We start from the raw sequence: 144,179 nt of genomic DNA, 5'->3' as shown, positions 1-144,179 counted from the left end.
TTTGTATTAGTAAATACAACAATGACACTGAGATGTTTAACAATCCCAAAATCCATACTACTACAATGGCAGTGTGTCATGTAGCAACAGATGGGCTACACTCAGTAACTGTAAACCTCCAAAGTGCACCTAGGTAGTACATACTAACAATTTTTGTTTCTCATAATTTAGGATTATTTTCTTTCATTATTCTCTGCAGATCCTCCTGAGATTAAGGTTGGTTCTTCATGTACCTCTGAGATCTCCACAGCGACTTGTCTGTGCATGGTGGATTCCCATCCCACCAGCGACATCAAGTGGTGGACTTCAGATCCATCTAAATTGCTAAACAGCTCCAACACAGAAATACATGGCTCTCTTACCATAGTTACTCTACAGGGGGTGCTAGACTCAAACACTGTGCACTGCCATGCGAGTAACAGCCAGGGGAATTCTACCATGACTTTACAAGTGCCTCACAATGGTGAGACTCAGATTACAAGAACAGGAATACACTGTGTGTGAAATATTTTAAGTATAATATAAAGTATTCAGTCTGATGCTTGTCTAATGCTACTTTTTGACAGGAAAGCTTGTGTACATTGCAGTTGCTGTCTCTGTTTTTCTTGTGGTCATCACTGGACTCACAGTATGGATGGTAAAAAGAAGCCAGTAAGAATGTAGCACCCAGTTTTCAGTATAATGCATTATTCTAATAACTACATTGAGCAATATACTAAAATATGTAGAAAATCTGAAAAGAAAACTTCTTCTTTTTAAGTGTAAGCAGCAAGACAGAAGAGCCTGTAACACATAGGAAGACTGAAGAGAATGTGACCTCACAACCTGGCTCAGAAAGGTATTTGTGAAGTTAAAGTTTATACACCTCCTTAAAAAAAGGCTGTACAACAGGACAAACTGCAGCTATGAGTTGAATATAGCTAAGAAACACTACAGAGTTAAACCAGGGAGGGTTCTTTAGAAAAGACAATGGTTATATATAGAACCTTGACAACCTGGTTACATGGTGGCTCTCTATGATGAAAAGCCTCCTATATGGATCTTTCCTTTTTGAAAAATGTTTTTTCAAATAACCCATTTTCATTACTTTATAGAACCCTTTCTACTCAGCGTGTGTAAGTCTATTGTCACGCATCTCTTTTTCCTAAATTATCAAAACTTCCAATCCAGTTTCTTCATTAAGGTTTAAAGAGACTTGTCAATGTGGTTCAGGTAGTGTTGTAGCCAAGACCACTAGAGACCATTTTGTCAATATCCAGATACAAGATCCAGACATAGCAAATCATAGGCAAGATCAAAATCCAGATACATCAAGTCACAGTATGACTTACTGTGGTCTATGAAAATGAACAAATCTTCACTATATAGCTAAACACAGCCACAACCACCAGCGGTAACAACGTAAAGGTAATTTGTTACTGTATTTAAGTCGTTTTTTCTGTGTATCTCTACTTTACATTTTGGGTGACTTTTTACCTTTACTTCACTACATTTCAAAGTCGAACATCTTACTTTTTACTCCACTATGTTATGCGACATCTGCCGTTCCTTTTGGCCTCTGTGTGCATAAAAACTTAACATGTCAAAACAAAAGAAGTGCGAAGCAAGAACACCAATCAGGGTACAGCGCGCACTTTGTTTTGAGCTTGTTTTGACCTGTTGGTCATACCAACCCAGTGCAAGCATACAGTTCAATGTCAGTGCAGCAGCATCTATTGAACATAAATGATGGAACTAATCCCACTGTTTGTAAATAGACCACAATATAGAAATATGTATAAATATGCAGTTGTGACTGGCATGTGTCTTTTTACTGAATTAACACAAACAAGTTATAGTATAGTAAAAGATTAAGTTAATTGATCTTTTAGTACTTTCACTTTCGAACCTTAAGCACATTTGAGGGAAAATACTTTGTACTTTTACTCAAGTGGTGGTCTAAAAGGAGGACTTCTACTTTTACTGGAGTAATATTTTACCTTGGCTATCTCTACTTTAACTCAAGTACATGCTTTGTGTACTTCATTCACCACTGACAGTCACACAGCTTCTTTAGCAATCAGTCATGCAGGATAGATTACATTTATAATTTCTATGACTGTAAATTTTACATTTTGCAAACTGAACATGTATTTACAAATAGAAATGTGTGTACATGAATTAAACATGCCAAAATATGGACATTAAACATATCATGGTGATAGATATTAGCCGTCAGTCAATTCACAACATTAAAAAATGTCATTTTATTTGCAGAGAGTGCAAAGCCTACTCAACCTACGGTGGCAGTCAGAATGTATATGGCAACATGACGGTAGGTCCAGCATTCCAAATTTTGCTTTTGGGGAAACTATTAGTAGTTTTAGATTCTAAAAAAAGTCACATTTTCATCAGTAACAGTGCAGAGCACATATGTAATGTTATATGTATAATTTTGGCATGTTGACAGTGCAGTGAACACATCCTCTACAGTTAACACACGTCTTGGCAGTTTAATGCAAATGTTGTTCATTTGCTAAATTTGACATATTGGAAAAAATTTACCATAAATGGTGGCTTGTGCAAAAGTTATGGCACAAAACGTGCTGTTATGTTTTAATTAGTTTTCAGAAATATCCACTACAATAAGCAGAAATTGTGCACTAAAAAAACAAAACCATATTTCATTTTGTTCCCTTTGGAAACATGTTAACTTATCTTCAGTTAAAAAATCAACAAAACATACTTTTTATTTATTCAATGTTGTTCAGAACGTGTTGCAGAACAGTGTTGAAAAGGATCTGCAAATCATTGTATTCTGTTTTTATTTATGTTTTCCACAATGTCCCAACTTCATTGGAATTGAGGTTGTATATAATAATATTAATTTAAAAAATATAATATATAATAATGGAGTCCATGATGTTATGAATTCTAATGAGGTTCTCAAGGCATTTGGGGGGAAAAACAACCACACCACATCACAGACCCTCCACCATGCTTAACTGTGGGCATCAGCTTCTTTTCAGTATAGTCATCCTTCTTTTTATGCGGAATCCACCTTGACATGCCCAAAAGCTCTATTTTTGTTTCATCTAAACATAGAACATAATTGCAAAGTCCCAGTAGTGTTTAGCAAAGTCAACAGTTCACAGTTGCTTGAATTTTTTAAAAAAGTATTAGATATGGGCATTATGTACATAGATTATGTAGATAGGGGCATTTTTAGGTGAGTAGCCTTTTTTAAAGCCATTTCCTGACAGAAGGTCAAGATACTTTTACCTTATTTAAATTCTTTTGTCTTTCCCATGTTGAAGAATGACTAAGAGAATTTGACCTTGGTGTCCCCTCATATATAAACCCTGTTGAAACAGAAAGGCATAGATACTTGGAAGTGCCTAGACACTCTAGTCAACTCAAAAAGTAAAAAAAAAAAAAAAAAAAAGCTACAGTTGAATTTTGCTTCTAAGAATGTCAAGGAGTATCAATAAATTGTGGAGCATGTCAAAAATAATTATTGCTTTATGAGGGTTTTTTTTGTCTGAGAATAAATTTCCTTCAAGTAAAGGTTGATTTTTTTTCCTCATGTTTTCAGTGTGAGATGAAGCTAATTTACCAAAAGTTGAATTTAAACTCTTTTTACCTGTCTGTGCCAGGGGTGCCAATGAATGTGCATGGGACTTCAATGTACTAAAAACAACATTATCCCCAAAATCATTAAACATTGTTAACTGTCACTCCTACAAACACATAAGGACCAACTTCTAATGAAATAAATAAAATCTCACTTTAAAAAAAGAAGTGTTCACTGTATGAGTCAGAGCATGATTTACTAGATTTACTAGAGTCCAAACATCCAGATTACTGAACATCATATTTTAACCTGAAACATACAAAACTGTTTTTGAAATACATGCAGCATCATACAGAAACAATGCTTGATTTGGTATTGGAGGAATTGAGCATCTGTCTTGCCAGCTGCCATGTTTGTTTTTGTTTGGCACAATAAAAAAGTAAACATTCTAAAAAATGACCAACCAACCAAGAAGGACTGAGTTCTGTAGAAACACATGAAAGCAAGTGTAGTTATTTACTTGCTTCTGTAGTGATAGAATACCTGTGGAAAAAATGTCCAGTATACTGGACATTCGGAATGCGGGAGTCCATTGGGTGGCATGTAGTAAGGGGTTAGCTTAAAATTATTGTAAAACAATGTCTCAGGCATTAGAGTATATATATATATATATATATATATATATATATATATATATATAAAACCATTTCCTGTAGCTTTTTATGTTTTTAATGATTTTTTATGAGGTACATGTTAGAGACATTTTTAACTTTACCCTTTTCTGTGCTTGCAGCTTGAAGAAGAGCAGTGTTCAGACACATATGAAGTTACTGATGGTGATGCGGTTTATGCTAATATGTGAACTTCTAAAATAATTTCAAACTGAATACTTTAACCTGTAGGGGACTACATCATCCTCCATATATACTTTTACATCTTAATTTATGATTTATGCCAAGTAGCAATAAAGTTTGTGTTGTATTGTATTGTTGTATAGAGTTTGTGTTTGTATTGCCTCTGTATACAATATCATTAATGTTACAATGGCCATCTGGTATGGTTATTTGCATCGCAGTTGATCAGAACCTGAGGTTTTGATCCACTTTCACAGTCAAGTCATGTTGTATATTGTGACTGTCCACAGAAAACAGCCCCAATTTTGGCAATTTTTATTTTTTTATATCATTTAAACATGGTTGCTGTCCTTAACATTGGGTGAACATTTTATGAAGAATGGACAAATAGAAATTCACCAAAATCACTTAAAGTAAAAAACAGTTTATATTAACTTAAATTAAACATTAGGAACGTTCTTGCTTTTTCTTGTAAAGTTACTTTTTTTGACAGCAATGACATAAAACTCCTAACCGAGTACTTTTCCACTGCCAAGTGATTGGGAACCTCTGCACACAGCAAATATAAGAGGAAGCAAAGATTGTTTTGTTTTTTTCTCTGTTTTCTGTTTATTTCTTAGAAATAAAGAACATGAACATGCATTTCTAAAATGGTCTTTTTTCTGTTCCCTTTTGTAAAAAAGAGGCTAAAAAATGCTTCTTTTAAAATGTGCTAACTTCCAGAACTTCTAAGCAGTAGAACACAATACAGAGGGCTTTTTTTCAGGTTTTCTGACAAAAGCCACCCAATTCTTTCCTTTTACCATAAACCATCAAATAAATCTCTTCCCCTTAACTTCAGCTGCTGCAGTAGCTCAGTGATGTGGATACACTGATCAAACAGGTCTTTTTCCTTATTCTATAATGAAAAGTTTTAATGGGCCAGATTCACTGTTATTCACGGTAAATGAGAGTTGTTCAGAAAGTCACTGTGGCCTGCACAGTGCTTCATAGGTGTCTTAACTGCCAAACAAAATATATTTGTAAACAAGGTTATACATATTAGACACATGCCAAGTGAATTTGATAAAGATGCTTTTACCTTTTACTCGAGAAACAAAGTCTCATTATTAGAAAATGTTTTTTCTATAAAAGTGATGTATAAAAATGTAACATCTTAATTCTTACAATTAAAAGTTTCATTCTATCTATTAGCAGGTAAGATATAATTTCTTTTAAGATATAAAATAAATATACAATTGAATAAATAAAGATATCATTTCCCATCTACATAATTTATTATTATTATTAGTAGTAGTAGTAGTAATATCAGTATTATTAATAATAAGAATATTAATAATAATAATAATAAGAAGAAGAAGAAGAAGAAGAAGAATACATGTATGTCCAATAATACAATAATATCAAATTATTTGCAATTACACAATTTTTACTAACAAAGTTTAACATTTTACAGTTTGTATTGCACGTAAAAATATTGACGTTCAATTTTTACTGAAATGAATTTTTACAAATGTAAATTGTAATTGTGTTTGAAAAATCCATCGTGAATTGAAAAATAATATAAAAAAATAAAGCTTTGAGCTCTTCACTTATTTGCATTCCAACTTCCCAACCTGCTTTCCAGACACAGGAGGAATTCACCAAACATGGAATTTGATACAGGAAGAAGAGGCTGTTTGAAGTACAGGACCAGTTTATTCTGTCGATCTGAATTAATATGTAGTAGGAAAACAGTGTGGCCAGACCTCACATCCTGCAAGCTGTAACATAGACTGGTAATCCTTGTTTATGAAAGAGCAAATCTTGCACTGCATTTCATGAACCTGGACCATTATGTTTTGGTTTAGAAAATCATGCATATTTAGTTGTTTGTTTTGTGTTATGTTCATGTATGTTAAGCACATAGCCTTACAGTCTCAACAGACTGGCAGCAGAATGGGTCAATAAGCTCAGTGACTTTAAATATGACACTTGTCATGGGATACCACCTCTGCCAAGCCAGTTTGTGAAATTTCTGTCCTGCTAGATCTGCCTGGGTCAACTTTAAGTGCTATTATTTTGAAATGGAAGCACCTAGGAGCAACAACAGCTTAGCCATGAAGCGATAGACCACACAAACTCACAGAGTGGGGCCATTGAGTGCTGAAGCGCACAGTGCAGATCCTCTGTTCAATCACTCACTAGAGTTCCTCTGGAAGCAGCATCAGTAAAAGAACTGGGAATTAGGAGCTTCACAAAATGGCTTTTCATGACTGAGCAGCTGCACACAAGCCTAAAATCAAACTGCACAATAACAAGCAACGGGAGGGTGTGGCAGTGTTGCCACTGGACTCTGGAGCAGTGGAAACATATTCTGGGGAGAGAGAAATCACGCTTCTCTATCTAGCACTTTGATGAACAAGTCTGGGTTTGGCAAATGCCAGGAGGACATTAACTGCCTGATTGCACTGTGCTAAGTGTAAAGTTTGGTAGAGGAGGGATAATGAAAAAATGGAGTTATTTTTCAGGGGTTGGCTTAGACCCCAGAGTTCCAGTAAAAGGAAATCTTAATGCTCCAGCATACCAAGACATTTTCTGCAATTGTTTGCTTCTAACTTTGGGAAAAGTTGTCTTTGAAAGACATTAAACTCTGCAGATGTCTGGTTCCACTGAGAATTATTCTGACTCTGTAAGTATCTCTAGAATGCAGCTTCTATCTTATCCACTTAGTTATGCATAATATTTGAGTCAGTGGAATTTGCAGCCAGTTCATAGGTCAAAATAATAATTATTTTTTAAAACATTTTGATTTAGTCAGAATAATTACTAAATAATAATAATAATAACAACTCGAAAGAAATGAATTATTATTCACTAAGAAAGTGTATGATTATGATCATGAGCAACATAGAAAATGAGGCATTCATTCATCAGAAATCTTAGAAAATTTAAGTCATTAGCTTTTGTTTTAAACTAACTGGTAGCTTTAGTAACAAGTAGATTTTTAATCATAAATTGCAGTTTGCAACTGTTGTTTAAAAATTGTGTGAATCTTATATTGTCCTCAAGGTGTAACTAATGATTGTATCCAAGCACATTTAAGCTAATCCAAATGTGTTTTGCAGCTTTATTTTACAGTTTGGTACCATGAACATCTTGGTGTATTATTGATTTGCTTTTGGAGGAAGTTTTAGAGCCTTGGTTCACTTGAGATTTCTCATGTTCTCAGGTATTTTGGTCTTCATCAATTACCCTTGGTTTGATCATTTGGGGATTTTTTTGTGACAAAACACTTTAGAGATTAGTTTTGACCTGATTATGAAATAAAAGTACATGCTGATTTTGGAGGAAACCTGACTATATGGAATGATGAAGGGATTTAGGACTAATATGGCTTTGTGAATGGGTGGATGTTTAACTATTTACTTTACAGTACATAAAGATAAACGTAAACATGTATTTCTGTGCTACGATGCAGAAAAATTCCATGTGATGCGTGAAGAATTCTTAGAAATTAAAAAATGGACATGTTTACAAAAGCTCTATTGTTCACACAAATTAGGTAATGCAATATACAGTGTTCATTGTTCACTTTAATTACAATTAATTACCACCAGTCTCTGTGGATGTTTCAGAATAATGCAGTGAATAAGTATCTTAGGTGATTCAATGACGTTACAGAGTTTGTGCTGTGGCAAATATAGCTATAAATCAAAACACTCTTTTACCTCTTCAAGAAAAAAAATGTTAACAAAGTTATTCATGCAAAGAGTTTACAGATCTTTATTTTATTTTGAATTAAAGTTTTATTAATAACTTTAGTGGATAATTGGACAGGCGACTGATGATAAAAATTATGGTAAAAAAAGAAAATTTAATAAAAAAATACAGTATTCTTTCTGGCATTCTAAAAAATAGTAAGAGTTCATACACTGTAAAAAAAATAGCTTTCACAACAACAACAACAAAAAAAACTTGGTACAGAATTTCCCCAAACTTTTTTTTACTCAGTTAACTTTCACAAATTTCTTATACTGACTGACATTTTGTCAACGCTAAAAGAAATATTTAGTTAAGCTAAGATGAGAATGTGTTGTATAAATAAATACAACTATTCTTGAGCAAAGCTCTTTGAGTTGTACTGCCTTGAAAATTTAGTTTATGTAACTGTTACATTCTTGCTCACTAAACAAAGCTTTAAGATTGATTTCACTAAAAATATTATTTGCAAATCAGTACTAAGGTATATTACGTTGTGTAATTAAACTGAAAGGACAGTGTCCAGCTCTACAATAAAACCATGAATGTGTAAAGAAAAAGAAGACGTAGTACAACACAACTGATTGCAGCTAAGCAATCAATAATCTGCCACAGTTCTAAGAAAATAATGTCATACATTAAGCCATTATGTACTGCATCATGTCCTCTAAATGTAACAATTCTTAAAGCTCACTGTGTTCACCAGTATGTGGACATGTACTGGTTACATCAAAAAGAATTTTGAAGCATTTGAATTGTCAATACAACTTCTATAGAACTTACAATTCAGACAAAATGAGGGAAATAACAAATACATAAATAAAGAAAGTTACAAAAGTGTTTACCGAAAAATGACACTGAATTAATGTTGGTGTTGTACTTGATTATATATACACTCACAGGCCTCTTCACTTTACTTTGCTTATTTCCCATTTAATCAGGTCCATTTAAGGTATAAGCTTGTAGCTGATATGTTTCTCTACATAATTTGTTAATCTTTTCATCTCATTAATCTATGGTCAGAACCCCCACCTGGACCACCACTGAGTAGGTATTATTATCATTTCATTCTCAGTTCTGCAGTAACACTGGCATAGTAGTATGTGTGGTATTTGGTACCACTGTATCAGATACAGCAATGCTTTAAACACCTCAGTGTCAATTTTGGAATGAGGATTACCTTCAAAATGGCCAGTGAGTGTTTACATATGTGTGGGAAAGAGAGACAGCAAGAGTATGAACTTGAGTATGAACATTGAACTATAAGCTGCACTTATTTTATTTTATTTATTGTATTGTATCTTATTGTTATTGTATTGCATTGAATGGCACAGAGTTCTGCGTTCAACTCTGTTTCTTTTTCTCTTGGTGTCTGCAGTGACATTTTGTTTCTAGCAGTATCTGAGCCCAAGACTGTCTTTTTCTCTAAGCTATTGGTAACTAGCAAAGATACTTTCTCTAGATTGACAAAGCACTTCTTGTAAGTCGCTCTGGATAAGAGCGTCTGCTAAATGCTGTAAATGTAAATGTAGTATGAACATCTGAGGCCCACCCTACTGTGCTAAACATATTCATCCCTTAACAGTGGAGGTCTGTGGTCAATTTCTTTGTCACTTGCAGCTATTGAGCGTTGATTCGTCATGGCTATATCTAAAATGAAGAAAAAGTAAGCAAAATTGGTAATAAACCCTCACCAGACAAAATAGAAGGATCAATGGAAAAATCATGGACAGTATGAGAAATAAGCATACAAATCAACAGCAAGAATAAGAAAAGACTCACAATAGTATAGAAGAAGGAGAAAGTTATTGTGAACAACAATGTACTATGTTTTTCCCATCACACAACCTTGAGAGCTCTTGCTTTCATGCAAGAGTTTAAAAAAAAAAAAAGGAAAACATGTGAGCTGTAGTCCTAAATACAGTACTGTGTGAAAGTCTTAGACACCCAAGACACATTTTCAAAATGATTATATATATATATATATATATATATATATATATATATATATATATATATATATATATATGTGTGTGTGTATGTGTGTGTGTGTGTGTGGGGGGGGGGGGTCTATCGCAAGCAAACAACTCCACACATAACAGAACTTGATTAGTTTCTCCTTTCTGTCACTCCAGCACCAGACACTCGACCTCTCTTGCTCAGTTTTGAGCCTCGTGGCTCAAATTCATTGTGGGTTAGTATAAGATAGCTGGAACTGAGCCGGCTCAACTATTAACTTAGCCTGCTAACGTTAGCTAAGCTTGCACAAACACGTTAGTTAGCTAGCTAACAACTTTAACAAGTGTACACATCAGTTTTTTAGACACGGAATATAAATTCCACACAGTTCCAAATTAATTTAAAAAAAACTTCTCATATTATTTTGTGAGAGCGCTCATCTAGTGATTCACTAGGCTAGATAAGTAAGCTACCACAGCAGATAATGACGAGATAGCTAGCTAGCTAATTGACTGTTAACAAATGATGCTCATGTTCATTTTAACATATGAAAAGTCCAACATTAACAAATTATAGTATTAGGTTTGAGTAAATGTCTTACTGACAAATTGTTGGTACGTCAAATAAACCAAGTATTTACTTACCAGACGCATTTTGAAGCCTTCTGAAGTTTCCAGAAGCTTCTGTAAGCGAACTTCCCGTGGCGGAGCGTTGATGATGGCTCGGATCTCTGTACCGGTAGAATCTGCCTCCATACAGATGGAATCTGTCTCAGTGCGGGTAGAATCTGCCTCAGTACAGGGAGATTCTGCCTCAGTATGGGTAGAATCTACCTCAGTACAGGGGGATTCTGCCTCAGTATGGGTAGAATCTGCCTCAGTACAGGTTTAATCTGCCTCACTACGGGTAGAATCTGCCCGTGTATTTTTCCCTAAACTTCAGCCGAGTCTTGCACGTGCCCGTCCCAATATCGGTGTGCCAAAACTCTTAGCTGAGACTGCACAGCTCTCGCCAACTCATGTTAGCTGGATTATTAGTTCATCAACATGTAAAATAGCATCATCTACCTGCTGTAAATACCTGCCAATGGTAGCAGTTTTTTTCCAATTATTGGGACATTATAAGTAACTTTTACATTACTTTTATCACTGATATTTAATTAAGAGCATACCACAGTTATATTTAACCCAGCTCTACAACTCAAACACTATGTTTCTCCATTCTATTGTGACAAGAACATGTGTGGTGAAGAATGAAAGTAGCATTGTGTGATGTTTTTACAGATGCATCCTGTTTGCTAGTGGAACTACTTAAATGTCTATTTTTTCTCAATAAATTCCTCTTTTTGGAAAAAGAACATAGATAAGGAACCAGACACTGACCTCAGTGCAACTGCACTACCAACGCAATAATAGTGTATAAGACTGAGTGAAGCAGCAGTTCGAGTCAAAGCAGTACATGATCAACATCATGGTCAAGCACCAAGTGCAACTAATCAGCTGTTCTGTTTACTGAAATCTGGGCAACTAGCCGCAACTAGTTTTATGTGGGATTATGTGGAAGTTCCTTATGACTAGGTGTAAATGAGTAGTAGTAGTGGCTCATGTTCTTTAGATACTTCCTTGATTACGTGCCAACAAAATTACAATGTTTGAAGTGTTTGAATTCCTCTTAGTTTACTCATTGCAGTGTAATTCCATGTTACTGTACATGTGTGTGTGATGAGCTACAGACCTGTTAAATTAAGTGGGTTTGGAAGGCCTGTGAGGTGGACACTGTGTCATTAAGTTAACTACATTCTTTTTCCTGTGTGGGAGTTGTCACGGGAATGCATATGGACACATACAGTGAAGTCCAAAAGTCTGAAGTCACAAGTGAAAATGCTTCTGTTTCGCATTCTTTTCCAATGTATTTAAAAGGTTTTTAACATAGATTATATTTCTATAATAATCAAAGTGAAATGTATAATCTTTAAAATATTTGCATAAATTATAGAAGTTCTTAAAAATCACTAACTATAACAAAAGCTTCTGATGAGTGGATCAAATCCACAAGAGTGTCATGTAAACATGAGCTTAAGTGAAAGAGATGAGGCTAAAAAACTGACCTCTTTGTGTCAAAGCCCAAACCTGTCAGGTTGGATAGGGTGGAAAGGGGAGTTTTCCTTCACATTATGAGGCACCTCTTATTTTACTAAATCACAGCTAAACTGATAAATCGGAACACAAAACATAGCCATGGTCAAAAGAAAAGCAAAATGAAAAGGTATCAGTGGCATGCACACACCCCCCGGGCCCCAACAATGACACCCAGCGGTGATGAACCTCGGAGAGGACACCTGGGAGAGAGCCGCGAATATGGAGTGCTCCCCGACGGACGAGAGTGACACGAGTCACGGGAGTGAGGGCGGGAGGACGACAACGATGGTATCGACAAGGAGTGAGTCCCGAACTCTGCCACCTGGGCCCTGCCCCGGTTACGCAGAGAGACAGCCTCACTACAGCTCACGTTCGACCCAGGTGGCCGAGTAGCCAGCTGGGGCGGGTAACGAGGAGGTGGAGCGGTGAGCTCTCGTTCCCTCTCTGCTCGGGCGCTCACACTGCCATTAATGAGAGCCCGCTGATGCTGATCTGGTTGGCAGCGTGAGCGCCTTTAAATAGAGCTGAGAGGGTACAGAGTGAGAGAGAGGGACAAGCAGCAGCAGAAGACTGAAGAGCCGAAAAACTCCTGTGAAGGAAAGACTGAAAAGTCTCAGTAGAAGCCACTGAAAAGTGGGTAGTGTTGGTTTTGGTTGTTGTGTTTATTTTGTGTGAAATTAAAGATATGGCTGCTGCAGCCTTGAATCCTGCCTCCAGCGTCCTCCTTGAGCCCAGGGTAGCACATGCCGTGCTACAGTATCTAAGCCTGACCTTTAGCATCAGAATAACATTTTAACCCTGTTTTCTACAGTCAGAAAAATAGAGTGAACAACAACTCTGGGTTGGCCCGCTCCCAGGGCGACAATAATTATTATTGAAAGACAGCTATGGAGCCCAGTAGTGTTCACTAACAAAAAAAATTGTGAGGAGGAAAATCTGTCCTCACAGTTCAGCAATCCATACTCTCACTTTTTAAACTGTACCCACAGATTTGTGTACTGTACTCTCGATTACCAAAAGTGTATCATCTTATTTGTAAACTGTACTCTCGATTACCAAAACTGTACCAACAGATTTGCACTGTACTCTTGAATTTAATTACCATTAGCTCTTATTTTCTTAAATTTTCTCAATTTTAGACGCTGTGCCCACAGATGAGTTAGTTAACTATGTAAAGCACATGCTACGGTACAGGCCACATTCATGACTATACATTTATTGACATTTCTGAAAGAGGGCAGACAATTAAATGACACAACTGTGTCAAGCTTTCATGATGAAAAGATACATATAAGCATTTCATTTATCATTTCAGTACAGTAGCTACATTTTACAAATCCGCCAGTGCAGTTTTGCTAATCGAGAGTACAGTTTACAAATCCATCTGTACAGTTTTGCTAATCGAGAGTACAGTTTACAAACCCATCTGTACAGTTTTGCTAACCGAGAATACAGTTTACAAATCCATCTGTACAGTTTTGCTAATCGAGAGTACAGTTTACAAACCCATCTGTACAGTTTTTCTAACCGAGAATACAGTTTACAAATCCATCTGTACAGTTTTGCTAATCGAGAGTACAGTTTACAAACCCATCTGTACAGTTTTGCTAACCGAGAATACAGTTTACAAATCCATCTGTACAGTTTTGCTAATCGAGAATACAGTTTACAAACCCATCTGTACAGTTTTGCTAATCAAGAGTACAGTTTACAAACCCATCGGTGAATATGTCTTTATGCATTAACATTACACACACTGGATCAAACAGAAGGTTCACTTCAATGTTTAGGATACAATATTAACATTATACTGTTGATGTCATGGTTTCACTAACAGTTTTTTGTTTGTTAGTTTGTTTTTTGTTTTGTTTTGTTTTGTGGTGCCACCCTTGCTTATTAGTGACTGACTCAAAATAACATTCTCTAATTTGTAATATTCCTCCTCACTTCACCTATCTCAATCAGATTTTCTCATCAGAATGATTGAGGAACCACAGGACCCCATGAAAGTCAGTAGATAAAACAGCACAAAGAGAAATGTTTTTAGGCGCATCACAGATGTGTCACACTGACAGCAGTTAAATTAGGAAGGGAGGAGCGCATATTTCAGAGCTCTGCTGTTGCAGTTGTATCTTCTCTGTCATCATACCGGGTGCTCTGTTCTTTTACTGATCAGAACACCAAATGTTTTGATGGAGCTCATCTAGGCAGCAAGAGTTAATTGATGTTAATAGTGTTGTTTTTGCTGTGAGTTGCTGTTTGTGTCTGATTTTCTAAGGAGGAAGGTAAGATACTTAAAAGTAGTCTATTATTTTAATATCAACTGCCTTTTCAATCAAAATGTAATTGTTTAACTAAATCAATTACTGAATTACTTTAAAACACTGCACAGTAAATCAGTATTGCCAGAAGAATTGCTAATTATAGATTCATTAGGCTATTACTTATTAACAGCCCTGCACTTCATACAGAACTTCTCCACTGCAGTTGTGACCTTGTAAATGAAATTTATTAACAGTTATATAAACGTTTTGGCCTTTAATTTCAGTAGAATACGTTATTAAAAAACTGAAACATGTAGTCTACAGTGTATTTATTGCAGTTTCATGACAGTATAATGAAGGAATGAATAAAAACAGTTATCCAGAAAATTAACCAGTGAAATATCTTTCTTTTTGTCAGAAGTTCAGCTTGACTGCAGTCGAGAACATGGGAAGACTTCTGCTGCTGCACTTGATTTTTCATGGTACCGTGTGTTTCCATAGTTTCCTTTATATTCTTAATGCAACTAAAAAGCATTATAGAATTTTACTCCAGGTTAATAATTTTATGAAAAATGTAAAAAAAAAAAACAGTTTTGCATACTCTTTTAACATTTCAGCATCATGGCTCCACACTTTTCAAGCAATGTTTAGTTTATTCAAAAATGGATTAACATTATTTTCCATTTCCCACTGCAGACTATTTTTCTTCTTTTCAAATCCTGGTAGTAACCTTTAATCAAAACAGTGGTTTGTAGAGTACTGATGGGTAAAATTTAAAATAGAGAAAAAAAGAATTAAAATACAACATGTTTAGTTGTAACAACTGACCCATAACAAATTTTATTTCTGGCACACAGGCATCCTGTTTAGTGGTACTTGGACATGGTCAGTAACAATGCCAAGGAGTATTAAAGGCCTATACGGTTCCTGCTTGGTTATACCATGTAGTTACTCCTACGACTCAGATCCACCTACAAACCCTCATCGAGTCGTGTGGTATCAGTATGTTAGTCGTGGATACCCTTTAGTGTATGATAGTTGGTACCCTGGATCAGTGATTGACAAGTTCAGAGGAAAAACCAGTTTATATGGAAGCCCATTCTGGAGGAGCTGCAGCCTCCTGATTGAGCACCTTGATCAATCCCACCATGGAGAAAAACTTTATGCCTGGATAGACCCGGAAAATGTTGGATACAGATTCTATGATGTTACCAGTACGATTTATATTGAAAGTAAGTATTTGATCTCTCACTTTGCTTTTCACAAATCACTGGAGCACTTTTTTTTTAAACGTAATTGAACTGTCTTGTAACAATGTCTCAGATATTAGATCAACACTCCATGTGGAATAGTTTTAAAACATATAAGATTTTTTGTTTTTCTATTTATAATGTTCAACTTTTATAATGTATAATTATATTGTTAACTCCTCACCATTCCCATTTATGTGTAATATAAACATCAATACTTCATGTACAATACTCTGAGAAATTCGGGTAAAATATCTGTCACACCTACTGGCCGTTCCTTCATTCAATAATCATCTGGAATATTGAGAAGCTGACTCCTCCCACACTCACACACCTGCATACAATCTATTCATCAGCCAAAGAATCTCTGCAATTGTATCTCACTACCCTGTCCAAGTGTTACAGAAGAACAACTTGGGGCTGAGCCTGCATGCTGGACTGGTTGTTGGACTAAAATTTGGTCCGGTTGGTTAAACATAGCATCCAGGCATTGAGTGAGGGAGTCAAACGCATAACCAAGTTGAGTTAGCTGCTGTTGGATGACCTGCAAAGCTCGGCCTTGTTCAGCCAAGACCTCTGGTAGAGCTGTATTCTCTGCTGCATCCATAGGTCAAGTGAGGTATTCTGTAACACTCGGACAGGGTAGTGAGATGCAAATACAGATTCTTTAATGCACAAAATTCACAGAGCAAAAATTGGAATATAGACAGGCAAAAAAACAAAAAAGCAGGAAAGACCAAAATACAGGGATCAATAAAGACACTGAGAGTGGCAATACCTCGCAAGGAGGCACAGTGAGGGTCTGAGTTATAAAGCATGGCTGATGAGTAGATTGTAGGCAGGTGTGTGAGTGTGGGAGGAGTCAGCTTCTCAATATTCCAGAGAAGCTGATCTCTGAATGAAGCAACGGCCAGTAGGCATGACAATATCTTAGCAGTGTAAACATTTTTGGTTTTATTTATTTATAACTGTTTGTTTTTATGTAATGTTTTACTTTTAGTTATATATATATATATATATATATATATATATATATATATATATATATATATATATATATATATATATATATATATATATATAGTCTATAAAAAACCTTGTTAAGTAATTAAGTTAATTAAGTTAATTACTTGCTTGTTAATTCTCTTTTTGTTACTTTTCTTTTCTTGAGTATCTTGCTCTCCCTTTGCTGTTCTAACATTGAGAATTTCCCTGTTGTGGAACAAATAAAGGATATCTTATTTTATCTTAATCATGTCTTTTGTTTCCCTAATTCAGTGCTGATATTCTCTAATGTTCGTTTTGCCTGTTACAGCATCAGCACAACCACCCAGCATTGACATTTATGGAGGAAACCAAATTGGGGAAACTGTCACTGTTCAGTGCAGCACATACCACACCTGCCCTTACAGAAATCCCACTCTGACTCTGAGCGGGATAGAAGGAACTGATGACAGCCCAGAACACACAGACATTGGAAGTGGCACCTGGAAAATCACACTGATACGCACAGGGATTGTTACGTCTGTTAATTACAGAGTTGACTGTGTGGTCAGACATCCTGGTGGCCTCTCAGCTTCAGCTACTAAAACACACACTGCGACATGTAAGAGATACTTCTTTGTTGGACATTTCTGAATTATAGAGAAATTCATTGTGTGGACCCTGGAAACAAGAAACATCTAGACATGCTTTCTCATGCCCTTTATAACATCCAGTGGCACATGAGTCAGGAAATCAGATTCATAGTATTGCATTGTGGATGTTTTAATGTCAGATTTTATCTTTCTTATCAACAGGTCCCATTTACACACCCCAGATTACACCTGATTCCAGCACAGAGTTTCTTGAGGGAGTGGAAACAGACATTGTTTGCTCGGTTATGTACAAGTGCCCCGGAGATCAACCTTACATCACCTGGAATGGTGGACAGTTACCTGGCAGCATGCTTCTTGTACCAGGAGCACAACAGGAAGCTAGATCAACACTAAAATTCACTGCAAGGGCTACTGACCATAGGAAAGTCCTTACCTGCTTCGTAGAATTTAAAGGAAGTGTTCAAACAGTCAGAATTACTTTAAAAGTGAAGCATAAGTAAAAAACTTAACATTATTCAACATGGACCTAGTACAGTTAGTGTGTTAACTTTCAGCTAGTATGTTATCTTGTGGGTACAATGGCATATCCACTTCTCTTTTCACACAGCACCATTCTCTGTCATTCACTAGAGCTAGAAAAAACAGCTAATTTCAGTGCTATGGTTATTAAGTTGAACTGAGATGAATATACCTTTATGTAAAAAAGAGCTTTAATACTACAGAAATTTAAACAGAACTGCTATAAGAATCTTACAGTAATTAATCAGTTACAATTACAATAGTTTACTTTAGGATACTACACTTAGGTAAATAAGTAAAAAGTATATATATAAAAATATTACACAGCACTATTTAATTTGTACAGTTTATTCTAACATTACTACAGCTCTTTTTAAGGTAATAACATATGCCACAATATCCATAAAGCTGAATGTGTGGGTGCAGTTCTGACATGCTACTAGAGGTGAACTCAAAAAGGAGATGAAGGCGCAGGTCTGAAGTCAGAGCAATGGCGTAGGGAAGAAGTAAGACTTGTTCAACTTAACACAGCACTGGTTAGACCAATATCTGCCTGGCTCAGTTTGGTGCTTGCTGTAGCAGCTGCAGTTTTCAAAGCCAGTTGCAGCAGTTGCTTAACCAACACAGATGAAAGCAACGCATCGTACTTTGTCTTTGCATCATGCTACTTTTTGGGTGAAAGCAGCCCCTCCAATTTGACTGGCACAAATCCTGTATTATTTACTTTTGCATAGGACTAAAAACAATTCTACTTTTTATTGTAGATTACTTTAAAGTTACATGTTTCATAAATGTTTTGATTAGTTATCCCAGTCTGATGCATAAAACAATTATTTTAAATGTTTGAATATTAATCTATGAAGTGTAATACAAATACATTCTTTTTTCCAAAGCAATCACCTGGCAGCCCTAAAATACAGCCTGCTGAATGATGGGTCCTTTGCCCACTTCTATAATGCCACATTATAGTGTGGGAGCTGATGCTTTTCAAGCTTCATTTGCTGTAATCGAAGGCATCTTGAACAAACAAAAAGACCTCTTGAACAGGAAAACATCTGAATAGGCCAAATAAAAACTAATTAAAAGAAAAATGGTTTGATTATATTAATAATAAACTGCAATACAATAATCTTTATTCTATTCTTTCTTTGTCTGATCATGCAAGCATGCTTAACACATATCACGTGCTATTCTTCATGTTTAAAAAAATATCCTTACACTTTTCATGTAAACATAAATAAATGAATAAATAAAATGAGATAAATGTACATCTGGACCCTCATTAAACAATACATGCTTTAAAGTTCATAGGACTTTTTCCCAGCAGAGAAGTGGAAGTGTATAGTCGTGTTTGTTAGCTTCCTTAATGCAATTGTCATGTTGTGTTTCTGTCACTTGTGATTCTTTTTCAATAAAGATAAAGGACATGTATCTGTGAGTACTGCGGGAAGTGAACTTGGTTAGCTTTCATTCCGGAGAGTCTTTGACTCTTGGATGACAGCTATGGGTGGCCATATGGGAAAAAAAAGAAATGATGTTCAATATTTGCATAACACTGTAAATGTCAATACAAAATCTTACCCTTGGAGCTGGTGGCAGTATCAGTTAGTATACAGCATAAGGAAATGACTGCTATCCACTGTGAAAGTGTCATCTACAGACAAGTAATGTACAAAAACAGCTAGATCCTATGAGTGATTTAAACATTCTAAAACTGAAAACTTTGTGCTAATTTCTCAAAATGAGACTCTTTACTGCATGATGTAGTATTAAGTACTGCCCCTATTTTACAGAATTACCTTAATATTTCAGAACTACATGTACATTTGATAGATTACATTACCCTTGATGACATACCGTAGTCCTTGGAGCTGAAGTGCTGAACTGCCACAGTGCACCTACTATAATGTGAAGAGCCATGGCTAGGAGTGACTTTGCCTGCTATCCCCAGCTGTTATATGTAATAATAATAATAATAATAATACATTTTATTTAAAGCGCCTTTCAAACACCCAAGGACACTGTACAGATAAAATGGGAAAAAGGGTCAGAAAAAGCAGAAAAGAATATAAAACAATCAAGAGTTATTAAAAGCAGTCCGAAACAGGTGTGTTTTCAGTTCAGATTTAAAAGTCTTGAGTGATGTGCAGGAACGCAGGGAAATGGGGAGCGAGTTCCATAACTTTGGGCCAACAATGCTGAAGGCTCGTTCACCGAACCCTTGTAGTCGAACTGGAGGAACAACCAACAGGTGAGCATCAGCGGAAAGTTATATATGTGCCTTTTTCTGCTGGTGTTAATAAACAGCTGCTTTCATAACAGAATCATGGCTTCTGCCATGTATAGTACTTTATCAAGATTTTACAATAGAAACAACTCAAGTGTCAGTTTTGTTAATACAATAACAATAAATTATTGACTTATTATTTACATAATGATAAACAAATTCATTTAGAGGTTACATTATTATAGGTAGTAGTAGTACCAGCAGTATTGTTGTTTTTATTATTATTATTATGATTGACAACAATTATAAAGATAATTTAAAAAAAGGATTCAATATTGCTTTTTTCTGTATTCTACATTTAATTGCTATGGGTAAATAATTATGTACATGACAGAACAGGGGTCTGTTGCCAAACAACGATGCAAGTCACCACTAAACCAATACAGTACAATGGATCATTAAACTAACAAACATCCAAGAAATGACTGTTCAGCAGCTCAGTTGCAGCACATTAGATTGAACCACAGCAGTTAGAACCACCTTAGTTTGAACTACAGTGGTGCGATCTGTGTCTTTAATTGAATATGCAGCAAATAAACCATAAGACAGTAGCCTTGTCAACCTGTGAAGTTAAAGTGCAACTGACTATATCATGAATAAGTGTGAAAATAAAATTGAATTAAAACACACAAAAAGTATTATTACCTGAAATAACCATAGTATTGAGCTTGAGCATATCGATTTCATTCCTGCATTAATAACAAAACATTTTCTTTGGAAAAAATGCACTACATGCTAAAAATATAACTTCCAATTTTTCTATATTTTTCATTGTATTAAGTAGGAAGATTTTACATTCAAACAGACACAGCATGTACAGTACATGATCACTGATAGGTGTAAACCTGCTGCATCATGTTGACGATGTGGAAAACGAGTGGTTTTCATTTTAAAATCTGACCCCCAGCACACTGAATTTAGGGGTTAGTAACTGCAGTAACCACAACATAATAAACATTGTAAGCATTCTGTACTACACATGTTTATTGTTTCACATTAGGCATCTTGATACAGTATATTGATCATATTTTTAGAAATGGGGGCAGAATTTCCCCTGCCCTGCATTCTTCTCTCTCTTTAATTCAAATTTATTCTAGTTCCTCATACCAATTACAGCTAAATGTTTCTCCTTATTTTCTGATTGGCTCCTTGAATCATGCAAAATTGACACAACAAACAGCTCCACTCTGTGGTCCAAGCAGACAGTGACACAGGGGACCAGAACTCTTTTTATTATATACTTAAAATTTAAGTAATCTAAAAAACTTTAATCTTAACTTTACGGTGCTTACGGTTATTTTTTTTCCCCTCTAAATTTTAATGTTACTTAGAATAGCAAACAGTGTTTAAAATGGCATAGAACTGGATTACCAGGGTTTACAAATAATTGTCTTTATTTTATTTTTTTTTTCATTTTGTTTCAAGATGCTTTAGTCACAAAAAGGTAAGCTGGCCTACATAGGATTACATCAGAACTTGACAGTGTAATTAATGCTCCATAACAGACAGTCACATTGACATGCAACAGCACAAAGACTGCAAAAAGTGTAGAGGCTTGTCACGATTGGCTCCTCCCACTCCATGTGCTTTTTTGTTTGGTTTGTCCATGTGCGTTTGTTTTGGTTCAAGTCCTGCCCCCTGTTTGGTTACTCCGCCCCTGATTGTGTTCACCTGTCCCTCATTACCCTTTGTTATTTAAGCCCTGTGTTTGGCCTTAGTGTTTGCCGGTCTTTGTTTGTTGTATCGGTCTGTGTTTGGTTGCTTTGTTTGGATCTGTGTTGTTGGTTGTTTCTGGTTTGTATCATGTCTGACCCACAATCTATCCGTATTGGCTCAATGACCCTGGACCGTGATGACCCTGATTTTGGATTTGCCCTCAATAAAAGTCGCTTACCTCCGCACATGCGTCCACTACCTCACTCCTCATTACAAGGCTAAATAGTGTTTAAATCTCAGGATGTTCTTATGAATTAAAAAATACCAACTTTTTTTCTATTTTTAAAAAATAGAATGCTGTGGGTGGAGGACAGTTGTGTGAAAACAAACATTCTGTTTGCTACTGAAATCTTCTTCCATTTGATGATTACATCACAGAGCTTGTGGATGTTAGACATCTTGAGCTCCTCCTCTTTCCACTTGAAGATGCCCTACAGGTGCTCCATTGGGTTTAGGTCTGGAGATATACTTGGCCAGTCCATCACTTTTACCTTCAGCAAGGCAGTTGTCATCTTGGAGATGTGTTACACTAATATTGCACTATTCCAATGTACAGTTGTACAGTAATGATATACTATGATATGTGCTGCTCTACATATTCGTTATGTGCAACTGTCTCGGAACTGACTGGTTCTGGACTTTATGCCTCTGTACCTTCTCCCGCTCGGCAGCTGTGACAACAGACAGTGGGGTGGGTGGAGTCCTTCAGAATCATCCTGGTCCTCCTCAGGCAGCGGCTCGTGTATAAATACAGGAGGTTTGGTAGCTAGACCCCGGTGATGTGCTGGGCTGTCCACACCACCCTCTGCAGAACTTTCCACTCAATGGCAGTGCAGATTCCATAGCAGGTGGTAATGGAGCATGTTAGAACGCTCTCCACAGTACGTGTGTAGAATGTTCTGAGGATACGGGGGTTCATGTCAAACCTCTTCAGCCACCTAAGGTGGAAGAGGTACTGTTGTGCCTTCTTCACCACCCATGTGCTGTGTTCACTCCATATCAGTTCCTCTGAAATGTGAACACTGAGGAACTTGAGGCAGCTGACCCTCTCTACCCTGGCTCGGTTGATGGTGATGGGAGTGTGCACTTTCTCTGTGCTTCCTGAAGTCCACTATGAGCAGTTAAACTCTGGCTAAGTAACCCAAAGCCACAATCTTCAAATGTCACATCAACATTTAAAAAATGAAATTATCAAATAATTTTTTTTTAAAATCTGATAAATTGCAGGAAAAGATGTGGAAATGGCACTGACCTGGTGCTGAGTATCTGTATTTGTAATTAAACAAAAACTTTAATAACTTACTTTGTTGCAGATTAGATTATTGGAGATGAGCTTTGTTGCAGATTTCTGTTATTTTCTCTACTAGCTGAAATCGAAGCATTGACGAAAAGACATGAATGAAACCAAAAGAGATCAACAAAACAGAAACAGCAAGAGAGGAACATGCGGGAAGGGTCGAAAAATCAAATATAAAAAGGACCAAGAACAGAGAAAAAGTGAAGCAGATAACGAGGAGAACAGCACAAGAACATCAACATACAGAGACATCCAAGTGGGAGCTGTAGGCCAGTGGAGAACTCAACTAGGATATGGAAAGATAAGAACACAGCCAGATAAGTCACAAACCTGTGGAAGAGCACCGGAAATGGATCCTCATCAGTAGAGGAGGGCACAGATAAAGGAGGAAACGTTCCATTGGAAAAGAGGACATCTGCAGAAGACTCTTTAAGCCCCTCCTGAGGAAAAGAATGCTCCACAAAAAGACAGCAGAAAGAATGAGGAACATTTGAGAGTCAGTACGGATGATCCATCCTAGACCAGAGGACAAACAGAGAGAGAAAGGAATCCATTTAGTCAGATGCAGAATGGATGAGTATGGCTGGGGAGGTGCAGATGCTGGCAGGGAGAGTCCAGGTTCCAGACGAGGGATGCTCCACAAATGCCTTCACAAAACAGAGGACGTGTGAGTGAAAGAGGAATGAGAGGATATCCAGCTCAGTCACCTCCTGCATACACTGAGAGAAATGAACGGACTGTGAGATCACTGCACTGGTGACTGATGACCACTCTGTAGAGCCTGATGAATGACAGACTGGAGAGAGACACCAGAACAAGAAATGGAGAAATGGAAACAGGCAGTGGAAGAGTGGGAAAAGAATTGATGCTTCATATTGACCAGAAAAAAAAGCAGTCTGAGAAACAGCAGCAAAAACAAACCCTAAAAAACAGAAAATCTAATCAAGTTATGAAACATTCACTGCTGGAGATGTTAATCATGATTAACTCCACTTTTATGCTACAGCCAATCAAATACTTTATGATGATGATGAACTCAGGACAACACGCGTGATGGCGATGATGGACTCAGGACAACAGATGACGATGATGATGGAGTCAGTAAAACACTCATGATGACGATGATGGACGTCACTGCTGTGGAACTCGACCAACAGAGCGTCGGCCTCTGCTGCACAACACAGCTTTGACCTTTCGCTCTTCGTTAGTGCCCTTATGCATGACACAGCTTTGACCTTTCGCTCTTCGTTAGTGCCCTTATGCATTACACAGCTTTGACCTTTCGCTCTTCGTTAGTGCCCTTATGTCGTATGTAGAGGAGATCATCTAGAGAAAAAATGGCGATGGAAATGAGGTTCAAAATTCTACAACCAAAATGGGCACTTGGGCTGAAAGCACCAACATTAGCCTACACATGAAAAACGCTAATAACAGCTTTGTCAGCAATTTAGGTTACTCACATCAATGCTAATGGGCCACATGCTTACCATGAACACGGTAACCGGACGCTCTTCGTCGTAGTGTGTAACGCTGATGCTTGTGAAGGGTTCAGGGTATTTAGCTTTGGTAAGAAATTTCTTGATTTGTTTTACCATGTCAGGATCCATCCTGAACTCAGTGTTTGAAATATCGAAAGGCTCGAAGTCTAAAGCTGCTAACCGCCAACAAAAACGCTGCAATAGTCGCGTATCCGAAAGTTACAGGGGATGATGGGGGAAAACGCCCCCACCCTCTGTCAATTTGCTATAAATAAAACACATTTGTACATGACTAAAATGTTGTTGTCTAAACCAACACAAATTACAGGAAATCAATTTAAGAACAGTTCTGTTTATTTCACCAGCTTATGAAAATGATAAAAAGGGACATCTTACTCGCGGGCACGTTATATACCACTACAGCGCACCTTACCGTTATGTTCCACTATAACAAGTCACATTTGATGAATACTAATATGTAACCGATTTTAAAATAAAATCGAGGTCTTAGTCAATTTGTGAATGAGTTTTTAATCAGACAAAGACATAAAAATGAACAATAATAATAATAATAATAATAATAATAATAATAATAATAATAATAATAATACAATAATAACACACAACACATTCTGACAGCATCTGTCAGATTTGGTGAGCCCTGTGCCAAGGCCGGTCTGTCCACTCCCACCCTGAAGGCTTTTTTTGAGTGAAAATAAAAAGGGATGGTAAGTCTCTTAAAAGAAATATCTTTCAAAAAACAATAATAAAATAATCAAAACATTTGAGAGACTAACTGTCTTTCACCATTTCAGGCAAAAGCTATTATGACCCCAATCTGAATTAAGCCCGATTAAGACTAGCCTCAAATTGAACAGGCGCGAGCGCTGAGAGAATTCTGCTTTTATTGTGTGTGTGTGTGTGTGTGTGTGTGTGTGTGTCTGCCGTTTTACCTTCTTCAGGTAAAAGCTTGCTCCAGTCAGGCGTAGATGTTGTGTATCTTTCCTCGTGTGACGATTATTGATGTAGAAATTGTGTAATGAAACATCAGAGCCAGGAATATATAAGCGATTACCGAGCAACATGAGCAGTAAATACACGCATTCTCACCGTTAGACCTGCTGAAAGCAGCAGAACGACAGAACAGACTGCCGGCGCAGTCTGCGTGAAACGCTCGTGCACGTGAACAGAAGACGCAAAATAGCGTCACAGAATTCAACAGTCACAGAATCCGGGAACAGTCTGCCCGGCGCTCCCTGCCTCCAACTCCAGCTGTCGCAGCGTCACGGGCTTCTCCGCCTCGATCTCCACCTGCCGCTGCAGCTCCAGTTCCAGCTCCTTCAAACGAAGAATCAAAGCTGGATCGGTGCCTATGGGAGGCAAATCCTGCCAAAAAGGAAATGGGATTTACCTCCTATACGGTGTCTACCACTGGCAGGCGCACGGGATCTATGCGTGGAGGTACAGCACCGACCCCGCCCTCCGCCCTGGCCGCTAAACTGACCTCCTCCACAACACCCACACCTTCTGACAGAGGACAAGGCCCCTCAGAAAGTATACCCCTGTCCACCAACACGCCAAAGATAGAAGATCTAAGCTCTGCTTTTCAAACGTTACGGCCCACCCCAGAGCAATTGTGTTCACCTCTAAAAATTGATTAGCTTGATCTGCCTTGTCCTCCAAGCCACTTAAGTGCATTTACATTGGTTCAGTGCAATCTGTTTGAGAATAGCATTACTAACTAATGTCTTTTTTAACAGATTTCTACTGAATGTGAAACAGAAAAAGTCTAAACTGAGTAAAGTTCTCCATGAAATGGCCCTTCAGTATCTTCAGACACAGCAAACAGGGCTTATATACTCAGTGCTGGAAACACCGGGAATATTTTCCAATATGAAGCAGGAGCATTGAGAGTAATTCTCAATTGATATAATATCCAATGATATTTATCTTAGCACCTGTTGGGATTAATGGGTCATAAACCTTAGAGCGCCTTGTTTTCATAACTTCTTATTTGGCAGGGTCATGACAAATTTAAAGGTCTCTACAAGAGTGTCAGACATTTAGTCCTATTCTTCTTCTGTTAAATAAAACATGGTCAACATCCCATTTTGTGGACAGCGAATGGTAGTACTGTTTACATTATAAGGTTTTAATCATTTTCCCAATAAATTAATAACTAATGAGCTGCTGATTATTTACCACAGCAGTTTAACTAACTGCTGAATTCTCAGATTGCTGAATGGCCGCCCCTTCTCATAGAACATCATTTGTAACGGTGATATTCTTTCCAGAAACTGGTCTTTTTACTAGATGTACCATATGTTGTTGTTTGATTATCAAATATTGTGGAAGCTAGTTTTCTTTCTTCTTCTATTTTGCTATATTTTATTGCTCTGTGTAGTCATGTGAGGAGTATACATTCACTCAAGGGTGACATCTACAGCCACTACTGCCACTTTGATCCCCAGATTAAAAATTGACTTGTATTTAGCACAGCAAACATGAACATTCACTGCACCGATTAACATAGAGCAAGGGACATAGAAACCTTGTACAAGAAGGACCAGAGCCATCTATTCTTCTTCATTACTCTGATTCTTTAATGTCTGTCATTGTGTGCCTCGACAGTATGAACATCATCATGATTACTAAAGTAGACGCAGTTATGTGGTTGGAGATTGACTCCTTTGAGAACGAGCGAAAGATGTTGCTCAGAATACTGGATATTATGGACAAAGCTCATCCTTTATATAAAATACACTAAGTTTATGACAAATACCTACACTTATTGCCTGTTTAATCAGGTACACCCACCATGTTGGTAAAATTAGTCCATAAACAGTCACTGACTAGTCAGAGGTGGAAAAATGCAAATTACACTTACTTTTGTTAGTGTACTTGAGTACATTTTTCCTGTAACTGTACTATTTAGAGTAGAATTAAGCCACAGTATTTTAAACTGAGATTTCAAACAAAGGAGAACTATTTCACTATAAAACAAATATTTTATATATATATATATATATAATATACACACTATATATGTAACCTATCTATCTATCTATCTATCTATCTATCTATCTATCTATCTATCTATAAAACCTACTGTACTTCTAATGTAAGTCAGTGGCACCAGACTTTTTCAAAGTCATTTTGGGTCATTTCTTTTAGTCCGTTCATCATGAAATTTACATATGATGTAAAAGGTAACAGGCATTTTCAAATTATGTCAAAAACTGAAAAATGTCAAAAATGGAGATACGAGGTTTTTTTCTGACAGCAGCAATATAGAATTGATATATAATTGAGTTATATCATTTTATTTTTAACCGAATTATACTGTTACATAATTCAGCCATGTAAAAGTGCTATTTACAAAAACAGCGTTATGTCCCTTGGATGTCTTATGGTATCAATCCATACCTAATGCTTAATTCCTGAGAAAACTGGTTTAAGGAATATATTTTAATATTAGAAATTACTAAGTTAAGTGACCTTTATTAGTCCCACAATGGGGAAATTTCACCTCTGCATTTAACCCATCCGTGAAGTGAAACACCACATACACACTAATGAGCACACACTAGGGGCCAGTGAGCACACACTAGGGGGCAGTAAGCACACTTGCCTGGAGAAGTGGGCAGCCCTATCCGCAGCACCCAGGGAGCAGTGGGGGTACCTTGCTCAAGGACACCTCAGTCATGTGCTGTCAGCTCTGGGGATAGAACTGGCAAACTTCCGCTCACAGGGCTGGTTCCTTTACTTTCAGCCCATGACTGCCCCATTATAGACATGTTTTATAGTAGGAAATGCAGCTCAACCTGGTGAAAACCTGTATACAGGAAGTTTTCAGGTTAAGACATTTAAGGGCCAGGTTCCCAGACCAAGATTAGGTATAAGCCTAAATAAAATGGGACTTTGGATAGTGAAACATTGGCAATGCAATATAATTCAAGATAAGCCTATAAAGACACTGCCTGTTTGCTCAGTCTGTTTTACTTTGAGCTATTTTATCACTCCTTCTTTAGTTTGGATGCTTGTTTGTGGGGTAAGATGAGAAATTCTTTTCATTTTTAATAGAACATAATATACAAATAACACCACAAAATACAGTCTGTCTGTACATTCTATATTTTCAGGCAGAGAATGAAGTCATAACTACAGGTGCTCCATTTAGAGGCTGATGTTCTGTTTCCTTTTCTTCTTTGTAAATCCCTGGAGAAAAGCTGAAGAATTGAAAAGCTCCATTTATCTCTGTCTGTGAGAGGAGAAATGTCTCCCTCTTCTGGGCAACTTATTGACCAGCTTTAGATGCTCATGGTGGCCAGTGTGTCTTATTTAATATCTTTTTTTTTAAATACTGAAGTCAAAAATTGTGAGTTCAGCTTCTTTTTTATAAGTGTTTAAAATGACATTACCCATCTATTTGACTGGACAGAAGACAGTTACCGCTCTCATATCACACCCATCGTTTGATTGTAGCTTATGAAATATGAAAATTATAAAGAATATGACGAAGTGCATTTTGGAACCACTGTTGGTTCCAGGGAGTGTAAGAGGCTACATAATTTCCAATACTTTAAATTTCTTACCCCAAAAAATCTCATATAGAATATTTGTTTGTAGGACCTCTGAAGGTTCTGTTTGTGGGTTTAATTCAGAATCTTTTTTTGTCCTTTGTTTGTCACACATTGTACATGGGATAATTCAAGACATTTGTGCATTTATTGATCATTCTGTATTTTCAGAAGGAAAGATCACTTCATTTTATGATTTATGTTCCTTTTACTGCTGTATGAATGTGAGGCTCATCATTATTGATTTATTACGGAGGCAGTCGTGGGCTGGAGGTTAGGGAACTGGCCCTGTGACTGGAAGGTTGCCGGTTCAATCCCCAGCGCTGACAGTCCATGACAGAGGTGTCCTTGAGCAAGACATCTAACCCCCAATTGCTCCCTGGGTGCCGTGGATAGGGCTAGTGTGTGTGTTCACTAGTGTGTATGTGGTGTTTCACTTCCCGGATGGGTTAAATGCGGAGGTGGAATTTCCCCGTTTGTGGGATCAAAAAAAGTATCGCTTATCTTATTAAGTGTTACATGTCAAGTTATATATGAATAACATCAGCTGTTTAGAAGTGCTATACACACCAACAGGGCTGCGTCACATGAACATTATGTATCATTTAATTTGTACTTTGTCATAAGTACTTGCTAAATTAAATAGCCATTAACTGCTGGTGTAATTTCTTGTGTAAATGGCGAATAATAACAACTAATTTTAGACTTAAGAAGGCAACACCATTTTTATTTATCTATCTTTTCCACAAATATATTTTGAAAGTAGCATATTAATAACAAACACAATTAAAAAGGTTGGTCATCGACCTTGAACAGTATTTCCTACAACATACTCTGGATAAGGTCTACAAATAAAAGTTTTTAAGAACCACGTATCCCAATCCCAGGACTTTTGGAACAATGTTTGGCATGTTTAGAAATCTGTAAAGCAGAACAGGGGCAACAAATGAAATCTCAAAAATAAAGATATTCAGGTGGGTGCCACAGGTATGCCAGGCCTTTGACTTTGTAGCCAAAATCAATATATAGGTGAACACAATAGAAAAAAGAGCAATAGCTTGAAAAAATCCAGTTATGAACAGGCCATAGTTGTTACTCACTGTAATGTCAGTAGCACCGGTCTGCTTTAAAATAGTCACATTGTCACAGCAATAGGTTGAAATCTGTTTTCTACAGATGAGGTGCTGTAAGGTGAGAAGCTGGCGAAAAAAAGTCAGCTTTGTCCATTTACCATCATTTTGCTGATTTTTTTCTAAACTTTCTTTGGCTTGGTCATTTTGGTTTCTGTTGTCATCTAAAGTCAATTCAAACTAGTGGTTGTTTTTAGTTGGCTGAGATAATTCTGTTAATCTTGTGTGTTCCATGTTCCCAAAAATCATCAAAAATTCTCTTCATATATGAAGTTTTTTTTTTTTTAAGTTCAGTAGTCCTTTTAAAATTATTTTCATATGTAGTGTACTACTCTTTGTGTATACTGCTTGCTTGTCATGGTTATCTTTGTATCGTGGATTTGGTACACAGATACATACAAATGACATGATGTATTATTATTTCACCCTCAGATTCCTTGGTCTTTGCTTATTTTCTGTGAAGAACATAAAATAACCCATTTTCAGTGCCTTCACACTGTACATCCCCTGCACATTTATATTACACAGCCGGTGTCAACCTGTGGGGATGTGTGGAGGTGCTTTGTCCTTCATTCTGTTCTCCTCCTACATACTCTGCTGTTAGTGTGTGTGTGTGTTTGTGTGTGTGTGTGTGTGTGTGTGTGTGTGTGTGTGTGTGTGTGTGTGTGTGTGTGTGTGTGTGTGTGTGTGTGTGTTTGTGTATGTCAGCATGTGTGAAGGTGGACAACATGGACAGGCTGCTGACTGGATAGAGCTGCTAAAGGAGAACCCTATGCTGGCCACTTAAGATATTTTAAATATCTGATATTTTTACATAAACCTTTATGGCTATATGATTTAAAAACAGTTATGTGGAGGGCCCACCAGACCACTGATTAACAAACACATCATCACCACATAAGAGTTAAATATCTGAAGGATATCTTATATATCACCTCAAATGCAGCATTCGCTCCAAGCTCTCCAGCCTCAGACTGTCTGTCTGGTGCAGCTAGACAGCATGTGTCCCTTACTGCTCCCCGGTGAACAGCAACAGTTTCAGAACTTGAAGTGCTCCTCCTTGTTTAAGTCAGATTACTGCAATCAGAGTGGTCATGGCTACATGTTCAAAAACCTATCTAAAGGTCAGTTGACCTTTAGAGAGTGCAGGTGAACAGCCTCTTCTCAGAAGTAAGAGTGATTCCTGAAGCTTTATATTTTATTATTTTACACACACACACACGAGTAATCATTTTATATCAGAGGAAATACTAAAGGAAATTGGGAGAGTGCAAATACTTTTTCACACCCCTTTAGCTAAGACCACGCACAGACAGATAGATTGATAATTAAACATATGTGTTGTAGAGGGGCCCAACCCTAGTCATTGTGATTTTACCCTCTGAAGAGTTTAACTCTAAATCTAATCCAGCACACCTGGTCTGGCCAATTAAGGCCTTGCCCTCTCCATGGCAGTTGCTCACCAGATGGTTGGACTCCCTCGCTGTAAAACCTTTCAACATTAGCATGCTGATCTAGAATGAACTTGATCATGTTCATTTTCTTTAATTATTAGCATGTAAAGCATCAAACCAATCTGAACATGGTTTTATAACTTCTTAGTTAACTGTAGGCCCAAGCTAAGGCAAGCAGGTACATGAGATACTGATACAGGGAAAGAGGCTAATTAGCACTTGTGTTCAGTTTTATAGAGATTATGGTGATTTATAACGTCTTTACATTTCTTTATAATGTGTGACTTTTAAATGGATCGTGCAAATAAAGAGGCATAGCAATGTAAATGTGTCCAATTAAAGGACCATCAAATATTTAGAAATGCTATAAACCTTATATTTATATTTATATATGATTGAATAAAATTAGCTTTCTTTGAGCTCTCTTTCTCTTTCTTTGTTTTGTGCACAAGCTGGTACAAATGATGGTTTTAGAACAAAGCCTACATTGCTCATGGAGATTGTTTAAGCCTTTGCTGCTTCTACCACAGAACATCACCTGACATGCTGACCTTGAATAACACAATGATGTCACCTTAACCCTATTAGGCACTTATTATTGTACATTTCCACCAAGTACACCATCAGTGGATTCTCTCATTACCTAGAGACTTGTTAAATGTTAGTCTCACATGACAACCATTTGTGTACTGTAACAACCCTAACGCAAGGCAACATGTTTCTTTTGTCGTTCAAAAGGATAATGACTGTGGTTTGTTTATGCGGTTGCAGTGTGTTATGGGGGTCTCTGCCAATTGTCCCAGCAGATCTGTAAGCCAGGATAATGACTCCTACGGGAATGACTTGTTTGGAGAGCCAAGCTCCGTTAAGAGTGACGTGACAAGAATAGAACATCGATTTAGTTTGATTAAGCACTCCTAAATGTTTTCCTAAACATTTAATACTACATGGAGTACTACTCGATTAGACCTGCTGGATGATGCAAATCTCTGAAAATGTGTTTGTGTTGTAGTTCATTTTCTTATAGAAAGCAGAAGTAAAATGAAAACAGTTTTGAGCATCTGGTTGCATTTGTTGTGTATAGGTTTCAGAGACAACTATAATTATATATGAAGATGTGTAAATAAATGCTTTATGCATTAGTTATTTTTTAGCTTGCATTCCACTGTAGTGCTAGAGGCTATTTCAATCTACAGTATACTTGCATATGAAAAGGATGAGAATATTGATTAATCATCATGCGCCTCTTGATTTGGCTGACAGCTATTCACCTTATTCAAACAGACTACCTTTGTATTTCACTATTAAGGCATTAATTCATGCTTAAGTTTGAGGTTAGGAGTTATTTTTGGAACAACATGCAGTTTTGCAGCAGTCACTACAGCCGACTGAAGCTGAAAGCACATAAAGCACAGAAGTCTAAACCTCCTGCGAAAGTACAATGCTTCAAAAGACACATGAATGTTTGTTTCTTAAAAAAGCCAATAAAACAAATTTCCCCTAAAAAGGATAATTTGTTTCTGTAAAATAAGCTGTTCATTAAGGCAAATTCCTTATAGCCAATATGTTATTTTTGAAATCTATGGCTATAAAATCAATTGCTAGTTGCTAGTTGAACATTAGGGCAGCACGGTGGTGTGGTGGGTAGCGCTGTCGCCTCACAGGGCCTGGGTTCGATTCCCCGGCCAGGTGACCGGGGTCCTCTCTGTGTGGAGTTTGCATGTTCTCCCCATGTCTGCGTGGGTTTCCTCCGGTTTCCTCCCACAGTCCAAAGACATGCAGTCAGGCCGATTGGATATGCTAACGTGTGTGTGTGTGTGTCTGTCTGTCTTGCGATGGACTGGCGACCTGTCTAGGGTGTATCCTGCCTTCCGCCTGATGACTGCTGGGATAGGCATAGGATAAAAATCATGACATTCAAACTGTTCCATCTCTAATCATACCCACCTGATCCAGTAAATAAGACCCTGAAGCAGTTAGGTTAGCTGTATAAACTGAGCATAGAATGTGTTATCTGATCACAGGGAATGTGTATCACAAATCAACCAGTATGAATACATTTTATTTGATCTTTTTTGTTATTGGTTTACCAATTTGAATGTTGTAAAGAGTAAAATGTTAAAACCAGCAGAAGACAGACAGTACAGCTCTGACATGCACTGAGTAAAGATTACTCTAGTGTTGAATTCTTTCATTTAATGCAGACCATTGTGAACACGCAATTCCAGCAAAGAAGTGAAGAAAGATTCAGTTCTTTGGTGCAAACTTGAATATGGAAGCAGTGTTCACACATCAAAAGGGAGTGAACTAAAGAAAACATTTGATAGGTCTCGATCAAGCAAGATCAATGAGAAAGCCTTGAAATATACAAACTCATATTTAGTAAATTACACAGTGTAGTAAGTGGTCAGTTTGTCTGTAAGTTAATACAATGCAGTTATTTCTACTAGAAAAAAACAGCTTAGACCAGCATGACTGGTCGCTAGCAAAACCATGCTGAGTGACCAGTTTAACCAGCACCAGACCAGCATAAACCAGCCGTGACCAGCATGGAATTCATGCTGGGTTATTCTGTTTTTTAGAGGGCCTGGGTTCGATTCCCCGACCGGGTGACCGGGGTCCTCTCTGTGTGGAGTTTGCATGTTCTCCCCGTGTCTGTGTGGGTTTCCTCCGGGTTCTCCGGTTTCCTCCCACAGTCCAAAGACATGCAGTCAGGTTGATTGGACATGTTAAATTACCCCTGTGTGTGAGTGACTGTCTGTGTCTGTCTGTCTGCCCTGCGATGGACTGGCGACCTGTCCAGGGTGTATCCTGCCTTCCGCCCGAAGACTGCTGGGATAGGCTCCAGCACCCCCCCGCGACCCTGAAGGAGAAGCGGATTAGAAAATGGATGGATGGATGGATGGATGGATGGATGGATGGATGGATGGATGTTATACCATGGTGGGTTGAATAGGAAATGAGTTGTTATTGATACAAATAAAGACTGTAAAGTTGGTATACTTCATGCGGTGGAGCCACCGGAGTGGGGTGTGGTCCTAACAGAGTGAAAGGGAATCCCAACAGGTGATAGTGTAGGGTGAGGACTGCCCATTTATCCATCAGCCCACTTAAACATGACCAGAACCTCAAACAATCCAAACAGGAGTGCTATAAATTGGTGTGATCTACACTGTGTGAGGAACGGTATTTTTTGCAAGATACTAAAGCCGAGGGGAACTGCCGGCATCCCTTGGTTAAATCTAGCGTCAAATAAAAGTAAGCACTAAATGATTGAGTAGCTCATGAAAACATAGCATTGGATAAGCATCAAACTTGGATACTGTGGTGACTTTTCTCTATAGATGATACAAAACCAACAGTCCTGTCAGGTTTGAAAATGAACACTACAAGGCTGTTCTAGTGAAAATATGACTCCTATTAATCCCATATTGAGCATGGTCTCGGGAGTTGCTTGACACAAAGAACCAGAGGGTGATTTTGGAACCTCTGGCCCCAACTCAGCTTTGTCTGGTTCAACAGGGACAACCTCTGCCCATGGCTTTATATGGCTGAGGTATATTTGTAGTGAATCACTTCAAGAAGCAATGCAGAGAGTCTCTAAATGGGTGCTTTATTTTATTCAGCTTGATGAACACTCATGAGCACTGTGAAAACGATAAAGAAAATACAAAAACATACATGCTTATAATTTCCACAAATTCATATATAACAAGCTGAAGCTTAATCAAGCCTAGCGATACAAGCTATGTGCCTTAAAGCGGGTGGGCTTAGTGCTATTGCGGTAAGTTAGACAGAACAAAAACATACACCTCAACTCTACAAAATACATAAATACTGCTAGGCGCATACCAAGGGGTGTAATATCTGAAGAGGCCTTGAACCTTATTCTCCGCTGTTATTAAAGCTGAAGCTTGAGCTGGCAGCTATTACATGGTAGTGAGCAGAGAACAAAAACAAAAGACTCGCTAGCTGACCTCTCTGAAACAAAGAATTCACTTAAGTAATGCAGAATTATATTTCTGAGAGCTTTAACATCTAATTAAGAACTAACTTACAGTAGTAGAAAATCTGTTAACATGGAGGACAGAGTGAGTATGAGGCTAGCTTCCTAAGGTGCTGTGCCACCACAATTCCACTCGCAGCTCTTAGAGGCACAGTACATGTACAAAGTGAATGAGTGAATGGTCATTTACACTAATTGTTGTGTGAGTTCAAAGGATCATTGCCACTTGGCAAATAATTTAAAGCCTGATGTGGGTAGTAAAATGACTCTCTCCTGGAATAGATTCAGACATTTTCCCAGATACTCCAAGGCTTTTTAATCCATATAACTAAAAAAAAATTTAAAAAGGGAGAACCCTGTTGAGGCTTGTGGGACATTTCAGACAGCAAACAAGAGGGGATGTAACATTGAAGAGTGCTTCCACAACACTGCATGCTAAAATGTTATGAAGGGGCACGGCTTCCAGGTATCACGTTGCATTTGTCCACCCAGACCAATAGAAAGCAATACTCCCATGCAGTCCTGTCTAATGGCCCAACAAGGTCTATACTGATTCAAGACTGCCTTACTGCTGCTGGCTGTCCCAGCCTGCAGCTGTTCTCACCATCCCTCTTCCTATCACTTGTGAACAAGACTCTGAGATACTTAAACTCCTCCTGTTTAAGGGGCAAATCCTTTCCCCTTACTTGGAGTAGGCACGCCATCCTTTTCTGGGCTAACACCATGGACTCAGACTTGCAGGTGCTGATCTGCATACCAACCACTTCACACTCAGCTGCACACTGCTCCAGTGAGCACTGGAGGCATCCATATGATCCAGCCAAAAGAACATCATCTGCAAATGGCAGAGACGCCACCCTCCAGCCTCCACACATAATGCCCTCCATGGATCCTGGCCATGAATATCACAAAGAGGAGTGGAGACAGGGCACAACCCTGGCAGAGTCCAATGCTAACACTGAAAGAGTCTGACTTAATGCTGAGTATAGGATCACAGCTCTCACTTTGGGAATACAGAGATTGAATGGTCTGGAGTAGTAGCCCCTGCACCCCATACACCAGGAGCAAAAAACAAGAGGCCATCAATCATTTTTAGACAAATTCACCGTTATCAAAATTAAGACTAGTTCTGAACTGCACTGCTTATTTTTCTGATGTGAAACAGGAAAATGAATGTTTGCATTGTAATGTGTGTCTATTGAACCATTGTATAAAACTGTATTTTATATTAACGCTTTCTAATGTTGAAATGTTTTCTTGAGTGTTCAACATTTCACAAGGACATGTAATTAACATTCAATACACTACCCAAAAACCTGAAAGCACATTCAAGTACATTCCTCCTATGTGAAATATCAGGACTAGATTTAGAGTGATCCATGTATACTAAATGTAGAAATATAAACTGAAGTTAAACATGTTATCTGCATATACTGAACAGACATGTGCTGCATACCAGTACAGCTATTGGATAGTGCTTGTCTGTAGTGGGAGAAAAAGCAAGCTGTAGAACATGTGTAGTGCAATATTCAGAAACATGTCAGTATATATTATTGTTATTGTATTGCATTGAATGGCGTTCTGCGTTTCTTTTTCTCTTGGTGTCTGCAGTAACATTTAGTTTCTAGCAGTATCTGAGCTCAGGACTGTCTTTTTCTCTAAGCTATTGGTAACTAGCAAAGATACTTTCTCTAGATTGACAAAGCACTTCTTGTATGTTGCTCTGGATAAGAGCGTCTGCTAAATGCTGTAAATGCAAATGTAAATATATTCTTCTTCTTTCGGCTGCTCCCTTTAGGGGTCGCTACAGTGGATCATCTGCCTCCATCTGGCCCTATTCACTGCCTCCTCTACTTTTACACCAACCATCTCCATGTCCACCTTCACTACATCCATAAACCTTCTCTGAGGTCTACCTCATCTCCTTCTACCCGGCAGCTCCATCTCCAACATTCTTTGATCAATATATCCACTATTCCTCCTCAACACATGTCCAAACCATCTCAACCTGGCCTCTCTGGCTTTATCTCCAAACTGCTCCACCTTCACTGTCCCTCTGATTTGCTCATTTCTAATCTTGTCCATCCTTGTCACTCCCAATGAAAATCTCAGCATCTTCATCTCCGCCACCTCCAGCTCAGCCTCCTGTCTTTTAAACAGAGCCACAGTCTCCAAACCATACATCATAGCAGGACGCACTACTGTCTTGTAAACGTTCCCTTTCACTCTTGCTGGTATCCTTCTGTCACACATCAGCCCTGACACCCATCATCTCCACCCACTCCATCCTGCCTGCACCCTCTTCTTCACCTCTTTTCTACACCGTCCATTACTCTGGACGGTTGACCCAAGATATTTGAAGTCATCCACCTTTACGACCTCTACTCCTTGCATCTTCACCTTTCCACCTTCCTCCCTCTCATTCACACACATGTATTCCGTCTTATCTCTACTGACCTTCATTCCTCTCCTCTCCAGTGCAAACCTTAACCTGTCCAGATTCTCTTCCACCTGCTCTCCACTCTCACCACAGATTACAATGTCATCTGCAAACATCATGGTCCATGGAGCCTCCTGCCTGACCTCATCTGTCAACCTTTCCATCACCACTGCAAACAAGAAGGGGCTCAAAGCTGATCCCTGATGTAAACCCTACTTTCACCTTGAAACCATTGGTCACTCCAAATGCACACCTCACCACTGTCTCACTATCCTCATACATGTCCTGCACCACCCTAACATACTTTTCAGCTACACCTGACTTCCTCATAGAGTACCACAGGGAACATCTACTTCTAGGAAAAAGTAAGTATGTGTCCCAATGCTGCCTTCTGGTCAACTGCAGCCCTCCAGCCAGCACTCACCTAAGTAACTTTACTTTGTAAAATTTACTTTACTTTATTTTGCTTTGACTCTTCTAAATGATTATTTTAAGTGGCCTTGGACTCATTAACTGGCTTTTGTATAATTTTTTTTTTCTTGTTTACTGGTTATAACATCTGTCCATTGCTAACCAGAGTCCTAGTCAGTTTCCCTTATTCCTGTGTTTTGATCCCTGCTTGTCTTTTTTTTTTTTTTTTTTTTTTTTTAAATATGGATGTCTCTGAATTGACCTGCCTGTATGGGTTTCATTATTGGCATTTCCCAAAACCATTTCGCACTTGCAGCCAACCAATATGCCTGCTACATTACAGATGACTTTTCTGATCAAGGCTGCAGTGAATGGCTTCAAACTTACCACCAACATTCTTGTCTCCACAACACCAGCTTAGCCCAGCTTTTACAATGAGGAGCCTCTATTTGGATCAGTTTAATGAGTTGTTCCTGTCTGAGGAGGCTAAAGTCAAAGTCAAGGCAAAGCCAGTGGTGATGGGTGCAGTGAAAAATTCCTATGCCAACATATATTCCTGCTACATTTTAATTGGCCCTCGATTTTTTCCTAGGCATGATCCAAAAAATATAGGTGAACGGTAGTGTAGGCCAGTCAAGTTCTTCCACACAAACTCACCCAACTATACCTTTTATAGGATCTTGCTTTGTACATTTGGGCACAGGCATGCTGAAACAGAAAAGCATCTTCCCCAAACTGTTCCCACAAAGTTGGGAGCATACAATTGTCCAACATATCTTGGTCTGCTGAAGCATTAAGATTTCCCTTCACTGGAAGTAAGGGTTCTAGGCCAACACCTTATAAAAACAACCCCATAGCATCACCCCTCCTCCACCAAACTTTATAGTTGGCCCAATGCAGTCAGTTGATTATGACAGCAACAATTCTGATTCTGAAATACCTAGGAGGTAAGAAATTATGCACTCATCTCATGTTCTTTCTTTTGGTAACTTTCACATGGATACAGCTGCCCCCTGGAGGGTGTACTTGACCTTGCCCACTGTTATGATGGGGTACTTCTTCATAAAAAAACAAACAAACAAAACAAACAAACAAAATCTTGTCACTCACAGTTGTTGTAGTCTTTTGGGATGTTTGGTGTTTGAGCTCACTACTGTGTCCAATCTTTTTAAGAATGTACCAAATAGTTGCAACATCTGACATTTCTGCTCTCTTTGATGGGTTTGAGAGTTAACAGCAACAGATTTCAAATACAAATGCTACAACTGAAATTAAAAGGTAAGTGTATAGGCAACTTTTATCTGCCTATACACTAGACAACAACAGGGCATCAAACCAATTCAAATTTTTTTGTATAGCGCTTTTACAATGGATGTTGTCACGAAGCAGTTTCACAGAATCCCAGAAAAGACAGTTTTAACAAGAATGTAAAAAAAACCACGGTAGACAAGCCAGGGGTGACAAGGAAAAACTCCCTCAGAACTGAGGAAGAAACCTTGGGAGGAAACAGGCTCACCATGGGGGGACCCATCCTCCTCTGGTCAAGCTACCTACAAGTGATAGTACTACTAATATTAATAGCAGTAGTATTAGTAATAGTAATAGCTAGGAGTCTATGAAAACATCAGTGTAGGGTGGGCAGCTAGTTCAAGGTAGGTGGCGGTAGCTAGGGTGTGGGCAGCTGGTCTGAAGTGGGTAGCAGGAGGGCTCAACAGTCATTCGTCCTTCAGTGTCCGGCTGGACAAGTGGGCAGTTGTATACACGGAAAAAAGGCAGGGAGAGGGAATTAGTTTTATTTTATACAGACATGAGAGTACGACAGCACCAGCGTCTCAGTTTACTATAATTCCCTGTGTCCATGGACCCCTGGATCTGCTGCATTTATCTAAGGGGGAACAATTAACTACCAAAAGCTAAACTGAACAAGTGAGTTTTAAGCCTAGTTTTAAAGATTGAGACTGTGTCTGAGTCCCGAGCATTCTGGAAGATCATTCCAGAGTTTGGGGGCTTTATAAGAAAAAGCTCTTCCCCCAGCTGCAGCCTTATGAATTCTAGGAGCTATAAGCCAGCACTCTGGGATCTGAGTAGTCGTGATGGCTTGTAATGAGAAATAAGGTCTTGTAAGTACTCAGGAGCAAGACCATGTAGGGCTTTATATGTCAATAAAATAATTTTATAATCAATATGGAATTTAACAGCCAGCCAATGAAGTGATGATAGCACTGGACTGATAATCAAAATTTCTAGTTTTAGTGAGGACCCTGGCTGCGGCGTTTTGGACTAGTTGAAGTTTGCTTAGATTCCTGCTCGTACATCCTGACAGTAGTGCGTTACAGTAGTCTAACCTGGAAGTAATAAAGGCTTGTACTAGCATTTCTGCATCACGCAAGGTTAGGGCATTTATCTTGGCAATGTTGTGAAGATGTTAAAAAGCTGTTCTAGTGATGCTGCCTATGTGTTGATTGAATGATAAATCTGAATCAATTATGAAGCCAAGAATTTCAATCAATTATGACTGGAAAGTCAGCGAGATTTAAAATTAAACCTGGTAGTTTATTTCTTGCCAATTTTGGACCCAGAAGGAGCACCTCTGTTTTGTTACTGTTTAATAAGAGGAAGTTCCGTAACATCCAGCCTTTCACATCTTTTACACGGTCCTCTATTTTCTTTAATCTGTATTTGTCATCAGGCTTGGCTGATATGTACAGTTGCGCATTGTCTGCATAACAATGAAAGTTAATGTCATGCTTACTTATAACTGTGCCTAACGATAACATGTATAGTGTAAATAATAATGGTCCTAAAATAGAGCCTTGCGGAATTCCATATCTCACTTTTGAATAAGTGGAAGATAAATTGTTAATTGCATCCCATTCTAGGGTGCTGATAGACTGCACTTACTTTAAAGCAGTCAGCTGTGCTGCATGGAATAAGCTTAGAATAATCTGACCACTGACCACCCAAATGGACATCCACGTAAGGTGGCAGGCACATAGCATCAGTAAAATGACACCAATATGAAAAAGGGAATATTGCACATTTTAATAAAAGAAGAAATATTTTAATTTGACCATTAAAATACACAGCTTTACCATACAGATAAGAGAGGCTGTGATGGATAGTAGTGTGTTGCAGTTGTATGGAACCTTTCCAACAGTGATGTAACTGTACCCTCTGTAATTGCTTCATTTAATGAATATCCCAATAATAACTTTTTGTTGTAATGATGTAAAACATCATATGTCCTCTTAAAGAGTCTGAACCTATTTACAAAGACCATTAATGACCAGTAAGCAGACAGTTAACCAACTAATTTCAGACTGAAGTTTGTAATGAAGTGTATAATTCAGTACTCCAGAGAAACTTCTGGTTTAATTGGGTGCACTTTAACAAACCTAATGGTTTCTTTGTTTGCACACTCAGTGACTAATTAATCCCAAAACACTTTGAGACATTTTTCCAACACCTTATATTCGTGGCCAGTTTGATATAGCAAATGTGAGGTTGGAGTTAATGTAGCTGGTGAAGTTTAATAAGTCATGCTACAAATAGCTTGTAACATTCATTTTGTGTTGTTCCACTTCATCTCTGTTGAGCATGCTGGGTTGTAAAGAACATTTATATTGGTAAGTTTAATAAAAAACAAAAGCTTAAAAATGTATTGTTAGAGGAACAGACATGTTATACACACCTATGGACTCACCTAAGTTTAAATATTGTTAATTTTCTACTCCAGGCTGTACAGAAGATGAACTTTTCAACTAACGCCAGCAATGGCACAGAAACATTTGATGAGGGATTTTATTTAATTGCATTTAACACTTTGGGCAATAAGAACTACTTGATACTTACATTGGTATTAATCTACTTGATCACTCTGCTATGTAATCTCATCCTGCTGATGGTGTTCCTAATGAACTCCAGCATACAGAACCCCAAGTTCCTTGCTGTCTGTAACCTTGCTGTAGTGGATATTTCGATAAACAGTGTTATCATTCCGCAAATGGTTCCTGTGTTTGTATTCAACCTCAGTCGTATCACTTTTGAAACATGCTTCTCTCAGATGTTCTTTCTGCACTTTTTTGGTGACATGGAATCCTTTTCTCTTGCCCTCTTGGCCTATGATCGCCTGATTGCCATCTGCTTTCCTCTGCGCTACCCTTATATCAACACCAATCTGAGGATGGGTCTCATCATAGCTGGGCTTTGGTTTCTGGTATTTCTGCTTGAAATTTTCCCAGTAACTTTGGCCAGCAATCTCCCCTACTGTAGATCAAGAGTGATCCAGAGTTGTTGCTGTGAGCATGGCCCAGTTTATGTTCTAGCATGTGGAGATACCTCTTTAAACAAGAGACTGGCGACTGCCAAGTCTCTGGTGGTTCTGCTTGGTCCTCTGACGTTCATCATTCTTTCTTACGCTGTTGTGGTCTTTACAGTGTTACAAATTGCATCTGCAACACAACGCTGGAAAGCCTTCCACACCTGCCTTACTCACCTGGTCCTAGTCCTAATTTATTATGTGCCAGTGATCCTGGCTTACATACTGGGGAATATGCGATTGGTGCAATCAAAAGACCTTTATACTGCAATTCTGACAGTATCTGTTACCCTCCCACCCATGCTGAACCCGATCATATATAGCTTAAAGACTGAGGAACTGCGAGATAAAGTACTAAAATTTTTGATGCAGCAAAAAGTGACTCCACAGTTGCAAATTCATTAAGCACATTTGCTACATTTAAGTCTTTTAGTACTGATTGAATTGATTATTGTTTTGATGTAAATTAGAATTGTGTGTCCACAGATTTTGTATAGATGTTACAAAGGAAACTTTCTACTCTACAAAAGCTTTTAAATGTTAAATCTTGAAAAATTCTCAAAAATGTACAGACTGAACATGAACGCTATTAAAAAATGATTATTTAAAGCAAGTATGAAAGTGTAAGGATGCCAGAATTGTACTCCAATGCACATAACATACTATAACAGACTCAGTGAACTGGTTTTAATTTACCCCTTAATATTAGCTTTTGATACTGTCATGTAACATTGATTAAGTAAATGGTGCAACAATATCTTTATTTTTGTAGAGTCCTCATCCTTAGAAAACTACCCACAATTATTTGAAGTTTTTTTAGAGTTCTGTTACATATGTAAAGTAGTGAGAGTCATGTTGTTTTGTTGCTCTGTGATTTACGTATGCAAAGCTTTAGCAATCTCCCTTCTAATGGAATGGTTATGTATAAGTCTGTTTACTCCTCGCATTGCCATGTTATTTTTTATCCAGATTGTATCTCAATAAACTTTGGCTGGATTCCATTTACATTCTGCACTAAAATGCATCCCAAATAAAAATGTTACCAATACTACTTTTCCCACATAACGCGTGTCAAAACATATGTTGTTTCCGTTTTTCCCCATTATGATAAGAGGTCAAGCTTAGCTTGGACAATTTAAGTGGCCTTGGAGTGCATGATAACACTTGGTTTGAAGCTAACTACAGCTATTACATATCCTCCATGTCTCATTGTGTTGTTTGAACCCTCACTTGCTAGTCAGCCCTCAGCAGACGCATTTCCACTTTCTTAAATTTTATTTACATAATGAAACATAAGATCCTCTGACCACCCCCAAATATAGTTCAGATCATAATCTGTTCACAAGTCATCCTGGGACCGTTAAACTTGGCTTTTGTGAAATAGCAAATGTGATCCGATTACTAGAAACTCAGATTAATGAAAAGTGGGAACAGATCCTATGTGACTGATTGATCAGACTACCACTGCTTCAAAGGCCATGTCTAACACAGGGATGCTGAGGGTGTAGTTTTCAGGATTGCAGAGTGGGTACTGCTAAAAATAACAATTAAAAAAAAGATCTGAACTTGAAAATGAATGTAGTGCAGACCTATGTATGCTTGTTTTAGAGTAGAGTGGTATTTGTGTTTATTCATATATTTACAAAATCTGCAGTATACATTGACTGTGTAAGTTAACATTGTCTTTTCATATAATGTACACTTAAGCCATGTGATGAATAAATTACGATCATCTTCATTTCCTCCCATAACTGGTTGCATCTTCCCTACTCAGCCGTTGCTACTTTGATTTCACCCACGTCAATGCTCAATTTATAATGAAGCCTCGTTAATCAGTGACCTCATTACCCATTTTTCTTTTTTCCTCAGGAACTTGTCAAAAACTTTGTGACCTATTGCATGTAAACATGCTCTCACAGGCAACAGTTATCTATCAAAACCCCAAATATCTGTGGCTGTGGTTTATCATTCTGGTTTAATACTCAAAGTACTTGCACTATTCAATACTACAGTTGAATACATTGCTTTGTTTCCTCCTCACCTCTAATTATCACTCCTAAACCTGCTGCTGGCTTTTGGTCAGAAATGAATGAACTCATCCCAACCATCTCATCTCTTTGTTCTGCTGTAATCATGCTTAGAGACTTTAATATCCATGTTGATGCTAAATGTTCTCGCACATCTGAGTTCAGTTCATTTCAGTTGACATTCCAACTCACATTCTTGATTATATTCTTGATTTACAATGTTTGACCTACATAACCCATCATCTCCTGACTGTATGGTTTCCCCCTATAATGACACAATCTCTGGACTGCTTAATGATCTAGCACTTTAAAAGAATAGACTTGTTCCAGGCACTCACTTGTTTCCTTAAGAGTAATGAAGGCCACTAGCTGGCACCAGGAGCCCCTTCACAAAAAAACTGGCCCTACTGTCCACTCACTACTTTACACTGGACCCATCTACAAGTATAAGGATGCGTTAACTGCTGCTCGCTCAAACTATTCCCCCCATTCATGAACAGTGCTGAGTCTAGACTGAAAACACACTGTTAACAAACTCTTCCATCCTCCTGTACCAACATGTCCCAGAACAGCTGAGCAGTGCCATGTTTTTTTTGTTGTTTTATTTTACATACCTTTGAAAACAAAATTAATCAAACATATAGTTTCTTATAGTTTATAGTTTATTAATCAAACATATAGTTTCTTATAGTTTATAGTTTATTAATCAAACATATAGTTTCTTATAGTTTCTTTCCTTCTATCTTCAGTCACTCTTAATTTTCATACTCTGGGCATAAAACTAACTTGTTTCACACATTTTAGACTTAATGATAAGTACAAAGACAGAAATGAAATCGAATTCTTCCTCCTGTGAGTTTGACCCTACGCCCTCCCCTTTACTTATGACATGTGTATCTATAATCCATATTCCAATTGCCATAGTGATAAATGAAGGTCTCTATTCTGGATTTGTTCTTACTGCCCTTAAACTGCAGCAGTTACATTCTTAAGAAACCATATTTGGATTCAACTTCTCTTTCCAATTTTAGACCCATCTCAAACCTTTCAAAGTAACAGAAACAGTGGTTGCTTCAAAATTTCATACCTTTCATAGTGATGATGCACTCTAAGCTTTTTCAGTCTCATTGCGGGAGCAAAACAGCCCTGAGGCAGTTCTCCCGTGGTTAACGATCTCTGGTCTGCTGAAGTTGAGTGGTTCTCTCAGTATTCCATCTCCTTGACTTAAGGGCCACTAATAAAAATAGTATGTTTTGAGAATAAAGTTGTAATATTTTGAGGAAAAGGTCATACAGTATGATAGAGATATTGTAGTATTTTGAAAAAGGACACTATTTAGAATTTTTTTTTTTTAAAAGTCACAGAACTACAAATTAAAGTGACATTTCACAGACAATGAGAATGATGATCAAAATGATTGATCCACAAAGATACAGGAAATGTGTGGAAGTGATCCACTTCTGCAATCAAGACCCCAACGCATTATGGCAGCCCCCTCACAATTATCCCAATTTATCCTCAAAATACTTTTGACTTTTTTCTTGAAATATGTTTTATTATAAAACATTTTTGAAATGTGTTTTAAAACATCTCAAAGACGTTTTAGTGGCTGGCCCTAACTCTTTATTGTCCACATCCGATTTCTCTGTTAGTATTGCTTGTTAATTGGTTTATTCAGCCCTTGAAAATCATATGAATCTACAGATCAAGTCCTTCACTAAGACTGCTTTTTTTTACTTATGTAACATTGCTTTGCCTGTTTCTGACTGATAACGATGCACAAACTTTGGTTCATGCCTTCATTATGTCTCGTTTTGATTTACAGAGAGGCCAATGAAGAGGGGGTTAAGGTAAAGTCTTTACAAAATCTATAATATATTCAGAAACTGAAAGCTAGAGTTCATCTATTCTAGGCTTTCAGCTCATATCACTTCCATTCTCACTCAGCTACAGTGGCTGCCAGTCCTGTCCTGTTTAAAATTCAAAATCTTCTTTCTTACCTTCAAAGCCCTGCATGACCTTGCTCCCCTCTACCTTGGTGAATTCCTGACCACTTACTCTCCATCTTTCCCTTTCAGGTCTTCTTGTAATAACCAACTACTCCACACACCAGATTTTCATTCTTGAGAAGTAGGTCATCCAATAATAATAATAATTATTATTATTGTTGTGGGACCAATTCATGTTATGCATCTGAATAACATTTTTTTTAGTTCATGTTTTCACTATGCACTGTAATCTTCATTATAAATATTTTCAGTATACTTTATTGGGGAACACATATCTGGAATGTACTGCTCACAATCGAGTGCATTCCAAGAGCCATATGTACAGCCATGTTTTCAGAGCTGACGAAATGTGCATTGTTTGTATTTTCAGGTGAGCTGGACCGTATTAACGATGAGAAATACTGATACTAAATTAATGTGTATGCTAAATGAATGAGTTGTATGCTTGGGTTGTAAGTGAATACTGATGAAGCGTAGCAATGAATGTGTTAATGACCTGTTGAGCCTCACAATAGTAGCCTGCGATATTTAAGAGAGACGGGATGGTGCTAGTGAACTAAGAAACTTATCGCTTTGAGGGAAGCCTGAAGTTAAAGTTCTGAATTATTTCAGTTGTATTCAGATACAGAAAAGACAAAAAATAGTGCAGCGAAAGGGTCCTGTACAATTGAGTATATTGCAAGAGTCATGTGTACAGCCGTGTTTTCAGAGCTGACGAAATGTGCATTGTGCTTTCATCTTGTGAAGATCGCTAGTAAACTCTTAAAATTCATGTGCGTATGGAGGCTCTTCATTTCCCACGTAACATCATCATCATAATCATCATCATCAAAGTGAGCCAGATTGCTTTCACTGTTGGACATACTGGGTGTGATATAGGCCAGTTATGAGACCTAAAGGAGCCTAATATGTTTTTCAACCTTAATATCTAACACAATAATGGCCAGTATTATCTCCCACAGTGTGTGTGACTCTGGCTGTAACACTTATTTTCCATGCCACATATCAACAGATTGGTGCTCAGCTCTTTTCCATAATGTTTCTACAGAGAAATCAGGGATTCACAGGTTTGATGTTCAGCTCCATGTGTCTGTTGTCTTTTCTCGCCAAAAAAAATGAATGAATGAATATGTGGCAAATTCTTTTGCATGAAGTCACCATTCACGTAACGTACATACTTATTAAAATGTCAGCATCTTCCAAGAGTTGCCCAAGCAGCGCAAGTGTTGGCCCCATCATCAGGTGATCAGTCCCTGGTGATGCTACAGCCATCTGTGGCCAGGAGTCCAAACAAGTACATTTGGTCTTGCTCCATCTGGATCTCCCCCATCACTCTGAAGTAACAGACATAACAGAACTGGCAGATAGCACTTTCCTCCAAGCATACTCAGCTGCCCAGTGTCTGAAAGAGCTGTTATCCTAAAACTGTGTGAAATCAGGTTCATTCAGTAATGAATTTAGGAAAAGCCAAAGATAAATGGATCAAATTTAGGGCACAAACATACATGATATGGTCTAAAAATAGAATTGAAATCCTTCTACTGTGCAAATTTCATTTGACATTAATTTTTATGCTGATTTTTTCCCTTTTTTAAAATTACTTTTTAATCATTTACCATGTAAGAAGGCTTGTTTGTCAAAATATAAATGTTTGGGGTTCTACCAAACATTTGTATTGTTTGTTCATCTAAAATGTTGCATTCAAACTGAATTAGAAGCACAATATAACTGACAACTATGGTGTTTTTTTTCCCCCCACAGTATATTATTAGACCTAATGAGAGCTGTGGTGTCTTGCATTATTTATTATTAGCACAAGATGGCAGCAGATGACACAAAGAGGCAAAAGATGAAAGTAGCATCATAAAAAATCAGATCATCTTGTTCTACTGCTCACTTCATCAGTTGTGCAGTATAGTAAAAAGGATTAAAAAGACATTTCCACCTGCAACTGTTAACATGAATTATATATTCAGTAAGCATGTAGAGTTGAATTCAAGCTCAAAGAACTGCACCAGTTTCTCACTTTACATTTGGAAAAAGATGTACATTGTAAAAGGTTTATACCCATTTTAAATCCCAGGCTTATTAGGTACTACAGCTAATTATTTCAATAACTACAGGGACATCAGTGCAAACTGGTTGAGCTATTCTTATATAATTATTTAATAAAACTTTAGGCCTGTCGGCAGGTCTTGGCTATGTAGGACCTGTAATATGGTATTCACTCTTTACCAATCTGGATCTCTAATCTATAGTGCACTGAAAGATTTCTTAAATCAACTATTAGTGATTTCACTCCAAAGAACCCCGTTTTGGCACCTTTATTTAGTAAAGTAAAGCACTGTCAGAAACCCAATTTAGTGCTGACTCATAATCGCATTAATATACTATACACAAATTTTACAGAAAGAAAGAAAATGTGATATGGATATCCAGCAGGTGTTTTTGATATGCTGGCAAAACACCGTAAAATAAAGCATGTAATTATTTACAAGATTCCAGGTAACATCAGACTTTGAAGCAAACTCTGCTGGACAACATTCAGGAGCAGAGGCATCAAGCTGGTCAGGACACATTATTATTTTTATTACAACAACAACAACAACAACAACAACTACTACTTCACTTTCATTGTTGTTAATTTGTTACGAACTGGTCCAAGATCAAGCTGTAACAGAGGAAGGGTACATATAGCTAAAATATATGTGAGCAAGAAAAAGAACACAGGCAAACAAATGTAATTCAAAAGAATTTACAAGTGTGTTTACAACAAGCAGACCAGTGCTACAGACCACTGTGAGAACAGTAAGATTACAATCTTAAAAAAACAACAACATAATTTTAATAAATTTTAACCTCTTATTCTCCAGGGGATGTATTTGTCCATCTGAATTTACATGTTGAAATCATAAGGCAAATTATGCATTATATGCTAATTTTATTTATATATATTTTAATGCTGTCCTCAAAATCAACAGAAAATGTGTTTTATGATCACACATACTTACACATGCTTACAATGTACTGCTGAATGTCAAACATCTTAGGTGTTCTTTGTATTATTTTATAAAAATAGATTTTAGAGCAGATCACTGACGAGACACCATCTTTTTATAGTTTATAGCCCAGATTTGTGGAAAAATAGGTCAACTTTCAGGAGAAGAAATAAAAAGTTCAGCTTCTTTTATTGTAAGGGTTTCAAATTTTGAAATATCCATCTACTTGACTGGAAAGAAGAGAGTTACAGCCTCATATGACACTTTTTGAATGTAGCTTTTGTAAATGTAGAAAGACATTTTGGAACCACTGGTGGTCTCTAGGAGTTGAAGAGAACACTTATGCTTTCTTGGCAAAATCACCATCATTCTAGTGCCAGAGGTCAGGCTAAAGTTTTCCATTTCATCAGCCACTATGGTTGACCCTGATAAGCTGGGGCTGTACAACATGGACTAGTTCAGTTTACTACACAGTTCACCTGCACCACTGGAGAGACGGAACATTTAAAATGGAAGGAATTAATGTTCAATTAATTCACTTAGCATTTGGATTAATATCTAGTTGGTCATAAGTTCCATTACATATGTTCAAGCAGGGGAAGTAACTAGATATAGATTTCTATGGTGTTACTTTGATAAAACCTGGGCCCTTAAACTGTATTTCATTTTAAACATTTTAAATAATAGGTCTTTAAATTCCTTTGTGTTTAGCACATAAATAATAGGGTTTAGCATGGGTGGAAGAGCACTTGATAGTGATGTACTGACAATCCTGACATTGGGATGTAAAGAGAATGTTAATGCAGCAATGTATGTACTTAATACAGGAAAGAAACATATTCCTACTACTAAAAGATGAGAGACACAGGTTTTCAGGGCTTTAAGTCGTCCTGCCCATGTTGTTATCTTACTTAATGAAAGCAAAATGCCTATATAAGATACAGTTATGGCAATCAAGGGTACATAGATAAATAGCACTGTACAAATTTTTGCCATAACAGAATTTATGGTGTTGTCATTACAAGCAATTATATAAACTGGCCCATGGTCACAAAAGTAGCTTTTTACCACATTAGTTCTACAAAAAGAAAGTCGAGTGATCAAAGCCACCGTCATGCCAACCAAACCCATACAAAACGACCATACAGCCATTACAGCCACAGACATGAGGGAGTTATTTACAATAGCATGATATCTTAAAGGCAAGCAAATGGCGATAAAGCGATCATACGCCAAGACAACAAGAGTTAAAGCTTGTACGTTGTTGAAGAAAAACACAAAAAACATGTTTGCCAAACAAGCCTCATAGGATATGTACTGTGAATCAAAAAGAAAGGTCTTCATTAGGTTGGGAATCAGGGCATTTGTTTCACCAAAGTCTGCCAAAGCCAAATTAAAGATTCCTATGTATTTAGGAATGTGCAGACTTCGGTCAGTCACTATCATGATAAGTATTAATGAGTTCCCAAACACAGCGATGAAATAGGTAAAAAATAAAAATATAAAGTAATAATTCACATGCGGTATTCCAGAAAATCCGCCGATGTAAAAGTACTCAGGACGCACAAACGACATGTTTTGCAATACATTGGAGTTCACGTTGCTCATAATGGCATTGATTCTGATCCTTTTACTCTTCTCTTCAACCTGGAATGAAACACACACACACACACACACACACACACACACACACACACACACACATAAACAAAAAAAGAGCAAAACACAAAACATACATATTTAGCTTTGTTGTTCTGTTCTGTTGTGCTGTTCAGCTTAGTTATTAATTAATATCTTATTAAACAAAAAAAATATCGATTTGAAATGGTTCAGATTACCTTATTAAATTAAACACAGGCATATGCTAAGACATGGAATATTTAAACAGTGCTTCAAAGAACAGAATTATAGAGTGTTAATCAGCTTTTTACTGTGGACCTGTAAAAGACTGAGGAACTCAAATAGCAGCGTTTTATATAGAGAGATACCAAACCACATTTGATGTGAAGGGTTATGCAATCAGGTGATGCACTTTTTTTAGTAACCCACATGGCTTGTGTTGAGTGACTGCTTTCATCTGTGCACAGGGCACCAGTGGCGAATTTGCCAATCCTGGTGTTCTCTGGCAAATGCCAAGCTTCCTGCTCGGTGTTGGGCTGTGAGCACAACCCCCATCTGTGGAGGTCGGGCCCTCATACCATCCTCATGGAGTCGGATTCTAACCGTTTGTGCAGACACATTCACATTTGTGGCCTGCTGGAGGTCATTTTGCAGGGCTCTGGCAGTGCTCCTCCTGTTCCTCCTTGCACAAAGGCGGAGGTAATGGTTCTGCTGCTGGGTTGTTGCCCTCCTACGGCCTCCTCCATGTCTCCTGGTGTACTGGCCTGTCTTCTGGTAGTGCCTCAAGCCTCTGGACACTACGCTGACAGACACAGCAAACCTTCTTGCCCCAGCTCACATTGATGTGCCATCCTGGATGAGCTGCACTACCTGAGCCACTTGTGTGGGTTGTAGAGTCCGTCTCATGTTACCACAAGTGTGAAAGCACCACCAACATTCAAAAGTGACCAAAACATACCCTGTATGTCCAGGAGCACCTGGTCATGCACCATTCTGGGCAGCTGTCCAGCTCTCACAGGGGCCATCTCCCTCCTCCATGATAAGCATGTAAAAATGCCAGTGATAGCCTTCAAAGTTTGAGTTAGATCCTCCCAATTATGGCCTTTCACATTGCCTCGTAATCCATCTCAGTATCAGGACGTAGGCTTAGGGCAGGCAGCTAGGCCTGTGAGGAGAGGTTGGAGGCAGAGCGTCAACTCTAACTTTGTCCAACCACATGCTGTGGCAGTTCCTTCAGACATATCCAGGAAGTTCCCTGGATCATTTGTACCATGAACAAAACTAAAACTGTATTCTGTAATGAGTACAGGAAATGCCAAGCTCTGAGATTTAAATGAGCTAAATAGCATACTTCCATAATGGAATAATAAAAGCTACATGGATCAAAATAAAAGGAACAGTAGTATGATCCAGCCTGACAGTATAACTAAAAAAGAAAGTGTTATTTGCTCAAATACTTCTGCTGCAAATGTTCTGCACACACTGAAACTAGTTTTATTTGCTTATTTTATTTTAGATTAATATCCTCTTCATTTTATCGCAATTAGAAATTGTGGTCTTCCCATGTAACGAAGCCTATTTGTACCTGCACCCATTTCATTTAGCAATATTGCATTAAAATGAATCTGAAGCACTATAGAACAACCAAACCACAGCATTGGTTTTCATAATTTTAGACTGTATAGAGCTGCACTGTCTTTGATTATTAACCCAAATTGACAGGTGATTGCATAAGGAGTCAAATAATCTTGTCTTGCAATTCACTTCATCAGTTGTGCATATAGTAAAAGGATTAGCGAGGTAAAAAGACGAATGAGATTCAGTGTACATACAAAGAGCTGATTTTTGCAATATTTTGTCATTTTTTGTTTATCACATGTTCTTCAAATGTAAATGCAATGTGATTTTATACCAATGTAATGGCTGTCTACCTTCACATTTTGTTTCTCACATGACTCGTTTGTCAAAACAGTTCTTTGAAGAACCACCCATTAAAATGTTTAGGCAGCCAAAAGTGGAACATTTTTGGAGGCCTTAATTGTATGCATATAAGGCACAGACAGAGTCAATGTGAGTGCTGATAAATACACTTAGACAACACACCTTTCCTCTGTCAGTGTCTAAATCATTTTATGGTAAGATAACATAGCAACATAACCACTGAACCAAGTCTAGAGAGCAGCAGAATTTAACATCATTTTCCCCTTAGAGTTTCACTTCAATGTTATTTTCTTAACATGTGCCACATATTCTCCTACCTCTTCCAGACAACTCAGCTGAATGTTCTTTGTTTTTTTGCAGAGAAAATCCGGTCATTTAACTTACTGCATAACGGAAATCACATGTGCTACAGAGAAAACAATAAGCTGTAATATGGCACTTACACTTTATTATATCAGCTAAGGAATTCCAAGTCCTTCTAATCTACTTGCTTAAGGTAACTCACTCTGAGCCCCTAAACCAGACCTCACAGTCTTCAGAAGCATGTAAATGTACATATTTACACTTTACATCTAGATTTGGGGCATTTGGCAGATGCCCTTATCCAGAGCAACTTGGAAGGCTAAGATAGTGTTAGAAGTCTTACCCAAGGACTCTTAGTGTAGTGTACCCAGGCAAGGATTGAACCCCAGTCTACAACACATAAGGCAACGTTGTTACCCACTACATGGTACCAGCCACGTTATTAGACTTTATAGAGTGTACTGTATACATATTACTTTGTCGTTACAAAATCTTTATTTTATTTACAAAGTATTTATAAAGTCTTGAAAGTTTTTCCAATATTTCAGTAATGAAGCTTGAATTTCAGAGGAAAATGGTAATTTTACAGAACACTGTCCTGTTGCCTGGGCAAACCCATTTCATCATTCTTCTGCCAGCAGCCAGTGTTCTATTCCCTTGAGCAGTAGGATTAACCCTGATAATCTGAATCTGTACAACAGACTAAATGAGTGAGTATAGTACACAGTTCATCTTTAGCACTAGGAAGACAAGTTTATTTAAGAAGAAAAATGTTGTTAACCTATTTATTCAGCATTCTGGCTAAATATCTAGGCCATCAACACTGCCATACATGCTTAAAACAGGGGAAACTTGAAATTGCAGTCATTTAGCAGTGACTTGGTCAAGAATGTTACTTTGTTTTACTTAGTCAAAACCTTATGCTGAATTTACTTATCGGCCCTTATGCTGAATCTCTTTTTGAGCATTTTAAATAATAAGTCTTTAAATTCCTTTGTGTTTAATACATACATGATGGGATTTAGCATGGGTGGAAGGGCACTTGATAGTGATGTACTGACAATCCTAGCATTAGGATGAAGAGAAAAGGTTAAGGCAGCAATGTATGTACTTAATACAGGGAGGAAACATATTCCTACTACCAACAGATGAGAGACACAAGTTTTAAGCGCTTTAAACCGTCCTGCCCACGTTGTAATCTTGCTTAATGAAAGCAAAATGCCTAAATATGATATAGTTATAGCAATCAAGGGTACATAGACAAATAGCACTGTACAAATTTTTGCCATAACAGAATTTATGGTGTTGTCATTACAAGCAATTGTATAAACTGGCCCATAGTCACAAAAGTAGCTTTTAATCACATGTGTTTTACAGAAGGAAAGTCGAGTGATCAGAACTACTGTTGAGCCAACCAAAGCAGTGCAAAATGTCCATATTGCCATTAAAGCTGTAGTCATGAGGGAGTTATTGACAATGGCATGGTATCTCAAGGGCAAGCGTATAGCAATAAAGCGATCATATGCCAGGACAACAAGAGTTAAAGCTTGTACGTTGTTGAAGAAGAAAACAAAAAACATGTTTGCTAAACAAGCGTTGTAGGATATGTACTGTGAATCAAAAAGAAAGGTCTTCATTAGGTTGGGAATCAGGGCATTTGTTTCACCAAAGTCTGCCAAAGCTAAATTAAAGATTCCTATGTATTTAGGAATGTGCAGACTTCGGTCAGTCACTATCATGATAAGTACTAATGAGTTCCCAAACACAGCAATGATATAAGTAAAAAACAAAAAAATGAAGTAATAGTTGGTGAATGGTATTCCAGAAAATCCACTGATGTAAAAATACTCAGGGCGCACAAACGACATGTTTTGCAATAAACTAGAGTTCAGGGTGCTCATAATGGTGTTGTGATCCTTCTGCTGTCTCTCTCTTCAACCTGGAATGAAATACACAAAGTAAGCAATATACAAACACATACACATTCAGTTACATCTTTGTATTTTGTCATGCTGTTCAGTAAAAAGTTAACATTTACCAACATATCATTGCTGTCAGAAGAAAACCTTGTATCTCCATTTTTGCCATTTTTCAGTTACGTGTTATTCTTTACATTGACTGTAAATTTTATGATGAATGGCCTAAAAGAAATGACCCAAAATGACTTGAAAAAAGTCTGGTTCCATTGAAAGTAAAGTAGGTTTATTCCTTCTCCTGTAAAGTTACTATTTTGGAAATACAAGGTTTTCTTCCAACAACAGCGATTTATGATTTAGTATATTTACAAACTTTTTTAACTTCCTTTATTAAAATATATGCATATTGCAGAAAATATTTGAACAAAGCTTAAGAGCCAGAATCATACAGTGTTAAGTTTCTTTTTACTGTAACTGAACTGTAAACACTGAAGAACTCAAACAGCAATTTATATATACAGACATCAGACCATGTCTCATGGGAGAGGTTACACAATCCAGTGTGTGTTTTTTTTTTTTTTTTTTTTGCAAGGTGATCACTGTGTGCCTTGCTTTCCTCCACTCCAGCAACTTGCACTGTAAACTTAAATTAAGTGGCAATGCTCTTTTGCTTTTTACTACTTACTTTGAATTAGTTAGGTTGTTCTGAATGAAGTCTTGTGTAATGTATTGGCACCCAGTAAAACAAGTCCATTACACTAAAATAACTTTGTTGAAATGTAACAAATAGCTTAGACAAAATTAGAAATTACCCAATTTCTGAAGACTAATAGCTTAAAGCATATTTGCCATTATCTTAGTATTCATGGTTCCAGGCTCAACTGGTAAACCTGAACACAAAACATCAATCATGGTTAGAATACACATTTAACATGAGAGTATGCTATGACAATTAAAAAAAAAAACACACACACAATACTGCTAAGAATGCTGGGAAGCTTTTAGGATTTATCCAAATCAACTGATCTTAATTAACTTACTTTAGTCACTAAGGATTATACAAGAAAGTGTTATTAGAATTTATGATTTTAATAAATGATTGAAATAATCCAAAAGCAAAATTAATTTCCAGTTTTGCACTACACTGTGCCATACAGGACAAATTGTTTTTGCATGGGAATTTCCTAATAACTGGGTTTAAAAAAAAAAAAAAAAGCACTTGGGAACCTTCAAGGCCTTTGGCCTGATTATATTCACTTGCTTCCTGTTTCCCTGACCACTAACCTGAGAAACACTCCTGCTTCATTAGAGTAACTATAAGGCCATGATTGTTGTCTTAATTGTGTATGCAGTAGTTTATAAAAGGTGTTGAGGTTTTCAGTGTGGTATGCAAAACCGGTTACAAATGTTGTTGAAACGTTTATATCGCTGCTGTCGGAAGAAAACCTCGCATCTCCATTTTTATTGTTTTTCAGTTTTCATAATTTGAAAAAGCCAGTCTACATTGTGCATAAATTTCATGATGATTGGACCAAAAGAAACAGCCCTAAAATGACTTGGGAAAACATCTGGTTCCATTGACTTTCATTAAAAGCAAAGTGCGTTTTTCCTTTTCCTGTAAAGTTATCATTTTGGAGATACAAGGTTTTCTTCCGACAGCAGCGATATGCTCCAGCTCATATGGTGCGGATATTACCTTTGTATACTCTCTATCAAAGTCTGTGAGGCCTAGATGCTACAGTATCTTCATTTTAGGGAGGGAGGATGTTTTTATTCCTCTCTTTGCTCCTCGTTATTGGTTACGTTAAGGAGTTAGGTTAAATTTGATGCATTTTCTTTTTGTTGGTTTAGTTAGTTGTTGAATTTACTTAGCCTTGTTATGTTTGTTTCCTCCTACCTTCCCTTCTTAAGCCATTTTGGTTCAGTTCTCATCTACAAAGAGTTACAACTTTAATAAATCATAATCATTGTGAAGCTGGTTGAGTGCTTGGTCAAGGGACTCAGAAAGGCCTCTCTCCCACCCTCTCTCTCATTATGCCCCAAGTACATAGTACACCAGAAGAAGACTGGCTTTCTCAGAAGTCAAGAAAGAAATTATTAACTAAAGAGACTTTCCACACAGAAGCAGAACCAAAACTGAACATAAGTTTTTTGTTAAATAAGAAACAGGGAGCAGAGAAGGAAATCTTGAGAACAGGCTGCAGAAACTTGAAAAGTGAGGGGGAGTGCAAAACTCTCAGCCCTCTTACCCAAATTACCAGCCGTTTCTGATGACTCACAATGAGACAAGGACACAGCAGGGTGTAGCTCCTTCTCTGCACTTATGAAGCCGTCTGCCCAGGTGTAGGACATTGGGCATGATAGGACCTGGGAGGTGTGCATTATCTCCCTCTGGTGGCTGTGAGCGCTGCAGCCCTGGAGGCAGGTGCAAATGTTTTCAAGGTAAAATCTATTTTCTGCCCACATCTTGGAAAGACAGACAGCAGTGTTACTGACTTATGCAGAGCATCTGCTTCTCAGTCATAATCTGATGACTTTGGCGCAGGTACTGCTGTTGATTGCCTCCAGACTGAGAATAGACCAGATGTGGAAGGAGTAAAGTTTAAGACAGCATTCTTTTTTTTTTTTAATACTCCAATGTCTCTCAGCCAGGTTTGCCACCTTCTGTAGTACATGACTTTTTTAACATCTTTGAGGGTGTTTTGTCCTATGATGTTGCACTGTATCTTAAGAATTTTATGAATAAAAAGGCATGGTTCACTTACTTCACTCTGAATCAGCTCAGTAAACAGTTCAAATACTGTACCTCAGATGTTTCTACTAGGCCATGTGGGGTCAAGCAGCTAAGCGCTCAGGACAGGCTATACAGATTTGAACTTTTCTAAGGCTGCTGCCACTCATAGTGGTTGGTTAGTGTAGTGGATAACACCTCTGCCTTCTATGCTGTAGACTGGGGTTCAATCCCCTGCTTGGGCAAGCATCCTACACTGTACCTATAAGAGTCCTATTAGGAGTCCCCAAGACTCCTAACACCACCTTTGCCTACCTGTGTAAAATGATCAAATTGTAAGTCGCTCTGGATAAGAGCGTCAGTCAAAATGCCGTAAATGTAAATAATTGGTGATGACTTGGCAGCCATTTTTGCAGCATTGCCAGACACTTATTTCCAGCCATACAATAACAAGCTCCTCACTCTTTGAATGGGGAGACCAAAATACTTGAAACTGAAGGTCAAATTACTTTTCAAAAATATGTTTAAAATCACCAGTTCAATTCTGACAAATTAACTCATAGTTTGTAGTATTTGGCCCCTTGATCAGATCGACAGTGCCCATTGAAAGTAGCACAGTAATTTCAAGAGATGTGCAAGAAATGTAAAGAACTTGAAAAACCACAAACATTCTCTCTCTGAAAGACAACAGATGTATTAGGCCTATCTTTTAGCAAGACCAATCGGTCTTACAAGTTAAAGGTGTTTTTCTTTATGAAGCTGCTCAGTGAATAGACTCACTTCATCTCAGAGGAGGTAAAGTTTCTTATGAAGTGCACCTACTACTCCCACTATAAAGAGATAAACAATGGAACAAATCTGCTATTCCTGATGGAAGAGTGGCCTTTTTTATTCCAGGAGATTGGCGCGGCAGTCCATGCCCAAGAGCTTACTTGGGTGTCATTAACACAGACTTCCCTCACCTGTATAGAAAAAAGGGAGAAGCTTCTGGACTTCACAAGAACAATTTATGCAGACTAGAGCAAATGAGTTTTGCAGCCTGTTGCAAAGCTGAAAATTCTGAGAGGACAGTTGAAGGGCCGCTGAGAAGTCAAGGATACGATGCGCCATCTTCTCTCTTATTTTGAGGAGAATGAGAAAAACTTCTTCCACTATATGAAGAAGTACAAGTGGAAGATTTGCTGTGACACCATGCATCATTGTGTGTGGTAAGCTGATATTCAGTTTTACTGAAGAGGCCTAAGCTAATTTAAGAAAATTTTACATGAAATGCATTGTCATGCTATGAAGTTCTAGGTGTGGTTTGTCCCCACCCATGGTGGATGAAGTACACAAATCATGTACTTGAGTTAAAGTAGAGATAAAGTAGAAAATTACTCCGTAAAAGTAGAAGTCCTCCTTTTTGACCTCCACTTGAGTAAAAATACAAAAGTATTTGCCTTCAAATGTACTTAAGTATCAAAAGTAAAAGTACTAAAAGCTTAATTATGATTCTGTCTTTTTATCCTTTTTGTAACAAGACTTTTGCTTCATTAACTCATTTTTTTAGGTGAAAATATTCTAATGTCACTCTTGGTGAAACAATCTTTTAATAGAATATCATTAAGGGTGAGGTCTATTAAAATTATCATAAGCATAAACCCTGAAGTTAAATAATTTCCATTAGGTAGAACCGAGTTGCTATGAAATAACTTTTTGCAAACAAGCAAAGTTTCAGTTCAAGATTTATTTGCAACTAAGTTACAAATTTATTTTAATAAAAACTTGCTTTAAACTTTTTCCTTTACTATATTGCATCTGCAGGTCTATGTTCACAAACATAAACTAGCAAAAACAAATTTACTATAAAATGAAAGTGTTTATATAAATTCAGAACAGCCAGTCACGACTGCATATGTGTACATATTTCTATTCTAGGCAATGGTGGCAAGGAAAAACTCCCTCAGACTGGAGGAAGAAACCTTGGGAGGAACCAAGACTCACAAGGGGAGACGCATCCTCTTCGTGTCAAACAGTGTTTACAATTTAATAAGCTAACTACCAAATAAAAGCTAAGAGGATCTCCGTTTGAAGTCTAGATTGTAAAGCTTTAGAAATTGCACTGGTAGAGGCAGTCTCTGACTGAGGCAGTCTCTGACTAAGTCTTTATTAAAAGTTGGAGTGAGCTGACACAGTCTCATCCTATCTCAATGCTGGTACATCTGGATGGCATAGTGATGTAATTGAAGATGTTGCAGTTGGCACTAATGAACAGGAGAGCGGGTTGGTGATAGGTGAGGAGGAGGCCATGATGGTCAGTCTTCCAAAGGTGTTCAGCAGGACAGGATGGCAGTCTTTATCTCAGGAATGTAAAGAGACAAAATTAGTTCTGCTCAGAAGTATGACTGTAGGAAATATGAGGAATTTTTTTTTTTCCAGAGTGTGGCTGACGACTCCGGCAGATCTAACTATAACAGCATAGACTAAAAGGAGAGAACCAGAAGGAAACATAGATATGAGAGTACCCTGAGACACTGGGATTCCCCAGCTCCACCGTCAACAAACCTGTGTGATAGTGTGAAGTGGTGGGACAACAGCACCAACATCTCAGTTTACCATAAGCCCCTGTGTCCATAAACCCCTGGATCTCCTGCCTTTATCTAAAGGGGAAGGCTAATTATCAAAAGCTAAACTAAACAAGTATGTTTTCAGTCTAGACTTAAAGGTTGAGAATATGTCAGACTCCCGGACATTAACTGGGAGATTATTCCACAATTTGGGGGCTTTGTAAGAAAAATCTCTACCCCCATTGAAGTCTTCTTAATTTTAGAAACCAGTAGAAAACCAGCATCCTGTGATCTGAGTAAACATAGCGGTTCATACTGGGGAAATAAGACAAAGGTACTCCGGTCCGAGACCATTCAGGGCTTTATACGTCAATAATACATATATAATAATAATACATAATATACGTCAGGGCTTTCTCTCTGGCTCTCAATGAAGGCGGTCACACTTTCTCCCTCTCCTCTCCCTTATCTCTCCTGCTTTCCTTCTCCAGTCTTGTCTAGTCTACTGTCTTTACTTGAGAGACTCTCTCCACGCTGCTCTTCAAACTAAGAAAAATGGATATGATCAAATGGTGTCAATTGCATTGAGAGACCATCTTCTCGATGAGAAGTCTGGGTATGGGGGAACCAGCCTGTCCTGCCAGAACGTTTGCAGCTGGCTATACAATGGATGCGTGGGAGAGGTGGCGAGTCATGTGCCTGGCGGCTCTTTCCGTGGAGGATACTGAGGACATCTACCTATTCGGAACCATGATTACAGGTGTTTTGCTGATTGGTTTAGGCATTGCCCTGGTTTATCACGAGAATTGGAAAATGAGGACAACTGTCCACGGCCCCTTAAAGCTGCCCAACATGATTGACGTGGTGGGCAAAGCTGTCAGCACTCAGACTGTAACCACAAATCGCAACACGGAAACATCATGGAGAACCTGGCGGCTTTGCAAAGGAATATGGATCGATTGAGATACCTGATGGACAAAACAGACTAGGTGAGTTGTCATGAAAATGCGACTACTGGCCTGAAGGCCAAAACATTCCTGTAATCTGCTTTTGGCTCACTGTATCGGCACTGACCTTGGCCGAGGCCACTGCCGGAACAACAAATTCCTCCAGAAGAACACTGCAGCAAGACGCTCTTTTTATCCCTTCCCCTACTCCCCCAAACATCTGCTGATTGTTGACTGCCCGGGACCCATTCAAGGTTGTCTCCATGGCAGTTTGCTGTGTTATCGCTATGACACCCAGTGGACTGAGGTACCTAGACTGGGATGCCAGGCAATGCACCCCCTAATCCCCCCCACCTTCGCCGCTTCTACCCCCTTGGTGTGGCGTGACGGGTCTGTGATCAGCGCCGAATATGGCTGCAGAACCGGAGGGATGCTTGCTGTGCTGGGTTTGTTTTCACAACCTCTCCTCCCGTTGCAAGTCTTGGACTCTGAGGATGCTGAGGAGTTTTTTTATCTGATCTCAGACTGTATTCCCTTAGGAACATAGTCTGGGGGTGTTTTTTTATCTCCTCCCTTTCCTCATGTATTCAGTATTCTGTATTTTTTCCTCATTCCTGTCTTCCCGTCCTGTCACCCCCCGTTTGTTATATTGTATGTGCTCAGACGGGTTGATGGCCAATTTCGCTGGTACTTGTGACTAGTGACAATAGAGGTTTCATCATCATCAATAAAAGAATTTTATAGTCGATACGGAATTCGACAGGAAGCCAGTGTAACACTGATAAAACTGGGCTGATGTGATCAAATTTTCTGGTTTTAGTTAGTACTCTAGCTGCAGCATTCTGAACTATCCATCCATCCATCCACGCTTGTCCATCAGGGTCGCTTGTCCATCAGGGTCGCGGGGGGTGCTGGAGCCTATCCCAGCAGTCTTCGGGCAGAAGGCAGGATACACCCTGGACAGTTCGCCAGTCCATCGCAGGGCCATACTGAACTAATTGAAGTTTATTTAGATTCCTGCTGGAGCATCCTGACAACAATGCATTATAGTAGTCTAGCATTGAAGTTATAAAGGCATGTACCAATTTTTCAGCATCATGTAGGGATAACGTATTTCTTAACTTTGAAATGATTCAGAGGTAAAGAAACACTGTCCTTGTAATATTACCTATGTGTTGATTAAACATCAGATCTGAATCAATTGTCACACCAAGATTTTTAGCTACTGAACTGGGTATTACAGAGAAGTCAGCAAGATTTGACATTAAATCTGTGATCTATTTACACAAAGTTAGGTTAGTTACATTATTTATGTTGGAACAGTGATTATGTGACTGCTACCTTTTTATATGGAGTTCCTCAAGAGTCAGTCCTTGAACCTATCCTATTTTTTGTATATGCTGCCTTTTGTTCACTGGCTCAACAGTTCCAACAGTACCTATTATCATTGATATGGTGAACACATGCAACATCCTTCATGACTTTCTACCTTTTATCACCAATTTCTACCTTAACTCGGACAAAACAGAGGTCCTTATGATTGACCCTGACTGCTTTCCTTATAAGGTTACTCATTATGCTAGGAACAGCTAAACCTCCTCCAACAATCAATCTTAAGAATAAAACTTACCTGCATCTTCCTAGCACCAGAAACCAGTGTACAGTTTTCATTTTTTATCGGCCAACATGATGGACTCTGATAATTGAAAGCTGTAGAACATGGACTAGATCAGTGTAGTACATAGTTCTTTAGCAGCAGCACTGGAGAGACACAAAGTTTAGTACTTTTATATGTTCTTTATTAATCACTGTGCTTAATAATCCAGCCCTTCATTAACTCAACCAAATATTTTGAGCAGGGGAAATACTAAACACTATTATTATGATATTGAAATGTATTAAAATATTAAGATAAGATAAGATAATCCTTTATTAGTCCCACAGTGGGGAAATTCACAGCATTACAGCAGCAGAAGAGTAGAAGTTAGAGGCACTCAGTAATAGAAACAGGAAACAGTATAAACATTATAAACATTATAAATAATAAAAATTAAAGTTAAATCTCTAGACTATTTACAACAAAATAAGAATAATAATAAAATAAGAGTTGCAAAAAAATCTGTATTGCACTTATGAACATATTGTACAATGAAAAATATTTGCATTCTGAATGTGTGTATATTGTGTGTGTATATATTGTATGTGTGTATGGTCTACTGGGAGCAGTGCTGGTTGAACAGTCTCACAGCAGCAGGAAGGAAGGACCTGCAATAGCGCTCCTTCACATCTTAAACTCTATGTCACTTTGCTAAAACCCTGGCCCTGGACCCTGCTCTTTTTTTGAGCATTTTGAGTATGAAGTCTTTAAATTCTTTTGTGTTTAGAACATAAATGATAGGATTTAACATGGGTGGAATGGCCAGCGAAAGTGATGTATTTATTATTCTAGCATTGGGATGAATAGTAAAAAACAGTGTAGCGATGTTGGTACTTATTGAAGGAAGGAAAAATACTCCTACTACTAACAGATGAGAGACACAAGTCTTCAGTGCTTTAAGCCGTCCTGCCCATGTTGTAATCCTACATAATGCAAGCAAAATACCTAAATATGATACAACTATGGCAATCAAAGGTGCATAGAGGAATAACACAGTACAAAGTTTTCCCATAACTGAATTTATGGTGTTGTCATTACAAGCTATTGTATAAATTGGCCCATGGTCACAAAAATAGCTTTTTACTACATTTGATTTACAGAGAGAAAGTCGAGTGATCAAAGCCACTGTTGTACCAACCAAAGCAGTGCAAAATGACCATGATATAAATAAAGCCACTGACATTATGGAGTTATTTACAATGGCATGATATCTTAAGGGCAAGCAAATGGCAATAAAGCGATCATACGCCAGGACAACAAGAGTTAAGGCTTGTACATTACTGAAGAAAAAAACAAAAAACATGTTTGCCAAACAAGCCTCATAGGATATGTACTGTGAATCAAAAAGAAAGGTCTTCATTAGGTTTGGAATCAGTGCATTTGTTTCACCAAAATCAGCCAAAGCTAACCAAAAGATTCCTATGTATTTAGGAATGTGTAGACTTCGATCAGTCAGTATAATAAAAATTACAAATGAGTTCCCAAAAACAGCAATGATATAAGTGAAAAACAAGAAAATGAAGTAATATTTGGTGAATGGTATTCCAGAAAATCCACTGATGTAGAAGTACTCAGGGCGCACAAACGACATGTTTTGCAATAAATTGGAGTTCAAGTTGCTCATAATAGCATTGATTCTGATTGTTCTGCTCTTCTCTTCAACCTGGAGTGAAATGCCCAAAAAGGTAAGCAATACACAAAACATGCACTCATATGAAGTTTTGTTGTTCTTTTGTGTTGTTCAGTATAAAGTTATCATTTATTTAAATCTTAATCAAATTAAAAATGTATTAACTCATTTTGCTTTCTTAATAAAATAGTATATGCATATGCCAGCACACAGAGTATTTGAACAATGCTAAAGGGTCAAAATGAAACTGCTTTTTACTCTGAATCTGTAAGCACTGAGGAGCTCAAATGACAGTGTTTAATTTATAAAGACATCAGACCATGTTTTGTCATGTGAGAATGTGGGAGGGCATGCAATTCAGTGACTTTTTTCCTCTCAGACAATCAGATTCAGATTCCTTTATTGATCCTAGGGAGAAATTGCAGTTGTTACAGTTGCAGCCATTTATGTAAAAATGAACACTTTACTAATAATTTAAGACATTATAGAGAATTTACAGTATGTACACCAGACTTAAGTACTTAAGAATATAGGAAGGTGGCGGTGATTGTGATAGTAATGTGAAACATCAGGTATAAAGCAATTACAATTATTTAAATTATTTAAATTAAGTTAGTGATTATTTAAATTATTTAAATAATAATTTAAAAATTCAAATAAGAAATGTGTACTGAACAGTATTCAGCTATGTACATTCTTATATCATTTTCATCATGTTTGTTAAATCAGAAGAAAATGACAGAACATATAGTTATATAGTGAACATTTTAACCTGCTGCAGGAGTCCATCATCATCATGCCCATCACGGTGTGGGGTAGCTCAGCTGATGCATGCAGAAGCCTCCATGTGGCGCATCCAGGGCAATGCTGATGACAGGAGCTGTACTACAGCCAATTCTGCACCCACTGACCACCAACGAGAATCAAGTCTTTTCTTGATAACACAGCAAGCCATAATGACAGCACTAGTAGTGACCTCAATTAACATTGAATTAACATTGAAGGATACACTATAACAAAGGTCGATGTGCTAGCTAGTCACTGCAATGGATCATCTGTATACAAGAGACCCATTTGGGCCGAATGAGCAAATCTCAATCACAATAAAGTCATATAACCATAACAAAGTCTGAATTCCCTTTACATGCTGTTTCAACCTCAAGAAGGCCAAATGGAGCTACTACAGACAGGGAATGGAAAATACTCTTCTGGACGTTGAACCATCACCTGACAACAAAAGTTTGTCCAGGCTGTGAAGAAGATAACACATGCTCACATCCCTCATGGATGCTGGAAAAAACACAAAGCTGACATCACAGAGGAATCATCACAGCTGCTGTAGCAATATGAAATGGAGTTTGAAAAGGACCCATTTTCAGATAGCACTCACGAATTAGGAGAGTCACTCATTTAACTTCTGGGAAAGTAGAGGCAGAGAACCTGACAAGACCTTATAGAAAACACCAATATGTCTGAGAACAGTGTAAACCATCTAAAGTTCTGGTCACTAAGAGAAAAAATTTTAAAAGTATTAAAAATATTTCACTTTACTTTGGTTAAAAAACAAACTCATTGAACTTCATTTTAAAACATACATATATATGTGACATGTAAAAAAACAGTCAAATACATTTATTAAATTCAGTAAGCTTTCATTAGTTTCAGTAGGACTTTTATTTTAAATGCCCTGTTGTGTGCTTCTGTTTCCTCTAGAGTGCGTTTTTTTTCCTTTTTTTCTCCACTATTAGCGATCAGATCGGTGAACACGTAGTGAGACAATCTGCTTAGAATATAAGCCAGCTCACTATAAAACAACAAATAACATTTGATATCCTCGTATATAACCTTTTATGTGGTGTTTTAGTTGTTTTTGCTCTTTCAGATGCAGGAATGGTTGTTATTTTCCAGAGTTTTCAAGAGCTCCGGTGAGTGTAAATGACCCGCATGGTTTTCAATATAGTGAATCGTGCTTACTGTTGAGTGAATAATATTTGTGAATAATACATTGTCTACTGATAAAACCAATCAGCGTATGTTGTTTAGAGTTTTTTTTTAACTAAATATTGAATTACAACCCAATTCATGTATAGTTAGCTGAGTTAGCACACGCTAACCAACAAGCTGTGTAAACTTTATTAAAAGCCTGTTCGAGTTCCTGTGTACATGTATTGTGCATATATTCTGTGATTATGAAGTAGTTGAAACATGGGAAGCACTTTATGCAGTAGATTTGTAACTGATGTATTGCACTGCTGTTACGTACTGCAGATTGTTTTTTTGATTATGGTTCGACTTTGATGGCGAGTCAGTCCCCCTGGATCCTGGAAGGTTTCACCACAGACACGACAAACTTGAACTGATTAGCTACCACCTTGGAGCCTTTTGACTGTGAACTGTTCATCTTACCTGGATACAGCTGAGCACCCACCTCAGTTAGTACTACCCGGGTAGTTGTGGGCCATTATTTTGGTCAAGAATCTTTCATATTGTGACAAGCACATTGGATGAACATGTACTATATTTTACTGTACATGGGCATTTCATAATGGATTGCCGGTGGAAAAGAGGGCGATTCCAGTCCTCTCTTATGAAACTACGTACCCTGTGGGCGGGGATGAGATGGGCCAGTCAACCAATCAGAGAGGAGAGGAGAATCCAAAACAAGGGTGAGGAAGATGGTGGGAGAGAGAACTCAGGCATGGTGATTGAGTGTGGGCAGTTTCGCCTTGGATCTATTTACTGTTTTTTGAGGCTCATTCTTTGCAAGTGTGTGCACAACTTTTGCTGTTGGTGGCTTTATTTTTTCATGGAAAGACAGAGTCGAAGGAAGGAGTAACCCAGGACTCAACCGCTAGTGAAGCCGACGGGTGGTGAGCTACCTTACGTGGAACTTGAGACCACCAGGTCTCCGCATGTTTGTTACCACACACACTCTCTCTCTGCCATACAACTTTCACTCATGGAGAACTGCGTACTGGATGGCTGAATCACTTAATTGATTTCTGAGCACTTTGTATATATTTTATCTGTGCGTTTATGTATATATGTGTATTCAGGTGATTGGAGGAAGGATTTGGGTGTTTGGGGAAGGACTGCATTAGTAAATAGGTCATTAAAAGCCACGTCTGCGGTGGGAAAGAATTGTTTGCGTGGTGAGCTCAATTGAGAGTGATATGCTGTGCCGCCCCGCCCTTAATGGTGTTTGTAAGAGCATTCTTTGTGGAACCCTATCAATTCAACCAAGGCTCGTTGTCACCTTTCGGGTTCAAACTGACGCTAGTGATGTGGGACTGGGGGCTGTCCTTACCCAGGAAATTGGGGGTGAGGAGAAGGTCATTGCGTATGCCTCTCGGGTACTACAAGGAGCGGAGCAGAGCTATTCCACCTCCGAGAAAGAATGCTTGGCCGTGGTATGGGCAGTAGAAGAATGGCAGCATTATCTAGAAGGATCGGTGTTTGATATCTTCACAGATCATAGCGCCCTTACATGGGCATTCACCTCCCCCAGGACTGAGTCTAGATTGACCCGATGGACTCTAAGACTCCAAGCTTTTGACTTAAGAGTGCATTATAGAAAGGTTGTTGCAACATTGTGCCAGATGCTCTATCAAGAGCTCCGTCTACTTCAGAAGGAAACATGTGTTACAGTGGCCAAAACCTATTGGTGTGATTTGCCAACCTCGCTGCATGACATTGGTATAGCTCAGAAAAGCAGTCAGATCTGTGAGCAAGTGAAGGAATCTGATCAAAGTACCAAAATTGGCCGAGTTCACTAACAAGAACAGCAAGGGGTTTTATATCGGGCCTTTTATATATGCCTTCCAAGTTCGGGGGATACAATTATCAGTTAGTGGTGCCTGAAGAATTAACCGGTCAATTTCTACAGTAATTCCATAACAGATTTTGATAGGAGAAATGATAGGAGTAAACTTTATGGGTCCTTTGCCTTTGAGTCGTTCCAGGAACACTATGCTAATGGTTGTTGTGGATTATTATTCCAAATGCGTGGAATTGTTCCCCTTAAAAGACGCAAAGGCTCTGCGGGTTTGCCACATACTCCGTGATGACATCTTTACACACTGGGGAGTGCCTGCACACATCATATCAGATCGGGGCCCACAGTGGACAAGTGATGTGATGGCCAAGTTATGTGAGACTTGGGGGGTAACTCCGAAATTAACAATGGCTTACCATCCACAGACCAATCTCACAGAGACAGTAAACCGTACCATGAAGGCCATGATTGCCTCCTTTGTGGGTAAGCATCACCAAGACAGGGACCGCTGGTTACCAGAATTCCACCTGGCCATCAATACAGCTGTTCACAAAATGGGAAAGAATTGTTTGCGTGGTGAGCTCAATTGAGAGTGATATGCACCACCCTTAATGGTGTTTGTAAGAGCATTCTTTGTGAAACCCTATCAATGCTAAAGTAAACCAAAGTACAGAGAAGAAATACAAGGTGCTTTTCTACAATATTACTTTCGAGAGCTCTCATTGTTTTTATTTTGACCAGCCAAAGTCTATGCGCATTTTGTAAGAAATCCATATTTTCTCTTATAAACATACTGCTTTCTCTGCACACCGTTTTCCCCTCTTTCGAATCTAGATGATAGATAGTGTTGTTTATTTCTAGTGGTTTTGACTGTGTTGTAGTAGGTTACATTACATTACATTTAGCAGACGCTTTTATCCAAAAGCGAACATCCAAACAAACATAGTCAGGCCTTAAAGGAGGCCAAAGGGTAATAGCGGGGTAGAGAAGGGAAGGAGGGCAAGAAGGAGATGAGGTTGGTAGTGGTTAGATTGCAAGAGGCGATTAGAATAAGTGCTCCCTGAAGAGCTCTGTCTTCAGGAGTTTCTTAAAAATAGCGAGGGACGCCCCTGCTCTGATAGTGGAAGGTAGCTTGTTCCACCATTGGGGAATCAAGTATGAGAACAGTCTCAATTGCTTTGTGTGAATGTTTGGCAAAGCTAAGCGACGTTCATTGGAGGATCGCAGCGGCCGGGCGGTGCTGTAAGCCTTTAGGAGCGAATGTAGGTAGGAAGGAGCCTGCTCTGTTAACACCTTGTAGGCAATCGTAAGAGTTTTAAATTTGATGCGAGCAGCAACCGGTAACCAGTGGAGCTCAATGAGCAGTGGGGTGACATGCGCCCGTTTTGGTTGGTTAAAGACCAGACACGCTGCAGCGTTCTGAACCATCTTCAGTGGTTTTACAACACAGGCCGGGAGGCCCGTTAGTATGGCATTGCAGTAGTCGAGGCGTGAGATGACCACGGCTTGTACCAAGAGTTGGGTGGCTTGTTGTGTTAGAAACGGCCGTATCTGTCTGATGTTGTACAGCGCAAAGCGGCAGGACCGAGCCACCGAGGCAACATGGTGCGTAAAGGAGAGTTGGTCATCTACCATAACCCCCAGGTTCCTAGCAACCTTTGTTGGGGAGAGTGAGAGTGAGTCGATGGTTATGGTGAAGTTGTGTTGAATGGATTGTTTAGCTGGTATAACCAGAAGTTCAGACTTGGACAGGTTTAGTTGAAGGTGGTGTTCCTTCATCCATGCGGATATGTCCGAGAGGCACTGCGATATCCGCAGAGAGATCGACGGGTCATCAGGCGGGAATGACAGATAGAGCTGGGTGTCGTCAGCATTGCAATGGTATGAGAAGCCATGTGAGCGGATAACCCGGCCTAGAGAGGTGGTGTAAATAGAAAAGAGAAGGGGTACCAATACCGATCCCTGGGGAACCCCAGTGGATAGCGAGTGGGCTGAGGAGAGCTCTCCATGCCACGACACCTTGAATGAGCGCCCAGTGAGGTACGATCTGAACCATAGTAGCGCATTGTCTGAGGTACAGCAAAAAAGCCTGGACCACCATCCACAAACTCAGTGGAGATAAGATCATACCACCAACCGTACTGGACATTGCACTGAACCAGGTCAGGAGCCAACTGATAGCCAATGGGACTTGAATAGGCAGGCACAGGGCTAAAGGATACCATCACTATACACTCATCCCAGGAAACCAACAGAACATGTCTATACTAACCAAGCCTTTCACTATGGAAGAGTTTGAAGCAAGACTTGGCACCATGAAGCTGGGCAAAGTGGTGGGTCCTGATGAAATAATGACTGAGATGATAACTCACCCAGGCCCAGTCACCAAACTTTGGCTCTTGAATATGTTTAACATATGCCTTTAGACCCAGTAGATTCCAGCTCACTGGAGGAAAGCTATCACCATTGCCCTGCTAAAACCAGGGAAAGACCCCTACCCTACCCATCTTCCTACTATGCATCACCAACAAGCTATTCGAGAGACTACTCCTTACATGTCTATCCTCAAAGATAGATGCCCAGCTAATCGACGACCAGGCTGGCTTTAGAAAAGTCATGGTAAAAAGTCACAGGACAATTGCTGAACCTAACCCAATATGTCAAAGACGGATATCAAAAGATGATAAATGCCATCACTTTTTTTGACTTGACAGTAGCCTATGACACTGTTCAACACAAGCTGCTGATCAAAAACTATACAACATGACAGATGATGCTAAACTATGCAGTGTAATCAGACAGCTCCAGGATGCAGCAGGTTCATCTATGCGGATGACCTAGCCCTGAGAAGCTGAGTCAACCCTGGAAAAAGGCCTCTCATATATGTCAACATACTATCTACAAAACCATCTTTGCCCAAAACCTGGGAAGACCCAAATCTGCAGGTTTCACCTCAAAAACCTTAGACCGTACCCTGAGTCATAGACATTAGGAAGACAAGAGCCAAGGTCTCCAGCAGAAACATCCTGCTATGATGATTAACAAGCATTAGCCCTGTGTTTTTCTGCCACTGAGTACACCTGTTCAGTATGGAGAAGATCCTGCCCCACACACAGAATTGACCCTATCCTCAGTGAGACCTGCAGGTAGTGACTGGGCGCCCCAAAACAACTCCAGTACCCTGTCTCTTTGCTCTCTCAGGCATCTCTTCCCCTTACACCTGGAGAGCAATTACCATCCAAGTTGAGTGGATCAAGCAAGCCAATGACATCTGGCACCTATTCCATGTGTGTTCTGTTGCCTATAAACAACTTAGTTCCAGGAGCAATTTCTTGGACACTACAGATACTGAATGGAGGGCCAGCAAATGGCTTAAACATTGAAACAGCCTAGGAAGTCAGACCGCCCAATGGATGGAGAGAGGGATCACTCCAAATTAACTCTTTGCCTCTGGTCATGACCAACCCTGGACAGTCTGGAAAACCATGAACTGCCTACAAGTCGGTGGGGGATGCTGCAAGGCATCCCTGAAGAAATGGAATATAATAATATCTGACTCATGCATGTGTGGCGAGCTCCAGACCATGGAAGACCTCATGAGATGCACCGTGCACTGCAGAAGACCTGGCTGAACCACATGCAGTCGTGCTCGCAAGTGTTAACTAAAGGAAGGACATGATAAACATGATGGCTGGACACAAGGATAAAGTAGCTCAGCCACCAAGCATGACCTCCACAGACTGCAATGCATCATCAGGTCTGCATAGAAGACAACTGTTGTTGAGCTGCCCACATCACTGGAACTGCATGCTTCCAGAACCAATGTGTTGACTCATCACACCCCAGACACCATGATTCCAGCTCCTTCCCTCAGGCTGGCACTTCAGCTAAATGTGAGGATCAGAACATCCAGGCTACAGAGAAGCTTCTTCCCATAAGCCATCACTCTTGAACAGTTAAAATATTACATATGCACAAATATTCCAACTGCACTCCTTACATATATTGGTTTATAGTATATATAGTTTATAGTAACATTTAACACTTCATCCTCTGTAACTACTGTCTCAGACAAGCGTTTTCTTCTAGCACCTGTCTTACCTGCCTTATTACCCCACTTACTCACTTAGCCATTTTTTGCCACTATACATCCTTTAAACACTGCTGCACTCAGCACTTAAGTCTTAACTTTGGTGGGGATCAGATAAAAGCCAGAGCAAAGATACAAAGTTTGAGACCTTAGACTCCAAGCACAGCAAATATCTTAGGTTCTGAATTTGGTCAAAAGCTAAAAATCAGAGACTCCGTAACTTGAAAGCAGTCAGAGCTATCTATCCCTCACTTGGTGGATACAGAGAGGGGGCGGAAAGGGGTAAGGGGACAGAGTTTGACGTCAATCTGAGGTCTTGTGGCAGAGATTTTTGGCTGTGATGTTTTTAGCTCTGTATTTCTGGTTCCCTGGGAGCTACAGCTTCAGGGTCAGTCATGTTTGAAAGGGAAGCACAAGGTCTATCAGATGGAGTGGGGCCAAGCAGCAGGGGTGCAAAGTTTACATTTCTAGGTCCAGGAAATCCAGTCCTTATCCCGAAACAGGTGTTGTCTGGACAGCAGGCACCTGAGGTTTTCAATGTAGGCTGAAGAGAACTTTCCAATGGTATAAGGTATCTCTGCCTCTGTTGCAGCTTCCAAAAACTGGTCAGATTTGGCCAAGAGAGGGGTAAAATCTGGCAAAATCTGATACGGGTGGGCTACTTCTCTCAGGAACTATCAGCTCCGAAAGTCTGATATACCCAGTTTTCCAGTTAATAATTCCATTTTCCCATGGAGCAGAGGGTCGGGGGAGGGCACAATGGAAATGTCATGCCCTGGCCTTTCGACTGGTACCTGCGCCATCACAATCTGACCATCCATACCCCCGTCCTGCCCTGAGTCAGAAAAAACAATTCCCAAAAATTACCTGAAGTGGCACGTCCAGGCTGAAGTGAAAACGGTGTGAAAAACTCGTATTGTCTAAAATTGACCTAAGTAGCACCTCTGTGGGGGCCACCCACCTGGCTAGGATGACAAAAGTGCACTCCACTGCTCATATCCTGTTTCTGCATCCTGTGTCCACCCTACCACACTGTCACGATACCCACAACTAGGAAGCTTCTGTATTTGGTATTCTTGACTAACTAGAGATGTAGCACTGTTCTTCCACAGGTACATCACTGAAGAAAAAAACAAAAAAAATATGTTTGCCAAACAAGCCTCATAGGATATGTACTGTGAAAAAAAGAAAGGTCTTCATTAGGTTGGGAATCAGTGCATCTGTTTCACCAAAATCTGCCAAAGCTAAATTAAAAATTCCTGTGTATTTAGGAATGTGCAGACTTTGGTCTGTCAGTATGATAAAAATTTCAAATGAGTTCCCAGAGACAGCAATGATATAAGTAAAAAACATTAATATTTGGTGAAAGGTATTCCAGAAAATCCACTAATGTAAAAATACTCAGGTCACACAAATGACATGTTTTGCAGTAAATCAGAGTTCAAGTTGCTCATAATAGCATTGATTCTGATCATTCTGCTCTTCTCTTCAGCCTCGAATGAAATACACAATTATGTAAGCAATACACAAAACGTACACAAATGAAGTTTTGTAGTTCATTTATTTAAATCTTAATCAAATTAAAAATATAATAACTAATTTGAAATGGTTCATTGTACCTTCTTAAAAATACATGCATATGTCAGCACACCACCTCCATGGATCACCACCTTATCGTGGTGGAGGGGTTTGCGTGCTTGAATGATTCTAGGAGCTATGTTGTCTGGAGCAAAAGCTCCTGGTAGGGTCTCCCAGGGCAAACTGGTCCTAGGTGACAGGTCAGACAAAGTGTGATCCATAATTACCCCTATGAAAACACAAAAAAACCATTCCTTCATCAGGGTTACCGGGGCCCCACCCTGGAGCCAGCGAGTGTCTGGTGGCCAGGCATTTACTCACGGTGCCTGGCTGGGCCCAGCCCGAAGGAAACCAAACATTTGAATTAAATATTTATTTCACATAAAACATTCAACATTAATCAGATCATATAGGCATAACATAACATTGTGTAATTTTGATTATTTGTTTATGGTCCATTATTACACTGTATCAGAGCTGTCTCACATAATGAACACAAGAAGACAGCAAGCCTACCTAAAGGGTCAGATCGACACAACTTTATATGTTGGGTGATGAATGTGATGTGTTATATAAAGGATCAGGTGATTTTCTCTTACACTGTCACTTCATCAGTTGTGGATTATAGTAAAAAGGATTATAAACACAAAATTCCACTCACAGCTGATATCACAAATTAGACATTCTGTATACAAACAAAGAGCTGAATTACAAGAGCATATCTTGGGTGGAAGGATACACTCTGGACAGGTCACCAGTCCATCGCAGAGTGGACAGACAGACATATACATTCACACACATACTAGTCTAGCTTTATTATTTTATTGACCAACATATAAAAAAAATACTGAATTGTACAGTGCTGTGGCTGTAACCAACATTACAAGATGAGAGCACTGGTAAATTTGTTTGTGTCACTTTGCTGAAGCCTGAATCATTACACTGGATCTCTTTTTGAGCATTTTCATTACAAAATCTTTGAATTTCTTTGTATTTAGAACATAAATGATGGGATTTACCATGGGTGGAATGGCACTAGATAGTGAAGTACTGATTATCCTAGCATTGGGATGGAGAGAAAAAGTTATGGCAGCAATATATGTGCCTAAAAAGGGGAGGAAAAATATTCCTACTACTAATAGATGAGAGACACATGTTTTCAGAGCTTTAAGTCGTCCTGCCCATGTTGTAATCCTACTTAATGCCAGCAAAATGCCCAAATACGATCCAACTATGGCAATGAAAGGTGCATAGACCAATAATGCAGTGCAAAGTTTTGCCATAACTGAATTTACTGTGCTGTCATTACAAGCAATTGTATAAACTGGCCCATGGTCACAAAAATAGCTTTTTACCACATTAGATTTACAAAAGGAAAGTCGAGTTATCAAAATCACTGTTGCGCCAATTAAAGCAGTGCTAAATGACCATGCTGTTGATAAAGCCACTGACATGATGGAGTTATTTACAATGGCATGATATCTTAATGGTAAGCAAATGGCAATAAAGCGATCATATGCCAGGACAACAAGAGTTAAAGCTTGCACACTGCTGAAGAAAAACACAAAAAACATGTTGGCCAAACAAGCGTTGTAGGATATGTACTGTGAATCAAAAAGAAAGGTTTTAATTAGGTTGGGAATCAGTGCATTTGTTTCACCAAAGTCTGCTAAAGCTAAATTTAAGATTCCTATGTATCTAGGAATGTGCAGACTTTGGTCTGTACATATCATGAAAATTACAAATGAGTTCCCAAACACAGCAATGATATAGATAAAAATTAAGCCAATAAAGTAATATTTGATAACAGGTATTTCAGAAAAGCCACTGATGTAGAAGTACTCAGGGCGCATAAACGACACATTTTGCAATAAACTGGAGTTCAAAGCATTCATGATGTTGTTGATTCTGATCCTTCTGCTCTTCTCTTCCACCTAAAATAAAGAAGACAAGTAAGCAATACATAAAAGCATGTAAACATAACTGATTGTTTTTACTATAAAGCTTATTTTACCCTATTAATTTAAACATGTGCATGTGTTAAAGGATAATCATAAAATGCATTAGACAGTTGTTGGCTGTGGAACTGTAACACAATTACAATGGACACGATGCTTTATACATACAGATGGACCATGTGACCATTCCTCATGAGACGTCATACAATGCAGAGTTTTTTTTGGTTTTTTTGTTGTTCTCTTTGGTAACACGTGTGGCTTCTCTATTTTTCCATGTAACAATCTAACATGAAGGTTTATGAGTAGAACACCCTTAGCAGCTTTGTAAAATTCCATGTTCCTAGAATGCTTTTTTTTTCTATGATTGAAGTCAAAGGTGGATTTACCAGAAAAATAAAAACTTTATAAGAAATACTCCCCACAGCATTCCATTTTTTTCTTGAATTAATTAATTATTTATTTATTTTTGGCAATGTAACATGACATGACTGAAGTATTTGTGGTCAAACCGTGCATTTTCCTGTTGCCCCAAAATAAGTATTAATGCTTTAATTAAATAATGTGTGACAAATATTCTGTTTTTCAATGACTCAAAATTCAACATTTGTACAGCAAGTGCTTTGGAATGCTTCTTTCTTCGTCTACGTCCTATAACAGTGGAAATATGCAACAGTAAATGCAAATGATCAGCAGAGAATTGGCATTACAATATAATTAGACATTAGACAAAATATTACAGCCAAGACAAGATCTTATAACAGTAATGGCCATGGGCTGCTGCCAATGGGTTAATATGGTCTAGTGGGTTAATATACCCTAATGGGCTTTCAGAGTCAAATTGTTCCAACTCATAGGCCATAGTTCAGCTTGTCGTGTTTGGATGACAAGAGCGGCACTGTCATTCCAATAAAACCATACCCAATTAGAGAAGTGGTGGCATCATTATATATTATATTATTCTGCAAATGGCTTTGCACATCATTGAAGAAAACATGTATACACTTGGAGATATTAATGGATAATGTAATAGCATTGGTGAAAAAACTTTGGGAAGATGGCATACCAAAAGGAAAGGGCCAAAATTGAACTACACTGCTGCAAAAGGTTAAGTAATTCTAAAAATCACAGACTTCCTTCTTAGCAAGCCAAGCTAGGGCAGGGATAGTACCATCTGTTGTAGGGAGTTTTTAAAGAATGGTAGAATTAACGTAATTATGACCTGGCGAGTACTTTGTCATAACTGAAATTGGCCAACTGGGTCTCTCATGTCTGTTTAACAGCCCTGCTGCCCATTCACACTGGGAACCTTGTAACTCTAATGATTCACATGACACCAGTTAGAGACAACAATACAATTGGGCACAATTTGTAAACAAATACACTTACTGTGTGGTACCATCATGCTTAGATCAAAAGAGCTCTTTCAGGCCTCTGAGAAGGGGTATAAGATACTAAATGAAGTCTTTATGAAACCCAAATTTTTTTCACTTGATCTACAGGTAGCTCTTGCTATGTTAAAGCACATGCATCTACTATTACAAAAAGACTGCACAAATCTAACCAACATGGCCGATGCACCAGGGGGAAGAATTTGCTGTATACAAAGAACATCAGGGTAAGAAATGTTAATAATGAATATCTAGGCAAGGACCCCAACCTCTGGAACAATGTGCTATGGACAGAGAAGCCAAAGATAGAGTTGTTTGGTCACAGATTGAGAAGCCATGTTTGGCAAAAAAGCAAAGACAGCAATGGATCTGAAGAACCTCATGTCAACTGTAAAGCATAGTGGAGGGAATGTTTTGGTCTGGGGCTGCTTTGCTGTCTCAGGGACTGGCTTGGCTCCAGTTACTGAAGACAGGTGTGTCAGATAACACTACATAATAGGATATGATCTCATTGTTTTATGCAACGGGGGAGGGGGATTGGGGGAGGGATCATGTTTGGTGACAATCAATTTTTTTAGCACAATGTTTCAAAGTTTTTCAGACTTTAAAGTGTATATGATTCAGTATGGTTCAGCATGGGTCACAGCGGGCTCAGATTTAGCTTCATCTATTCTGTATAGGAGTACATTTTCTGGTACTCTGTTTGTTTATCTCTATGTGTGTTATATTCTTGTATGTACAGCTGTAGAAAGAAACTTGAGTAACTACATTTCCTTCTGATATTTGGCAAGTGCACTATTACTATTTCCTTCTTCTTGTGGGTTCCTAAGTATGAGGAGACAATAAAGTAAGGGAAAAGAAGAAAAAGAGGGACTCCATCCAGCTGATTTATAACTTAAAAAAACAGGACACATTAGTAAACACTGTCCACCATGAAGCATTCAGTTCCTGCGTGTCGAGTGTTCATGGTTCCCCTGAAAGACCCTGTTATTTATTCTAGAGCCACTATTGCTGGGCTATATGCCCACTAGTGGATATAAAAGTAGATAATGTGCACATTAAATGTTTAATAGATACGGGTTCTCAAGAATATTTGTGGATAGCTTTTGTATGGAACTGCTCCATGATAAATAGCTAGGAAGGGCTGAAGAGATACCCTGGCAATGGATATGACATCTACTATGTAAGGTATTAAATGTCAGATTTTCATGTAGGGGTATAAAAGTACAAGCTGTTGGGGTCATTGTTACGGACAGCTGCTTTGTTTCTAACTATGTAAAAATGTAATTTCTGATTGCTGATCATCAAGTTTCTGCTTTCAGGATAATTAAAAGGACATCACAGTCACCAGCCACCTCCCTGAGTAGGGCGTAAGAGAACATCTTTACTGATTGCGGCCAGATATAAGCAACTGGGTAGATGGACACAGTCAGCATAGCTTACCACTATTATGTAATCATTCCTGCTCAAAGTAAAGCAGTGGTAAAGCCAAGTTGAGAGATCCAGTATAAGGCAAGGCTCAAGATCATCGGCATGTCTGAACATCTGTGCCAGTTGTTCCAGGGGGCAAACATCTCAAATGCAGCAGTTCCTGGTCCCCTGGCGGGTTAAAGTAGATGAGTGTAATTGTGAAAAGACTGCATTTATTATGCCATTTGGCACTGATGAGTTAGCGGCCCTGCATGTTTGTATGATGTAATAATTTTTCTCTGGATTTGCAGCTAATTTGGCCCACTTGCAAGATATTTTTAGTCCCTAGAGTGGTGTGAGCAACACCAACCTATGAAGTAAAGGTATAGTGGCTAGAGACAATAATTCCTTGGTCCATTTCAACACAGCTAAGTTGAGAGTCGTTACATTTGGGGTTTTGGGTAAAATTCGCTCATACTGGCCACTGGATATTCAACATGGCACCTCATGGCAAAGAACTGTCTGAGGATGTGAGGTAGAATTTTTGCTCTCCACAAAGATGGCCTAGGCTATAAGAAGATTGCTAAACCCTGAAACTGAGCTATAGCACGGTGGCCAAGGAAATAAAGCGGTTTTCCTGGACAGGTTCCACACGGAACAGGCCTTGCCAGGGTCAACCTAAGAAGTTGAGTCCACGTGTTCAGCGTCATATATAGAGGTTGGCTTCAAAAAATAAACACATTTTCTGCCAGCACTGTTGCAGAGCTTGAACAAGATGGAGGTCAGCCTGCCAGTGCTCAGACCATATACTGCACAATGCATCAACTTGGTCTGGATGAAGGAAGCCTCTTTTGAAGCTGATGCACAAGAAAGCTCGCAAACTGTTTTGGGAGCTCTGCCAGTACCTAATTCATTGAGGGAAACATAAATTCCACTGTGTACTGTGACATTCTGAAGCAGAGCATGATCCCCTCCCTTCATAAAGTGCGCCGCATGGCAGTTTTCCAACAAGATAACGTCCCCAAACACCCCTCCAAGATGACAACTGCCTTGCTGAAGGTAAGGGTGAGGGACTGGCCAAGTATTTCTCCAGACCTAAACCCAATTGAGCATCCTAAAACAGAAGGAGGAGGAGTGCAAGGTGTCTAACATCCACCAGCTCCATGATGTAAACATGGAGGAGTGGTAGAGGATTCCAGTAGTGACCTGTGCAGCTCTGGTGAATTACATGCCGAAGAAAGTTAAGTCAATGCTAGATAATAATGGTGGTCACACAAAATATTAACACTTTGGGCACAATTTGGACATTGCTCACTGTGAGGTGTGCTGTGAACTATTTAGACATTAATGAATTATTTTCAGAGGACAGTAAGTCTATACTGCTGTACAAGCTGTATATTGACTACTTATATATGCAAGTTTAATTTCTATAGTGTTGTCCCATGAAAAGATATAATAAAATATTAGCAGAAATGTGAAGGTGTGTACTCACTTTTGTGAGATACTGTATAAGTATGTAACTAAAGAGTTAGCATTCTCCATTCTGATGCAATGGTATGTAATTCAGTCTTTTATAAGAGTGGCATTACACACTTGGCATTATGCCCATGTAATGACAACAAAGTCAAAGTCAATTTTTGCAATCAAAGTTTCAGCAAAACTGTATGAAACAAGCTATTACTCACTCTGCTGAACTAAACATAATATAAATGAAGCCAAATAATAACAAGTTAAGATCTGAGACTTAAGAATTGAATTCTTATTAAAAAATAAAGCACCAAATTAACATGATGTAACCTGATAACAGAACAAAACATTTATATCATTTTACTCTGTTCAATAATAAACTACTTCATACATTGAGACACATTTACTTATTTTATTCTATTTTTCCAGTGGTACTTGAGATAATTAAATTAAATTAATTTATTTACCCTGCAACTACAAATCCTAATGTACAGAATTATGTAAAACATTTACATTACATAGTTCTTTACAATATTTCCTCACAAATAATTCTGAAGCACAATATAACAGACAATTATGGTGCTTTTGTTTGTTTGTTTGTTTTTCATAATTCATTCAAAAAATACATACAAAGTGCTGAGCTTCTGCCCTATTTTATGACTTTACATTTATAACATTTAGCAGTTACCCCTATCCAATGCTTTGCTATGTAGATGGAAAAAGTATTATTTTAGTGAAAATAGGCCACAGATATCCTTAAGCTAAAGCAATCCAAGAAACTTACATCAGTGCTGACACATAAATATAAAGACATTCAAAATAGAAACAGATTACAGGGTGTTATTCTATAGATTTTATCCAGTCTCGACTACAGAAACATCTACAATATTGTTATTTTTACTTTGAGTGTTTACTTTGAATATGTAAATTTTGCCCTTTTGGCCTGTCTTAGGTGCCTTATATTCCTCTACCTATCATAAATATTGCAGAAAAGAACATAAACTGTGCTATTGGGATCTGCTCCTAGGTATCCACTTCTTAGCTGATGCAGTTTCCCTCTAAGCCTGATCTAATTTTTCATGGTCTTTAGCGTGTCAATATTGGAAAAAGCCACATGACATTACATTTTAATCAGTGCAGTGTCAATTTGGTAAAGCTTGTACCTTTAACTTAGATTTAATTTTGATTTTAAACATTTTCACTATGAAATCTTTGAATTCCTTTGTGTTCAGGACATAAATGATGGGATTTACCATGGGCGGAATTGCGCTTGCAAGTGAAGTATTGATTATTCTGGCATTGGGATGAAGAGTAAAAGTTAAAGCAGCAATATATGTACTTATTATAGGTACAATAAATATTCCTACTAGTAACATATGAGTGAAACATGTTTTAAGAGCTTTAAGACGTCCCTCCCATGTCGTAATCTTAGTCAATTCAAGAAAAATGCCTATATATGATAAACTTACAGCAACCAAAGGAAAATAAAGGAATAGTGCAGTCCAAAGTTTTGCCATTACTGAACTCATAGTGTTGTCATTACAAGCATTATTATAAATTGGTCCATGATCACAAAAATAGCTTTTTATCTCATTGGTTTTACAGAGGGAAAGTCGGGAGATGCCACCTACCATTGTGCCAACTACAACAGTGCAAATTGACCATACTGACACCAAAGCTGCAGTCATGAGGGAGTTACTGACAATTGAATGATATCTTAAGGGTAAACGGATAGCAATATAGCGGTCATATGCCAGGACAACAAGAGTTAAAGATTGTACACTGAGAAAGAAGAAAACAAAGAACATATTTGCCAAACAAGCATTGTAGGATATGTACTGTGAATCAAAAAGAAAGGTCTTCATTAGGTTGGGAATCAATGCATTTGTTTCACCAAAGTCTGCTAAAGCTAAATTAAAGATTCCCATGTATCTAGGAATATGAAGACTTCGGTCAGTAAATATCATGAAAAGCACAAAAGAGTTTCCAAACACAGCAACGAAATAGGTAACAAATAAAAATATGAAGTAGTATTTCACAAAAGGTATTCCAGAAAATCCACTGATGTAAAAATATTCAGGGCGCACAACTGATATGTTTTGCAATAAACTGGAGGTTAAGGTGCTCATATTGGTGTTGACTGAAGTTTTTCTTGTTCTCTTCAACCTGAAATGGAATACAAAAAAATCTAAGCAATGCCCAAAAGGATATAACATTTTGTTGTTTTTGTTATGCTGTTCAGTATAAAATTAACAATCATTAACACGATGCCTGTTAATTTTACCTCATTAATTAAACACACACATGCAAAAATATGGGATACATAAACAAGGTCAAAGTGTCCGAATGATAAAATGTGTTAAACTGCTTTCAGCTCTGGATGCTACACTGAAATGAGACACTCAAATCAATGTGTTATATATAGAGATCAGTCCATATTTTCTCATGTGCGAGGTTATACAACACAGTGATGATTTTTCCCCTTTGGTAACTCATGTAAGTGTTTTTTTTTTAATGTTTTTTCCACATGGTAACCAAACATGTAAACAAGACCTGAACCAACCTCATCAGTTTTGTATCTTCATTATGCATTTATTTCTGTGACTGAAAAGAAGAAAATACTCTGCACCATTGTTACCACCTTCTCAACTGGCAACCTTTCAAGTAAAATGACACTGAAGCATTTGTGGTAAACCACTGTTTACTTTGTACTTTAACTCAACACTGTATATTGCATACTTTAAATTAAAAAAAACTTTTATTACCACATTTAAATTTTTTTTTTTTATACCAAATTTAGTTGTTTCCAATTCCACCCACTAGTTAGCACTCCCCCAATCACATGATACTACCAATGCTAGGAGGGTGAAGGCTAGCACAGGCTTCCTCTGAGTCCTGTGAAGCCAGACACAGCATCTTTTCAAACTAGGGGTGTGGGAAAAACTTGATTCTTAGTCGCATCTCGATGCTGACGTGGATGATTCTAAATCAATTCATAAATGTCAAAAAACGATTTTCCAAATTTGAATCTATAACGTAATGTTGATGGAATGTTAAAAGCGGAACTTGGAAGTGGGTAAGTGCAGCCCCTGGACAGTCTATGGCGGCACATAACAAAAACACAGAAATCCAACCAGCACCGTCTGCGTTAAAAGCCAGGTTAGGTCAGGAGTCACGACCCAAATGTTAAGAAGAGCCATTTTGTCCTTTCAACAAAGTCAAACCACCTTGGCAACCACAACATTTAATGTCCAGTATGTCTCAGTATGTGTTAATGTCCTAATACGCGGAATTACTTTGCTCTGCTTTAAGCTTTAGCTATAGCTGCTTTCCTCCATCTCCACCAGAAAACTCTTCCTCAAAACTAGAAGTTTATTGTAAAATGTCTCTCAAGGTTCGACTGTTTTACTAAGCATAAGTTGTTTCCCACCCCTTCTCCCAATGATCAGATCCTTAGTTGACCCACATTATATGTTAGTAGAGCCCTATCCAGAGACGACCCTTGGCAGCCTGCTGGTCGTGAAAACATATCTGGCTTGCAGATATCCTAACATCTTCAGCATTCCTCTGAGCCAGGCAGTCCCACAGTGCTACCAAACAGCTACCATCATCCCTGTGCTAAAAAATGACTGTGTCTTGCCTCAATGACTACCGACCCATACCGCTCACTCCAGTCATCATTAAGTTCATTCAAAAGTTGATAATGAAACATATAAAGGGCAGTCTTCAATATACTTTAATTCAGCATTCAACACAATCACACCATGTCAATTTCTTCTAAAGATTAGATTGCTGGGCCTGAACGCCACCATTTACAACTGGAACCTGGACTTCCTGAATTGGAGACCTCACTCTGTCAGGATCGGCAAGATACTCCTCATGGTATTTTAGTGGTTTAATTGAGGAAAGGGTCAAAATCTCTGAGATCCTTAGTATGCACATCACCGATGACCTCACCTGGGCCCTGAACACCACCGACCTAGCCTAGAAAGCCCAGCAGCAGCTTTTGAGGATAAAGAGATCAGACCTCTCCCCTTCCATCCTGACTACATTCTGCAGAAGGACAATAGAGAGCATCCTGACCAGCTATCTCACTGCATGTATAAGTATGGGAACCATGTCAGACCACAGAACCCTAGAGTGAATTGTGAGGACAGCTCATCAAAAACTCCTACCACCAGCACTGCTTCTGCAAGGCTACCAGCATTGCAGGCAACCCTCCTACCTTCTGCATGGTCTCTTCATCCTCTTGCCACCTGGCAGAATATGCAGGAGCATTTGTTCTACCACCTCCAGATTCTGCACCAGCTTCTTTCCTGAGGCAATCCGATTACAGAATGCACTGATCCTTCCCAAATATCTACCTGACCTAACAGCTCACAGCATTAAGCCCAACGCTACTGGGGGAATGGCAGCAGCGGTGGCACTCCTCTCAGCCACTATCTGCTTTCTCTGTTAGGCACTGCTTCATTAATACTTTCTCACTGGGCTCCACTGCCAAGACTATGCCGAATTTTAAGTTAAACTTGACCGTTTTATTTCTTGGTCAGATCAAGAGCTGTTGTCATGCTCATCATTTTGCCATGAGAATTGTTACGTTACCATCTCTTGCCATCAGATCAACTTCCATAGAGAGCCCCGTCACTGATGTTCAAATCAAAATTCCACCTGAGTATGCAGACTTCCAGGAAGTCATAAGCAAGCATAATGCCACAAAGCTTCCTTCTCATCACTCATACTTTGGTTCTACTTCAAGATGGTTTCAAAGATGGTGATACTGGTAGATAGATCTGCTGAATCTTGATTGCTTTTGTTTGTCTTGTTACACGTGAGCCCGACTCATTCTCATACAACGCAGAAGATTTGCTGAACATTGGAAAGTCCGTGCCACCAGGCATTGCTCCTGACTTTCCACTTTCAGACTGCTTTTTAGACATTTTGCTTGAGGATGCTACAATTAGCCTGAATGAATATACAGATACTGTGACATCTTATATCAGCTTTTGTGAAGACATCCGTGTTCCCACCAGGACTTGCATTAAATATAACAATGACAAGCCCCAGTTTAATGCCAAACTGAAAGAGTTGCACCAGTAGCATATGGAGGTAGTATATAAAACTGGGGATTGGCCTCTGTACAGTCAGGCAAGGAACACGATGAATAAAGAAATCATAGAAGAGCTATTCAAATAAACTGAAATAATGTCCACAAAAAGCCATCACCCATCTGGAATTGCCTACAGAACATCACCAGCTACAAAAAGACCTCCCCTAGACAATGGGTGACTGTCTTCTGGGTGAGAAGCCTAATACCTTTTATTGTAGGTTTGAAAATCCCAGATCCACAAACCCATTCAGCATGAATTAACACCCCCCTGCCATGCAGCCTATCCAGCCTGATCTGTAAGAAAGATGTACATCGAATCTTCAGAGAACAAAAAGTGAGGAGAGCACCAGGACCAGATGGTGTATCACCTTCCTATCTGAGGGCGTGCACTGACCAGCTCGCACCTGTCTTCACAAACATCTTCAACAAATCCCTGGAGTTGTGTTGTACCTGCATGTTTCAAACGCTCCACCATAATAACAATTGGAAAGAAAGCAACCATCACAGGATTAAATGACTGCAGACCCATCGCATTGACTTCTGTAGTCATGAAATCCTTTCACGCATCTGAAGTCTGCTAGAGCCCCTGCAGATTATATACCAGGCAAACAGGTTGGTGAATGACACGGTGACCCCATCTTTTTCTCTGTCAGGATGTCAGGAATTTTGGCATCCCAAGGATGTGGCCCTGACTAAGGGCCACAATTTAATCTCAAGGGTAATCAGCTGTTTTTAAGCACATTGGTGTGTCTATTTGTCACAAACCAATCCAATGGACATTGTAAAAGGGTGAATCAGGAGTTTGAGAAATTTCTTAGGATATTTTTTCACATTAAAACTTTGGACTGGTCATGTTTCCTCCTGTGGGTGAAGATCAGTCTAAAATGTTTGATCAATTCAGCTTCTGAACTCCCTTTCAGTATGTGCTAGGTTATCAGTCCCCAGGTCCATTGTTCCAGCTGTTGAATGGATGCGGAGTAATGATAAAGTCTGGGATGAAACCTATGTTAGACTATGTTGCAGTGGAACAAAGCACTAGCTGATTGTCATGTTGGGAACAATTTTTGAGAGTGTTACTAGTGTAAGGGGACAAGTGGCAAGACCTAATGCTGCTAACATAGGGAGGCAGAGAGTAGCCTCCAAATCTCAGGGTAATTCTGAACACTTGGGCAACGTCTACTTAAGATATCTTGAGGTATTCTCTTCTCAGTCTTGGATTCTCTTTCTAGAGTGCTTACATAAGGCCGGCCAGTAAATTAGTAAAGACTTCAGAGCTTTTGTTGGTATCCCTGCTTTCTTGAGTTCCATCTCTGGTCAGACCATGCCCCCTTGAGTGTATCTCTTGGGGTGTCTTTTCCTTTTTGCATCTATTTCCCTTTCTAGCTATCTGTTTAGTTTTGTTAGATAAAAAAACACACAAAAACTTCTTGAGTTACATGGTGTAGTTCCTCCAACAGGAAACCATTTCCTGACTTTCTGTTCTTTGGAGATGACTGGGGGCAGTCATGGGCTGTAGTTTAGGGAACCGGCCTTGTGACCGGAAGGTCGCCGGTTCGATTCCCAGAGCCGACAGCACATGACTGAGGTGTTTTTGAGCAAGTAACCTAACCCCCCAACTGCTCCCTGGGTGCTGTGGATTAGGCCACTCCAGGCAAGTGTGCTCACTGTCCCCTAGTGTGTGTGTGCTCACTAGAGTTATGTAGGTATTTCACTTCACGGATGGGTTAAATGCAGAGGTGAAATTTTTGTGGGACTAATAAGGGGCACTTAATCTTAAAATTAAATGTTTGAAGTGAACTGCTGCTTTTTATTTTCAGTGAATAATTGATCAAAAATGCAAGAGCAGATAGTTATATTATAATAGGTTATAATTATATTTTTTTCTAACTGACCATTAAAAATACTGATTACTCTGCAGTCCATATATGTAAACTAGCCCATTTTTAATTAAGCACTTTTTGTGATGTCACAAAAACCATCAATTTTATGTATATACATATATTCAGCCTATATCAGTTTGCACCTGTTGATTATTTCAGCCCAGATTGCCTGTTGAATGAGGCAAAATAAAAGGCAGCAAATCAACCACTGTATAAAGCACAGTAGCTAAAAAAGCATGTTTAATTCCCAGGGATGAAAGGAGATTGAAAATGGTCTATAAAAATAATTATGACTGCTTTGCTGCATAAATCAACACAAATGTTATATGTACACCTAAACACACTAAAAAGAATATGGGCACTTTAAAAAATGAATTACTTAATTACTTACTGTGAGGAAGCATGAAAATATTAATAATTAATTTAAGGAGTAAAATTAACCCAGTATAAGCCAACATATAAGATGGATGGTGAAACTACCTTCCTGGTTCAATGACCACCCTTTCTTTCTGTTTCCCATCCAAGAGTAAGGTTAAATATTTGAGTGATGGAAAACGGCCAACTAGAAGCTAAAATGCTATCTAAATGTATCATTACACAAAACTAATTATGTTAAAACACTGGTGCCTGAGAGCACTGCTTAAAATACTCCGTACTGTGAAGCAAAATGCTTTCTTTGTAAAGGTTTGGTCACTTTGTGAGTTTGTCACTAAAATGCAGAGTAACAGTAAATCTCTGTTAATAGTACATGCACAGTTTTGTCATTGTCTCTCATGCTGTTGTAGATTAAGTAAGTAATGCTGCATTAGCTTTACATTCATAAAGCATTTTTTTCCCTATCAAATGCCAGGTGAAAATCATTTAGGTATTTCAAGCTATGTGTTTCAGGCTTTTTCAATAAAGAATAGAATTGCACACATAGCATTATGGATAAGTCATGACTACACAGTGCAAGCCAGCTTTTATAAGTCAAGTGTCAATAAAACAGGTTATTACTTATCAAAATAGTTTAATGACCTAAATGGATCAAATTAAAGAACCAATCATATAAGATATGGCCTGAAAATAGAAATAAATACATGCTCATTTGTAATATTCATCATACAATGAGGCTCATATTATTTACTTATTTTATTCTGAATTACTATTCAGAGCATTATTCTCCAGCAATAATGGAAAAAAGTAAAAATAATGAATGTATTTATTTTATTACATTTTTATTTTCAATTAAATTTGAATTCTGTCAAATATTTGTTTTTATTACCATTTTATGAGCTACTTTGTTTATTTTTGTTTATTTTCTATCGGCTGTTCATGGACTGTTATTGGACTTGTCCTGAGCTGTCTTGCCTAATGAATACAAAATAATGAAAACAAAAGAATAACACAACTGTGACTGTATTTTGGATGACGTGATATAAAGAATCAAATTATCTTGCAGTTTAATTAATCATTTCTGCAGCTTGGACAGAAGGATAGTAAACACAAACTTCCACCTACAACTAATATTATGAACTGAACATTCTATTCTGAACATACTACATACAACTAAACATACAAAGAACTGAATTTCGCCCTGTTTTTATCAATATACATTTCCATTTACAACATTTCTCATTCTATACAGCAGGTCCAGGATAGTTATAAAAATAAATAAAGTGATAATAAGGATACCGAATAAAACATAGATAAATAAGATAAAGTATCCTATTCCAAATAGGCCAGAGTCCAATGATACTCTTCAGCTAAAGCATTTCTGAGACGTACACACATAGATACAAATAACACACAGATTGAAAAGAGTTTTTTCCTTGATTTGTAGCTCATATTTGTGGCAAGATATAGAACATGATTATAAAACACAGTCTATACTACAATACAAACTAAGGCATTGCTCTTTTTCTTTTGTGTTTGACTTCTGGATTTTGGCCTTATAGTATTTCTTTGATGCCTCATATTCCTCTATGTTTATTAGACAACTTAGCCAAGTTCTGGTGGGCCAAAGCTTACATAGTTTAAACCATAGATGCTGCAAAAACACTACAAAAGTACACTTTTTAGAACATTAGCCTAAAGGTTCTGCTCCAAGGGATCTGCTTGCCAGTTGATGAAGTCTCACTCCAAGCCTAATCTAATTCACCTGAGCAAGGATCCATTTTCAACAGGATCATGTATATGTCAGAAACATCCACATGATGTTATATTTTGATTAGAGATTGGTTTCATTTGCTAAAACATGGACCATTACTTTGGATCTCCTTTTCAGCATTCTCACTATGAAATCTTTGAATTCTTTTGTGTTCAGGACATAAATGATGGGATTTACCATGGGAGGAATGGCACTTGATAGTGAAGTATTGATTATTCTAGCATTGGGATGAAGAGTAAAAGTTAATGCAGCAATGTACGTACTTAAAATTGGGAAAAGAAATATTCCTACTAAAAACATGTGAGAGAAACAAGTTTTTAGGGCTTTAAGCCGTCCCTCCCATGTTGTAATTTTAGTTAATTCAATAAAAATGCCTATATATGATACAGTTACAGCAATCAATGGTCCATAGATGAATAGTACAGTCCAAAGTTTTGCCATAACTGAATTTACTGTATTGTCATTACAAGCAGTTGTATAAATAGGCCCATGGTCACAAAAATAGCTTTTTACCTCATTGGTTTTACAGAAGGAAAGTCGGGTGATCAAACTTACCATCATGGTAACAACAAGAGTGCTAAATGACCATACTGCCATTAAAGCTGCAGACATGAGGGAGTTATTAACAATTGCATGGTATCTTAGGGGTAAGCGAATAGCAATATAGCGGTCATATGCCAGGACAACAAGAGTTAAAGACTGTACACTGATAAAGAAGAAAACAAAAAACATATTTGCCAAACAAGCGTTGTAGGATATGTACTGTGAATCAAAAAGAAAGGTCTTAATCAGGTTTGGAATCAGAGCATTTGTTTCACCAAAGTCTGCCAAAGCTAAATTAAAGATTGCCATGTACTTAGGAACATGCAGACTTCGGTCAGTCATTATCATGATAAGTACAAATGAGTTCCCAAAAACAGCAATGAAGTAGGTAACAAACAAAAATATGAAGTAATATTTCACAAAAGGTATTCCAGAAAATCCACTGATGTAAAAGTACTCTGGGCGTACAAATGACACATTCTGCAGTAAACTAGAGTTCATATTAACGGATCCTGCTGTTCTCTTCGACCTGAAATAAAACACACAAAAAGCAAGCAATGAACACATTGCCATTAATTTTAAAGTGATCATTTCAGTAAATATTATTGGTTTTGTAGAACTGTTCAGCATAAATTTAGCCTTTATTAGCATATCTCTGTTTTTTAAAGTGATTTGTTTTACCTTCCTAATTAACCCACGTGAATATGCAGTAATATATACTACTAGTGTTAATAGGTCAGAATTAGAAAATGTGTTAAACCACTTTTGGCTCTGGAACAGTAACACTGAATTCTGAGGGACTCTAGTCTAGATGTTGTGTATATATAGAGAAATATCAGATCATATTTTCTCATGTGAGAGGTCACAGAATGCAGTCATGCTTTATTTTTGGCAACCCACATGGGTGGTGTGGAACATGGCAACTATCATGAAAGGTGAATTGATCTTTGAGCACCTCTGTTTCAGAAAATTTGAAATATGAAGCAAAGGCTTTAAAACAAATATATAGTTAGCCATTATTTTTTTCTTTAAAGTACTTGGCACAACCTGGGGAGATTTGATTGTGAAAATCAGCCGATCTCATGGCTACTCTTTTATACTCATGCTGAAATACAAATTCTGGGGAAAGTCATTGTTTAGTTGCTTCACACACAGTGTGCCTTTGATATTCTAGTAAATAAGTAGAAATGCATCACTGGTCTGCCTCAGGGTGGCGATGTATAAACATGAGCAAAACAGGCCGTAAAAGACATTCTTTGTTGCTTATCCTTTTGATCTTTTATTCAAGATTGAGAAATCTAAACTTTGAACAATGATTGAAAAAAATGCAGCCTCCTTAATAGCTCTGAGTCTTCTCCTATAATACTTAATAATCCTGGAGAACACATAGCAGACCTGAGACAATTCCTTCATAAATAACCTCTCCAGCTCCTTCAGATTCAGAGGTCCACACTGTGGACTCTCCTCTTCAGCTCATCTCACAGGTTTTCTATGCAGTTTAGGTCAGGGGCATGGCAAAACCTTAATTCTGTGGTCAGCTTTGAGGTGTTTTGGTTCTGAAGTGTGCTTTAGATATTTTTCCTGCTAGATGATCCAAACTATGGCCCTGTGTATGCTTCCTGGTTGAGGCAGTCAGGTTTTGAGTTTATTTCTGTTGTTACTTGATGGACTGTCACAGACCCACCACCATACTATACAGTGGGCATGTGGTATTTTGCATCCATGCCAAATCCACCTCACCTTGTTTGTTGCCAAAAACCTCGATTTTGGTCTCATCTGGCCATCATCTTGGGCATATCCTATAGAGATGTTATAAGCATGAGGTGGCCTACAGCTGGAGCTTTGGAAGTTTGCAGAAAGGTCCAGATGATCTGTTTATCTTTGGCCTATGCTTCTGCCAAAACCTTAACCTTTTGTTGTTGTTCCTGCTGCATGCCTGGTGTTGGGCCTTAGAGGCTCCAAACAAAGTTGTTTTCATCACAGTGTTTCAGTGCCTTTTCCAGGTGTCAGCACTAGTGTAGCACCTGTAGGTTGCATGGAGGCAGGACACAAGAGGAACGGAGAGGTTCAATGCAGAACTGTTACATTTTTATAAACTTCTATATGTGTATGCCTTAGGTTAGGGTGTATGCCACTGTGTAACTTCGTAATAGTTTGTCTGAGCCCTGTGTTAGAGCAGGCACAACACAAAATCTTTCAGGGTTGCAGTTTGGAACCTCTGATAAAAAACACAGAGCAATGGATCCATAGACCAAAAAATAACCAAAAGAAAGAACAATATAAGCTACCTTGTAAAAAGTAGGAAACTAACTACATAAACTCAAACAGTGCATCAGGCACTATTTAAAACAACGCTCCACAAATCAATAATTAAAAGCAATGGCTGCATACCAAAACCTAGGCCTTAGTACTTTAAATGATCTGTGAAAACTGCTTTGTCATGTCATAAGAAGAGGAGTCAGCATGACAAATGTCACGATTGGCCCCTCCCAGTCCTGTCCATGTGCTCGTGTTGTTTACTTCCCAGTCCTGTCCACGTGCTTTGTTTTTGTTTTCATTCCTGCCCTCTTGTTTCATGGCTCCACCCCTGATTGTTTCCACCTGTTTCCCACCTGTTCCTTGTTGACCTAGTTTGTATTTAAACCCTATGTTTGCCCTTTGTGTTTGCTGGTATTTGTTTGTTTGTTGGATGTACTCTTTGAAATGTATGAATTGTTTGAAGAGTTTTGTTTATTTCTGTCTGTTTTGGAGTTCTGTGTTCATTTTGCCATGTCTGTCCCTCCTGCTCTCCATATTGGCCATTTAAACCTGGACTATCTTGATCCTGATTTTGGATTTGCCCATAATAAATCTTGCTTGTCTCTGCACATGCATCAGCCTCAACATTGCTCCCCATAGTTACAACAAAAGGTGGCAAAAACACTGTTGATGTGAGTGATGTAATGTGGCAGGCAAAACACTGAATGGAATAATGTAATGGGGCAAGCAAAATATTATAGTGAATGATGTGGTAAAACTGCAGGTAAACTATTTCTGTAATTAAATGATATCCTGCAAGCAAAAAACATTAAACTCACTGCACACAAAGGATTCCTCTGATTGGAACAGCTTTATATGATATAGTGGACTAAACAAGCATTAAACTGTAGCCTTGCTTTTATACCCAGCTTATATATATATAAAGACCAAGACAAGATATTTAATGTTCAAACGGATAAACTTTGTTTTTTGCAAATATTCACTCATTTTGAATTTGATGCCTGCAACACGTTCCAAAGAAGTTGGGACAGGGGCACGTTTACCACTGTGTTACATCACCTTTCCTTTTAACAGCACTCAATAAGCATTTGGGAACTGAGGACACTAATTGTTGAAGCTTTGTAGGTGGAATTCTTTTCCATTCTTGCTTGATGTACAACTTCAGTCGCTCAAACACACCCCCATACCATCAGAGATGCTGGCTTTTGAACTTTGGCTGATAACAATCTGGACAGTCCTTTTCCTCTTTGGCCCGGAGGACATGACGTCCTGATTTCCAAAAACAATTTGAAAAGTGGACTCATCAGACCACAGGACACTTTTCCACTTTGCATCAGTCCATTTCAGATGAGCTCAGGCCCACAGAAGCCGGCAGCGGCGTTTCTGGGTGTTATTGATATCTGGCTTTCTCTTTGCATGAAGGAGTTTTAACTTGCACTTGTAGATGGAGCGACGAACTGTGTCCACTGACAACAGTTTTCTGAAGTGTTCCTGAGCCCATGTGATAATATCCATTACAGAAAGATGTTGGTTTTTAATGCAGTGTTGCCTGAGGGATCGAAGGTCACGGGCATTCAATTTTGGTTTTCTGCCTTGCCCCTTACTTGCAGAGATTTCTCCAGATTCTCTGAATCTTTTGATCATATTGTGGACTGTAGATGATGAAATCCCTAAATTCCTTGCAATTGCACGTTGAAAAACGTTGTTCTTAAACTGTTGGACTATTTGCTCACGCAGTTGTTTACAAAGTGGTGAACCTCGCCCCATCCTTGCTTGTGAACGACTGAGCCTTTCAGGTATGCTCCCTTTATACCCAATCATGATACTCACCTATTTCCAGTTAACCTGCTCACCTGTGGAATGTTCCAAATAGGTGTTTTTTGAGCATCCCTCAACTTTTCCAGTCTTTTGTTGCCCCTGTCCCAACTTCTTTGGAATGTGTTGCAGGCATCAAATTCAAAATGAGTGAATATTTGCAAAAAACAATAAAGTTTATCTGTTTGAACATTAAATCTTGTCTTTGTAGTGTATTCAATTGAATATAGGTTGAAAAGGATTTGCAAATCATCGTATTCTGTTTTTATTTATGTTTTACACAGCATCCCAGCTTCACTGGAATTGGGGTTGTAGCCTGAAAAAAGTAGCAAATAAAAAGTAAAACGATCTCATCACATTTAGCAAATGCCTGAGCTAAATTACACTATCCACCTGGCGTACTTCAGTTACTTCACATAAGTGTAAAGTTTGTTTGATCAAGCTGTATGCTGGTTGGCTTAATGTCCTGGTTAGCGCAAAAGTAATCAGAAGCACAATATAATTTTTTCAGAAATATATAAATATCTATTTTCTTCAGAAATATGTAAATATCTGAAACAGAGTTTAAAATCACCTACATCATTCCATTTCCCCAAAGACCCACATATAGTCCATAATTGTCTGTTTCAACTTCCAGCATACATGATATCAGTAACCTGGTGCTGTAGAAAACTACTATAGTGTAGTTCAGAAACGCTCACTTTAGTGCAGTTTTCCAGCTACAATATAAGAAGATACTTTGTGTAAAATATTGACCAACTCATTCAGCTCTGTGGATAAATAGCCCTTCTTTGGGTCAATACTATGTATTTATACAGGAGAATTACTAAACTGCACAGTGTTGTGGCCATAACCAGGGCTAGAAATGGAGAGCAGTGGTTAAACTGTTTAGCGTCAGTTTGATAAAACCCGGGCTCTTAAGCTGGGTCTCTTTTTGAGCATTTTCAAAATTAAGTCTTTGAATTCCTTTGTGTTAAGGACATAAATAATGGGATTCAGCATGGGTGGAATGGCACCTGATAGTGATGTACTGATAATTCTAGCATTGGGATGGAGAGAAAAAGTTAATGCAGCGATGTATGTACTTAAAACAGGGAGGAAAAATATTCCTACTACTAAAAGATGAGAGATACAAGTCTTAAGCGCTTTAAGCCGTCCTGCCCAAGATGTAATCTTACTTAATGTAAACAAAATGCCTAAATATGATACAACTATTGCAATCAAGGGTGCATAGATGCATAGTATGGTAGAAAGTTTTGCCATAACTGAATTTATGGTGTTGTCATTACAAGCAATTGTATAAATTGGACCATGATCACAAAAATAGCTTGTCACCACATTAGTTTTACAAAAGGAAAGTCGAGTGATCAAACCTACCATTGTGCCAATCACAACAGTGCTAAAGGACCATACTGCCATTACAGCTGCAGACATGAGGGAGTTATTCACAATGGCATGATATCTTAAAGGCAAGCAAATGGCAATAAAGCGATCATATGCCAGGACAACAAGAGTTAAAGACTGTACACTGCTAAAGAAAAACACAAAAAACATGTTTGCCAAACAAGCGTTGTAGGATATGTACTGTGAATCAAAAAGAAAGGTCTTCATTAGGTTGGGAATCAGTGCATTTGTTTCACCAAAGTCTGCTAAAGCTAAATTAAAGATTCCTATGTATTTAGGAACATGAAGACTTCGTTCAGTAAATATCATGATAAGCACAAATGAATTCCCAAATACAGTGATGAAATAGATGAAAAACAAAAAAATGAAGTAATATTGGATGAAAGGTATTCCAGAAAATCCACTGATGTAAAAGTACTCAGGATGCACAAATGACATATTTTGCAATAAACTAAAGTTCAAATCACTCATGATTCTGTGTATTTTGGTTCTTCTACTGTTGTCTTCAGCCTGGAAATAAATACACAAGAAAGTAAGCAAAATGCTGTAGTTCTTTGTGTGGTATTCCATTATAAGGTTACTATTGATTTACACTAGTACTGCTTAACCTTATTTTTGCCTAACAAATGTAAACAATTAGAGATTGTAAAAGCTTGAACACTTACAATTAAATAGTGTAGAGCTGTGCTACTGAGGAACTGTAAGCACTGGATGTGGAATGAGGAGGAAGATTTCCCTGCTTTATATAGAGACATCATACTACATTTTCTCATGTGGGATCTCCCCATACAGTGAGCTGGTGGGTAGCCTTTTGTATGTCCCAACTTTGTCTTCTTTTGTGTGTGTGTGTTTTTTATTATTTTTCCACTGTGGCATATCAATATTTATAATGTATTTTGTAAAATGACACTTAACATTTTAGCTTAAAAAAGGTCATTTTGAAAGCATGCAATGAAGTACTACAGAAATGTAAAAATTTGTTAACAGATTATTCCATCATGAACATTTGGAATTAAAGATTTTTGTATGCCATACACTGTGATATGCAAAAAATTGAACATTCCCAGCCAAATACATGTTTTGTTAATTTTCTGAGTGAAAATGAGTTAACACAGTCTCTATCAGGACATTTCTGCTAAATGTAAGGATGAAATTTTTATTTATTTACTGAGGGTAACATATTGGCAAAGAAAATTACATATATATCACCCATCCTAATCATTGAATTCCAGGGTTCCAATCACTTCTATTGCAACAGGTGTATAAAACCAAGCACCTAGGCATACAGACTGCATCTAAACACATTTGTGAAAGAATGGGTCGCTCTCAGGAGCTCAGTGAATTCCAGCAAGGTACCGTGATAGGATACCACCTGTGCAACAATTCCAGTCGTGAAATTTCCTCACTACTCAATATTCCACGGTCAACTATCAGTGGTATTATAACAAAGTGGATGCGATTGGGAAAGACAGCAACTTAGCCACGAAGTGGTAGGCCACGTAAAATGACAGAGCGGGGTCAGCTGATGCTGAGGCGCATAGTGCGCAGAGGTCACCAACTTTCTGCAGAATCAATCACTACAGACCTCCGAACTTCATGTGGCCTTTAGATTAGCTCAAGAACAGCATAGAGAACTTCATGGAATGGGTTTCCATGGCCGAGCAGCTGCATCCAAGCCTTACATCACCAAGCACAATGCAGTGGTGTAAAGCACCGCTACTGGACTGTAGAGCAGTGGAGACGTGTTCTCTGGAGTGACCTATTGCGCTTCTCCGCCTGGCAATCCAATGGACGAGTCTGGGTTTGGCGGTTGCCAGGAGAACAGTACTTGTCTGACTGCATAGTGCCAAGTGTTTGGTGGAGGGGGGATTATGGTGTGGGGTTGTTTTTCAGGAGTTGGGCTGGGCCCCTTAGTTCCAGTGAAAGGAACTCTTAACTCTTAAGCAGACCAAGAGATTTTGGACAATTTTATGCTCCCAACTTCGTGGGAACAGTTTGGGGATGACCCCTTCCTGTTCCAATATGACTGCGCACCAATGCACAAAGCAAGGTCCATAAAGTGTGTGGAAGAACTTGACTGGCCTGCACAGGGTCCTGACCTCCACCCAACAGAACACCTTTGGGATGAATTAGAGCGGAGCCAGGCCTTCTCATCCAACATCAGCGCCTGTGTGCCTCTGGAAGAATGGTCAAAAATTCCCATAAACGCACTCCTAAACCTTGTGGAAAAACTTCCCAGAAGAGTTGAAGCTGTTATAGCTGCAAAGGGACATCATATAAAACCCTTTGGTTTATGAATGGGATCTCACTCAAGTTCATATGTGTGTGAAGGCAGATGAGCAAATACTTTTGGCAGTATATAGTGTATATATATATAATGTGCCGTAACTTTTGCACAGGTCACATTATAATTATATAATTTTTTTTTTCACGCAGTATGTTACGTTCAGCAAATTAACAATAATTATACCATTAAACTGTGTAGAAGACTCTTGAGGATGACCTATAATCTCTATTCCCAAGGTGAGACACACCATGGCAAAATGTATCATAAACAGTGGTACAGGCCATAGAAAGTACAACTTTTGTACAATCTGAACAAGAGGCCCCTCTCTGGGGTCAATCTGTGCATGTGCCTGCTCACAGCCCTATATTATTTTCCAGTTTTTACTCTTTGTGGTACTACTGTAGATTTTCATAAGTGATTTGGGAAGCTATTTCAAATTATTTTACAACTTTTTACTGGAATTCTATTGTGTAATGATGGTTGTATACTTTCATGTCTCCTGCAGTGCACAGCAATCACATATGTGTTGCCAATAATAAGCGTGAGGCTGTTGTTGTTGTGGCACCGTCCCACGAGACCAGTTAGTGTGGTGTCATCAGAAACCTTGATGATGTGGTTGCTGTTGAATCTAGCCACTATCTTTTATGGCTAGTGGACTCAGGTAGCAGTTCCATGGAGGCCGTGCGACGAGGATATCAGTTCACACAACTTCATCGAATCATATGGTACAAATATAATTGTAATCTATAAATGGAGAATTTGTTATTTAATTAAAGAGAATCAGTTATTCTTGGTTATTCATGCTCTAAGGTTGTGGGAGGATGAGTTATATATTATTAGTATACAGCATCAGTAATACAGTATAAGGAAATTTGAAATAGTACCATTACTACTATCTAATGCCACTATAAATAAGTGAAGACATATAATAAATATCTTAAAATATTATTTCATAATATAATATAATAATATAATATAATCCCTATAAATAAAATTGATATTGAAGATCAGAGAATTTTTTTATGTTTTTATATTTTTATGTATTTTATAAAAAATTGTATGTATTTTATAATGTTTCAGATTAGTTATGCTAGGTTTCCTTTTGACAAGAAGTATTCATTAGATGAATCCACCTCTGACTGAAATGATCTGCATGGGTAATGTTCTAATATTTTCATGTTTTGACAATGTATAAGAAGTGTGGTTTAGTGTAGGATGCAGTAGGAGGGATGTTTGATTTGTGTTAGTGGTTTTGTATCAGTAAGGTGATTTGACACCTGTGCTTTGTTTGCCCACTGTGTATTTATCCCTGCATGTTTTCACAAAGTGATGGAGACACACTGGAAGCTACATGTTTTCCAGCAGTTTTGTGCTATGTTTTCATCATGGCTACAAAACCCCCCACAGTTCTATACTAACCCATTGATTCTAGGTATCATATGGTTTGTCTCATCTATGTTCATGCAAAATTATAAAATTGGACACTGGCAGCCTTATAATAAACAATTCCATTTCTAATGTCTGGATAAGTGGCTGAAAATGTTCAGAAAGATGCACATTAGTTAACAATCAAAGCAAACAGTGTGGAAGATGAAAGTTAAGTATGAATGGGGTACGGAAGGTACCATTATTACCTTAATTGAAAATAATAGTTATTTAAACTTATTATTCTCACTGTAAAAGTCAACAGTTTTAGGAAAACTGAGACTGAGGATTCTTCTTTGACAGATAACTATTGCATCACCTTTGTACAACATACTAACTGTACAGAGAGTGTTTACATGATGACCTACTAGAGCGTGCCCTGTTAATTTAATAATTAGTATGAATGAGTATGGAAGACACCATTACTACTTAAATTAAAATAATAGCTTCTAAAAATGATCATTATCGCTATAAAACCAGCAGGTTTACACAAACTGAGAGTGATTCCTGTTTGAGTTCAGGAAGTGTTTACATGCTGATCCACTATAGTTTGCACTGTTAATTCAATATTTAGCTGTTTAGAAGCTGTTATTCTCAATCTCTGCTGGTGTTGTGTTTTGGTCTGGACCTGGGGATTCTAGAAAGTCACAAGATGGGGACACCAGGGGGAATGCTACTTCTAAATGTGGCTGGTCACAGTGGAGGCTGCATGATAAACAGTGGTGTTTTGATGATTTGCCAATCAGTAACATGTTTAGGCCAACAAGATACACGGCACGCACACACACACACACACACACACACATACACACAAAAAAAACTGTCCTAAAAAGAATTCTCAAACCTCAACGCATGTCATCCATGCAATGTTAAAACTACATCTACTCTAGAGAGACTAGTGTGTGAACAAATTGATCAAACTGAGCAAATTGGAAATCTATTCCTATTGATTGAACCTATTCCAGTGGTGTTCATATCAAATTCCTATTTGATATATAACATTTAAAGTAACATCTGACAAGTATTTAAGTGTCTCTGATTAAGTTATGTGACTTAAAAGGCACATAAATAGGCAAAGTTGTCAATCAAATGTAACATGCTCTGCATAGAAGATAACACTAGTACCTTAGTTTTAAAATGTAATTATTAATAATCATTAAATTTAATAAAGTTTTTTTGTCAACTTAGCCTGATGTTTTATACATGTAATTGATGGATGTTGTCAGTATCAGTATTAATGTCCTTGACAAATTGTATAAATTATTGCAGAACTAACATTACAGAACGTATTACATGATAGTGTGTGCTTCCTTACTTTAGCAGTTTGCTATTTATTTAACAACCTTTCTAAAAATATCCAAGTATACAGATTGTAATAAATAAATAAACAAATAAATAAATAAAATAAAGAATAATACATACATACATAAAAAGTTAATGTCTTATATAGCACTCCCAACCAACTTGAAGATCAGTAGTTTTCTGCATTTAACTGCTTGTTTTATATTACTCATACATGTATGTTTAACAAGAAAAAAAGAACAACCACTTGAACAACATCCATATGCATGAGATTTTGTTTTTATTCAGCTGGTTCAACTTTTGAAACCATTTTCAATATTTTACTTCTGATCTCCTTTGTTCTAAAACAGTATATGAAAGGATTTACTAAAGACGGGCCAAGAATTGTCCCAAGTCTCAGCCCATGCCGTTCCTCCAGAGTTAAAGCTACACCTACTCTTGTGAGAACTGTTATAATAAATGAAGGACCATAATAGCAGATTACAACTATCAAGTGACTGAAGCAAGTATGAAATACTTTTTGCTTGCCACCATTTGAGGCCATTTTGACAACAACACTAACTATCCTAATATAAGATCCACAGATGAATCCGAACGTTCCAAATAGTACAACAGATGTTAAGACTGACATCAAATCAAAATATAGATTTGGATCAACACAGGTTGCTCTGACAACAGATCCATAGTCACAAAACATAAACTTGAGGGTTGAGTAACAAAATGGCAGAGGAAGAATAGTAGCAGGCAATACAGCCATAGTGGCAGAACCCAGAATCCAAAGCAAGAAAGTGAGAAGAACAGAGCGGTAATTTGTCAGAATGGAACGGTACCGCAATGGGTTGACTATGGCAATTAAACGGTCAAACGCCATGACAGAAATAGTAAACAGCTCCATCACAAAACCTAACCCAAAAACAAACATCTGAAGAACACAAGGTGCATAAGATATGGTTTTATATCCAACTACAAGAACACTGATCATAGTTGGACATGAACTTGTACAATACAGCATGTCTACAATTGCCAAATTGCAGATGAAAAGGTACATTGGCTGATGAAGACGTTGATCCAACATAATGAAGCATATATTTGCAAAATTAGCAAGCATGACAAGCATGTATACTACAAATATAGCAATACCAACAGCCATTGGCTTTTCAAACGTGTCAAAACCTGTAATAACAAATTCTGTGATAGTTTTTCTAGAAAAATTTTGAGCCATAATATGCTATGTTCTGTAAAAATGTAAGGTTTAAAATAACAAACACACAAAACAAAAAGACAAGGAATCTAGAACAAAGAAATTGCATTCAAAGAAACATTATGATAATATAACATTATCATTATGAAACAGAGAATTGCTGTAACAAATTTCCTTTGTTTAATCCAGTGGTCTTTTTTTTATCTGCCAAATGTCAAAAATGATCTGGAGAAAAAAGGCTATTGAAAGTGGTTTATATATTTAAGTTCACTCTCCTGGGTTACCACGTGTCATTGCATCATTGCTAAAGCACTGCAGGAGAGGTGAGCTAAAAGGTACATGTAGAAATAATTAAGAGAATTTGAATAAGTGATCTGAAGGTCTCTACACATAGTAAAACAGCTGTCTGTGTATATCTATGTTCTGGGTTAACATTACACAATAATAAAATAAGTAACATATAGTGAAAACACAAAAAAAGAGGTGAGGAAGCGGGTGCAGGCAGGATGGAGTGGGTGGAGATGGGTGTCAGGGCTGATGTGTGACAGAAGGATAGCAGCAAGAGTGAAAGGGAAGGTTTACAAGACAGTAGTGTGTCCTGCTATGATGTATGGTTTGGAGACTGTGGCTCTGTCTAAAAGACAGGAGGCTGAGCTGGAGGTGGTGGAGATGCTGAGATTTTCATTGGGAGTGACAAGGATGGACAAGATTAGAAATGAGCAGATCAGAGGGACAGTGAAGGTAGAGCAGTTTGGAGATAAAGCCAGAGAGGCCAGGTTGAGATGGTTTGGACATGTGTTGAGGAGGAATAGTGGATATATTGGTCAAAGAATGTTGGAGATGGAGCTGTTAGTTTGTTAACTTGTGACATGTGGCTAGAACATTAATTTGGAAAATGGAAACATTAATGTACTAATGCTAAGCACATTTTTAGTCATTCATTATTACCGTATAGAAAAATGTATTAAATGAAAACACCACTGGATTGTTTTGAATTAAATTATGATTTATCTACTGGATGCAAAATACTCTCATGAGGCAATAATTCATATCACCAGTATTTATACCTCAGTGTTTTTGCGAAGTCTTGTAATTTTCTGTGTATTTTTGGGCTACAGTCCTGTTGTGTGTTTTACTGTTTTTTTATGGATTTGTCTGTTCTGTATACTACTTTGGCTCCAGTCTCTGTCTTGCTGAGCAGGGTGATGGTGACACAACGGTCCATTACCGTAGATGAGAGTACAAAATATTCTCTGGAAAGTAAATACTGCAACTGCTTCACACAACCACGGTGCCACTGGTCCAAGGCTCCATTTTGTGAGTTAAGATGCCACCAGTTTAGACTCTGTGCCAAAGACCTAGCATGTTGAGGAGGCCCAACCTGTGGCTGAGGGATTTGAGGTGACCCAGCCAGCAGTCAAGAACATCATGTAGCCCAGTCAACATCTAAGGAAATCAAGGTGGCCCAGCCGGTGGTTGAGGATGATAGTGCTGCCATGTCTGAGCCAGCGGAAGTCAGCCCAACATCTTCTAGGTCAGAGGAGTTGGCCAAGCTGGTCTCAGAGTTCCTCTGCTGATCCTCTGCTTGCTTCTTCTTGTTTCTGCTCCATTGCTGGTTCCTCAGACCCCAATATACTGCTAGTGCCCGCTTGGCTGGCCTCCACCAACACACTCCAACTGAACACAAATGTTTGTCTCATTTCTCCACTAATCCACAGGTCCGCAGTGCTGCTGGCCCAGATATCCCCTAGGTCAGGCATCTTCTCTGTCTGCCACAATCCACTGCCTTGGCTCTCTCTCCCCAGAGAAGATGGAGGGCCCTTCATTTTACTTGAGTTCTTTGGTATAGACTTGAATTCTGTCTCGTGTCAGAGTTCTCTTTCTCAGGTCAAGCTTGACTACATCACCCTTGCCCTATCCAATTTTGTTGATTGCCCCCAATGTACCAAGTGGCAACTTCTCTCCCTCTTGTGCCACTTCAACTCCTCTACCATTTGCCTCATCTCTCAGAGACACTTCTTTGTCTCTCGCCTCCTCTACCTTGCCTCCTCCATCTCTTCTTTTCTCCATTCTGTCTCTGGATGCTCGCCTCTTGGAACCTTGCCTCTTCTTTGTTGCTTGATGATTTTACTGTCTCCACACAAATCAGAAGCTTCACAGTGGGTGACAAAGTGGAGCTAAGAACAATGAGGGCCGAACTGGTGTGAGTTATTGGAGAGGTGAAGTGTGCACTTGCTCAGAGAATCCATGAACATTACCAGAATAAATGTGACATGTGGTGCATCTGGCAGGGCATGCAGGCCATGACCAACTAAGGGCCACCACCCTCCTGAGACAGTGATGTCTCCCTCCCAGATGCACTGAATTACATAGTTTGAAGTGCAGAAAAATGTGATGATTGGGGTCTCTCTCCCCTCAATCACGGAAATGTACACCACACATTGCATGCGAAAAGCCATGAGCATTGAAGATGACCCCACACTCCCCTCACTCAATTATTCTCTCCTGCCATCTGGAAGAAGGTACCATAGCCATACCATTTGGACCCCTACAGCCATACTGTGTAACAATTTTCTTCCACAAGCTATCAGACTCCTTAACTCCTAGAGCCTACACTGATAGACACCTTCGTACACTCACAGACAATCAAATGGCACCATTTAGCTCCCCATTGCACTTCCTGCTTTCTACAATTCCAAATGTCAGTTACTGTCTTTAAAATATTTATTGCACTCCACATGGATATTGCACTCAATACATTTCTTTCTTGCATTGTTTGCTAATTTTCTACAACAATATTTGCTGCTAGAATACTGTATTAACCAATACTGTATTCCATTATGGCTGTTGTTATGGCTGCTACCTCATTAAATGGGTTATATACACTATGGTTATATACACTATTGTCAAAAGTATTCACTTGTCTGCCTTCACACACATATGAATTGAGTGACATCCCATTCTTAATCCATAGGGTTTAGTATGGTGTTGGCCCACCCTTTGCAGCTATAACAGCTTCAACTCTTCTGGGAAGGCTTTCGACAAGGTTTAAGAGTGTGTTTATGGGAATTTTTGACCATTCTTCAAGAAGCGCATTTATGAGGTCAGACATTGATGTTGGATGAGAAGGCCTGACAGTCTCCACTCTAATTCATCAAAGGTGTTCTATTGGGTTGAGGTCAGGACTCTATGCAGGCCAGTCAAGTTCTTCCACACCAAACTCACTTATCCAGGTCTTTATGGACCTTACTTTGTGCACTGGTGCGCAATAATGTTGGAACAGGAAGGGGCCATCCCCAAAGTGTTACCACAAAATTGGGAGCATGAAATTGTCCAAAATCTCTTGGTCTACTGAAGCATTAAGAGTTAAAAAACTATTTCCGGGTTGCGAGAGACACGCTGGCGCGTTTGGCTGCCGCTTCTCCCCTGTTAAATTTATGTTGAATTAGGTTTAGTTTTTGTTTTAGCTTTTTAGGTTATTTTTAAGTTAAAATTCTACTCGTATTGCTCACCCTGGATTAGGATCTCGTACTCTGTGGGCGACATTTGTTCCCTTGGGTTTGTTTCGTCTGATCTTTTCACCTGTGGCGTGGGCCGGCACCGGTGTCAACATTTGGATTACTCGCCCCTGTCCTGACTCTGCTCGTGCTGCTGGGATTGCCCACTGGACTTCGGGAAGCATTGCTGGCCCGGCGTCTCTGTTTTGGCTCTTACAGATCGTCTGATCTTTTCACCTGTGGCGTGGGCCGGCACCGGTACTTGATTACCCGCCCCTGTCCTGACTTTGCTTGCGCTGTGGGGATTGCCCACTGGATTTCGGGAATCATTGCTGGCCCGGCGTCGCTGTTTTGGCTCTTACAGACCGTTTGATCTCTTCACCTGTGGCGTGGGCCGGCACCGGTGTCAACATTTGGATTACCCGCCCCTGTCCTGACTCTGCTCGCGCTGTTGGGATTGCCCACTGGATTTCGGGAATCATTGCTGGCTCGGCGTCTCTGTTTTGGCTCTTATGGAGGCTTCCAGCATGGCAGTAAGGACATTAAGGTACTCTTTTATTGAACTATGTGTTCTACAAAACACTCGGTGTAAACCCCCGGACTCGCTTTATCATCTTCGCAACCTCGGCATTTTGCGGAGACCTAAATACTCTCACCGTGGTTCAGGCCGGACTTTTATGTATAAGCAGCACGCGAATACTATTTCTACACTCTGGACCTCATGTCGTCGTACGATTGCTATGGGAATATCTACTCGAGCTAGTGGTCGGATACTGCACTACGTTAAAACCGTAAATCCGCCTGCTTTGAACACTGATTTTAATGTTAACTGTGCTTTACTGAATGTGCGCTCCCTTAATAATAAAGCACCACTCATTGCTGATGCTATTGTGGAGCGCAATATTGACCTGCTGTGCTTAACAGAAACTTGGCAGCAACCCAATGATTATTTTGCGCTGAATCAAACTTTACCAGCGGGCTTCTTATATGTATGTCAACCACGTTTAACAGGTCGGGGTGGGGGACTTGCGGTGGTCTACCGATCTAATCTTAAAGTTAGAACGATCCCACTTCCCCCTCTGACCTCATTTGAATGTCTTTCATTGCTCATTACTGCCTCTAGATCTGTTTTAATTCTGCTCATTTACCGACCACCGAAAATGTCGCCTGTTTTTATTTCTGAACTCTCTGACATGCTCTCTTCTCTTATACCTGTGTACTCAAATTTGCTGCTGCTTGGTGATTTTAATATTCATGTTGACTCCGAAAGCTGCTCATTTGCCAAAAGTTTTTTAGATCTTCTTAATTGTTTTGACATTGTTCAGAATGTGAATTTTCCTACCCATAACAAAGGTCATGTACTGGACATTGTCTGCTCTACTGGCATAACTCCTACTAACCTGCATGGAGTTGAGCTGTTTATATCTGATCATAAGGCTGTGTTTTTTAATGTTGTTCTACCATGTTTTCAGCGTGGGCAGCGCAATTCACGACAGTTCTCATTCAGAACTACAAAAAACATCTCTCCTTCTGTCCTTATGGACATGCTCAGTCAGATTGATCACTCTGACTTTAATAGTGACAATGCAAACCAGCTTGTGACTCACTATGACATTACCCTCTCTGCTATCTTTAATGAATTGGCACCATTAAAGACTCGCAAAGTATCTTTCACCCAGTCTGCCCCCTGGTTTACACCAGAGTTGCGCAAGCTAAAGTCTGCTGGTCGTCTGCTTGAGCGTCGCTGGAGGAGAACTGGCATGATGGTGCATGCCCTCGCTTATAAGGATCATGTTGGTTACTATAAAGAGGAGCTGCAAAAAGCAAAAACACTTTATTTTTCAAATGTCATTCAGTGCTCCACTGATAATCTGCGAGGTCTTTTTCAAACAGTTAATAAGCTGATCTGCCCTCTGAATTGTTTTCCTTTAACACCTTCGGCTGATCTCTGTTCAAAGTTTATTAATTTTTTTAATCTGAAAATCGACTCTATTTACTCTCAGTTTGCTTTTACGCGGCCTATATTGAATCATCAATCTCTTTCTGTTCAATTCTCTGGTAGTTGCCTTTCTGATTTTTCTACTGTTAATGAGAGTTTTGTTGGTGAGCTTATTATGAAATCTAGAGCCACTACATGTCAGTTAGACCCCATTCCAACACAGTGGGTGAAATCTTGTCTCCCTGCTATTTGTCCCCTTATCACCAAGGTCATAAATGCATCACTCACTGCAGGTTTGGTCCCTCCCTGTTTGAAATTAGCTGCTGTTACTCCTGTGCTAAAAAAACCTGGCCTTGACCCTGAGAATTTTGCTAACTTTAGGCCCATTTCTAATCTTCCACTCCTGGCCAAAGTATTAGAGCGAACGGTTGCTTCTCAGCTACACGAACATCTGGAATCGAATGATTTGTACGAAGTGTTCCAGTCTGGTTTCAGGAGGAACCATAGCACAGAAACGACTCTACTCAGAGTTGTGAATGATTTGTTATTAGCTGCTGACCAGGGGATGCTAAATGTATTGATTCTTTTAGACCTGACTGCTGCGTTTGATACTGTTTGCCATAACCTGCTACTTACCAGGCTTGAGACACTTATAGGTATAAGTGGTACCGCTCTTTCCTGGTTTAAGTCCTATCTATCTGATAGGCAGCAGTTTGTTTCCATTGGTGGCTACAAGTCTGATTTGTGTGCGCTGTCCCGTGGTGTCCCCCAGGGATCTGTACTTGGCCCTCTACTTTTCATTTTATATATGCTTCCACTTGGCAACATCATTAGAAGGCATGGGCTCCAGTTTCACTGTTTTGCAGATGATGTGCAGATCTATGTCTACACTAAACCATCTCATACCTGTCCGCCTACTGTGCTAAGTGACTGCTTACTTGATGTACGTGCCTGGCTGGTTGAAAACTTTCTAAGCCTTAATGGTACTAAAACTGAGGCCATACTGATTTCTTCTCCTGCTACTGCCAGAAAGCTCAGTAACCTTGCTTTCTCTATACCAGGGTTTGTTGTCTCCTCCTCTGCACAGGTTCGAAATCTGGGTGTAATTTTTGACACAACACTGTCGTTCGAACCCCACATAAAAAATGTCTGCAAAACAGCCTTTTTTCATTTAAAGAACATTTCCAGAATTCGCCCATTTCTGTCCTCTGCTGCTGCTGAGATCATTACTCATGCATTCGTGACCTCTAGATTAGACTATTGTAATGCAGTGTTGCATGGTCTCCCTACCCGGCTCTTAAACAGACTGCAGTATGTGCAAAACTCTGCTGCTAGGGTGTTGACCCATAAAAGATCTTGGGAACATATTACACCAGTATTGAGGGATCTCCACTGGCTTCCAGTCCAGTTTAGAGTACAGTATAAAATACTGGTAACTGTTTTTAAATCTCTCCATGATCTTGCCCCCACTTATTTGGGTAATCTACTTCAGATGTATGTTCCAACTCGCACTTTACGCTCCTCTTACTCTCATCTCCTAATTGTGCCTTCTACAAAATTCCGTACTCTAGGTGATAGAGCGTTTGGTGTTGCTGGCCCAAAACTCTGGAATGGGCTTCCACTACAGCTCCGTACATCATCATCTCTATCATGTTTTAAAGCCGGTCTTAAAACCTATCTCTTCCAGCTAGCATTTGAGTGAGAATTTCTCTCGAACTTCTATTTATTTTAGTTAAGTTTTTTATTATTGTTTTATTTTTATTGTTGTTATTTTATATATATATATATATATATATTTTTTTTTTTCTTAGTTTATTTTATATATTGTTATAAATCTTAATGAATTATCTGTTTTACTTTTTTTGTATTGTACAGTGTCCTTGGGTCTCTTGAAAGGCGCTTTATAAAATAAAAGTATTATTATTATTATTATTAATTTCACTGGAGCTATGGGGCCGTGTCCAACTCCTGAAAAAAACCCACACCATAATCCCCCCCTCCACCAAACTTTACACTTGGCACTATGCAGTCAGACAAGTACCGTTCTGTTGGCAACCGGCAAAGCTAGACTCATCCGTTGGATTGCCAGGTGAAGAAGTGTGATTCGTCACTCCAGAGAACACTTGATGATGTAAGGCTTGGATGCAGTTGCTCAGCCATGGACGCCTATTCCATGAAGCCCTCTGAAGGCCACATGAAGTTTGGAGGTCTGTAGTGATTGAATCTGTAGAAAGTTGGTGACCTCTGCACACTATACGTCTCAGCATCCACTGACCCCACTCTGTCAATTTATGTGGCCTACCACTTCGTGGCTGAGTTGCTATCATTCCCAATTGCTTCCACTTTGTTATAATACCACTGACAATTGGCTGTAGAATATTTAGTAGGAGAAAATTTCACTGCAGTTATTGTTGCACAGGTGGCGTCCTATCACAATACCATGCTGAAATTCACTGAGCTCCTGAGAGCGACCCATTCTTTCACAAATGTTTGTTGAAGCAGTCTGCATGTTTAGGTGCTTGGTTATATACACTTGTGGCCATGGAAGTGATTTGAACACCTGAATTCAATGATTTAGATGGGCGAGTGAATATTTTTGGAAATACAGTGTATACTAGGTGTCTGCTAATACATATGTGTCATAATTTGTTACATTATTCCTTGCACAATCTCATTCTACATACTCTCAGTACCATGTATTGATTAGTACTACACTGTCTGTCCTGCTTCCAGTCGTCATGTTTTTTTTATTGATTATAGTTTTTTGTACTGTATTATAGGTCTGTTGCCTTTATATTGCATTGTTACATCCCTAGAACATATGTTTAGTCTTGCTTCTCTTTGTCTCTCTCTCTCTCTCTCTCTCTTTCTCTCTCTCTCTCTCTCTCTCTCTCTCTCCTATTAGAAACCCACCTACTTATTAGTATGATTGGCTGGAGTCCCACAAAAAACAAGTGCATCTGATTGGCTGGCTCCAGGTGCATGCAGTATTTCTGTGGCTTTTTCTGACTTCCTTGAGGCTTGCCTCCATGGAAAATGTCTTAGTTCAACATAGAAGCACAGGTAGATGATTGTTTTAAGAGTTGTGTATTGTCTCTTTTATAATTGAATTAGCTCAATCCTAATTATGCCTTCTGCCTAGTTTAACTTTACTGTTTACCAGTAAACTTAAGAACAATGTCTCTTATAACTGCTGACCAGGGTTTAGTAATGTTTTTTCTCCTATTTTTGCCCATGTCAGGGAGTTATGTAAGCCTGTCTGTATTTTTGTTTCTCTTTAATCTCCCAGCCACACTGGTCATGTTTGCTGTCTTGGAGCATACACACTCTGACATATGTCCTGTGTTGGTTTACAAAAGAAAAAAGCAGAAAAGATAAGAAAATAACACAACTTGATCTGTTTAAACACTGAATTGCTCTTTATGTTATGACTAATGCAAAACTCTTAGACTGATCATAACAGTGTTGTTTTGCTCTCATGGTTTTAAGTTGCACCATGGTCCCAAAGGAAAATTTTTCTTTTCACTGTGTACTTACACAGCTGAAGTGAAAATAAATCCTCTTGCCAACTAGACAAGCAGTGTTTCAGTAGGTCATTAGCAATTTTGTAAAAGACAGATTATGGCTTCAAAATATTGACAACATATTCAGAAATATTTACAAAGAAGGGGGGCCATCACTGGTGTCAGCATTTTTAAAAAAAGCTCTGTAATTGGGGCTGTCGTGGGTGGAGGTTAGGGAACTGGCCCTGTGACTCACTGTGCTCAGTTATAAGAGAGTGCTCACTAACACCTAGTGTGTGTGTATTCAATAGTGTGTATGTGGTGTTTCACTTCACAGATGGGTTAAATGCAGAGGTGGAATTTCCCTGTTTGTGGGATTAAAAAGTATCACTTAACTTAAACAGACAGAGACGGTTATAGATCTCTGATTCACTGTCACTGCCTGCAAACCCATGCTATACCAGTGTTTTACAGTAAACTGTATGCATAACAGAACTGCCTGCAACACGGCTAAAACCAAAGAGCTGGTGATGGATTTCTGAGGACTAAGTTCTCCTCACCCACCTCAGTGAACATCCAGGGAAGGGACATTGAGATTGTCAAGACCTACAAGTACCTGGGTGTTCATCTAAACAACAAACTGGACTGGTCTGACAACACACACACCCTGTATAAGAGCAGACTCCACCTGCTGAGGAGGCGCCGGTCCTTTGGAATACAGGGTGGACTTCTCCACTCTTTTTATGACTCTGTGGGGGCATCAGCCATCTTCTATGGCATTGTCTGCTGGGGACGTGGCATTCCAGCAGCAGACAGGAAGAAACTGGACAGGCTTATCAGGAAGGGTAGTTCTGTCCTGGGCTGTGCGCTGGACCCAGTGGGGGAGGTGGTGGAGAGGAGGATGTTGGCCAAGCTTGCATCCATAATAGACAACCCCTCTCATCCACTACAGGAGGCAGTTGCAGCACTGGGAAGTTGCTTCAGTGACAGGCTCCTCCACCTGCGATGCCATAAAGAGAGATACCACAGCTCCTTTCTCCCCACGGCCGTTCGGCTCTACAATCAGAACCTCCCCAAGCAGAGACTCAGACACTCTCTGTCATAAACACACTATGGATTCACACCTCACTCTATCATAGTGCACTCTATCACGAACACATCACATAGACCTGTATCTTATCCTACCTTTGATTAATGTGCAATATCTGCTGCTGACAAAATGGTACAAGTGCAATACATACACATGTTCTGTGAAATATCTGTAATTATTACTGTGCAATATCTACCATTTCTGTGCGATATCCAGTCATTACCTGCTCAGAAATGTGCAATATCCATACAACTGCATGTGTAAACTGTAAATTTGTATAGTTTATTAATTCTATTTTTATTTTTTATACTTTCCTGCTAACAGATGCCTTGTTTATTTATTTCTATAGTATATCTTATATTTAGTGTTTTGTATGATGCACATCTTTGTCTACTTACTGCTCTTTATCTGCTTACTGTGTATTCTGCTGTAACAATGTAAATTTCCCCCAGTGGGATAATAAAAGTCTATCCGATCCTATCCTAACAAGTGAAGTACTATGTTTCAGGATTTAAATTTCAATATCTAAAGACATTAAAATTGAAATATATCTCTCTCTTTATAGCTAGGCACACAGTCACATAGATGACACCACAGAGGAAATTGTCTGTCTTTCTTGGTGACTTCTAAATTGCACCAAATAACAGCAAAGGCTGTTTAATAAACTATAGGCCTGCACATTTTCTCATCAGTGTTCCTCTTAGCTTTCCCACATTGACATTTCTTTAGAACCACATTTATATGACATTTCCACTGAAGTATTATATAATTTATTTTACTTTTGAAATAAAATTTATTGACAAACAATTGCTGACTTCATAAATCAGACGACTATTAAAAATAACAGTAATGTAAAAAATCTGCATGTGTATGGTGTTCCCACACAAAGTGAGGCTGGTTCAAAAGAAAACAGTACAAGGATCCAACTTAGAGAGCATGATGCTATATGCAGACACAGATATCTGCTGGATATGGGGGTCACCAAGTCTCCAACATGATGGCACTTAGATAACAACAAACAAGTTCATCAGGGGAAATCAAACCATAAATGTAAGCCATACAAGGCAATGAAACCACAATAGAACTTTCTTGCCACAAAAATCAGAAGTAATTTTACCATTAATGCATGGTTGTTCATGCAGAAATGATTTTTAATGTTTAATTCTCTTTATTCATCAGGGTCAACTCTTGAAATAGTTCTTAATAATTTATTTCTGATCTCTTTAGTTCTAAAGCAGTATACGAAAGGATTAACCAAGGAAGGGCCAAGAATAGTCCCAACTCTCAAACCATTATATTGCTCCACTGTTAAGTTTAATCCTATCCTAGTCACAACTACTAGTATGAAGATGGGTCCATAATAGCACACTATGACTATTAAGTGACTAAAGCAAGTACTAAACACTTTCTTATTACTACTATTTGAGGTCATTTTTATGACAACAATAACTATCTTCAAATAAGACACAGAAATGAAGCTGAATGTTCCAAACAGCAAGAAAGAGGTCAAAATAGTCATTAAATTGAAATATGGATTTGGATCTACACAAGTTGTTCCAATAACAGCTGCATAATCACAAAACATGTACCTCAGACTTGAGTAACAAAATGGCAGAGGAAGAAGAGTTCCAGGCACTACAGCCATAGCAGCAGAACCCAGAATCCAAAGCAAGAAAGTGAGAAGAACAGAGCGGTAATTTGTCAGAATGGAATGGTACCGCAATGGGTTGACTATGGCAATTAAACGGTCAAACGCCATGGCAGAAATAGTAAACAGCTCCATCACAAAACCTAACCCAAAAGCAAAGATCTGAACAAAGCAGGGCAGAAAAGATATGGTTTTATATCCAACTAGAAGAACCCCTATCATGGTTGGACATGAACTTGAACAGTACAGCATATCCACAACTGCTAAATTGCAGATGAAAAGGTACATTGGCTGATGAAGACGTTGATCCAACATAATGAAGCATATGTTTGCAAGGTTAGCAAGCATGACAAGGATGTATACTATAAGTATAATAATACCAACAGCCACTGGCTTTTCTAAAGTGTCAAATCCTGTGATAACAAATTCAGAGATTGTGTTTCTAGAAACATTTTGAGCCATCGTCCATTTAATTCTCCAACCTCTTTGCTTGGTTGTTCCCGGTATAGTGATGTAAAGCAGCTCTTCTGTTTGTACATTTGAAGTTGGTTTATTAACTGATGCCACTGAGGTATAGTGTGCCTGGTATCTATCTGTGTGGCACTTATATAACTGTTTGCTCATTGCATTTTCAAATAAACACATGTCTTTCATTGTTCCCCGTGCACACACCTGACAGCAAACTAAATTTAGTGCTCTATTAAGGTTCTCCAAGGACCAGCTCAGCTAGTTTGAGCTCTTTGGCAAACTGCCATTAGATCATACTAACCTTCTGAACACAGGCCTGCATTCATATTAATCTGTATTTTTCACTGATTACATTAATCATAAGACTAATGTTATTAAATTCAGACAATAGTCACATTTGATTTTGGCCTTTATTCATCAAAGTCAGGTGAAATAAAAGTCTTAATGTCAAATAAGCACATAAACTTTACAGGCTTTTTTGGAATTGAGCAGTTTCATAAATTTTCTAACTGATTACTTAGTAGTATAACAATGCAAAAAGTGCCTGATTTGTGAGTAAGATATCCCAATAGTTATCAATATGATAAATAATATAGATATAAATAGAACATACAGATTACCTTATTAATAACTGTGCATTATTTAAGATGATTACAGCCTGAACAGCTCACAGAGTAGCAAATCCAACAAGGTACTACGGCCCACTTTACACAAGCTCAGAAAACTATTACTATCACTATTAGCTCTAAGGCACACATGAGAAATGGTGAAGGCTGCATAGCCCACAACTCTAGCCATTCCACAGTAGTGGAGAAAAAACTCAGTATTACCACTTGCCACAACCCCACCACCTAGGCAGATTGGGTATGAGCACCCTGATTCTAAACTAATAGCAGAATCCTTTCCAACTACAGTAGGTATCCTTTCCAACTAATGAAGCTCAGGCCACATAATGAGCCACGGGCCGCCAAGCCTGACCTCTCTGGAGCTGTCTCCCAAAAAGCTTGGTTAACAGAACTGATGTGAGGATAATTCCCCACTAACCTATTGTCAAAACGGACTTGCCAGGGACAGTGCAAAACCAGCATAGATCATGGTTGATTTGCTCCTGAGATATGCTTTTGCAGTACCAACAAAAGACAAAATGCTCGTTGCAACAGTGCAAATGTTGTGAATCAGAGTGCTGAAGCTTTTTGGATGCCCAGAGAAAATTCTCATAGACCAGGGGTTAATATTTCATACAGTGTTCACTCAAACATGATTTGCCCTTTAGGACACAGATAGATTCAGACCATCCCTAGTGGAATGATGCTTGGGAACACATGTGGAATCAAACCCTCCATAAGCTATTGAGCATCCTTCAATCAGTTAGGGCTTACCTGAATTAGGTCATGCATATATTAACACTCCAATAGCAGAACTCATCTGGCCCTTTTGTATTTGGGCTTTGGTTGGCTTTCTGGTCAATCAAAAAGTGGGGCCGTGTCTAGTGGATGACTAGTGAGCGGGAGAATAGGCACTGTAGCCAAATTCAGTTTGCTCATAGAAAAGCTAAAGCACAGAATTAGCCTAGATGTCTACCTTGCTCACTTGCTCAAATTTTATTGGCACCCACAAAGTGACCAACAGTCAGTGAGTCAACAGTTGCCTTGATGCAGTGTACAAACTCAGTTCCAAAAAAGTTGCACTACAATGTCTTATAACTGTTGACCATGGTGAAGGAGCAGGTGCCGTTTCTTTTGGCCCATGTTTTCCCCCTTTTTTTGGCCAAGTCAGGGAGTTATGGAAGCCTGTGTGCACTTTTTTTTTTTTTTTTTTCATGTAGACAAGTTAGTTCTCTAATCCCCCAGCAAGACAGGTTATGTCTGTTGTGCTGGCACATGTCCAGTATGACATCTGTCCCATGTTGGTTTACAAAATGAAAAGCAGAAAAAGAAAAGAAAATTACACGACTTGATCTGTTTAAATGCTGAATTGCTCTCTGTTGTGTTCATGTTAAGAATACTGCAAAACCCTTATGCAGTTCATAGCAGTGTTGTTTCACACTCGTGTTTTGTGTTGCAATATGGTCTCTGAGAAACTTAAAAAAAACATTTTTATTGTGTATTTGTATATGGCTGAAATTACAATAAATCCTCCTGAACTTGAAAACTCCTGGGAATCTTCATGTGGGCAAATATTAATGTGATATATTATACTTGCTTATGTTGGCTCTGTGAAACTAGCAGTGTTTCAGTAGATCATGATCGATTTTGTAAAATACAGAGTATGGCTTCAAAATAATGGCAAAATATTCAGAAATATTTATAAACAAGGGAGCTGTCATTGGTGTCAAAATAAAAAAAAGAGTCTGTAAACAAAGAGAGAACAGAGAAATTGTTTATGTAAGCTCATGAATCTCTGATTCACTGTCGCTGCCAGCAAACACACGAACACCCGTGTTTTACAGCAAATTGTATGCATAAGAAGTACTGTGTTTCAGGATTTCAATTTCAAAATCTAAAGGCAGTTAAATTTAAATACATCTCTCTTTATAGCTCTGCACACATTCACATATCTCTGAATAGACAGACAGATAGACAGATAGATAGATAGATAGTATGCCACTGTCAGCTCTGGTGCTGACACCATAGAAAATGTTGCCTGTCTTTCTTCTTATTGTGCCAATTCACAGCAGAGGTTGTATAATAAAATACAGGCCTGCATATTTTCTCATCACTGTTCCTCTTAGCTTTTCTATATATATACTTTTTTAGAACTGTATTTATATGACAGTATTACTGAAGCCATATTACATCATTGTTAATTTTACTTTTCAAGTAATCTTATGTAAAAGGCCATGTCAGAAAACATGACTGAAAGCAGACAAAGGATTGCTGACATAAAACAGACAATGACTATTAAAAATAATAGTAATATAAATAATCTGCATGTGTATGGTGTTCCCACACAAAGTGAGGCTGGTTCAAAAGAATAAAAGTACAGGGATCCGAATTAGAGAGCATGATGGTAAATGCAGACACATGTCTGCTGGATATGGGGGTCACCAAGTTTCCAATGGGAAGGCACTTACATAACAACAAACAAGTTCATCAGGACAGTCTTTACACTCATCACACTATAAATGTAGGCACATGCTGTTTGTTCAAAGTCAAGGCAACAAGAAATAGAACTTTCTTGCCACAAAAATCAGAAGTAATTTTACCATTAATGCATGGTTGTTCATGCAGAAATGATTTTTAATGTTTAATTCTCTTTATTCATCAGGGTCAACTCTTGAAATAGTTCTTAATAATTTATTTCTGATCTCTTTAGTTCTAAAGCAGTATACGAAAGGATTAACCAAGGAAGGGCCAAGAATAGTCCCAACTCTCAAACCATTTCGTTCCTCCTGCGTTAAGTTTAAACCCATCCTAGTCACAACTACTAGTATGAAGATGGGTCCATAATAGCAAACTACGACTATTAGATGACTAAAGCAAGTACTAAACAATTTCTTATTACTACTATTTGAGGTCATTTTTATGGCAACAATAACTATCTTAATATAAGACACACAAATGAAGCTGAATGTTCCAAACTGCAAGAAAGAGGTCAAAATTGTCATACTATTGAAATATGGATTTGGATCTACACAAGATGTTCTAATAACAGCTGCATAATCACAAAAAACATATTTAAGATTTGAGTAACAAAATGGCAGAGGAAGAAGAGTTCCAGGCACTACAGCCATAGCAGCAGAACCCAGAATCCAAAGCAAGAAAGTGAGAAGAACAGAGCGGTAATTTGTCAGAATGGAATGGTACCGCAATGGGTTGACTATGGCAATTAAACGGTCAAACGCCATGGCAGAAATAGTAAACAGTTCCATCACAAAACCTAACCCAAAAGCAAAGATCTGAACAAAGCAGGGCAGAAAAGATATGGTTTTATATCCAACTAGAAGAACCCCTATCATGGTTGGACATGAACTTGAACAGTACAGCATATCCACAACTGCTAAATTGCAGATGAAAAGGTACATTGGCTGATGAAGACGTTGATCCAACATAATGAAGCATATGTTTGCAAGGTTAGCAAGCATGACAAGGATGTATACTATAAGTATAATAATACCAACAGCCACTGGCTTTTCTAAAGTGTCAAATCCTGTGATAACAAATTCAGAGATTGTGTTTCTAGAAACATTTTGAGCCATCGTCCATTTAATTCTCCAACCTCTTTGCTTGGTTGTTCCCGGTATAGTGATGTAAAGCAGCTCTTCTGTTTGTACATTTGAAGTTGGTTTATTAACTGATGTCACTGAGGTATAGTGTGCCTGGTATCTATCTGTGTGGCACTTATATAACTGTTTGCTCATTGCATTTTCAAATAAACACATGTCTTTCATTGTTCCCCGTGCACACACCTGACAGCAAACTAAATTTAGTGCTCTATTAAGGTTCTCCAAGGACCAGCTCAGCTAGTTTGAGCTCTTTGGCAAACTGCCATTAGATCATACTAAACTTCTGAACACAGGCCTGCATTAATATTAATCTGTATTCTTCACTGATTACATTAATCATAAGACTAATGTTATTAAATTCAGACAATAGTCACATTTGATTTTGGCCTTTATTCATCAAAGTCAGGTGAAATAAAAGTCTTAATGTCAAATAAGCACATAAACTTTACAGGCTTTTTTGGAATTGAGCAGTTTCATAAATTTTCTAACTGATTACTTAGTAGTATAACAATGCAAAAAGTGCCTGATTTGTGAGTAAGATATCCCAATAGTTATCAATATGATAAATAATATAGATATAAATAGAACATACAGATTAACTTATTAATAACTGTGCATTATTTAAGATGATTTCTAGAAACATTTTGAGCCATGATCCACTAAGTTCTATGGTAGTTTCAAACAAAGTTAAAAAAAATGTGGATAGCCTAGAAGGTCCTTTTAGACTTTATCAAATCCTCCAACCTTTTTGCTTTTATTTCAAAGTTCCCAGTATATTAATATACAGCAGTTCTTCTGTTTGTGGTTGGTATATTAACCAATGGCACTGAGAAACAATGAGCCAAGTATATATCTATGTGTCATATTTGAAGCTATTTGCTGAATGGCTTTTCAAATATTCCAATTCTGTTTGTTCCCTGGCACGGTGGTGTGGTGGGTAGCGCTGTCGCCTCACAGCAAGGAGGGCCTGGGTTCGATTCCCCGGCCGGGCGACTGAGGTCCTCTCTGTGTGGAGTTTGCATGTTCTCTCCGTGTCTGCGTGGGTTTCCTCCGGGTTCTCTGGTTTCCTCCCACAGTCCAAAGACATGCTGTCAGGCCAATTGGACATGTTACATTGCCCCTAGGTGTGAATGTGTGAGTGACTGTCTGTGTCTGTCTGTCTGCCCTGTGATGGACTGGCGACCTGTCCAGGGTTTATCCTGCCTCTCGCCCGAAGACTGCTGGGATAGGCTCCAGCACCCCCCGCGACCCTGACGGAGAAGCGGTTTAGAAAATGGATGGATGGATGGATGTTTGTTCCCTAGAGTTGTGGGCTACGCTTGGGCACACTAATGTAAAAACTAATTTTCCAGTCGGACCTTTTTAGGCGGTGGACCGGGTCTCCCTTGATTCGATTGAATGTGTCTAAAACGAGAAACAAAGGTTTGTAAAATGTTCTGTCGAAAACAACGTTTTGTTAGTTGTGTAATTAGGATAGCGTTTCTGAGAATGTGTTGCATATTAAGTGCTTTATATACTAAGATATATGTATAACGCTAGCTTGCTAACGCAGCAGTTCCTCCGTAGTGATGGACTTGGATGGTCTTGCTTTGTAGTTATTTTCAAAATGAAGAGGAAAAGTGATGTTTCACACTTTTTCCAAAAAAAGAAAGAAGCTTGTGCAGAAAGTCAGGTAGAGCCAGAGAATTAAAGTGAGGGACGAGCCAAGAAGCCTACACATAATGAGCAGGAAGTTCATTCAGGTGGAGAAAGCGGCTCAGAGAGTGAGGAGACGTTAGAACAGGGAGACACATATGAACATCGTGGGAGTGAGGCTGAGTGTGAGGAGAAAGTGCCGTTCGCGTCCACAAACACAGCACCATTAGGTCAAATGTCAAAATGAGTCAGTTCATCTGTTAGGTTTTTGTACATTTGTGTAGGTTTTTGGTGTGTTAACAGTTATTACAGTGTTACATGACATCTCAGTGGTGTTTCTCAAACGGATTTTTGTTTAAATATTGTTTTTTTTTACAGATATCAGCAAATGCAGAGATGATTCAACAGCGCAGCCAATGCTGAAAATATATCCAAGGACTCAGATGGGAGTCAGGAGACATGAGACAGGAGGAGGAGTTTCAAGGCAGCCTGGTACAATATCCACCCCTGGCTTGAATATTCTAAACATTCAGACTCTGCATATTGCTTTGCATGCAGACACTTCAGTCCTCCCGAAAGCTCAGAGACAGTATTTGACTCAATAGCTGGATTCCGCAATTGGAAGAAGGCGACTTACAAAGAGGGGGGATTTGCAATCCATGCAAGATCTGAGCAGCACAAACAAGCCATGATTGCATGGAGAGACTATCAGAAAGCTGTAAAAAATGATGCAACGCTCTTAAATGCCCTAAACAAGGAACACAACAAACAGATTAAAGAAAATCGGGACTATATTAAGACAATTGCTGAGGTTCTACTGCTTACAGCCACACAGAACATTGCACAGAGGGGACACAATGAGTCTGCAGATTCAGATAATAAAGGGAACTTCATGGCAATTTTAGAAACAATAGCTAAGCATGACAAAACTGTGAAAAAAAGATTGAAAGCAAAGCAAAGTAATTCAGAATGAAGTTCTGAGTTGTTTGCCAGACATGGTTCGTACCAAAATTATAGAAGAAGTGAAAGACTGAGGTCTTTAGCATCATGGTTGATGAGACCAAAGATGTATAAAAAAAAAAGAAAGAACCAATATCTTTAGTAGTCCGGTACTATTTCAGTGGAGCGGTCCATGAGAGTTTTCTCCACTTTGAATCTGATAGACTAGATGCAGCAGGACAAAATTATACACATTCTACAAAGTCATGATCTTGAGTACAGAGACAATCTAGTAGGCCAACCATATGATGGTGCTTCTGTCATGAGTGGCAAGTACACAGGCGCGTTAAAGAGCAAGATGTCCACTGCATTGCACACTGTCTTAATTTAGTTTTAGTAGACACTGTCAAAACTGTTCCTGAGGAAGACCAAGTCTTCTCCTTGCTAGAAAGACTATATGTCTTTACATCTTGATCATATGTGCATCAAAAATGGCTTAGTGTTCAAAAAGAGATGTATGAAGGTGCACCCAGAGAGCTTCAGAGATTAAGTGATACCCGCTGGGCATGTCGGTATATGTCTCTATATAACATTATTGAACGATTGCCTGCCATTAAGCGAGTCCTTCAGGAGACAGCCCATGAACACAATGGTGACAAATCTGTTGAGGCACGAGGTCTGCTTGGGCAAATAGATCTACAATTCATTGTTTATCTTGTTACGTTCTGTAAAGTGTTTGGAGAAGCAAAACTTCTCTCTGATATGCTACAGTCTCCATCTCTTGACCTCTCAAAGGCTGTTGATTTAGTTGAAGACTTAATTCAGACTTTGAATGACTACAGGAATGAGTCTATTTTTGATAGCCTATGGAATGAAGTGTTGACTACTGCTGAGCAGTGTGATACTTGGTGGACACTGTGTATTTATTTTACTGTCCACTGTAGGTCAGAAAAGGTTGGATTCAGAACTAGAGAGAGTTTTCGCACAGGCTTTTTCTACCCTGTTTTAGATCATATACTCGCTGAGCTTAGCAGGCAGTTCTCCAGCAGAAACTAACCTAATGAATGGCATTCAAACTCTTAATCCAAAAAGTGATGGATACAAAAAATGTATGAGTTAAACATTGAGGACTTAGGACATGAACTACATCAATTCAGGAGGATTTTGGAAAGGAAAATACAAACTGGTACGCCAAGACCCTTTAGTGTTGTTGAACTGGCATCATTTATGGAGCCGTATAAAGAGGTTTTTTTTTAACTCTACAAACTGTGCAAAGTAGCTGTTTCAATTCCTGTTACTACTGCTTCTTGTGAGCGAAGTTTTTCTACACTAAAGCTGGTGAAAACCTATCTAAGGTCCACTATGACAGATGAGAGAGTGAGTAATTTGGGTGTACTGAGTATTGAGTCAAGAAGGGCAAAAACCTTGAACCTAGAAGAATTTGTAGATCTGTTTGCAAGAGACCATAAGAACCATAGAATACAGTTGATGTAATGGAACTGGTATGAATGCACCTTATGAGCTGTTTTTTGTTTTTTTTTTTTTTTTGCACTGAAGTTTGACTGTAAATGTACTCTTTTAGTTGAGGATAGCAAAGGCCTTCGACCTGTGAGAATGTTTTCGATTTGTGGCATGAATATGTAAATTGTAAGTTGATATAAATTGTACATGAAACAGAAAAAGTCAATAATATATTGTAAAGCATAATATAAGCTTTGAAGGGTGATTTTTGTTTATCTGTTTTGTAGGAAACCTGTTGGTAAGAATGCAGCATACAAACAATAGAAGACAGCTGATTTAAAAGAAATTCAATATGAAACTGAAAAAAGGGATAAATAACATTTTAAATCGTAGCAAAGATACTGAAAGGTGATGTTATTGAGTTTGTATAAAATGTGAGAAATATATAATTAAGCTGCAAATTGTGTAACTGAAAACTTTTTTTGCCCCTCTAAAATAATCACTGGCCCTACACTGGTCCCCCCCCCTGGTGAAATGGTCTAGAACCGCCACTGTTGATAGAACCTTTATAATCAAACCATCTTTAAGCTGCCGAACATCCTTTAACCAGTTGTGACTTGCTTGCCTCTTGTGTGGCTGCTTTATGGGGCAGGACCAGTCGGTGGGGCAATAGGCACTGTAGCCCACTTCAGTTTGCTCATAGAATAGCTAAAGCACAGACATAGCCTAGAGCTCTACCTAGACACCTAAATTTGTTCACACTTTATTGGTGCCCACAATGTAACCACCAGTCAGTGAGTCAACATTTTCCTTGCTGCAATGTACAAACTCATTTCCAAAAAAGTTGGACAACAATTTCTGTGTCTCTTATAACTGCCAACGTGTAGAAGTAGGTGCTGTTTCTTTCGGCCCACATTTTTCCCCCCATTTTTGGGCAAGTCAAACAGTTCTGGAAAACTATTATACTTATCTGTCTCTATTTACATGCAGACAAGTTAGTTCTCTAATCCCCTAGCTACAGTAAATTGGCCATGTTTGTTGTTTTGATGCATGCCCAGTTTGACGTCTGTCCTGTGTTGGTTTACAAAAAAAGCAGAAAAGGAAGGAAAAAAACACAATTTGATCTGTTTAAACACTGAATTTGTCTCTGTTGTGTTCTATATGATTATTGCAAAACTCTTAGACAGTGTTGTTTCACACTCATGTTTTTTGTGTTGCACCAATGTCGCGGAGGAAGAGATATTAGTGCGACACACCTGACTTGCTAATATCAACTCCGTTATGGCTTCAACATAAGAGCAAAAGATGTCTTTAAAAAAGTGAATGTTTTTATGAAAACAAAATCAATTTAATAAGTTAATTAAGTGAATAACAAATTGAAATGTCTTGTATTTGTTTTGTTTTTGTTCAAATACAGGTCAAAGCAGACTTACAAATCACTGCTTTGTTTTTTATTTTTTTGCATTTATCCACCATTACAACTTTATTGGAATTGGGTTTAAATATGCACAAACACATCTTCTAAGCCGCTTCTCCTTCTGGGTCACGGGGGGTGCTGGAGTCTATCCCAGGAGTCACCAGGTTGAAGGCAGAGTACACCCTGGACCGATCGGATCAGGGTTTGAAAATATAGTGTTAGAGAAATAGAGCTGGGCTGGACGTTGCTGAACAGCTGTGACCACACCTGACCAATGTTCTTAAGAAAAAAAACAAGGCCAATTTAGAATGTTGAAATTACATGTTTTTTACTCAACAGAGAACACAGATGGACATTTTAAATCACAATTACTCTTTATTTGCTGAGTTTAATATATTGAGGGAAAATGCATCATAAAATGTGTCATGCAAAAGTTATGACAACTTTTATATTTAATGTTTAACCCAGTAAATAAATAAAAAAAATACAGCTTTTGCAGAAAAAAATGCCCTACTTAAGTTTCTTACCTGTAGATGGCGTGAAACTTTAACATTGACTGCATATTTTATTGGGGAAAAAATACAATACAATATGTGAAATGTGCAAAATGTGATGGCATATTCTATATTGTATGTTTTTCCAATTTCTTTTGCCCTGTAAATGCACTGACATTGTTCACTAAAATCTGCAGAGAAATGCCATATTTAAGTTTGTTCTCTGTAGCTGTTGTGTTGTGTTGACTTAATCAATAAGCTAAATGTAATTTAGCTCATGGTTCTCAAACCTTTGCATATGTCTGCATATTTTACTATGCAATGTCTTGCTGCTACTATTCATAGGCCTCTGTTGTCTTCCAAGTTACAGAAATGCATGGTCAATTTTTGAGGAAAGTGTGTGCAATAGTAAAATGACAAATAATCTATTAATTACATTTTATAAACAAAAAGACAAAGAGAAGATACTTCTGATGACCAAGGCACATCTGAAAATAAATAAACAAAGCCATTTTGTTAAATATGAGTTGAGGAGGCAAATTTTCTTTATTTTGTGGACTATTAATACTGTTCCACAGCACTTCACCCGTCTGCAATTGTTACATTAAGTATATTTTATATGTTTATTCCAAAAGGAAGAAAAATTCAGTATAATTTATCATCTCTTTCTAAAGGCTTTACATTTGTTGCTTTCTTTTTTCAGAAAAATTAGCAATTGAAATCATTTTAAATAATTTGCTTCTGATTCTCTCGGTCCTTAAACAGTATATGAAAGGATTTATTAGAGAGGGTCCTAGAATTGTGCCAACCATTAGCCCATTCCGTTCCTCCAGTGTTAAAACTACACCAATCCTGGTCAGTACTGTTCGTGTGAATGTGGGTGCATAGAAGCAGATTATGACTATCAAGTGACTAAAACAAGTATTAAATGCTTTTTTCTTGTCACTCTGTGAAGACATTCTCACAACAACAATAACAATCTTTATATAGGACAAGCAGATGAAACTAAATGTACCAAAACAAAGAACACTACTTAAAATGGACGCCTTGTTAAAATATGGTTCAGGATCTACACAAGTTGCCCTGATAATAGATGCATGGTCACAAAACATGTACTTCACAGCTGAGTAGCAGATTTGTAGAGGGAGAACAGTAGCAGGCAGCATTGCCATAATTGCAGAACTTGCCAACCAAAGTACAATAGAGATCAGAACACAACGTACGTTTGTCAGAATAGAATGGTACCGCAGAGGACTGCTTATAGCAATAAAGCGGTCAAATGCCATGACAGAAATAGCAAACATTTCCATTAGGCCACTTACATGCAAAACAAACATTTGAACAATACAGGGTGCATAAGGCATGGATTTATAGCCAACTACAAGGATACCTATCATAGTTGGACATACACTGGTGCAGAGGACTATGTCTACAATTGCTAAATTACAGATAAACAGATACATTGGCTGGTACAAACGCTTATCCATAACAATGAAGTATATATTTGCAGTGTTAGCAATTATAACAAAAATGTACAGTATCAGCAGCACAACACCAACAATTAGTGGATTTTGCACTGAGTCAAATCCTCTAAAGACAAATTCAGTGATGGCTTGTCTGGAAATGTTTTGAACCGACATTATATGTTATTCTCATTAGCAAATTTATCCTCTAATCATGATATCGAAATGTATATTTTCTAGACATCAAAGCATTGTATTGTAATGTACAGTAAAAAGCAGATTATCCATAGTATCCATAAAGTGTTAGAAATCCTTGAAGCATCGCTACAGTTATTTCTCAGATTATAATTTTGCAGTTAGATTTTCTAATGATGTGCATCAACACCTGTGGTAGATCTCATGCTTAATTTAAAATGCAGGTAAAACTGTGGAAAAGAGAGACAGAGCCTTTCTTTAGATAGGAAACCATCTTAATTATGAAGAGACTCACTGGTGAATCAGAAAGCTTTATCTAATCCCCACCTCTTCCTTGGGAGTATGGCGGTGATAGGGAGGCTATGGAAGGGTTGGGCAGGGTCTGAAACAGAATTCATTACTTCATTGGGATTAAACTTTTTTTTTTGAACATCATTGTTTCTTTGAGCCACTAGTTGTGTTATTTAACACATAGTTGTTTAAACCATACATACTCTCAATTTTTATGATCAGCCCAACTAAATCTAAATATTGTATAAAAAGGACATGTTTGAGACCTGAATTGCTATATAGCAGAAGACATTTTCCTACATAAAATTTCATACAATCAGTTTTTTTAAATACAACTATCAAAACATTTAAACTGTCTTTAAATAATTTATACTTACAGCACACAATAACAACCTTTTTTCATTTTAGGCCTGACCCAACACAACAATTGCAATTATACAAAGTCTGTTCATGCCACTAACTGTATATGCAAAAACATAAAAAATAAAAGATTGCTCATCTCACACCCTACATGCAAGACAAAAGCAACAGCTTTTTCAGCAGACATAATGCGTGTAGAGCTCCTGGGCCAGGGAGAATCTCTCTATCCACTCTAAAACACTACTGTGACCAACTTGTGATGATTTTTACCAATGTTGTCAACAAATTACTGAAAATCTGTTCCCACATGCGGTTTCCCTGACCTCAGCAGTTATGAAGGTCTTTGAGCACTTGGTCCTAGCACACTTGAAGGTCTTCACAAATCCTCTGGTGGATCCCCTGCAGTTTGTGTACAGAGTGAACATGTCTGTTGATGATACAGTCACTTGGCCCTGCACTTCTTGCAGCAGTATCTTGGCAGTCCAGGAATTTATGCTAGAGTTCTTTGGACTTACTGATGGACATACTGACAAACAGGAGAGAACAGGTGAGGCTAGGAAAAAATATATATCAATCCCTTGGACACTCAGTACCAGTGTACCACAAGGTTGTCTGTTCTCACCCTTTCATTTCAGTCTTTAAATGAATGACCATGTCCCTAAGGAACTAGCTGTGAAGATCCTAAAGTTTGAAGATTACACCACCATGGTGGGCCTCATAACCTACAGAAAGGAAGTCGAGTAGCTGGTCTCCTGGTGCAACAGTAACCACCTGCTGCTGAACATACAAAAGACTGTAGAGAGGGTGGTGGACTTCTGGGCACCAACTTATCCAGGGACCTAAAGGGACAGTCACCAAGAAAGCACAGCAGAGAATGTTCTTCCTGAGGCAGCTGAAGAAATTCAACCTGCTGTAGAGCCTGATGATCCAGGTCTATACAGAGAACATCAAGTCCATCCTTACATTATCCATATCCACCTCGCAAGAACATGCCAAACTCCAATGCATAATCAGGACAGCAGAGAGGATCATTGCATGTTAATCTGCCAATGCTTCAGGACATCTATAAGACAGGGTGGTGAAGCATGCTGGCAAAATTACAGCTGACCACTCTCATTATGGACATTACCTCTTCTGGCCCCTTCCATCTGAAAGTGGTCACCTTGCACTTTAAACTTAAACTAAACTAACAAACCTCCCTTACTGTATTACAGTACCTCCTCAGTAATGTAATGCTTATTTGCAGAACTGTGCAGATGTTAATTTGTCACATTTCTTCAGCTCCTCTCCATTGCCTTTTATTATTCTTTATTCTATATTCTTATTCTATTTAGTTATTTATTTTATTTATAGTCTGTTCATTATGTTACATGTCATATATGTGTGCGTTCACAAAGACAAATTCCTTGTATATGTAACATACTTGGCAAAATAAAGTGATTCTGATCCTCAGTCTTTCTATTTGGGGTTTAGTTGGCCTTCATGTACCAGCACTGTCTATCACTGCCCAAGAGATAGGTAACAGGTTCAGGAACTTCCTGGTCTTCTTGGTAAATATGGGAAAGTGCATCAGCTTTTGTGTTTCTAGAACCTGCCCTGTAAGCAATATTGAAACAGAAACAGGAGAAGAACAGGAACCACCAGGCTTGTTGGGCATTCAAATGTCTAGCCTTATGTAAATATTCTAAATTCTTATGATCTGTCAAGTATCACAAAAAGGTGATTTGCTCACTGTAGCCAATGGTGCCATTCTTCTAGGGCTAGTTTTACACTTAGATGCTCTGGCCCCTATGCCATAATTATGTTCAGATAATTTATGTGAGTAAAAGGCTACTGAATGTAAATTTGGAGGATTCCCTGTGAGTTGTGACAATACGGCCCCTATTCTGGTCTCGGAGTCATCTACCTCTACTAAGAAGAGTTCGGACGGATCTGGATGTTTGAGCATAGGGGCAGCAATGAATGCTTCCTTTCATTTCTGAAATGCTTTCTCTGCCTGTTCTGTCCACATAAGTTTTTTGGGACCTCCCTTGAGTAGGGACATTAGAGGGGCTGCTATAGTGCTAAAATTGTATGAATCGATGGTAGCAATTGACAAAGCCTAGGAACATCTGTAACTCCTTCACAGAGGACAGAGTGGAACACTGGAGAACAGCATCTACCTTTAGATCATCCATAATGACTCCCTGCATACATACCCTAAAAAATAAACAGATTCAAGATGAAATTTGCATTTTTCACCGTTTAAGAATAAGTTGTTGTCCAACAACCTTCTCAGAACTCTTTTTTCATCTTAATGAAAAAAAGCAGGACGCAACGGGAGATGTAGATGGTCTAATGAAGCCTTGTTCAAGGGCTTCCTGAATGTAAGTATCCATGGCCTTTTCCTCTTCTTGAGTTAAAAGATAAATTATAGCTTTGGCAAAGGTGTGATTCTCTACTAACCAATAGCACAATCATGTTCTCTGTGCGGTGGAAGTTTGGTAGTGCTATTTTTGTTAAAGGCTTCTTTCAAATCTGAATACTCTGCTGGGATTTGGACTGTGAGGTCCATTAGGGCCCTCCATTGAAGTAGAACCAACAGATAAAGGGGATTGGGTAAGGCAAGACTGAAAACAAAAATCAGACCATCTGAGGATCATGCGATCAAACCAGGAAATGGAAGGGTTATGTTTTACTAACCAGGGCAGACCTAAAATGATTTCGAATTCAGATTGCTCTAGAATTAAAAAGGGTAAGGCCTCTTTATGTAGAGCACTAGTTTGTAAATCTATGAAGTGAGTTGCTTTAGAGACTGTCCCAAGGCCTACAGGTCCTGCATCTAATGCTGCCACTTTCTGAGGGGTCTTGAGTTCCTCTACTGGAATCTGCAATTGTTCCACCAGTTAGCATACATGAAAATTCCTTCAGCTCCGGAATCTATCAGGGCTGAAAAAGCGGCAGATTGGGGATGACAGTATACAGTCACTGGTAACATTAATGACTTGGAAACCAACCACGTTGTGGGCACACTCACCACATTAGCATGTGGAGTATATTCTATGTGCTGTCCAGGGTTTGGCACCTTATACAATTGTGGTCTGGTTCGACATTCATGAAGCTGATGTCTGGCTTTTCCACAATACAAGCATAGATGTTCTCTCATCTGACACATTCTCTCTTCAGATGACCAACGAGAAGAATCACACTGCTAGCCGCCACCGTACGGAACTCTAGAGAATACTCTACTACTGAACTGAACTGCACCCTTCCCAAGGACTCTAAGAAGGCTGGGTACTCTGAACTGCTGTTCGGTGCATAAGCACAGACAACAGTCAGGACCCGTTCCCCAACCTGAAGGCGTAGGGAAGCTACCCTCTCATCCACCGGAGAAAACCCTAGCATACAGGCGCTGAGTCGAGGGGCTATGAGAAAGCCCACACCTACCCACTGCCTCTCACCATGGGCAACTCCAGAAAAGAATAAAGTCCAGCCACTCTCAAGGAGATTGGACCCGGTTTCAGCAACCGGGGATCAGAACACCAAGGCCCACCGAACCCCTACTACTGCCCCTCCCATCGATGGTGGGTCGATGGGAGGGGGGACTCATGTAACTCCTTTGGGCTGGGCCTGGCCTGACACCCGACGCTCGCTGGCAAGCCCCTCCCCCAGACCTGGCTCCAGGGTGTGGCCCCGGTAACTCTGATCCGGGCAGGGTACACAAGTCCTGATTTGATTTTGTTTTCATAAGGGTAATTATGGATCACACTTTGTCTGACCTGTCACCTAGGACCAGTTTGCCCTGGGAGATCTTACCAGGAGCTTTTGCTCCAGACAACATAGCTCCTAGGATCATTCAAGCACGCAAACCCCTCCACCACGATAAGGTGGTGATCCATGGAGGAGCTGACTGTTGTCTGTGCTTATGCTCCAAACAGCAGTTCAGAGTACCCAGCCTTCTTAGAGTCCTTGGGAAGGGTGCTTGTAAGTGCTCCTTCTGGAGACTCTATTGTCCTACTGGGGGACTTCAATGCTCACGTGGGCAATGACAGTGAGACCTGGAGGGGTGTGATTGGGAGGAATGGCCTCTCTGATCTGAACCTGAGTGGTGTTCAGTTTTTGGACTTCTGTGCAAACCACAGTTTGTCCATCACACCCTAGGCCGCAGTTCAATGATTGACTTTGTAGTCGTGTCATCGGACTTGCAGCCATGTGATTTGGACACTCGGGTAAAGAGAGGAGCTGAGCTGTCAACTGATCACCACCTGGTGGTGAGTTGGATCAGGTGGTGGGGGAAGATGCCGGTCAAACCAGGCAAACCCAAATGTATAGTGAGGGTTTGCTGGGAATGCCTGGCAGAAGAACCTGTCAGATTGATCTTCAACTCACACCTCTGTCAGAAATTTGACCAGATATCGGGGGAGGTGAGGGACATTGACTCAGAATGGGCCATGTTCCGCTCCTCCATTGTTGAAGTGGCTGACTGTAGCTGTGGCTGCAAGGTAGTTGGTGCCTGTCGGGGCGGTAATCCTCGAACCCAGTGGTGGACACCCCAGGTGAGAGATGCCGTCAAGCTGAAGAAGGAGTCCTACCAGGCATAGTTGGCCTGTGGGACACCAGAGGCAGCTGGCAGGTATCGACAGGCCAAGCGATCTGGGGCTTCAGTCGTCGCCAAGGCAAAAACCTGGGTGTGGGAGGAGTTTGGTGCGGCCTTGGAAAGTGACTTTAAGTTGGCTCCGAAAAGATTCTGGCAAACCGTCAGGCGACTCAGAAGAGGAAATACTTTGTTCACCGGGGGATTCTGTGGGAGGTGCTTCGGGTGTACAGGGTACATGGCTCTTTGCTATGAGCCATTCAGGCCCTGCACAAACAAAGCAGGAGTTTGGTTCGGATGGCCGGCAGTAAGTCAGACTCGTTCCCAGTGAGAGTTGGACTCCGTCAGGGCTGCCCTTTGTCACCGATTCTATTCATGATTTTTATGGATAGAATTTCTAGGCACAGTCAGGGGATGGAGGCTGTCCGGTTTGCAGAAGCAGAAGGTCAAGGTCCAAAAACACCAATCAGGCAAACAATCCGAAGGGCAAGGCAAAAAGTTATCATTGTCAGTGGGGAAGTCAGATGATCTCCCAGACGGGAGATTGAACTCGGAAGATGTGTGACAACAAGAGTGCTTTTATAGGGTTTTATGCGCTTTTATATGCATGTACGAACTAAACTAAACTGGACAAAATTAATTTAATGTTCAACAAGTTGTCTACATAATAATTCCCCTCTGTTTTGTGAGTTCTGTAGGCCCCTCGTTCTGTCTGTGAAGTACACCCTTAACCTAATAAACACTCCTCCTTGCATTTTTTATTTTGCAGTTTGTTTGAATTTCAGTTATGTTTGCCTTTGGGCTCATGATAAAGACATTATAACATAGAGCTCAAGCCCAGATAATTTTTAGTTGAATTTGTGGATGCAGGGACAGCCACTGCTTATTTAACATGTTTGGTCAACATATTTCCAAGGCCATGCAGTGGCAATATGGAAACATGCCTGTATTACTATGAAGTGCCACATGAGACACTGAAGATCACAGATATTCAGTTATAGTTTGTGACCTTGCATTGACATGCAGAGGTTTCTACAGAATACCTAAATCTGTACATGATATGTATTGCAGAGGCTGAAATGTCTAAAATCCTAACAATTGCCTGTAGATGAATTATATTTTTAATCTGCTGGAGATGTTGCTGATGCATATTTGACAAAGTGATGTGATGATGCAGTGATATCCAGCACAGATGCCTGTTTTATTCAGTGCTGTGTGAGGGATCCAAGGTCATGCAGTTTTAATTTTTGGCTTTGCTTTTTACATGCATTGATTTCTCCTAAATCTCTGAACATCACATTATATGTACAATAGTGATTACATTGTGAAATTACATGAATAGTAGATTTTTAAACACATTATCTACATAGAACACACTTGTGCATATTTTAATACACAATTACTGTTTATTTGCTGAAAGTAAAATATGTAGGGAATATATAGCATAAAAAAGTATGACATTTTATATTTCATGTTTTTTCCAATTTGTTTAATTCAGTAAATAAAAAGAATCCGCTCACTAAAATGTGTGGAGAAATACAATATTTAAGTTTGTTCCCTATATGTGATGTATTAACTTATAAAAGCAGCAAAACCACTAATTTGGCTTGGGCTTTTCAAACTTACATTTTTATTTTACTATGCAGTGTCTTTCTGCTACTATTCATAGGCCTCCATTGAAACATCAGCACCAAATACTGTCTTCCTAATTATAGAAACACATGATCAATGTTTGAGGAAAATGTGTGTGGTATTAAAATGACAAATTGTCTATTTATTGCATTTTTTGAAGCAAAAGGACAAAGAGATTATGCTTTTGATAAGCAAGGCATATCTGAAAATGAATATTTAAAAACGTTTGTTAAACATGAGTCAAAGAAAGGCCAATTAATTCTGTTCCATAAAACTTCACTGCTCTACAATTGTTACATTAACTATATTTTATATGTTTATGCAAAAAGAAACAAAAAGCAACATTATTTCACCAGAGGCTTAAAATGTATTGCGCTCATTTTTTAGCTAATTCAGTTTTTGAAAGAATGTTAAATAATTTGTTTCGGATTTCCTTGGACCTGAAACAATATATAAAAGGATTTATTAGAGAGGGTCCCAGAATTGAGCCAACCATCAGCCCATTCCGTTCCTCCAGTGTTAAAACTACACCAATCCTGGTCAGCACTATTAGTATGATTGTGGGTACATAGTAGCAGGTTATGACTATCAAATGACTAAAGCAAGTATTAAATGCTTTTTTCTTGTCACTCTGTGAAGACATTCTCACAACAACAATAACAATCTTTATATAGGACAAGCAGATGAAACTGAACGTTCCAAAAAACAGAACAGTAGTTAAAATGGACACCTTGTTAAAATATGGTTCAGGATCTACACAAGTTGCCCTGGTAACAGTTGCATAGTCACAAAACATGTACTTCACAGTTGAGTAACAGACCTGAAGAGGGACAACAGTAGCAGGCAACATGGCCATAATTGCAGAACCTGCCAACCAAAGTGCAATAGAGATCAGAACACAACGTACATTTGTCAGAATAGAATTGTACCGCAGAGGACTGCTTATAGCAATAAAGCGGTCAAATGCCATGACAGAAATAGCAAACATTTCCATGACAGTACCTACATGGAAAAAGAACATTTGAACAATGCAGGGTGCATAAGATATGGATTTATATCCAACTACAAGGATACCTATCATAGTTGGACATGCACTGGTGCAGAAAACTATGTCTACAATTGCTAAATTACAGATAAACAGATACATTGGCTGGTGCAAATGTTTATCCATAACAACGAAGTATATATTTGCAGTGTTAGTAATCACAACAAAAATGTACAATATCAATAATACAACACCAACAACCAGTGGACTTTGCACTGAGTCAAATCCTCTAAAGACAAATTCAGTGATGGCTTGTCTGGAAATGTTTTGAACTGACATGGTGCATTATTCTGTATTAGCAGTTTAATCCTCAAACCATAACATCCAAATGTATTTTTTTCTAGGCTTCAAAGCATTGCTTTGTAATGTGCAGTAAAAAGGAAATCTTGAACAGTTATTCATAAAGTGTTTGAACACAAAGTTTAAATATTGCCCACTCCTCACCTCTGGGGGTGGGGGGAGGGGCTCAAGGCTTATACCCTAGGTAGGTATTGACATAAACAACATGCACAGACAGCATATGAAAGAATGTTCCAGAGCTATAAAAATCTGAGGGCCCATCCTGTTCTCCCTGTACCAACCGATTCCAAAGCTCTCAGCCTTTTCCCAGATAAGAACAACTCAGCATATCTTTAAGCAAAAACAAGAGCTCTCAATGATTATTGCACAGTCATAGTGAAAAGGCAACTCTGACATGGCTATGGGCGCTACCCAGTTAGCCTGCAGATATGGGCCACTTTTGACACTGCTGGCTGATGGTCAGCACTTGCTAACTGCATGTGAGCCAAAAGTGGCCCACACTATTAAAATGGTCATATGGCCCACATTTCTCAGACCTGGGCCACTTCTTGCAGACATTGCTAGTACTCACATGAGCTATGTGATAATTATTTATATTATGGTAAAGCAAAGAAGCCAGAAGCAGGAAAGATACTAATTTTGGCAATTTATTGAAGTCACTCCCCAAAACACAGGTTCTTCTTGTATAGACCAACAGTAGTGGGAGCCTACCTCACACACTCAATTTAGCCATGAAACACCATAACAGTAACTGGACTGTAATCCGGGAGCATTCTGGGGAACATGAATGCTCCGCCCCCTAATTACCAGCGCCGACCGCTACTGGCATGATGCCACATTGCCCCCTTAAAGAGTTAACCATGCCGATTGCTCACCTTTCCAGTTAAGTCCAATTAAGTCACAAAGTCCTCAAGGCGATGTGGCCTGCCTCCCTTCCTTCTGGGCCGCCCGGGACTTTTCACACAGTCTGGTCCTGCACCGTTCCTGACCTCTGTGACTGGAAGTCTGGAGATGTGTATCTCTCCACTGATCTTAGGCGCCGGTGTAACGACTGGTGCCGACAAGTAACGCACCGCCACAAAACGTTGTCCTGGTTTAATCTGGTACACCACATCTCTGACATGATTTGAAACTGTGTAGGGTCCTTCCCAGTCATACTGCAGCTTCGGGCACTTCCCTTTACGTTGCTGGGGGTTAAAAAGCCAAACTGCTGTCCCCAGAGCCTCCTATTTTTCCAGAGCTTGCTCCACTTTATTCAGGGCTCGTTGAACTTTCTCAGCTTGAGAAGACTCTCGACCCCACTTCTGACACCAATGTGGCAAAGCAAAGAAGCCAGAGGCAGGAAAGGTACTCATTTTGGCAATTTGTTGAAGTCAACCCCCCCCCCCCCCGGTGATAAACTGTTGCAGCTCAATCATATTTTTGTTTATTTATTTAGTTTCACGCTGTGGTTTGCATTAATAAAGTCAATAAAAGTGACTTATTAAATAAGTCAATAAAAGAACGTCTTTTACCATCATTATGGGCTGTTACTGCGGTAGCTTGGTAACTCTTGCTGGCAACAGGCCCAATATAAATAACAGGCGTACCTAATGTGCCTAAAAAAATCCCCTTTCTTTTTTCCTGCTCAGCATCTATGGTCATTGTTGATATTGATCTGTAAAGTTTGCTACTTGGCATTGAGGTAACTTAATCATTGCTTTCAGTATCTATATATATGTGATCAGCAATCAGAAATTATTACAATTGTTTATTGTTTCATTTATTTTTACATTTTCTTACCCAATTTGACAATTAACTAAGCGTAATGGAGTATGGACAATTTTAGTTCTGTTAAAACTAATTACCATTAGCATCTTCTCTGATTATCTTTAAGTTGAAAACATGTTGTGCCTCTCCACCAGAGCCAGCCTCCTACGCCTCACTCCACCAGAGCCAGCCTCCTACACCTCACCCCACCAGGGCCAGCCTCCTACGCCTCACCCCGCCAGCCCAGCCTCCTACACCTCTCTGTTATGGTCAGCGTCCTACACCTCTCCGCCAGGGCCAGCCACCTACACCTCTCTGCCAGGGCCAGCCTCCTACACCTCACCCCAGCAGGGCCAGGGCCAGCCTCCTAACCCTCTCCACCAGTGCCAGCCTCCTAAACCTCTCCGCAAGGGCCAGCCTCCTACACCTCTCCGCCAGAGCCAGCCTCCTACACCTCACCCCGCCAGGGCCAGCCTCCTACACCTCTCCACCAGGGCCAGCCTCCTACACCTCTCCACCAGGGCCAGCCTCCTACACCTCTCCGACAGAGGCAGCCTCCTACACCTCCCCGCCAGGGCCAGCCTCCTATACATCACCCCGCCAGGGCCAGCCTCCTACACCTCTCCGCCAGAGCCAGCCTCCTACACCTCACCCCGCCAGGGCCAGCCTCCTACACCTCTCCACCAGGGCCAGCCTCCTACACCTCTCCACCAGGGCCAGCCTCCTACACCTCTCCGACAGAGGCAGCCTCCTACACCTCTCCGCCAGGGCCAGCCTCCTATACATCACCCCGCCAGGGCCAGCCTCCTACACCTCTCCATTACGGTCAGTCTCCTACACCTCTCCGCCAGGGCCCGCCTCCTACACCTCACCCCGCCAGGGCCAGCCTCCTACACCTCTCAGCCAGGGCCATCAACCTACACCTCTCCGTTAGGACCAGCCTCCTACATCTCTCCGCCAGAGCCAGCCTCCTACACCTCTCCGCCAGGGCCAGCCTCCTATACCTCAACCTGCCAGGGCCAGCCTCCTATACCTGACCCCGCCAGGGCCAGCCTCCAACACCTCTCCGCCAGGGCAAACCTCCTATACCTCACCCCGCCAGGGCCAGACACCTACACCTCTCCGTTACGGTCAGACTCCTACACCTCTCCACCAGGGCCAGCTTCCTATACCCCGCTCCACCAGGGCCATCCTCCTACAACTCACCCCGCCAGGGAAAGCCTCATATACCTCACCGCGCCAGGGCCAGCCTCCTACACTTCTCCGTTAGGGCCAGCCTCCTACACCTCTCTTTGTCATGGCCTGGGCTGGTCTCCTACACCTCTCTGCCAGAGCCAGCCTCCTACACCTCACCCCAGCATGGCCAGGGCCAGCCTCCTAACCCTCTCCACCAGTGCCAGCCTCCTAAACCTCTCCGCCAGGGCCAGCCTCCTACACCTCTCCACCAGGGCCAGCCTCCTACACTTCTCCCCATCAGGGCCATCCACCTACACCTCTCCCCGCCAGGGCCAGCCTCCTACACCTCACCCTGCCAGGACCAGCCTCCTACACCTCTCCGCCAGGGCCAGCCTCCTATACCTCACCCCGCCAGAGCCAGCCTTCTATACCTCACCCCGCCAGAGCCAGCCTCCTACACCTCTCCGCCAGGGCCAGCCTCCTACACCTCTCCGCCAGGGCCAGCCTCCTACACCTCACCCCACCAGGGCCAGCCTCCTACACCTCTCCGCCAGGGCCAGCCTCCTACACCTCACTCCACCTGGGCCAGCCTCCTACACCTCTCCACCAGAGCCAGCCTCCTACACCTCTCCACCAGGGCCAGCCTCCTACACTTCTCCCCATCAGGGCCATCCACCTACACCTCTCACCGCCAGGGCCAGCCTCCTATATCTCACCCCGCCAGGGCCAGGCTCCTACACCTCTCCGCCAGAGCCAGCCTCCTACACCTCTCCGCCAAGGCCAGCCTCCTACACCTCTCCGCCAGGGCCAGCTTCCTATACCCCTTTCCACCAGGGCCAGCCTCCTAAACCTCTCCTCACCAGGGCCATCCAGCTACATCGCTCCCCTCCAGGGCCATCCTCCTACACCTCACCCCACCAGGGCCATGGACCTACACCTCTCCGCCAGAGCTAGCCTCCTACACCTCTCCGCCAGAGCCAGCCTCCTACACCTCTCCGCCAGGGCCAGCCTCCTAAACCTCTCCGCCAGGGCCAGCTTCCTATACCTCACCCCGCCAGGGCCAGCCTCCTACACCTCTCCGTTACCGTCAGCCTCCTAAACCTCTCCGCCTGGGCCAGCCTCCTACACCTCTCCGTTACGGTCAGCCTCCTACACCTCTCCGCCAGGGCCAGCCCTCCTACTCCTCTCCACCAGAGCCAGCCTCCTACACCTCTCCGCCAGGGCCAGGCTCCTACACCTTAACCCACCAGGGCCAGGGCCAGCCTCCTACACCTCTCCACCAGTGCCAGCCTCCTAAACCTCCCCGCCAGGACCAGCCTCCTACACCTCTCCGCCAGGGCCAGCCTCCTATACCTCAACCTGCCAGAGCCAGCCTTCTATACCTCACCCCGCCAGAGCCAGCCTCCTACACCTCTCCGCCAGGGCCAGCCTCCTATACCTCACCCCGCCAGGGCCAGCTTCCTACACCTCTCCTTTACGGTCAGCCTCCTACACCTCTCTGCCAGGGCCAGCCTCCTACACCTCTCCGCCAGGACCAGGCTCTTACACCTCACCCCACCAGGGCCAGCCTCCTACACCTCTCCACCAGGGCCAGCTTCCTATACCCCTCTCCACCAGGACCAGCTTCCTATACCCATCTCCACCAGGAGCAGCCTCCTAAACCTCTCCTCACCAGGATCGTCCAGCTACATCGCTCCCCTCCAGGGCCATCCTCCTACACCTCAACCCACCAGGGCCAGCCTCCTATACCTCACCCCGCCAAAGCCAGCCACCTATACCTCACCCCACCAGGGCCAGCCTCCGACACCTCTCCGCCAAGGCCAGCCTCCTACACCTCTCCACCAGGGCCAGCCTCCTACACCTCTCTGCCAGGGCCAGCTTCCTATACCCCTCTCAACCAGGGCCAGCCTCCTAAACCTCTCCCCACCAGGTCCATCGACCTACACCTCTCCGCCAGAGCTAGCCTCCTACACCTCTCCGCCAGGGCCAGCCTCCTACACCTCTTCGTTAGGGCCAGCCTCCTACACCTCTCCGCCAGGGCCAGCCTCCTACACCTCACCCCACCGTGGCCAGCCTCCTACACCTCTCCGCCAGGGCCAGCCTCCTACACTTCTTCGCCAGGGCCAGGCTCCTACACCTCATCCCACCAGGGCCAGGCCCGCCTCCTACACCTCTCCACCAGTGCCAGCCTCCTACACCTCTCCGCCAGAGCCAGTCTCCTACACCTCTCCGCCAGTGCCAGCCTCCTACCCCACTCCACCAGGGCCAGCTTCCTATACCCCTTTCCACCAGGGCCAGCCTCCTAAACCTCTCCTCACCAGGGCCATCCAGCTACATCGCTCCCCTCCAGGGCCATCCTCCTACACCTCACCCCACCAGGGCCATCCTCCTACACCTCACCCCGCCAGGGCCAGCCTCCTACACCTCACCCCACCAGGGCCAGCCTCCTACACCTCTCCACCAGAGCCAGCCTCCTACACCTCTCCACCAGGGCCAGCCTCCTACACTTCTCCCCATCAGGGCCATCCACCTACACCTCTCACCGCCAGGGCCAGCCTCCTATACCTCACCCCGCCAGGGCCAGCCTCCTACACCTCTCCGCCAGAGCCAGCCTCCTACACCTCTCCGCCAAGGCCAGCCTCCTACACCTCTCCGCCAGGGCCAGCTTCCTATACCCCTTTCCACCAGGGCCAGCCTCCTAAACCTCTCCTCACCAGGGCCATCCAGCTACATCGCTCCCCTCCAGGGCCATCCTCCTACACCTCACCCCACCAGGGCCATGGACCTACACCTCTCTGCCAGAGCTAGCCTCCTACACCTCTCCGCCAGAGCCAGCCTCCTACACCTCTCCGCCAGGGCCAGCCTCCTAAACCTCTCCGCCAGGGCCAGCTTCCTATACCTCACCCCGCCAGGGCCAGCCTCCTACACCTCTCCGTTACCGTCAGCCTCCTAAACCTCTCCGCCTGGGCCAGCCTCCTACACCTCTCCGTTACGGTCAGCCTCCTACACCTCTCCGCCAGGGCCAGCCCTCCTACTCCTCTCCACCAGAGCCAGCCTCCTACACCTCTCCGCCAGGGCCAGGCTCCTACACCTTAACCCACCAGGGCCAGGGCCAGCCTCCTACACCTCTCCACCAGTGCCAGCCTCCTAAACCTCCCCGCCAGGACCAGCCTCCTACACCTCTCCGCCAGGGCCAGCCTCCTATACCTCACCCCGCCAGAGCCAGCCTTCTATACCTCACCCCGCCAGAGCCAGCCTCCTACACCTCTCCGCCACGGCCAGCCTCCTATACCTCACCCCGCCAGGGCCAGCTTCCTACACCTCTCCGTTACGGTCAGCCTCCTACACCTCTCTGCCAGGGCCAGCCTCCTACACCTCTCCGCCAGGACCAGGCTCTTACACCTCACCCCACCAGGGCCAGCCTCCTACACCTCTCCACCAGGGCCAGCCTCCTACACCTCTCCACCAGGGCCAGCTTCCTATACCCCTCTCCACCAGGACCAGCTTCCTATACCCATCTCCACCAGGAGCAGCCTCCTAAACCTCTCCTCACCAGGATCGTCCAGCTACATCGCTCCCCTCCAGGGCCATCCTCCTACACCTCAACCCACCAGGGCCAGCCTCCTATACCTCAACCCGCCAGGGCCAGCCACCTATACCTCACCCCACCAGGGCCAGCCTCCGACACCTCTCCGCCAGGGCCAGCCTCTTACACCTCTCCACCAGGGCCAGCCTCCTACACCTCTCTGCCAGGGCCAGCTTCCTATACCCCTCTCCACCAGGGCCAGCCTCCTAAACCTCTCCCCACCAGGGCCATCGACCTACACCTCTCCGCCAGAGCTAGCCTCCTACACCTCTCCGCCAGGGCCAGCCTCCTACACCTCTTCGTTAGGGCCAGCCTCCTACACCTCTCCGCCAGGGCCAGCCTCCTACACCTCACCCCACCGTGGCCAGCCTCCTACACCTCTCCGCCAGGGCCAGCCTCCTACACTTCTTCGCCAGGGCCAGGCTCCTACACCTCATCCCACCAGGGCCAGGCCCGCCTCCTACACCTCTCCACCAGTGCCAGCCTCCTACACCTCTCCGCCAGAGCCAGCCTCCTACACCTCTCCACCAGTGCCAGCCTCCTACCCCACTCCACCAGGGCCAGCTTCCTATACCCCTTTCCACCAGGGCCAGCCTCCTAAACCTCTCCTCACCAGGGCCATCCAGCTACATCGCTCCCCTCCAGGGCCATCCTCCTACACCTCACCCCACCAGGGCCATGGACCTACACCTCTCCGCCAGAGCTAGCCTCCTACACCTCTCCGCCAGAGCCAGCCTCCTACACCTCTCCGCCAGGGCCAGCCTCCTAAACCTCTCCCCTCAAGGGCCATCCTCCTACACCTCTCCCCTCCAGGGCCATCCTCCTACACCTCACCCCGCCAGGACCAGCCTCCTACACCTCTCCGCCAGGGCCAGCCTCCTATACCTCACCCCGCCAGAGCCAGCCTTCTATACCTCACCCCGCCAGAGCCAGCCTCCTACACCTCTCCGCCAGGGCCAGCCTCCTATACCTCACCCCGCCAGGGCCAGCCTCCTACACCTCTCCGTTACGGTCAGCCTCCTACACCTCTCTGCCAGGGCCAGCCTCCTACACCTCTCCGCCAGGACCAGGCTCTTACACCTCACCCCACCAGGGCCAGCCTCCTACACCTCTCCACCAGGGCCAGCTTCCTATACCCCTCTCCACCAGGACCAGCTTCCTATACCCATCTCCACCAGGAGCAGCCTCCTAAACCTCTCCTCACCAGGATCGTCCAGCTACATCGCTCCCCTCCAGGGCCATCCTCCTACACCTCAACCCACCAGGGCCAGCCTCCTATACCTCACCCCGCCAAGGCCAGCCACCTATACCTCACCCCACCAGGGCCAGCCTCCGACACCTCTCCGCCAAGGCCAGCCTCCTACATCTCTCCACCAGGGCCAGCCTCCTACACCTCTCTGCCAGGGCCAGCTTCCTATACCCCTCTCCACCAGGGCCAGCCTCCTAAACCTCTCCCCACCAGGTCCATCGACCTACACCTCTCCGCCAGAGCTAGCCTCCTACACCTCTCCGCCAGGGCCAGCCTCCTACACCTCTTCGTTAGGGCCAGCCTCCTACACCTCTCCGCCAGGGCCAGCCTCCTACACCTCACCCCACCGTGGCCAGCCTCCTACACCTCTCCGCCAGGGCCAGCCTCCTACACTTCTTCGCCAGGGCCAGGCTCCTACACCTCATCCCACCAGGGCCAGGCCCGCCTCCTACACCTCTCCACCAGTGCCAGCCTCCTACACCTCTCCGCCAGAGCCAGCCTCCTACCTCTCTCCGCCAGTGCCAGCCTCCTACCCCACTCCACCAGGGCCAGCTTCCTATACCCCTTTCCACCAGGGCCAGCCTCCTAAACCTCTCCTCACCAGGGCCATCCAGCTACATCGCTCCCCTCCAGGGCCATCCTCCTACACCTCACCCCACCAGGGCCATCCTCCTACACCTCACCCCGCCAGGGCCAGCCTCCTACACCTCACCCCGCCAGGGCCAGCCTCCTACACCTCTCCGCCAGGGCCAGCCTCCTACACCTCTCCGCCAGGGCCAGCCTCCTACACCTCTCCACCATGGCCAGCCTCCTACACCTAACCCCACCAGGGCCAGGGCCAGCCTCCTACACCTTAACTGTTTTCCTTTCTTCTATCCAACATATTAATAACTTTATTTAAAACAAGGCTGTCACTAGCGATTATTTTAGTAATTGAAAAATCTTTTTCTCAATTATTTAGATTTATTTTTTATGTGCACTGGAATTGTGGAGAGGTGTAGGAGGCTGGCCCTGTGGGAGAGGCACAATATGTTTTCAACTTAAAGATATCTTTAAAGTTGAACTTAAACCTGTCCTCCAGGGTCAGCCTCCTACACCTCTCCCCCAGGGCCAGCCTCCTACACCTCTCCGCAAGGGCCAGCCTCCTACACCTCTCTTTGCCAGGGCCAGCCTCCTTCACCTCTCTGCCAGAGTCAGCCCTGCTACTCCTGTCTGCAAGGGCCAGCCTCCTACACCTCTCTTTGCCAGGTCCAGCCTCCTTCACCTCTCTGCCAGAGTCATCCCTGCTACTCCTGTCTGCAAGGGTTAGCCTCCTACATCTCTTTTCCAGGGAAAGCCCTTTTCTCCTGTCCGTCAGGACCTGACGGTGAACCAGCCTCCCACACACCCTTTTTTTAGCCACTTTATTTAGACTGGCCTCTGTTGTTTTCCTCTGCAGCCAACCTCTTTCACCACTTCTTTAGATCCAACTTCCTCCATGTCTGTGAGAGCATGAACATTCTTCTTCTAAGTTTTCACCCACCATTTGAGAAGTCATGACCCCAATAAAACTGTTGGCTGCAAATATTGGCTGATTTGGGCCAATCAATGAATTGGTCTGACTCTTAATTGGACAGTAGTGCCACTACTCCTCTGGCATGTATCATGTATTTTCAGTGTTGTAATTTTAATGGCTATTACAATTCCAGTGTACATAATAAATCTAAATAATTGCTAGATTTTTCAATTACTAAAATAATCGCTAGTGACAGCCCTGTTTTAAATAAAGTTATTAATAAGTTGGATAAAGGAAAACACTTAAACATAACTGTTACATAGGTTTGGTTCCAGCTTTCTTGCCAGAGCACCAGCCATTGCATGGATTTATTCAATTTCATCAGCAGCACA

General features: G+C 40.0%; 15 protein-coding genes across 16 annotated transcripts in view; 3 read left to right on the top strand and 12 right to left on the bottom strand.

Annotated features, from left to right (window-relative positions):
- LOC108412330 (myelin-associated glycoprotein-like) overlaps positions 1–5,058 on the top strand; it is a 15,153-nt gene extending 10,095 nt beyond the window's left edge. The window contains exons 6-10 of the mRNA XM_017684309.2: positions 200–463; positions 567–651; positions 761–838; positions 2,257–2,314; positions 4,347–5,058. Coding sequence (XP_017539798.2) covers positions 200–463; positions 567–651; positions 761–838; positions 2,257–2,314; positions 4,347–4,415 — 554 coding nt within the window. The 3' untranslated portion in view covers positions 4,416–5,058. The remainder of the gene's footprint in view (positions 1–199; positions 464–566; positions 652–760; positions 839–2,256; positions 2,315–4,346) is intronic.
- A 9,345-nt stretch (positions 5,059–14,403) lies between these two features.
- Positions 14,404–19,233, top strand: LOC108412329 (sialoadhesin-like). Of its 2 annotated transcripts, XM_037546865.1 has the most exons (6): positions 14,404–14,530; positions 14,928–14,991; positions 15,206–15,256; positions 15,367–15,741; positions 17,075–17,365; positions 17,559–19,233. In XM_037546865.1, exons 2-6 carry the CDS (start codon positions 14,955–14,957, stop codon positions 17,855–17,857), a joined length of 1,053 nt encoding a protein of 350 aa, XP_037402762.1. In that variant the 5' UTR covers positions 14,404–14,530; positions 14,928–14,954; the 3' UTR covers positions 17,858–19,233. The 2 variants fall into 2 exon arrangements, with proteins under 2 accessions (XP_037402762.1, XP_037402763.1); XM_037546866.1 differs by lacking the exon at positions 15,206–15,256.
- Positions 19,234–42,423: 23,190 nt separating this feature from the next.
- LOC108412331 (olfactory receptor 52K1-like) lies at positions 42,424–43,398 on the top strand. Its single transcript, XM_017684310.1, has one exon. The coding sequence runs from the start codon at positions 42,424–42,426 to the stop codon at positions 43,396–43,398; it is 975 nt and encodes a 324-aa protein (XP_017539799.1).
- A 7,257-nt stretch (positions 43,399–50,655) lies between these two features.
- Positions 50,656–51,636, bottom strand: LOC108412335 (olfactory receptor 1M1-like). The gene has a single exon (XM_017684314.2). It carries the CDS (start codon positions 51,634–51,636, stop codon positions 50,656–50,658), a length of 981 nt encoding a protein of 326 aa, XP_017539803.1.
- A 3,185-nt stretch (positions 51,637–54,821) lies between these two features.
- On the bottom strand, positions 54,822–55,793 carry LOC108412328 (olfactory receptor 1M1-like). The gene has a single exon (XM_017684306.2). It carries the CDS (start codon positions 55,791–55,793, stop codon positions 54,822–54,824), a length of 972 nt encoding a protein of 323 aa, XP_017539795.2.
- An 8,539-nt stretch (positions 55,794–64,332) lies between these two features.
- LOC108412327 (olfactory receptor 52Z1-like) lies at positions 64,333–65,313 on the bottom strand. The gene has a single exon (XM_017684305.2). It carries the CDS (start codon positions 65,311–65,313, stop codon positions 64,333–64,335), a length of 981 nt encoding a protein of 326 aa, XP_017539794.1.
- Positions 65,314–75,676: 10,363 nt separating this feature from the next.
- Positions 75,677–76,657, bottom strand: LOC108412333 (olfactory receptor 1M1-like). Its single transcript, XM_017684312.2, has one exon. It carries the CDS (start codon positions 76,655–76,657, stop codon positions 75,677–75,679), a length of 981 nt encoding a protein of 326 aa, XP_017539801.1.
- A 5,470-nt stretch (positions 76,658–82,127) lies between these two features.
- LOC108412325 (olfactory receptor 52Z1-like) lies at positions 82,128–83,114 on the bottom strand. The gene has a single exon (XM_017684304.1). The coding sequence runs from the start codon at positions 83,112–83,114 to the stop codon at positions 82,128–82,130; it is 987 nt and encodes a 328-aa protein (XP_017539793.1).
- A 7,067-nt stretch (positions 83,115–90,181) lies between these two features.
- LOC108412324 (olfactory receptor 1M1-like) lies at positions 90,182–91,748 on the bottom strand. Its single transcript, XM_017684303.1, has 2 exons — positions 91,702–91,748; positions 90,182–91,193 (listed from the first exon to the last, which is right to left on the bottom strand). The coding sequence occupies exons 1-2, from the start codon at positions 91,746–91,748 to the stop codon at positions 90,182–90,184; spliced, it is 1,059 nt and encodes a 352-aa protein (XP_017539792.1).
- Positions 91,749–95,632: 3,884 nt separating this feature from the next.
- LOC108412334 (olfactory receptor 52E8-like) lies at positions 95,633–96,613 on the bottom strand. The gene has a single exon (XM_017684313.2). It carries the CDS (start codon positions 96,611–96,613, stop codon positions 95,633–95,635), a length of 981 nt encoding a protein of 326 aa, XP_017539802.1.
- Positions 96,614–101,436: 4,823 nt separating this feature from the next.
- On the bottom strand, positions 101,437–102,378 carry LOC108412323 (olfactory receptor-like protein OLF3). The gene has a single exon (XM_017684302.1). It carries the CDS (start codon positions 102,376–102,378, stop codon positions 101,437–101,439), a length of 942 nt encoding a protein of 313 aa, XP_017539791.1.
- Positions 102,379–113,554: 11,176 nt separating this feature from the next.
- On the bottom strand, positions 113,555–114,496 carry LOC108412332 (olfactory receptor 8I2-like). Its single transcript, XM_037546456.1, has one exon. It carries the CDS (start codon positions 114,494–114,496, stop codon positions 113,555–113,557), a length of 942 nt encoding a protein of 313 aa, XP_037402353.1.
- Positions 114,497–117,758: 3,262 nt separating this feature from the next.
- LOC108416457 (olfactory receptor 6N1-like) lies at positions 117,759–118,700 on the bottom strand. The gene has a single exon (XM_017689416.2). The coding sequence runs from the start codon at positions 118,698–118,700 to the stop codon at positions 117,759–117,761; it is 942 nt and encodes a 313-aa protein (XP_017544905.2).
- Positions 118,701–125,395: 6,695 nt separating this feature from the next.
- Positions 125,396–126,313, bottom strand: LOC108412336 (olfactory receptor-like protein OLF3; the record flags this gene model as incomplete). The annotated part of the gene is made up of 1 exon (XM_017684315.2): positions 125,396–126,313. A coding segment is annotated over exon 1 (918 nt), but the record flags the coding sequence as incomplete, so codon positions are not given.
- Positions 126,314–133,563: 7,250 nt separating this feature from the next.
- On the bottom strand, positions 133,564–134,511 carry LOC108412322 (olfactory receptor 10G4-like). The gene has a single exon (XM_017684301.2). The coding sequence runs from the start codon at positions 134,509–134,511 to the stop codon at positions 133,564–133,566; it is 948 nt and encodes a 315-aa protein (XP_017539790.2).
- Between the last annotated feature and the right edge of the window lie 9,668 nt (positions 134,512–144,179).

Source organism: Pygocentrus nattereri, chromosome 17 (genome assembly GCF_015220715.1).
Source record: "Pygocentrus nattereri isolate fPygNat1 chromosome 17, fPygNat1.pri, whole genome shotgun sequence".
Lineage (NCBI taxonomy): Eukaryota > Metazoa > Chordata > Actinopteri > Characiformes > Serrasalmidae > Pygocentrus > Pygocentrus nattereri.
The sequence above is the reverse complement of the archived record's forward strand: the minus strand, read 5'-3'. Positions and strand labels throughout refer to the sequence as shown.

Excerpts from the sequence above, each read along its gene's own strand:
- LOC108416457 (XM_017689416.2), bottom strand. The coding sequence starts at position 118,700 with ATGGCTCAAAATGTTTCTAGAAACACAATCTCTGAATTTGTTATCACA.
- LOC108412331 (XM_017684310.1), top strand. The coding sequence starts at position 42,424 with ATGAACTTTTCAACTAACGCCAGCAATGGCACAGAAACATTTGATGAG.
- LOC108412334 (XM_017684313.2), bottom strand. The coding sequence starts at position 96,613 with ATGAGTGATTTGAACTTTAGTTTATTGCAAAATATGTCATTTGTGCAT.
- LOC108412332 (XM_037546456.1), bottom strand. The coding sequence starts at position 114,496 with ATGGCTCAAAATGTTTCTAGAAACACAATCTCTGAATTTGTTATCACA.
- LOC108412329 (XM_037546865.1), top strand. The coding sequence starts at position 14,955 with ATGGGAAGACTTCTGCTGCTGCACTTGATTTTTCATG. Across the intron at positions 15,742-17,074 it reads CAGTACGATTTATATTGAAA|CATCAGCACAACCACCCAGC; the intron begins GTAAGTATTTGA and ends TGCCTGTTACAG. Across the intron at positions 17,366-17,558 it reads TAAAACACACACTGCGACAT|GTCCCATTTACACACCCCAG; the intron begins GTAAGAGATACT and ends TCTTATCAACAG.
- LOC108412325 (XM_017684304.1), bottom strand. The coding sequence starts at position 83,114 with ATGAGCACCTTAACCTCCAGTTTATTGCAAAACATATCAGTTGTGCGC.
- LOC108412335 (XM_017684314.2), bottom strand. The coding sequence starts at position 51,636 with ATGAGCAACGTGAACTCCAATGTATTGCAAAACATGTCGTTTGTGCGT.
- LOC108412323 (XM_017684302.1), bottom strand. The coding sequence starts at position 102,378 with ATGGCTCAAAATTTTTCTAGAAAAACTATCACAGAATTTGTTATTACA.
- LOC108412327 (XM_017684305.2), bottom strand. The coding sequence starts at position 65,313 with ATGAGCAACTTGAACTCCAATTTATTGCAAAACATGTCGTTTGTGCGC.
- LOC108412328 (XM_017684306.2), bottom strand. The coding sequence starts at position 55,793 with ATGAGCACCCTGAACTCTAGTTTATTGCAAAACATGTCGTTTGTGCGC.
- LOC108412324 (XM_017684303.1), bottom strand. The coding sequence starts at position 91,748 with ATGAGATCGGCTGATTTTCACAATCAAATCTCCCCAGGTTGTGCCAA. Across the intron at positions 91,194-91,701 it reads ATCTCCCCAGGTTGTGCCAA|GTCGAAGAGAACAGCAGGAT; the intron begins GTACTTTAAAGA and ends GTTTTATTTCAG.
- LOC108412333 (XM_017684312.2), bottom strand. The coding sequence starts at position 76,657 with ATGAATGCTTTGAACTCCAGTTTATTGCAAAATGTGTCGTTTATGCGC.
- LOC108412322 (XM_017684301.2), bottom strand. The coding sequence starts at position 134,511 with ATGTCAGTTCAAAACATTTCCAGACAAGCCATCACTGAATTTGTCTTT.